Here is a 139,064-nt window from a genome sequence, read left to right as displayed (position 1 = left end):
ATGAGAAAAAGAAGCCATGAGAGGCAGCCGGCATGTTTCCCAGAGTTCAACCCTAAACTGTCTAGCAAAGTCTTATCAGCCTCTGCTGTTTGACTGTGTGTGCGTGTGTGTGTGTGTGAGAGAGAGTGAGTGATGGCTCAGGCATTTGACAGGAATCCACTGTCACGGACAGCTGTAGAGGGTATCAGACGCTGTCATTCCTTGGAATTCAAAAGAAACGCTGGAGCAGAGGGAGTGTGTTTTTTTTTTGTGGAATGACTCAGAGCAGGTATTCTGGTTTAGCCACTCAGCGGTTCCAGGAAGACCAAATTTCAGACATATTTCTCTGGAAAAATCCTCACATCTTATGAATAACACAGTCAGGGTTTTTTCTCCCCCCTTTTCCCCAGAAATGTCTGAAACTCCCTCGTACTTCGTCTGTGTACTTTTGTTTAAAGCCGTAAATATACTAGCCGGGGTGATTATTGCACTGAGTGTAATGGTTTCAAAAGGAAAATGACTTGAGAATTTCCTCAACCTGGGATCACCCAGGGACCTAATCCATGGTAGGTCTTTCTCTACTGTACAGGGACCCCGCCGCTTGTGATGTGGGTGCCTCCCTGCCTGCAATTACAACCCATTAGCTCCCTGATTGATAGCTTCTTTCAGGGCTAATGCATTTCTATAACAGGAAACAAGATAAAAGGAAAATGACAATAAATACATAAATGAATAAACTGCCACTTTTCATTACTCAAATCTTTGGCCTCTGCCCCCCCACCCCTTTTTTTTTTCTTTTTTTAAAAAAAAGCACAATTGCCATTTTTATTCACAGAACATCCAAATGTATCAGTGTACAAATGTATCAAACACCACAACGGAGGCACAAAAGCCACAAAACATTGTTTGTTAAGTCTACCTGAGAACTGCAATTTCCGTTGGAGGCTTTTTGCTTATTTCTACTTAGATAACTTGTAGTGCATCACTTTGATAAAATCTGTGGTTTAACAGTAACATGAAAATGGGTGTGTGTGGAAAGACATGGTCGACCTATTGTAGCACTCCCCCAGCGGTGCTGCAGCTTCACTTTGTTACCTGTGGTATCATAAGCCCCACACATGCTATCACTGACCTACGCAAAGCACTTGAGTTCTGTGGAGGCTCTTTGTGTTCTCTATCAGTCCTTGCATATACTCTATACTAAACCCAGCCTGAGTATACATGTTATTGCTTCCAAGTTTTTTTTCCTCACCTCTAGACAAATGCACCCCTTGTTGAATTATAGCCCTTAACCCCCCCATCCCCCCACCCCACCACCTCCTCTAGTTTCCACTGCCTCTGACTGAGTGACAGTGTGGGGCCTGGCTACTATCCTGTCGTGAGGCCTGCACCGAATGCTGGGTTATTACCCCCTAATTATCAATTACAGGGCTCGGCTTCCACACCTGGAGCAGGCCAGGCTGGGAATGAGCTTAGCCCATTAGGAAGGACCTCCGGCTGGGCTGTTTATAGAGGGGGCTGGGCTCTACCCTCTGGAGGTGTTAATGGGCCTTCCAGGGCTGCAGTCAGCAGGCTGATCCACCGGGGTGTCTGATAACAGCATGAGAGGGCAGATTCATGCTGAACTGCAGTGGGGATTTCGGTGTTACTGCAGCGATAGATCGACTTTATTAGCCGGAGCTGCACATGCACTTTTTCACATGTGTCACTTGCAAGTCCTGACATGATTTTTCTCAGTGAGCATTCAGAGGCAGTTGCAAGGGAAGAATAAAGGTGACGTTTCTTTTAATGTGCAGCTTTGTTTCAGTGGAAAGATTGCCGTTACAAACTGGGCACATTGCTTGAACTGTCACCATGCAGCAATATACTTTGACAGCATAAAGCTACAGTCTATCTGTTACAATCTAGAACAAATGTACTGTTAAATATCTGCAGTGGGGGAAAATAATTATTTGATCCCCTGCTGAACTTGTAAGTTTGCTCACATCGCAAAGGCATAAACAGTGTCTAATTTTTATAGTAGTGTCGTGGTTTTTTTTTTTAACAGAGAGAGAATATCAACAAAGAAATCTAGAGAAAAACTCTTTAAATTAAAGTTATAAATTGATTTGCATGTCGTTATAATCCGGACAGAATCCTGATCTCAAGGTATTATGTGTATGACGCACACTTGTCCATCCTGTCCACCACCATGGGCAAGAGCAATGAGCTATAAAAGGACATCAAGGACACGTCTTAAGTTTGACAGTGAACATCAAATGATTCAGAGAAGGGGCGGGAAAGCGTGCTGTGGTCAGATGAAACAGAAATTGAGGGCATCAGCTCCACCTGCCGTGTTTGGAGGACGAGAGATACTGACTACAAGTCAAAAAGCACCATTGCCACAGTCGGGCAGAGATGTGGAAACATTATAAAACATTATAAAACATTGAAAATGGGTCATGGATGGGTCTACCAGCATGACATTGACTCAAAACATACCACAAAGATAACAAAGGAGTGGCTAAAGAAACACATTAAGGTCGTGGAGTGGCCTAACCAGTCTTCAAGTATCCATACAGCAGCTAATAAACCTAAAGGATTTAGAAAGTTTCTGTAAAGAGGAGCAGATTAAACCCCCGAGATGTGTGAAAACCTGCTGACCAACTACAAGAAACGTCTTACTGCTCTGCTTCTACTAAGTCATGCTTTGCTTGGGGGTCAAATACTTATTTCGCTCAAATTTAATTTATACCTTTTATCTAATGTCATTTTTCTGGATTTTTTTCTCTTACTGTTAAAATGACACTACCATGAAAATTAGCGACTGTTCATTTGTTTGTAAGTCAGCAAGCTTACAAATTCAGCATGGTAGCAGTATGTATGGTGCTGTGAGGAATATAACATTAGGCAGTTCAGTCATGTTTTGATTACCTTAAATTATTTTAAGAACATAACATAATCACTGTGGAATGCACATTACAAGTGGTAAAAAGATAACAGAGTACACTAACTTATCACCATCTCTTACAGTAGTGACAAGTTAAATTAGGGCCGTCTCATTTTTAGCTGTGTTTTTAAAGTATATATGAAACAAACTACACTCACACGAGTGCAACACTACATTTATATATTGATCAATTACACTGAAATTTGAAGAAGGGCAAAGCAGGTTCACCTATTGAATTTCCTCAGCAAGTATGAGAACCATGTCTCTGTACAGTCAAGGTCTGCAGCGGCATTAAAGAAGAATCTGCTTCTTGAATTACCGCCTCATTGCTCTGGTAAAGTGCTCATCCAGCTCGGCTTACGTTTGATCTTCAGACCTCAGCAATACTCACAGTGCGATACATTCAGAAAAAGAGCCACTATCTCCCATACAAATTCCACTCTCCGCGTAGCGTGTCATTTGCTTATTGCTGCCGATATCATTCAGCAAGGAAAACCGATCGAGCGTGACAGAAGACACAAGCTGATCGGTGGCTTCGTACTCCCATATACATCTGTGTCCTTGTCTCTTTTTTTTCTTCTATTCATGCATAAAAAATGCACAAAAAAAAGGGATTTCTTTTCATCCATAAATGCAAATAGATTGACTTGCCCTCTTATCATCACAATAGGAGCTCTTTCAAATGCCTGTCTTTTCTGTGCTCTGTTCAACTGTTGCTGTCATTTAGGTGAAGGAGTCAGCTTATGGCAGCCATGCACTGTATCATACACAAGATTGAAATGAAAATGAGGCGTTTCTCAAAATAGCTACAGGCAGACGGGGACGGCGGAGGGGTGGGGGAGTAGTAAGACGGGGGATTGAGGGTGACAGGGGTGAAGATATATGTTATGACTTTGTGTGTATTTTAGAGCTTGTGGGTTGTTTTAAGTCTCTGAATGCTTTTGAGATATGTCACAGGTGTTGAGATGGATTGCGGAGCGTGCTGTGTGCCGCATTAACTTCGCGATTGGTTTACACTGTGCGAATGTGACATGCAGAGAAAGTGCAGGTGAATGCAAACACATATCTCTATTATTGCGTGCATATCTCAGATCCCCTCCCTCTCCCTGCCGGGTTTCCTGGTGGTGATGGTGTGTGTGTGTTTGCATATTTTGGTTGAGGCAGAACAAGGAAGGAAACACAGCATTTCCTTTACTTTCTTATTATGAAAGTTCAGTAAATTGCACAAGATTGAACATGTGCTTTCCCCCCCTCTATCTGCTGATGGTGCTTCATTATTTTTACAGACATGTATGCAGGTTACAGCTGCCTGAAAGTACACACAAAAACACATCAGTGAGTTGCACTGTGGGACATGCTTCTTTATTATGACAAATGTAGACGAGGTGTCGTACATCATCCCGGCCCTCTAAAAACCAAACCAAACACGCATTAATCCACAACCAGAAATAGTCCCCTCCAACAAATGTACTTCTTTAAACCTTTTTTAAAATATATATCTAAATATTTATGAGGATTTAAAAGCGCAAATGGATGTACTGAGTGGCACATACAGGACTGAAAATGTTAGAACAACCGAGAGATGGACTAAAATTTTGCAGAATGACAAACATCCAGAAGAACATCAGCCTTTAGGTAACTAAACAAACTTATTTGTCCATTATAACAACAAAAAATGGGTAGAAGTAGCCACATTTTATTTACCCAATCATGATGATGAAACTGAAAGTTTGGAGTCATCTTGACAAACATTGGCGGTGTAGCCACGATGTGTCCACACACACGCTCAGTGCATTAAGCCTCCCTGCTGTCCCTGCTGTCCCCCGTTGTGCTTCACTGGGGCCATGGGATGTGTGCACTGACGCAAACTCCCGTCTCTCTTGGGCAGCCATGCAGGTAAATAAACTGGTGATTGTGTGCTGAGGGAGGACGTCACATGCCCAGATGGAAAAGCCTGTTGATTACTGATTAGTTAGCCACGGTAATACTCTGTGCCCTGACTCTCAGCCTCGGGATGAGCTTTGGATCAATCTTTAATAGGGTGACCGAAATACAAATCTTGTATTGACCTGCAGGAAAAACTCTCCCGAGCGCGGTGTCATTAATTTGCATTTAATTGCATCTATATGCAGGCTTGGCAGCGAGTCATCGATTCAGATAGAGAAGATGATGAAAATTGCCTTTCCCTTCAGTTTAAGGAGAAAGCCAATTTGAAGAGATTGAAAGTGTCCTTTCATTTAATGTGCAGCTACATCTTTGCTCAGTGCGGTGAGGGTGGCAGTACAATCTATGTAGATGACTTTCTTCATCCCCGACGTGGTTGTAGCTTTCACCTTTGTCGTCATGAGAAACGTGACACATGTTGAGTAAAATCTTGTGTCAGTATTTGTGATTGTTTTGAGCATCTGTGTGGTTTCCCAGCAGACTCTGAAGCCCTCCGCTGAAATATGTCTGCGTTTGTCAAGATGGGAACACACACACACACATGCACACACACGTTTCAGGGATGTCATTAAGAAAATTGTTGCCATTTCCAACAATGCATCAATTAGTGTGTATCCTGTTGTAATAAAGTGCTGGGGGCTCAGTTCTTTCCAGTCTTGAATCCAAATCTTTGCATTCAAAGCACTTGTAACATCACAAGGCCTATCCACCATTATCCCTCTTTACCATTATTCATCTCCAATAAGCACTGCAGCTCCCCTCAGGGTGACAAGGCGAGGTTTGAACCAATTCACTACTAATCAGACACTGTTTGCCTGTTTTTTTGTGTGTTTTTTTTTCTTCTTTGGATTGGCTGCTATGTTTCTCACGTCGTGAAAGGCACGGTGCCTCAGGCACAGCTGACTGTGACGGGGCCCCCACAAGGGACCCCACGGTCGCCCCATTGGGAGACTTCCTAATCCAGGATTATTCTCCCAGACCCCGTACCCTGCTGGATTAGAGGATAGTGGATGGAAAAGGGCACCGTCAGCACTCTTTCCTGAGCAGCTCAGTGGATTAGAACCGCGCAGACGCCGAGCTGCCAGAGAGGTGCAGAGAACGAGAGGAGCAGCGAGCCTCGCCGGTCCCCTCACAGCTTACTCAGGAGCACCATACATGGAGATGGAAAAAAGGGGATGGTTGAGTGCACACTCATACAACACGAAGAGTTGATTTTTCCAGTCTCAAATATGGTGTCAGGAGATAATAGGTTTAGGTGGACTGTGCTAAACTAAATAGCCGAAAAGGTCATTTAAATAAAAGCTGCATTCATCCTATTGTTGTCGTATCTCACGGACGTGTGTGCGGCATCCAGGCGGACCGATGACAGCTTCCATACAACTGCAACCTCCCATCCTCCTTCAGACAGATTATCTATACTTCAGTGTCTGTCAATTTGCACATTTTACAGCGTGCTTTGTGTGAGAGCAATGCTGAAGAGCAGTTACTGGTTTTTAAGTCTATATCCTGTGCTCACAGTGGTCTGTATGTGTGAAAACCCAGTGCATAACCACAGCAGCAGAACAGATACTCTAGCTAGTTTCTCCAGCCAGTAATCAGCTACTATTGATTGTAAAGTAGTCAATGAGACTAAAGTCTCAATGTGCCCTCAAAGCTGCCGACGGATCGATCACGGCCTGCTGCTGCTGCTGCTGCTGCTGAGCTTTTGTGTGACCGGCATAATGGAATGTGCACGACAGTGTGCAGTGTTTGCTTTTCCTCGTCAGGAAAAGGAAAAGGAAAAAAAGAACATCTTATTCAGATTTTCCAGAAGATATGCAGGTATCTTGTTCTTGCAATACACAATAAATACAAATGCAAGTTGTTTACCTGTGTGCAAACAAGTAGACACGTTCATCCATGAGCCTGAGATGCATGCAACCACATTACCTCCCCATCAAAACCACATCCTATCAACTTAATGCAGATAAAGAGGCCATATTGAAATTGCCAGGTGCCTAATTTGGTCTTTGTCGCACATAATTGAAACCACTCATCCTTCCCCCCACTGAAGAGGAGAAGAGCGAGAGAGAGAGAGAGAGCAAGGGCACGGTGGGGGAGAGAGAGAGATAATTGCCTTATAAGGCAGTAGGCTCTTATGATTGTGACGTCTCATTCCCAGCAGTGCTGGCAGATGATACGGTAAAGCCCACATCTCAAATCCATCTGAAGAAAGCTGGCTCTCTCAGGCTTTGGTCTGATAGCTCCAGCTGTCTCGTTTAGGACTGCATGTGTGTGCAAGTGTGCGAATATACTGTATATGTATGTGTGTGCTTTGGGGTTGGGGGGGGGGGTTTGGGGGTTGGGGTGCGTGTATAAGCGTGCACGTTTGAAGAGGAGCGTTGTGTGTGTGAGTGGGTGCATGTGTGCCGTGATATTGACTCCTGAATGACTTCTCTGGAAGGGGGGACTTTTTGCTGGAATTTTGTGTTTGTGTGCAGTGGCGGACAGAACAGGAATGATGAAAAGAGAGGCGTGTTTGTGAGCGCGTGTGTGTGGACAGAGTGGTATGCTGAGTCAGGTGGGTGATTTATAGTCTGACTGTTGGCGAGCAGATGGAGACGCAAACGCAGACATGCCATATGTAACATGATTTTTCCTCTTCTTTTGTTACCGGCGCACCACCTCCTCGCCTCTTCGCTCGCGGTCCTTTTTTTCTCGACATCCCCTCAATTCCATCTTTCTTTCTTTTTCTCCCAATCTTATCAACCCCTCCCCTTTGTTGCATCCTTCTCCTTCACTGTCTCCTCACCAATCCCCTTTTCCCTTCTCCATCACTATCCCTCTCCATCTCCCTGCATCTCGGCATACCCTTCCCCCAACCAGACAGCCAGGCTTGATTGTGTGTATGTGTGTGTACGCACGTGTGTGTATGTGTCTATGTGTGTGTGCGCTCCCAGCTGGGGGCAGCAGTAGGGAGGGATGTTCTTTGGGGAAATGGAGGACAGCATGCAGTCTGCTCCTCTTGGAAAATCAGTGCATCATGTCTTTCTCTCCCTCTGATTTCTACTTCTCTGTGTATAATAAGCACCTCTAAACTACTCCATCTAAATTGGCACTGTTCTATAAAATAAAGGAAAAATATCTACCTGACACCCTTCCTTGTCTTCTCCTGCTCTCTCTACATCTCTCTTCGCGTTGATGTGCCAGGATTTTTTTTTTCTTTTTTCATGCTGGTGTCCTCTCAGCATGTGCATCTGTCCCCCACAGAGAGGGTTTTCTCCTGTCACTACACACTCCTCACAGGGTATCCTCTTGCTACCACCAGTCTCTTTAAAGCGCAGCCCTCCATTTATCTCAGCTCTTCTTCTTCTTTTTTTTTTTTTAGAAGTGCCGCAAGCTCCTTTCAATTATCTTCCCTTCTACTCTCGCCGGTCGCTGGGAGACTGCTTTTCAGTGCAAATATTTGCGTTTCATGAATATGCCATCATTAAGCACCCTGCATAGGTGCAGGCACGGCAATGACGAAATGTTAATTGCGACTCGGTGAGGCCCTCCTGTGCATTCCTCCCCTTGCAGGAATCTGGCAGGAGCTCAGACAGGGAACAGACGTCTGGGTCAGGGCTCCGACGGAGAGTAAGGGAGCAAGAGAAAAGAGGGAAGAATGTGAAGGGAGAGTGAGGAGAAGGGAAGGAAAATGAGCAGGGTGGATAAGAGGGATGAGAGTTCGATTGACCCAAGTGTAAATGACATTTGAAGCATCATCAGGTTGAGGATCCCTTCTCATCCTGCAGGCCTAAGGTGTAACATAAAGCACAGGGGGTTTAGAATTTTGGAGGAGGTGCCTTCTCCATCTAGAATGCACATCCTGTCAACCTGCAAGCACATTTAGGCAATCCTAAGAACACTGATTCACTAATAATCACAATATTTCAAAGTTATCACTAGCTAATCTCTAATTCTAAACCCATCGCTTGCACATTTTTTCTTTTCCGTGCTGTTTTTACCTGCTTTTAATTATCACGTAGCTTAACCCCCCACCACTCTCCCCATTTCCCCTGCGAGATTTGCATGTAATGAAACATGTGTTATTTATAAAATGCATTATCACTGTTATTACTAAAGCCAGAAAAAATGAGAGTGCACATGCCCGGGGGAGTTCAATTGTCAATACTAGTACAACTGGATGAGGACCAAGAGGCCAGCATGAAAGGGGGGATTAGAGTCCGTTTTAACATGGAGCTGGTATCTGTTGCAAGATCGCCTTAATATGGTGAACAGCAATGGCTTTGTTTTAGGCGAGGAATGTAGCTGGTCCAGCTAAATTAGAGGAGGCTATTTCCGTTGGCATAGGGGGCTTGGCTAGGTTGGCAGAGCTCCTCCATGGAGCGGCCATGTGACATGGAGTAAAAGCAGCTCCGATCTCAATCAGAGGAAACTGAGTGATTCAAGTCAAGTGGGCAGAAATGCTTCAATAAAATCAACAGATTATATTTTATTTATGCATTTTGGAACATGCTTGTTATTGGTTTCACTGCTCCAAAATTAATGAAATTATCTACAGACCAACAGAAGCCTTGTGAGAAAAAGGTCATAGCTTAACAGTAGCTGCAGCGCAGGTGAAATACGCTCAAAGCCTGACAGAATATTTCTAAAGTTCACCTTGTTTTTATCACAGGAAAGCATAAAATTGTTCATGCTGTGAGAGCTTTTCAGAGTACAAACTGCCATGCTGTGTTTGTGTGTGTGTGTGTGTGTGTGTGTGTGTGTGTGTGTGTGTGTGTGTGTGTCTGATAAGCCTTGAAATGAACAGATCTATTACTGAAACCGGGCTTCATGAATGTCAGCGGTGCCTAAAGCAAGCCACCCCAACCAATGCTGCCCTTTGTGTTTAATCAGCTCTGTTTTTGGTCTCAAGGCCTGCTTGAAAGAGTCTGCCTGTGCCTCCGCCAGATGGCTTTGGTGACTAGTCTGTCACTGGAGGAAATCTCAATCCAAACTCTTTTCCTGTGTGGTCTCTCTGTACTGACATGAGTTGCCAAACTTATTTGGGCCAACAAAATCTGTCTTCAATAACAATCTTGACCTCATGAACTAAATACTAGTATTTAGTATAACATCTTATTTTTTTATTCTTCTTTCTGTCTCTCAAAAAAATGCTGTTTATTGTTTACTGATCTACCTGCAGTCCGGAGGAGCTTGTGGTGAAATAGACCGGACCTTACATAGCACCTTTCAACTCAGCTGGGTCTACTACTACATAAATTATATTTATGCCTAAGCGTTTTCTAACATTCACACACACGCACTCTCATGAATGCATCGTGGGCAACTCGGGCATTAGTGTCAAGCCCAAGGTTATTCCAGCATGCATTCAGGGATTAATGCACTGACCTGCAGATTGGTAGATAACCCGCTCTACCACCTGAGCCACAGCCCCTGCTGTCAGATGAAATGTTGGACCTTTTATTTTTGTTGGATCCATTCTGAATCAAATTCAACAATTGATAAAAGTGAATAAGACTTTTTGATGACTATGTAAGACAGTATGCTGTAAAAGCCGATGGCTGCAGGATGTGATTTGCCGGTATTGTATTTAAAACACTGCTCTAATCTCTTCAAGCGCATTAGCTTCCTCTGCTGTCGACAGACAGGACGTGGTCATCTGCGCTAACACATATCTGACCTGAACAGAGCCAAACTTGTGAGATAGTTCTCGTAGTTAACTTAAGCTGCATTGCATCATTCACACATACAATGAGTCATTTACCAAACACACATTCTTAAATTAACTTTATCTGTTTAAGCTGCAAATTTCTCACTCGTTTCTCCAGTGCAGCGCTGAGCCCTCCACCACACCAGCAGGGCTGGATCAGGTGACCATGAACCTTTTCTTAGATGTGCTGAAACAGACCTCGGCTGGCGGAGGCTTGTCATGATGTATTGAATCTTCTTCACTCTCCTTATTACACTCACTATGTGTTCATACATCACTCTCTATTTAATCATTAATTATTATTAGTTCTGCCTGAAGTTTCTCCCTGTTAAAAGGGAGTTTTTCCTTCCCACTGTCATCAAGTGCTTGCTGGTTGTTGAGGTTTTTATTATAAAGTTTTTACCTTATAATATAAACTGCCTCATGACGACTGCTGTTGTGATTTAGCGCTTTATAAATTGAATTGAATGGAACGTATTTGTGGGGTGTGGTGAGCTCCTGGACTCCGTAACCACTGTATTCTGCTGCTGTAATAAGCTATTTTAAAAATGTGAGTAACTGAACTATACTTGGGCACGCTGAAAGTCTGGTTTGATAGGCCCATCCCAGCAGCTGCTTCTTGTGTCTGTCTCTAGTCTGCCTCACTGTCGCCTCACTTCATAAAGTAGGGTTAGGCTTATTTTTATGTAACAGGGGGAGATGGAGTAGGGGGACATGATTCTTCATGTTTGCATCGTTGGAAATCCTCCAGCTTCCCCCTTGCATTGTTTTGCCTCCCACTCTACCTTATTTCAATGGAAATCCCTCTTTTCTTCACAACTGTCATCAGCAGTCTTATTAGAAAGTGTGAGGTTCCTGCAGTGCAGGTGTGTGTGTGGGCGGTGTTTTCTCTGCGCCAGATGCCTCGTTATCCCCTGTTTTATCCTCCCGCTTTAACCCTAAAACATGCTTCCTTCCTCCGGCTCCGTTCTGTTTCCTTTCCACAGGTGAATTTTTGCTGCACCTTTCCCTTTGTCTCCGCTCCATCACCTTCCTCTCCCCCTCCCCCTCTCCCTCTCTCTCCCGGCTGCTCTCCCAGAGTAGTCAACCTGTTATCGGCAGGGTCTATGAATAGAACAGGGTTGGAGTTGCGACCCACTCACCTCCCCACCATTGCTTGTGCCTTATGTATGGCTCCAGCGTGCCGGAATCACTTAAGCTCCATTTCTAGCATTACTGCAGCTCCAGTACTGCTTTTTCCCCCTCCAATTACCTGAAGGTGTGAGTGAATTACACACCTTATAATATATTCAGTAATTCATTGCAGTTTAAGGGAATTATTTTACAGTGTTCAAATATCGGTGAACAGATCTCTCAGTGAATTCATTCTGTCTGAATGCAGGTGTCTCACATGTCTGCATGTAATCTTTAAGAAGCTCTCGAGCTTAAAAACGATGAAAACTACGTGTGAAACTGCTAATAAACAATTACACACCTTTGCATTCTTCTTGATATTCACCCACCTTTTCCTCCTCCAGACACCAGCTTACACCATATAATCATGTAAAGATTGTGGCTCAGCATTTAAGGCTGGCTGTGTATACCCAGATGCAGGACAGAGATAAGCATCCACATCACTCGTCCTCTATGTCGCGCCTGAAAATTTGGGTATGGGAAGTTGCTTATTTTCCTAGAACCTGTTTATGATGAACGAGAGGTGGTATCATCCTCCTAGTGTTTCTCTTCTATCCCACAGCTTCAATAATACACTAGGGACAAGGAGCTTAGCAGTGACAGCCCCCAAATCCCTCTTTCCACAGCACTGATTTCTGGATTAAGGAGGGGAGATTTCCACACCTCTGAATTGTATTGTGTTACAGGGCTCACACATCTTTTCATGCATCTTTTCTTCTGCGGTTTGCATCGAAATGGGAGCGTTTCCTTATTTACACAGATTTAGAGCGATTCTGGATTGGGGCGCTGGAGGCTGGAACATGGATGAGGCTCGAGGCAGGGAGAAGGTGGAGAATGGAGACGGTTGTTGTGGCAAAACCACCTTTATAGATGGATTTCAGAGCCTCATAATAAACCGAGCACCTAAGCAGTGTGTGTATGCTTGTTTTTTTCTTCCTTAAAAGCATGCTCCACACAGTGGATTTTTGGGGGGGTGGCTGAGAGGAGGCTATAAATTCCAACTATACTTCATAGTTTTCCCATGACTTTGACAGATCTGGATGGCACTATTTTCATTCCAGCATGACTTTAAAAAAAACCCCTCGGCATTTCATTTGATCTTTTCTTCCTCCTTCTCTACTTTTTGGCTGGGTCTATTTTGCATCCCTTACCCTGGTCCTGTCATGCGCGGCCCTTCTCGGGTCCTTCGTCACTTTTCCCCCACATTCCTTTGCCGAACATTGTTTTGACTTTCCAGGTTCCGCATTCCTCCGGACAGCATACCAACCTGCCCAGTCACACTGCCAGAAAAATTCCTGGCCTGCGATTATCCACTCGTATTTCATTTACACACACCCACACCCACACAGAGGCAATAAATTAATGGAAGGGGCTTTACTCTTTTATTACCTTTGAAGGAAGGTTTATTGTTTTGTATTGTAACCAGTTAAACTGATTTACTGATACGTTCCTAAACGTCCAAATGCCATTGATTTGCTTTTAAGTGATCAATCTGAGGAGTGTGTGTGTGTGTGTGTGCGTGCGTGCGTGCGTGCGTGCGTGTTCTTTTTAACCCCAAGTTTGTGTGTTGCCCTAATTTGCCTTGCTTGCGAGCCAAATCAAACACAGCTTTACTGCACACTTATATCACATTTACTGAGAAATTAACTTCTGAAGAGCAATTAATTAGGAGTCGGAAATGATGAATACATAAATCAGTCAAACAGAAATTTCCCTCATGATGCGTGTTTAGATATGAAAACGCATTAATAATCGAAACAAGGCGCCCATTCTGTCAGGAAAAACTGTATTTTTCCTAAATTAATAGAAAAAATAAATTAAAGCTGTTTATGTGTGCACTGAGATGTTTGCATGCTTGCGCGCACACACACACACACTCACACACACAGCCTACCAGTTGGCAGTGGGTGTTAATTGTGTTGAGCCTCAGGGCAAAAATAACATTGCACCAAAGATAGAAAGACAAAGTGTGTTTTTTCTCTCTCATCAGCCTACGCCTTTATCCTCAAGACTAAACAACATGTTCATGCTGGAATCATAAAGCAAGCAGTAGCTTATTTATTAATATCCAGAAACAATCACTCATTAGATTCATTACGCGTCATGAAAGGATACAAGTACGCGTCTTGTTTCAAATGCTCTTTCTTTTCTTATTTACAGCCGTTATCCCGCAGTGAATCCCGGTGGATGGTGTTTTCATCACTATAGGACTGTTAATTGCTAATTAGGCTGGGGTAGCAACAGACCCCAGTGTGAGGTGATAGCACTGTGTCGGTGTACACAGAATAATTACAATGAAAGGTGTTGCGGGAACGTGTCAGCTTCTGCTCCCTGCGAGGATGTATGAAACAAAAAAAAAGATTGATGAGAGAAGCTCTCACAGACTGACGGGTTCTTTTCATCTGCGCTGTGTTTTTTGGGGGTCATTTGCTGCAGAACAGCTGACATGGAGAAGTAGAATAGAATAAATGAGCTTTTCTAATAATTATTTGTGCAGCATTACTGTAATTTGCAATTTTCTATTTAGATTTTAACAAGCGGCTGTCATTTTGTTCTTATTTCCATTGTGCTGTTACAGTTGGTGATTGCACAATGGAAACCAATGAAAAGACCAAAGAGCACCAGTATTAGTATGATTATCTCATGATGACATCTCTGGTTAAATCTACCCATGCTGCTGTGGCAGTTTCTTGTTCAAGAGATAAGTTTGATGTGATGTAAGCCTACATGCGTGGGTAATCGGATGGCTATCTTTGTGAGGCCTAGCACCAGTTTGAGACCTTGGAAGCGAAGACTTTATGATGCATCAATGAGCTGTTTGAGGGTTCAGTTTAGAATCGGTTTTAGGACAACCAGACAATGAATTATCATCACAAAGACAGCCATGCAAATTTGTATGTGAGCCAGCTAAATTGTAAAGATTAAGAACCACATGTTCTGTAAGTAACCAGTTAAACAGGACTGAAAGGTTGGTGCTGTCAAAGATTCTCTTAATGCAATAATTACAGTGCGCCGCTCCTATACTGTGGCTCTCATGCAACAAACATGCATCCCCCACGTTGTCCTTTATTCACTGTGTGTATGTGTGTGTGTGTGTGTGTGTGTGTGTGTGTGTGTGTGTGTTTGAGGTTTGGTGCTGCAGCATGCTGAAAAGCTTTTCTGCGGGTAACCCTTTGCTGAAAACACATGTTGGTCTAATGTATTTAATATGGCTGTAAATCACAGTCAACTGAGTGCTGTAGCATCAGTACCACTCACATGGAAATGAGAACTACTTGAGTGCCTTTTAATGGTGTATTCAGAGCTTTATCAGCTGTGTGTGTGTGCATGTGTGTGCAAGTGTGTGTGTGAGCGCTGCATCTTGAGTTCCGTGCATCTTTCAGCTGGTTGAACTGACTGTGTTTGAGGTCAGTTATGTGTTTGGTTATTCTTTTTGTAAAGATCACTTCCACTTACGATCATAAATTTCATGCTGGTTTTCATGCACTGGAGCAGGCTGGATGGATCATTAATTTAATGCTTCGTTTAAACCGATTCCCTAATTAGTCAGGCAACTGATCACACACACACACACACACACACACACACATGCACAATATCTTTTAAAGGCTTTGAATTTGAATTGCAATGCTGTCTCTCAATTAACCGCCTCCAAAATTAGAAACTGAAGAAGCTCTCAGAGATTTCTCTCCAACAGTAGCGACTCCAGCAGCAGCCGAGCAATAGGCGACGACGCTTACACTACATGGATGCAAGCGAATGCGTGGTTGTGTGTGTGTGTAGGTGTTTGTTTAAACTGTTGATTGTGTGAGTGGTGCTTGTATGCAGGCATATTTTAACCTGCCTCATTAGGCCTGCCTTCCGTTGCCATGGTTGTCTATTAGAGCAGCAGAGATTAAAGACTAATTTACATGTGAAAGAGGAGAATGGTGAGAGAGGGAGAGAGAGCAGGAACTAACTGCGCTCTTCTCACATAAGTGTAATCTGGAGAAGAGGTTCAGATGGGACACGAGGCCATGCTTTACCCATGCATGTTCAGTATGCGTTTGGGGGATTTATGCATCTTTCTTTTCTTTTTTTTTACGTATCATGTTAATGTCGGCGCTTGCTGTTTTTTTCGCTATTAGCTTTAATGCAAATAAAGACGTTCAAGCATCTAACCACTTAAAAACGTTGATGACTGAGCGCTCTGTGGCCTGTGGTTTGACACACGCACCATGGGAACTATGCTGCCTTCTCCTCGTGTTTCCTGTTGATCTTTACCATCGAATGAGGGCACAAATGCTTAAAAAATGGTTAGATGTATTTCAAATTATTTGTACACACTGGATTATAATGATGACATAAATCTGTAATGTAATCTCTCTAATGACGTAAATCCCCTGTGTTATGCAGCTTCCTGACCTTAATATCCACCCAGTAGCCACTTTATTAAACACCGTAGCACAGTCTACTGCCAGCATGAAGCTGATTTTACTGTAATATTATGAGATTTAGTTGCATTAGACTCAATATGTAAACTTGGCTACTTGGTATAGGGTGTGTGTGTGTGAGAGAGAGAGAGGGAGAGAGAGAGAGAGAGAGACAGCTGGAAGTTTTGCATATTGCATGTAGGCCAACATCTGGCATCTGCCACACCTGATCCTCTAAGAGAGAAGAAGAAATAGGAAGAGAAATGCAGATTTAACTGAAAGAGACAAGATCTGGAAATTTATTCCAGTTTTAAGGTTTGGAGAAGCAAATGTTATAGTCAGACTGAGGGAAGAAGAGCTGTAATGTTTTTGCCATTGTGAAGCTTGTTGTTCTGAGATCTGCAAGGTGATTTAATGAGTGTAAGCATGTAATTAATGAGGCTGTTCATGGGAGACATGAGTCACCTTCCTCTTTCTCTCTCTCTCTCTGCACATCATGAACCAATGCAGAAAAGGCAAAGTAGAGCGATCTTTTTCACTCTGACTCACTCCACCACAGTGGCTTTGACCAAAACAAGCCGCAAGATCAACCAGTCAGTCAGCCCTGACTGAGCAGCACAGACCTGTGAATCTGTTTCTCAGTACAAGGCAACAAATTCACAAAAGACAAAAGAAAAAAACAACAACAAAATAAAAACAATTCCAAAAATTGTTTTACTGAAAAAAATAAATAAACATATGCACATAATGAGAGTTACTGCATCAATATAAATAGTCTGCAGTATTCATAACATGACTGATGCCAAGTATCACCCTAACACACACACACACACACAAATCACAATAGCCTTTCCCATCAGAGAGTCTGCAAACCATATTTTAGATTCCTAATAAGCCAAGTCTGTGGGCTACAGGCTGCAACAACAGACAGCAAAGAGAAATCTTCTCTATGAATATTAATGTGTGGTATGGAGGAGGTTGCGGGGGGAACAGGGTGGGGGGGGGAACCAAAGCCTCCTCCAAATCCTTCGCAGATAAACTGAGAGAGAAAGAGAGATGATTACACGCATGGTTTTTCACAGGGCTCTCCCAAATCTCATTTTCTGTAGTGCATTTTAATGGGATCCCAGCGCACACCTCAGCTCGGCTAAGTCCCTGGATGCTGCCGTTAAAGACACTGCCGTTAAATTCCCAGCTCGCGTGAATGTTTTATGCGGGGCTGTGAGGTCGAGCCGCGCCGTGGTCTTGTCACGGTTTTTATGCGAGCAAAAACTGGGCCTTGTCCACCTTTTGTCTTTGTAATGCACCATATGTATCACTGTCATTTAAATGCGGCTTCAGACAATGGAGAGAAGCGAGAGATGGATGAGACGAGGCGCCGAAACAGGAATCAAAGTCATTCTCCGCTGCAGATGATGGAAGAGGTCACCGCGCACAAGCCCAGAGGGAGAAGGATTTGGATATACGTGTGACAAGGAAACATGACACAAAATTAGATCGTTTGAGGAAGAATTACGCATATTTGATGAGTATGTTGAGATTCCTGGTTGCACTCGTAAATTTTGTTGTTAAATGCAACAAATGTATTTTTTTTTGGGGGGGGGGGGAATCACATGGTGGGATTTCTGGGTTGAAATCCGATACACTCGCATTGATCTCCAACCCCTCGCTGTCCACGTCCTGTTTATTGCTGATAGCGATCAGGATGACCTGAGCGCACACCGGGGACTATTTAATTACACGCTTTCTCCACGTGCCCATCAATATAGCAACTGATGCAATCATTCATGTGGCCATTTTTATCAATACTTTCATGAGAACTGCAGTCAAATTGTGGGTCATAGGGCAGAGGCAGCACTAGTTAATTCATCTGTCCAGAGTTTGCCTGCCTGTGACTGACAGTGTGTTATTTAAATGGGGCCCTCATTAGTCCCTGTGGAATGACTTCACTTTCTTATGGAGGATTCACAAATATAAGCAGCTTTAGAAACGTTAGTCAAAATTAAATATAGCAGAAAATCTGTGTTTTATTGCAATAGTATGAAGAGGAAGCAGTTTATTTATTTCACAATGAATGTTTGCTGATGGGCGATTAGCAGATATCAGGGGACGGTTTTATAGCTGTAAACATTTTGCACCTCACATTCAGCAACTGGTGAAAAAAAGAGGTTAAAACTTGCATTTTACTTTAAAGTTGAGTCTTGCCTTTCCTTTGAGCCAAGAAAGAGACTGTTTGACAGAGTATTTTGATGTTATACACATGCATCTTTGCAATGTTTACATTCAATTTAATTCAATTCAATTCAGTTTTATTTATATAGCACCATATCACAACAGCAGCTACCTCAAGGCTCTTAATATTGTAAGGTAAAGACTCCACAATAACACAGAGAAACCCCAACAGTCAGATGATCCCCTTTGAGCAAGTGCCTGGTCACAGGGGGGAGGAAAAACTCTCTTTTAACAGGAAACCTCCAGCAGAACCAGGCTGAGGGAGCGGGAGGGAGACAGGACAAAAGACACACTGTAGAGCGAGCCAGGGATTAATAATAATGCACTGAGTTTTATAACAAAGGTTATGGTTGCTTTTTCATTGTGCTGACTCAACAGCTGGTATATTCTCCTTAACAAGCCCCTTCTTGTTCAGCTCCCACCTAACTTACTGACCTGCATCTCTCAGAAAAATACGGGAAGTTATGATCTTTGGTTTCAAGTCTCACTCCTTCTATCTGCCCCTAAAGCTGGTTCTAAGTTTAAATTTGCAGCTCCTTTTGCCTGGATTTAGATGCAAAATGAATTCAATTACATGGACTTTGTTGCACTAAATTAACTGGAGGTGATTTGTAAATGATGTGCAGGCAGTAACTTCAGGCTGCAGATGTTGTGCCTGAACATTTCTGCCCCTGTTCGGGACACTGGCTGGTCCTTTTATCAACTGGAACTTCAGGATGTATTTTATTATAGCTTATTTTGTGTGTTACAGGACACTCTTGCATCCCCCCCCCTCATAGATAATGTTTAATTAAAAATACAAATACTGAAAGAGTCAAATTTGCTCAGTTCGTTTTAGTCTGGTTTTCAAGTCCAGGGAACACATGTTTGCACTCCTCATTTCCAACCACTTCTGAGGGAGGGAAGCCTTCAAGGTAGCTCGAGAAGTCAGCTCTCAGTCATTTTATATTTTAAACATGCCCTCCCAATTCTGCAGTCTATTTAAGCTGCAGAATTTCACATCTATCCAACATGTCATCTGCCTGCTGTTTCAACCCCTCCACCACCCCAGCATCCACCCATAGACTGTGGAGATAATCTTAACTCATCACTCCCCAAATTCTGTTTGTAATATATGTGTTTGGAGTTATGAGCTCACAGCCTGTACGACGAACTCCCAGAGCTGTGGCTCAAATTACGCTATCCAGTCACAATACTAAACTTTAAGGAGGCTTCCGTAGACGACATGTCCTCAAGACGCAATTAAGTGTGGAAGGTCACTCTGGTTTTCCTGATTTTAGAGCCTTTGCAGTAGAGAAAATGAGCGGACTTGTGAATGTGGCACTTGATCTTTTCTTCACCTTGCAACATGTGCTCATTGTTGTATGCACGCTGAGCCGGGTTGCTATAAACAACATGATTTGGCAGTTTTGCAGAAATAGGACAGAGCAGATGATCAAGTGGCTGCTGTGCGTGTTTTCACATGCATGATTGATAACTAGAAAGATTTTGTTAGTGTCTGTGGTGTGTGTGAGAAGGAGTCCAACCAAGCATGAAGCTTTTTTTTTGTTGTTTTTTTGTATAGCTTGTTAGGTTGTGTTTCTGTAGCTGCATCCATCCTCTAGCAGGATGTGTGAACACTGTGGTGTGATTCTGCCTAGACCACAAGGCTTTGTCTTTGAGAGTTGGGTACTTTCACAAGATAGCACTTTATCCAATCAGTAAGTTGCATTCAACAAAGCAATTTGCAGAATTTTGAGGGTGTATATTTTTGTCTAAATGATCTGTTATTGCAGAAATTACAAGATTCAGTTCAGCCTTCTGTAGCTTCAAGTGTTTGAGAACAAAGCCAACAAAGTGAGAAAAAGGTGAGAAACTAGCCCTGTGTGCACATTTCTATACGCGTGCATGACTCTGTGAGCAAGATAATGTGCACGATAAGTCAGATTCAGCAGGAAGTTGGAAAAGTGAGAGTTCAGCATTAGTTTAATGTTGCACATCCCAGCTCTCCTCCTGGCTCTCTGTCTTCTATTACTCTGACTAGACTCAAACCAGGCAATACAGTATGTGCAGAAAATGTGTGTGTGCTTGTGTGCCTGTGTGTGTGAATAAACCTCACCAGCCTTGTGTTTAAGAAAAACCTGTGAAACTGTGATGTTGCCCATAATGTACTTTTAGTAATATCAGTCTAACCTATGTGCGTGCACAGGGCAAACACTGTTTATTTGTGGAGTTTTTGCAAAGGTGTGAGGCACACCCCTAGATCTGCGATATGATAAAGTGACACAATATCATCTATAAAAAATTTTACACCGGAGCTCTTCATCATCTACTGTGTTGTGTGCATTAGGTAGAAAAAATTGTATTTTCATCACACCGCCTGAAATGCTTTGTGTTGGCCACTAAACTTCTAAACTTCTGATTCATGCTTTCATTGACGTTGGGCAATGAAAGCATGAATCAGAAGTTTAGTGTGTTTGATCTGATTGCGCCCACGTGGAGAGAAGTGGGATCAACCTGACAGCCTGTTAGTCATCAGCGCTTCTCAGCTAAAAGAAAAAGACAATAAACGCTCTTTACAACAAATTCCCAACTAAGGGACCAAGAATTTTGGCAAGCTTCACCACAGTGAGGGCGCTCCAACTCGCCACACAATTAAAGAAGACAACCTTCAGTTTGGTCAGTGTGGGAGTGAAGCTGAACAGTCACAAACTGTTGCCTCAGCTGTCATGTTATCTGGATGTGTAGTGCAACTCCCTTATTTCCCACCCCCGCTATCCCCATCCTTAAATCGTACCCAAAGGCTATCAGCAGCAGCGGTGGCGGGAATGATTAAGCAGGATTTGCTGGTGATCCTCAGCCCTTCCCTGCTCCTCCCGCAAAGACAGGTTCGCAGCACTTCAGAGCGCGGTGAGTCATGGAGGGCTTGCGAGCTGTGTCAGAGTTAAAGACTATGGAGGAGGCACTGACTGACAAAATGGAAAGTGTAAACACAAGAAGACCTCCAGGCATTTTGACAGCTGTCTCTTCTCTCCCCTGGTGTTTGTCGTCACTGCTGGCGGTTCACGGAGATTCATTTCCTTGTTTTTCTTTGATTTCAGTCTTCTCCTCATCCTTCCATTCCTGCCCGCTTCCACCCTGACCACGAAAAAAAAAGGAAAGGAAAAAAAACAGCATTCCTCTGTGTAACCACTCCTGTGTTCTCTCTGCTCAGTAGGAACTGCTGTCCAATCCATAAGTCATGATAACAACCATCTTCCACCTCCTACACCCTCCCCACCACACACACACACACACACACACACACACACACACACACATATATATATATATTATAACTCAGGCAGTGGAAAACCTACTCGCTCAGTGGATGATGTCAGACATCTCCTGGCTGACAGGCCTCACCATGGGAAAAACATGCATAAGTAGGTGTGCACACATACACATACACACACACACACAAACACAACAAAAACACACACACCACCGAGACCTTTCAGGCACAATACACTCAACACACTCCTCCACACGCCTGTCACATGTTCAGACACGCTAGCTGACCTGCACATTAACAAAATCCCCAAATTTAAAATTGTTGCACATTTTGACTTTCAGAAACAATCAAGTAGCTTAACAGCGATGATGATGACGAGGAGGAGGAGGAGGAGGAGGAATTTCTCATTCAGACCCACAAATGACAAGAATGATTACACATTTATTTTTAATGCAGTTTTAAAATCCATCTACCCCTCCTCCCCCTTTTTTTTGCCAAAACTCCAGTTCAATTTAGCCTCCCATCCTTTAGGCTGCTCTATGAAAAGCCCACTCTTCCCCGTATGGCTTGTGCTATTGATTTGCCATTATGTTGTGCGGGGGAGAAAATCCATGGGCCTCCCTTTAAATAACCATCACAAGAAGACAAGAGAGATATATCACGGAGAAACCATATCGAATTGGAACACACAGGACGCCCAGTGTAAGCAAGGCAATATTTTCTCGGCATCTTACGGCCAACAAAGAAGAAGCTGGTGTATTATCTTAAGCTTTGCTGAATCAGGCGTTACTAGAGAGCCTGATGGCGCTTATTGTTGCGAGGGATTTCTCTCGACATTGAGTTCCACCAATAAATCTGAATGCATTTAAATCACAGAGGAATCACAGTGTTGGCACGCTCAAAGATTCCTTCCTGACTTCAGCTTTCTGTTTCTGGAGAGCAGAGTGGCTCACATTTGGTTCACGGTGACATACTTTGTCCAATACAAGTATTGTTTCAGCAACATTAGAGTCTGTATAATTATTCAAGTCTATTTTATGCGACATATTCGGTCGCTGATGCACCTTTCTGCACTAAAAACGTGTCCAGTTTGGAGGCATCACCTTAACTCTGGCTGAGCTGTAAAGCATTTTTTACAGGTTTTCTTTTCCTCCATCGCTTGCATTGGAAGTGATGCAGTTTCAGTGCAGTAATCAGAGTTTAAGCCTAGACACGTGTTTTATCAGATCATTAAATTATGCCTTGATTATTCTGTCTTTGATTGAAAGGAGTGGTCTATGCACATGAAAGGTTAGTATTATATCTATGAAATATTGTTTCTGCATACCTAACAACGATCCAACACACTGAAATGAAATGTTAATAATAATAAGAAGAATACATTTTATTTATAGGCACCTTTCAAAACACTCAAGGACACCTTGGAAGCAATTAAGCAACAAAACCACAGCATAGATAAAATAACAGTAAAGAGACACAAAAGAATTAAAAGTCAATACATCATAAACTAAACTCAAACAGCATGAGCAAGCTTAAATAGGCGTGTTTTTCTCATTTTCTTATTAACCAAGTGTATTGACCTCAGCTTTCGTCAGGCAGTCGTGCAGGTCAGTTTTCCGTTGTCTGTAACTGTATTATTATTAGTAAAGTCCTCCAAATAGTGATTATTTTCTTCTCACGGAAGAACCTGAAACAAAACAGAAAATGTTTTTTAAAGGGATTCAGCTGACATGGGTGCTATGTACATATGGGTGTGCTATGTGTGCACACCCATGCTAAACTGAATTGACGTATATGCAACAATCGCAGTGACAACAGGACCTCACGAACAGCAGAGGGGGATAATACAGGACATGCAACAGACAAAAGGCTGTCTGTGCTGTTGTGTTCAGGAAGAGGCCTTTCTGTTCTGATGTGGTAAGCTGCAGTACCTGTGACACACAACGGGTTCCTGTGTTGAGTGTATGATGTCTGGTGCAGCAGTTCGAGCGACAGGGCGATGACTGACAGGCGCACATACTGCCAGCCCTGCTTTTATGAGTCCTGACAGGCTTGCCTTAGGCCATCAGAGTGGGTGTGAGGGGTGATTATACAGCCGTGTGGGTATTCCGGCTTATTGTCGGAAAAGTTTTCTATAATGTAAAACAGATTTATGCTAATGTGAATACAGAGAGGATGCATGTGCAGCTCCAAGTTGGAGACTTTAAATTGAGGTTCTGAAAGTGTAGCTCAAGAATTAAAAAAAGAAAAAACAGAGAGTGAAATACAAAGAATGAAAACAAAAGATAACATTGTGCAGCAAAGTCTTTGTTTATATTGTGACTTTAGAACTGCTGTGGATGGCGGTTTGTGAGTTACCTTATTGTGAGAAATGGCAGACGCTCCGTGGCGGCTTGATTATCTCTCTAAATATTATACAAATCTTAAATCCCTGTCATGCTCTTTGTCAAGTAAAGAAAGCTTGCGTTATCTCGCTGCTCCTCTCCCCCCGAGCAGCCAATAAAAAAAGGAAAAAAAGAAAAAAGGAAAGAAAAAAGCCCAAAGTGAATTATGAAAAATGAAGCAGCAGAGTGAACAGCCTATGTGGCTGAATTTCCATATAGATAGTCGAGCACATTAAACTTGTCTACCTGCGAGCTCTCTGTCCACTCTGCCTCTTATTGCATTTTGATGGAGAGATGCTCGCTTCATCTACATCATCAGCTCGCAACACCCCCCACCCTTCCCCTCCCATTTACCCCTCCCATCTCTCACTCTCTGCCATGTTTCTCTCTGCCCCGGACACTTGATTGTTCCTGAACCGGTGTTGACCCCATAAAGAGGAACCTGCGCCCGTTTTTTTTTTTTTTCTGCCGTGGTTTGTTGTGCCTGTTTGTGTAGTGTAGTCTTATTGCTCCATCGTGCCTGCCCTTCCTCTTCTTTAAAGCTGCGGTTAATGATTCCTCAGTGGTGAGAGAGATGGAAAGAAATGGGGAAGCAGAAGAAGAAGGGGGGAAAAAAAGAAAACGGCTTCTCATCACGGTGCTTGCAGGCTTACATGTAAATTAAAACGCAATTAAAAACAGGCAAATAAGCTGTTCCCGGGAGATGGGTTGGGGGGAGGAAGAAGGGGAGGGGAGGGGAGGAAAAGCGAGGAAAAGGGGCTCTCAGGATAAGGGCCTGTGTCACTCATAATTAGCATGGCATTAGAGTGAAGGGAGCTAAATCTGAACACTGGGTCAAAGGCACATTTGGAGAGAGCTGCTCCTGCCACTGTGAGGTCTTCGCACCGCTGAAAATAACTGCACCACCCCGTCCAGCAAGAATCATTTCTGCCTTAGATTAAACAAAAAAAAAATCCACACAATTACTCAGTGGATTATTCAGCTATTGTTGTCTGAAAGCATGCTATTGTGTGCTTTACTATTGTGCTGCGTGAACAAGCTTACTATTGTGTCTTGCTGCACAGAGCTGCAGAGTATCTGTCGCCGATGGTAGTGAACAAGAGATTCCAGCATGCTGCAGCATTCTGAATGCACATTTGTGGCAATGTGCTAGAACACAAAGGTGCGTCCCGGTTAGCGGCCTGACGTCCTCGCTCCTCTCCTCGCCTATGGAGCTGCAGCTCAATACAGTATCGACAAGTCCTGTATTCAGCTACAGTCTGCTAGAATTCCAATGCACCACCCCCTTCCTCCTCCTCCTCGTTTTCCTACTCCTCCACTGGCCTTGGCCCTCACCCCTACCAACCCCCTGGAAGCCTACTCTCTATGCCCCCCTTCCTATCTCTCCCAGGCTCCCTTTCCCCCACCTATTGCTCAGGCTCCTGGGTAGAGAGGAGGGGGGGATCAATGGGGAAAGTGTATGGTGGTGGAGTTGAGGGGAGGGTGTGAACCCCACACGACGGCAGCCTCGCAGGCAAGGAGGCCAGTGGAGGGGTGGGGGGGGCAGAGAGGAAAAGAAGTGATGGAGATGGAGGGAGGAAAGGAGGGTGGTCGCTGGGTGGTGGTGGTGGTGGGGCCACCCTGGCAGAGGAGCACCCCTCGGTGCAACAATGGCCGTGACAATGACACTGGAGGAGGAATTTCCGTTGCCCCCCCACTCTTCACCAGCTACCACACACACACACACACACACACACACACACACAACTCCCCACCCGTTCCTCATAGCGCATTAAAATCTGCAAGATGAATGACTTCCTAATAGCTTTCATTTGTTACAATTATCATAATTAAACATATGTCAGGGGCAGACAAAGGAAAGGGGAGATTTCTGTGTTAGCACTTGAAGCAGAAGGGGATGCAGGTACTGGAAAGGAGAAAGCTTTTGTAACAGCGTAATTATCCCCGAACAGCCTCGCGTTTGGGAATCCCTGCACATATTTACAGTAGCCAATTACAGAGCCTTTGTTTCAGTCGTTCTGAGGTTTCGTAATCTGTTTTCGGCAACAGCGCGCGACCCTGATTCTTCTATCTTCGCCGTTCTTGTTTCATCTGCACGTCCTTGCCACATCAGCCTGTTTGATAGCGGAGCTTAATGACTGCCTGCTGAGCACTCTGAGAATGGCTGAAGGCCCTCTAAACATTTTTGCAATACCCCCCACCCCTCATCCTCCTTCTCCTCCTCTCCACTCTGTCCTTGTATTCTGTCCCTTAAACCAATCAACCCTTTTCTCTTTTCCTCTGTGGAGGAATGAATCAGATGCTTGGCCACGGTTCTTCGTCCCTCTCTGCCGTCTCCATCCTCCATCTTTTTGCAACGTTTTTTTTTTTCCTTTTTCGTGAACACTGCAACAGTCACACGTTCCCAGCTACCTCCTTCCCTCCTCTCGTTTCTCTTGATTCCCTCAGCTGGCAGCCCTGGTGCAGCGGGTGGCAGGTGCCAAGGAGGGAAGGCCTCCTGGCTTACCCAGAGTCACCATTTTGTGGATTGCTCCTCGAGTGAGCCAGCTGTGTGTGTGCATGTGTGTGTGTGTGTGTGTGTGTGTGAAAGAGGGGGGGAAAGGGAAAATGATGAAAGAATTGGTGTCGCAATAGAAAAAAGGTCAGAAGACTCAGCTTTCTATGCTTCCTGCTGAGGCTGGACTAAAGATCATAGATCACGACTTTACCTGACCCTGGCCCTCCCACACACACACACACACACACACACACACACACACACACGCACACATTCTTACATCTTCACAGCCATGTTGTTCCTGCATCTTGCCTGTTTTCCCCCCTCTGTAGAATTCCCACTCAGGATTATCACAACACCTCTAATTGAAAAAAAAGAGAAGAAAAAAGTTTGTAGTTCTGATATAAAAGTAGCCCCCCATAAACACGTTTCCTAAAATGTTTCTTTTCTCTCACTGCTGAGTAATCATCTGAACCAGTGGCACGAAGAGCCTTGTTGCGGATGACGCCATAGGTTGTTTGAAAAGAGTCCCTTCAAACAGGAGATAAAAAACAGACTGGCTGACCCTGAGTTTATCCTCATGTTTTAGATAACGGCTCGATTGACCTTGACGAGCCACAGGAAGGACAAAATAAACGTGGAGAGGGGTTTCTGCAAACACTCTGGTGCTTAGAAAAAAAAGAAGAAAAGAGAAAAAAGGAAAGAAAAAGAAAAAAACAAGTCCATAAATTTTGGACTATAGACAATGAAATTATTTAATTAATAAAAAATGTATACGAACAGCGCGCTTGGGCGCGTTTGGTGTTTATTATGACGCATTTTCCTGGATAAAATTCAAAGACTCACAACACAAACTTATCCCACCTGTAATTTTTTTTCTTTTTTTCTCTGAAACAAATCCCGATTGGCATCGGTAGATTTTGATTACCCGCCCTTTGTTAAAATACTCGCTCACTTTTTTTGTGTATTTTTTATTTTTTTTTAAAAAAATTGGCAGTCATGCATGTACAGTTCTCCCTCTCTCTGTGTCTCTCTCTTTTTTCTCACTGTCGGCAATCGAATCTGCCCTCGAAACCTGGTCGATTTCCACGGAGCGACGTTTATCTCGTTCTGAAAAGTCACAGGTGAACAAGTGCAACAGGGCATGAGCTCACCTGAGCGCATTCCTGAGAGGGCACGGGGAGCGGGGAGCGAGTGGAACACCAGAAACCTTCTCATTTCCAAACAAGAACACGCAGCTGCGGCGCTGTAAACGATTCGATCTACATGTGATGACTTTCCAAAGTGATCAGAAAAATTATCACAGTGCTTCGGGACAAATGGAAATCACAGCTGTGATAAAACATTCACACCGGTCCACATAAAGTGAGCTCAAGCTCGTGTGGGAGGGGAAAAAATCTAAAAGAAAGAATGACTTCTAATTCCTCACACATCTGTAAAAATAATAAAAGTGTCATTCCTGGTGCTGGCAACAGTGTTTTAATTCAGAATAATGCGCGATTATTAAATCCCACTGAGATGAAGCCCACTGATTGCAGACTCATTGTGAAATATATTCAGGTTACATGATGTTGCGCTGTGATCAGATCTCCCCGACAAGCAGAGTCAGAGGATTTTCTAAATGAATGTCTTTGTCTTGACGCAGACATCAGGCGTCCCTCCCGCCGGTACAAACATAAAATGATAGATAATTTGTATTTTGGGTTTCTGTTGAGTAAACAGAGCTGACTGTGAAGACAGTACAGCTCCCAGATTTGTGTTTCCCCCCCTTTGGTCTGTGCAGTTTGGAGCTCGACGATTTTGAAGGCGCTTTTCGATTCGACAGAAACGATTAACAACGTATTCTTTGGTGTCATTTTGTCACGACCTTTGTTTGTTTGTCACAAACTTAAATTCTCACTCTCTCTCCCCCCTCTGTGTCTCTGCCTCTCTCTCCCCTTTCGTGCTGTTGCTAGGGAAGCAGGGCGTATACGCTCCCTGGCCGCGGATGAAGGGCATGGAGAAAAAACGGGAATAGCGCATAAATAGTCGGCTTTAATCGAGCTTGTTTGTGACGGGTTGGCTCTTAACCCCCTCCAGCACACATTTCAGGGCTCAAACTCGGGAATTAAAGAGCGTAAAATGCGATATTTCGGCGCTTTTGCGCCATTACCTTATATGGCAGGGCAGAGATATATCGTGCCTGTATTTAATAGGCTGTCCGCTGCCGCTCTGCTTAGAGGCTTCATTTTAACCCTTGTGGTGCTGAATTTTTTTTTGAAGCGAGAAAAGCTTCGGCTTTTTCGGCTTGATAGTTTCTTTATGGCAGCATCGGCTCATCGCACACAAACGAAATTTGCCGTTTTTGCTGATTACCATTTGTGGCGATCACAATTTACGCACAAAAACTGTATTTTTGTGCGCTGGGGCTCGTGTTTCTAATAAAGTCCATATAAATCAGCTGACTAAACGTGGATGACATTTACAGCCCAGAAAACATGCTCACTGCTCATGTGGTTTGTGCCGCTTGATTTGAATTGTCATTAAGTAGATACGACCAATATTTCACGATATAAAAGGCTATCGTGGTGTTTTTTGGGGGGAGGGGGTCGAATCAGGGCTGTGGGAGCTGATTCGACTGCTTTAAAGTTGTCACAGGTAGAGTAAAAGCTGCACAGCAACCCCTTTCTCGTTTGTCAGATTAAAAGCACTGAGCCCAGGGAACATGGCACTGGTTTGACTATCTGAGTGTGTGTGACCTATATTTGTACAGCGCCGTTAGAAAGCTCCACTGTGCACATCTACAACTGTGCTGATTCACGGAGAGGGATAGGAAATAAAAAATGAACTTTTACTTTTAAATAACTTAGTCAGCTAGTCTGATGTAAGGTGATGGCCCGAGCTTTGGTGACACTGGGCTCTCGCGTAAAAGGTCAGGGCCCACCTTTGTTCCCGCGCTTATAGATTGGTCTCTTGATAAACCAGTGTTTGCTCCACAGCAGAAAAACAGGTGACTAAACGGAATTTCAGCCCCATCACGCACAGTATTACACAACTGCTCCGATGCTGCTGGAAACAGATCACCTTAATTTCTGCTGGAGTATCGCGCTCATTTTAATAGCAGCATGACTGATGCAAACGAGTCTGCCTTTTACCTACACCTGTGCGTGACGTGTACTTGAATAAAAGTCATTCAAAGTGATTTTAGTGGCTTCTGGAGTGTTCCACGAGCTTCTCCAGTTTTACGTTTGACAGCAAAGCATTGAATTAGCACCATTACAGGGGCGGGTTTCGTGCTCGTGACGATAAAGTTGGGATTGATTTGAATTCCCAAACATTCGTCCCGCCGTCCGGTACGCTCGGGATAAAAAAAAAAAAAAAAACCCCAACCTTTCTGCAAGGTCCCCAATCCACACTGCCCCCTCCCTCCTGACGTCACACGGCGAGCTGAAGCTATTGCACGAACAGAGCTGCTCGCAGCCGCACTACTGTGAATATCTGTACGCTCAGTACCAAGACCGTGGAGTGTGCAAAGGAGAGAGAGGGAGAGCGGTGGGGTGGGGGGGATACAGTTGAATTCGGATACAACTGGAAAACTACCAAGCGCGCACAGCACGCACCGAGCGGACGGCACATCGACGGTGCGTAGCCAGCAGTACATCTACTCCCCGTCCGCTTTCGATCAGATTGAGCCGAGAATGGAGCTCCCTGCCGCTGGAGAGCACGTCTTTGCGGTGGAGGGCATCGAAAAGAAGCGCATACGAAAGGTAAAGAGACACGAAGCGTCTTTGTGGGAAAGAAGTGGGGGTTAAAAAAAAAAGCGCGGACGATGAAAATGTCGGGTTTATAAAAAATGTTCTCCTTCTCCACCATCACAGGGCAAGATAGAGTACCTGGTCAAGTGGCGAGGCTGGTCTCCCAAGTAAGTGTTACTGCACGCTTTCTAATGCATTTCCAGCGATTCTGCATCGAAACGATGCATTTCATTATTATGTCACAAGATCAAGTGTTGTTACTTAAAAAAACGCAAACCATGAAGGGCGAGCGTGCACAGTGACTTGTACGCGCGCGCGTGAGTGTGTGTAGAAGCTGGAAGAGCGCGGTCGGTATGCGTTTCAGTGTATCCGCGGATGCCTTCACTAATTTATGCGAGGGAAGGGGGGGCTAGGCACAGCCATGTAATCCCGTTTTAATTATTTCTGCTCTGCCAGCGAATTTTACGAGACAGGAGTGCTAAAATGGCCGACTGCATGTTGGTGCTGGAGAAGCGTTTGGAGAGCTCACACAGACGCTTTCTGTTTGACATTTTTCCCCCCTCTGCCAGTGGATGTCCTCATGACTGGTAACCTGCAGCGGGCACTGCGACTTAGCGGGGTTCCTTGCAGATTCGATCATCTTGATTTAATAACAATAAAAGAAAAAAACAAAACAGGAATCATTTGTTTTTACATTAAACTGGAGATCTGGATACAGCTTTCCTTTCTAACTGCACATTAGTTGTGAAGATGTGGAAGTGTGTGTGTGTCATAGGCAAAGGCCTGTGCGCCTGTCAGTTGGGGGTGGAAAAGCCAGGCTGCACGTGCCAGCTTTCTGACAGTTGTTTGCTCCTCTCTGCAGATACAACACATGGGAGCCAGAGGAAAACATCCTTGACCCGCGCCTCCTCGTCGCGTTTCAACACAGGTGAGAGAGACGTGGACTTCGGACGAGGCCGCTCAGCCTCCAGTGAGCCATGGCCATATAAGGGCATGGGAGGAGGGGCGCGCTAGTAACTCTAGCGCTAACCCCCACCCCCTTTTCTCTCTGGGGTAAACACTCTAGGGATATGATAGTGAGAATTCCTCAATCGTGGTAATGGACTGAAGGGATCTGCATGAGGACCTCCTTTTCTCTTTATAAAAATCTAACATAATAAATGTGATTTTTTTGTTGTTGTTATTTTTGGCCTGGAGAACTACAAGGATGGCCATTAGCCAATCAAACAGAGAAAAAAAGGAGAAGCTGCATTTGCCACAAGATGCATGAAGGACAGCTAAAAGGCAATGTAACCCGTGTGTGATAATGTTTTACGCGTTAATTCGCTGTGCAGTCAGGAGCCAGAGGATAAGCTGCACTGTGGAGAGTGTGACTAGTGTTCAGGACATGAGCACAGCAGGTTTGTTGTGGGTTTCGATGTGAGGAGGGCCACGCTGCTGCCTGATGGGATTCTCCTCACTATTAGTTTGCCAAAAGGCTAGGCTGGCTTCTGCTCAGCATTCAGTTTTGACACATCCTATAAAATTATCTTCATTTTGGACCTTGGATGCTTGTGTTGACAGCCTGCTATCAATCTGGGTTTACCCAGAGGCCCGTAAAACAATCAAGAACGGGTCAATGTCTACCTAAGAGGTGGAGATGTTAGTTCATTCAAACTCTACAGCACACGAACAACTACATCTTGTCTGGGTTGCTGGACCCATGCAGCCCCTGAGCTCTTTTCTCTCTCTGTAGTCCAGCAGGCAGCTCATGGGACTGGGTAAAGACATGATGGCTGGGGAAAGGAATTTGCTTTTCTGAAAAGGCTAATTGACACGCAGCGCTCTTCAACGTTTCCAGTGTACCGCTCTCATATTCCCCCACAGCCTGCTTGCCCGCCTGCCTGGTTCTGTGTGTGTGTGTGTGTGGCTGTGTGCTGATGGTCATGGAGTGCTGCCTCTGCGCTGTGTGTGTGTGTGTGTGGATTCCTCTCTGCTCCCAGTGGATGGGGGATGGGATTCAACGAGAGACTCTGTAATTGCCAAATCTTCTGTGAATAGGGGTCACCCCGTTAGTCGCCTTTTGGAAATCATACACATTATAACAGCGTCGACTGTTTATTGTGGCAATCTTCTGGCAGCGCCGATAGTTTGAACATCTGTAGCAACAATAGGCTGGCTTTACTCACGTCTGGTGACGCCTGTGTACAGCCGGCCTTCGCCCACTGCTGTTATTTATGAGCCAAGTGATGAGTAGGGGTTTATATCAGGGAGCAATATTTCATAGACCGGGCCTGGTCTAGCCAGTGCAACTACAAAAACACACGTCTGCATCTCCTCCCTCAATAAAAACAGCTCCAGTAGATGTTTGTTATTAATCTGATACTCTTCACCCTGCACTTTCAAAGTGTAGGCGTTGTCTTGCACAAGGCCTGGCATTAGGGTGTATCCCAGATGTACTCCACAATGTAGTATTTATCCCTTTTCATTTGTACCTCATGACCCTAATTAGAGATTGAATGTAAGGAGAGGGAAGGGTGTGCTGTAGGAGGGAGGATGTTTGAGATTCTCCCTGCTGTAGACTTAATTGAATTTCTTCAGTATAATGAGAATAAGGAATGGGCCGATTACCATGGAGAGCTATGCAAATAAGGACCATAATGCTTTGCAGTGGGTCACATGCGGGCATTCATTAGTCCTCTAAATCAAAATTCCACTTTTGACCTTGAATAATTCAAGCGTCAGACCTGTAGGTTTCTAAAGATGTCTGGAAAATGAAGTATTTTCTATGTATATGGGAGGCGGGCATGTTGCATGAGATTTAATGCCATTATTCTTTGTTTTCACAGAGAGAGGCAAGAGCAGTTGATGGGATATCGAAAACGTGGGCCGAAACCAAAACATCTTTTGCTCCAGGTATTGTATGAGTCATCACAACACGGTTTCCGTAGAAACATTTCCACTGAATCTGTCAAAGGCTTAAACAGGAGGGATACTGTCAGGTGTGTTAGAGCTGCTGTCTTGTTTTCAGTGTTGCTTTCTTTCTTTCGTTTTTTTTTTAAGAGGCAGGAGGGGGGGCAGGGTGCAGCTGAATTTCACTCCTCACTCATTCTGAAACTGGGTTTTATGCCTGAGGGGGTTTTTTTCATTGTTTTTTGAACCAAGTGAATCAGCACCAGTGGAAATGTTTTCTTTCATGTTGCCATTTGTTATCCCAAGACGAAAATATACGGTTCAAAGCAGCATTCCGCTTTAATTTCCTCAGCTCAGGCATTTAAAGGCCTGAGCTTCCATGACCTGAGCCAAGTGTGATTATATATTTTGAGCGACTCAGAGCTGACTGTTATGGAGTGTCAGTCCTTAAGAGGCATACCATCCTGCCAGAGTCACACGTGGCCGGCAATCTGAGATGGAGCGTGACACGTCAGGTGGCACTTCACTGACCTGAGGTCATAGTCAAATCATCGGCACCGTTCGGCTACCGCGTCTCTGACGTGGTCGGCCTATACAGGCAAAGCAGGAGGGGGCAACATGGTGGGACGGTGGTGCTGAGCTGAGAGCTCGTTGGATAGTTTATTTTGATCCATGATAGGTTTTTATAATTTTTAATATTAGGTTTTCCAGCAACAAATGTTAGTTTATCATTTTTGATGCCGAACCCATAAAAGAACAATCGGCTTTGTAAATGGACTGGTTCTTATGTAGCGCTTTGCTGCTCTACTTCCACACACACATTCATACTCCAGTGAAACCATTGATGAGTAACTTGGGTTTCAGTATGCTTCAAACCACCAACCTTCCTATTATTAGATGACCTGCTCCACCTCCTGATGTACAGTCACCCCTTTATCAAGCCTGGCCACACAATTCTGTTATGACTAATGTCGTAATGATGCTATCTTAGTGTACTCAGTTCAGTTTTGGACACCATACCAAAAAATATGTGTGACAAATTGGGTGGAGCATTTTAGAGAATCTTTTGACCAGTTAGAAAAACTACTACTTCTGAAAACAAATCTTGCACAAGCATTTTGGCTGTTATAAGCACTTCCCTTTAGTGTTGCCAAATAAGCGGAGATTCCATAATAAGGTCTGTATGTTACTTAACCCTAACCCTTCTCTGGTTAAGAGCTTTAATTTTACTTTAAACAATCCTAGAATTTCAGTCAGCTTTCTCACATTTTCTTTATTTTGTTACCGTATTGTGGAGTACAGTGCAAGCTTTGTCTAAATGTGGGTAAATTGCTGAATTGAGTCTCATCTCTTCTTAAAGGTGCCCTCGTTTGCCCGAAGATCAAGCATTCCTGCTGGTTTTGAAGAAACATCTCAGGATGCAGAAGGCAACCTGAAGTCTGATCCCATTCAGGCACAGCAGCGCTCCCAGCCTCAGCAATACCAGCTGAACAGCAAGAAGCACCATCAGTACCAGCCCAGCAGCCAGGAGGTCCCCGGTGACCAGCTGGCCAGCAACAAGAAGAAATTCATCTATCAGCTAAACAGCAAGAAGCACCACCACTATGAGCCTGATCCAAATATGTACGACACGCAGGCCTCTAGGCTCAAAGAGGTGGTTAAAGTTCAGGAGGCAGCGAGTAAACCTGCAAATCCAGGCTGGAACTTACCTCTGGCCCTGCAGCAGAAGTGGATCCGTGACAAAGACACAGGCTGCCTGAACAAAGTCAAGGAGCTGGCCGTGGAAGTGAGGAAACCGGCTGTTAAAGAGGCGGAGAGCGAGCACGCCCTTAAGCCCAATCCCAAGGATGCAACCCTGCCGAGTGCTATTAGCAGCAAAATGAAGATAATCAAGAATAAAAACAAGAATGGACGTATTGTTATTGTCATGAGCAAATATATGGACAGTAACAAGGTTCACGGTGCAAAGGGTAAACACGGGGAATCATCGAGGGAAGACAAACCCCAAAACATGAAGACGTCAGAAAACAACCCAGCACATGCAACCAAATTGGAGGAGCACCTGGAGAACGGTATCCCCAAAGAGATTTGTAATGGAAGTTCCCTTTCTGTAGCAGAGCATCCTATAAAGTGTTCCCCAAAGGACAGGCATTTCTCCAAACCTTCACCAAGCACAGCAGAGGAATACAACACCGAAGTGGCTCGTGGTCAAGCTGATTTACCGGACGATTTACCCTTACAGCTGACCGCTAGCTCTCCTCTGACTTCTTGGGCTGTTGACACCAACATTCCAACTCCAACAGCTGTCGACCAGATCCGGATCCCTTCTTTTCCCGCTGACCGCAAGAGAAAGCTCTCCGATCCCGTGGAGGATAGGAGCGTATCCAAAATCTACCTGAGTTCGAGGAGCTTCAGCGTGCCCAGCACTGTGGTCACGCCACCTCAGGATAAACCTATGGACCTCCACTGCAACGGCCCACGCCAGAGCAGTGTATGTACGTACGAGGATTTGGGTAGCCAAGAGGAGCCGATGGACCTCAGCTGCCCAAAGACTAACAAGCAAGCTCAAGCAGAAACGCCGCCGGAGCCAGAGCCTGCTGTCAAAGATGCACCTCCTGTGACAGAGGACACGCAGATATCCACGGAGGCATCTAAAGAAGCGCCTGTTAAAAAAATCTCCCCTTTTATGGGAAATATCATCATCACTGACATCACAACAAACAGTCTCACTGTAACCTTCAAGGAATACGTTTCTTTCTAAGAAACTATTGACAAAATGGGACTAGTGTTGACCAATTGGACGATCCTGTTCATATGTGCATATGTTTAAAAAAAAAAGAAGAAAGGAAAAAAAAGAAGAAGAAAAACACCAGAATTTTGTATATATGGAAATTTATAATTTATCATGAAAATTCAATATGTTTCTTATAATGTTTTATACTTTAACTCCTCTCTGTGACGTCATAGCCAAGAAAGTGCCCTCGAGGATTTGAGCGAATACATTCAGGTGGAAATATTCCACCGAGAAAAGAAAATAATTTCTGGTTAAAAATCTGTTAATTTGTCATACGGAGCTTGATGGGAAACTTTTGCTGTTGTTTCATACCTGTACCAAACTTATAACCCGAGATGTATGAAGGTTTATACGTATTTTATATTAACAGTATCTCTTATTTCGGTCCAGATAGAAGCTAGAGAGGACGTTGTTGAGTATATGCTGATCAAAGATCAATTCGAAAGCACTTAATTACATTTTCCACACGTTTACTTGTGTCATTACTACCAGAGGAACGGCTAGTCTCTTTAAGTTTTCTTTGTTTTTCGTGGGGTTTTTTAAAATCCCAGACAAATACCCTGACACTGAAATGGCCTGTTTTGTTTACAGCTTGGTTTAAGGATTATGATTGCCCATGAAATGCAAATTTGGAAAGCAGGTGTGTCTGAAAACTGAGTAAACACAGTGGCAGCAGTGGGACACACTCAGCTGCAACGACGGCTTTTAAGCGATGTTTCCCGCCTTTTCTTTTCACTGGGACGCTGCAAAAGCAGTCGGTGCAACCTGCACAATCTGTTAATATATTGCACATTCTCCCACTTAAGAATCATTTTAGGAAAATAAATAAATAACATGTAGACTTTTAAAGGCCCGTTGCACATGAAGAAAATGGTGTCATTTATCAAACGCGTTTTCCCGTCAAGATGACCCCCCCCCTCCCCTTGATTAGATTGGGGTTTTTTACCATACTGCTGATATATTGCTGGAGTTTAAAACACTGCTAGTCTTGTTAGAAGGCTGATTTACAACATTCATCTCATTTTGCTTTCAAAGCTCATCCTATGATCTGAGGAGTACAAGTGAGCACTATTTGTTGTACAAGGAAAAAAGAAAGCTGCCAGGGTCATAAATGAATATGCTACAGAGATTAAATGTGAGTTACCAGACTGACTTTGTATACTGTTACATGCAATCTGACGAGTGCGAGCTGTTTTGACTATGCTGCTGAGAATTCAAATGTCAAAGCTGTTGGATGTACCCTACATTTGAGTCTAAACGGCTGTCTTATGCACATTTAAAGCCAGTGAGAATGCTAAAAATGCTATAATGTTAAAAATGAAGAGTGCATATTTATTGACACTGAACATGTCGTTCGAGAAGCATTTCCCAGATGTCTGCTGCATCAGAGGCTGCGTGAATCCACTGAAGAGTTTCACCCTCTCGGATGATTTTGAGTCTGTTTGCTACTTCTTCCCGTCCCCTCCTTTCACCTTACTCTGTTCATTCCTTCTTGCACTCATTTCAAAAGTCAAAATGATTGTTATAAAGTATGTTATACCCGGAGTTGGCTGACTTACAGCTGTTGGCGCAGCTTACTGACTGGTATGTTTCACAATAAAGAAAGAGATTTGACCTCTGATGTGTGGCACTGATATCTGCTGGGGGCAAACTGGGAGGGCTGTCAGTTTATACTTTGAACGGGCTTCATTTTATGGACTAACGTTTCACGGCCGCCCTTAAGAGTTCCAGTAAAAACCGCCGTGCGTATCATCGCTCTCACCCTGCAGTTTGTCTGAAGCCTCCTGGCTCACGCTTGGAAAGAATGAAGCATTAAACTTTAGAAACATTAACTTGGTTGTTAACCCCCCCCAAAAAATAGGAAAACAGATCATGTTGCATAATCACTAATGACCCCGCACAAAGAGCCCTCTGTATTGCACAACTGCACCGGTCACTTGTATTATTAAAACCTTACCCAGGAATTATTTTTCTATAGCAGTTTGATCCAGAGCAGGAATGTAAACATACAACACTGCTGAAGGAAGGAGGTTATGTAATTCTTAGATTTTTATCAAGAAGAAAGTCTTCATGGAGAGTATTTGGCCTGATGCTGTTTTGCATTGCGCCGTCCAGCACAATGTAGAAAGGAAAGGACATCAACAATAAGAGGTTTGAAAAAAACCTGTCTGCTAGGAGGCTTTATAGTGTTTCCAGCTTGCTGTAAAACAGGTCTGTGTGGCCTGTGGCACAATGACACAGCAAGTTTTTCTGCACTGTAATCATACAGTAAAGTTTAGACTGACAAGTCTGCGCTCACACAGAAAGGGCTGTGCATGCAAAGCAGGAGTGATACTCGAGTGCACGACTTTTTGTGAATCATCTCTAAACACTGACCTTTCTTGTCACCTTCAAACGCTGTGGGCCTCTTCCAGACTTTATGAAAGTCTACCGAAGGCCTGGGGAGCCTGGAGCCAGGTCTGAAACTGTACTGAGAAACAATGTACTCTGTTATAAGAGGATTAGAGGGATAACATTTGCATGGTGTGACAAACAGAAAGGCCCGGGGAAATGTGTGAGGTGTCTTTTGGTTGTTTTTTTAGTCAAGTCATTGTCTGTCAGTGACAGCTGACTGATCAAAATCAAACAACCATATAAGGAAATGAGACAAGATCTACAAAAGAGGGCCACAATGGTGCTCTATCATTACAGAACGAGTCATGTGAAGTCCTTTAATTACTTGAATAATTAATATATTATTGCCAGGTTTAATTGAAAGTGCACCCGGAGCAAAGTGAACCATTAAACGTCGCTTTCTTCTATTTTTTTTTAAATATTATTTTTTGGGGGGGACGAGCTAGCTGCCCTGTGATCTTGACATTAATGCCAACTTAGAGTCAGTTTTAGGAGACCAACTATATCAGTTTCTTGATTTTCAGAGCGGAAAAAATCAACCTCTTTGGTAAACAAATGCATTTTTTTCCACCTACGTAGGTGGAAGACTACAGGCACAATAGGTGACGCATATAATGAGGAGGTAATCTGCTGGCATTTTTACAAGAATGAGCTCACCTCCGCTCTACATGACACTCTCCCGTAAACCTTTATCGAACATTTCCCCCTCCTTCTCTGAGATTTCGTTTTGGAAATGGCCCCTTAATAATATTGAAATATAGACTTAATTAACCAGACTTTCAGCTAAAGCGGGCAATAGATTATGAGTTACTATTTATTTATTTAGGAATCATTTATTTGTGGATGAACTGGAAATGTATTTGTGGGCATTTTGGGGAGCTGGGGTGACCTGCTGAAGTCTCAAATGCTCGATGAATCCTAACAGGCCCACAGAAAGGTCGACTGAAACTGGCAAATAAACGCATACTCTGTTTTCAGAGTGGTGAAGCTTAGTCGATATTTTCCTATATCTTATATATTTCATGCAGCTTCCCCCCCCCTTGCTTTTGAAATCTCTCTCGCTCTCTATGCGTGAGGCTCTCTCTACAGGCCTTCCGTGGTTTTGAACCTGTGAGCCAGTCATGCATCAGCAGCTATAGGAAACTGAAACATGTTTTAACAGGGGAACATATTTATAGACCAAGTGTGATGTTTCACATACCCCCTTTATCATCGTACCCAGCAGCAGCCTGCACACAGTGTCGGTTTCATCTCAGCAGTGCAGCCTCGCAGGAGTGCGCGAGCAGCAGGGATCACTTCTCTAATTTAAATCCCTGCGCGTGGACCGCTGGAGGCCTGCGACACCCCAGAAACGACAGAAATGTGAAGGGATTCAAAATAGAAGCGAAGGCTCTTCATTTTCTCCCTTTTTAAAAATTTCCTTTTGCATCTTTTTTTGTAATGGGGCTCATTCCTTCCAAAAGAGCAATTAAAACACAAATAGCCCCCCCCACCTTAAAAAAAACCTGAAAGATGTTCTGGTGAGAAATTAGACATGGAGCTGCGGTTGCGTTTGTCGGGCTGTTGTAGATAATGCTTTCTAATTCAAATCATGCGCTCAAGTCTGATTCAGGCTGCAGGTCAAAGCCACACGGCTTCACATCTTCTCGCTTGTGGGTTTTTTTTGTTGTTGTTGTTTTTTTTAAAACATCTGAGCAGCCACCTTGAGCAGAAAATGTCGCCCGGTAAGTAGGACAGCGAGGAGCGAGCTGTGCGCAGCAGTTGCCCAGAAACCAGAGAGCCAATAATGTTCTCACAGAGCCAGCTCTGTTTATTCATGTACGGCTGTCGCCATTGCGGCTCCTGCAGACCCACTTTTCACCGACTCGCAGCCAAATATGGAGAGCCGCAGAAGCAGCAACGTGTCTGTATGTGCGGCTGCCTCCTGTCAGCACGCACCAGTCCGCTCTCTGCCTCTGCAGAAGCCGTGCAGGCTGTACAGCCATTCTAGTACCGACAGGAAATGTCGGTCTACAGGCTATGACTATCAAAATGGTGGTTCATATTTCGACGGCAGCCACAACGCATCTTTTGTCCGCTGCGCTCCCGCCTTTGTCTGCTCCACTGCTGGGAAATTTTAAAAAAGAAGAAGAGAAAAAACAGACAGCAGCACAAGTTTATCAGCCAATCATCCACGATCTCTCAGACGATCGAGAATAAAGACGGACAAATTGGTGCTGCACCTCTCCTCAGAGCAGACTGAGTACCTCCTTCCTGATTTTTTTTTTTTTTTTTTTTGGGGGGGGGTTAATTTCATTCAGTAGGTCCCAAACATGAGATTAAACGTTTAAGTGATTCACATAAATCCAGTTAAATTCAACATCTGTCCGCCTCTGTCCTCCTGTTTCCACGAGTTTCACTTGAGGTGTTGTTTGAGGTGCTTATGTGTCCGAAAATTTAAGATCACAGATCAGGGGCGAAATATATACACACATACACATACATATACATATATATAGAGAGAGATTTTGCCTCTACAGATAGTATTTTTGATAATCTGAAAATTTCATGATCAATCCATCTGTGGAAGAGGCAGAGTCTTTAAGACAAAAAAAATTGCCAAAGGACCAAAAAATATCAATCAAACCAAATCAGCAGCGCGCACACAGCCAAACGCAACATCAGCATGAAGGTTTAATAATCCGTGCAGAGACTTACTTTATTTATTCAACTGATATACTCTTGCAGGCCTGAGCAGGTTGTGCAGGTTTGACTGTTTGTCATGTTAATAGATAAACTTTAGGAGGAAAAAAGTCGCAAAATTTTGGAACGAAAATTGCGCATTTCAAGCACCGTCCTCGTGTTTTTGCTGTTCAGAGCAACGTGAAATAAACTGCACGGAATACATATCAAATCTGGAAACCTTTCTGACTGACAGCAGAAGGACACGCGTGGATGGCCTAACAATTCACTGTGATATGGACTGCTTAAGAATAAAACCCACTCATAAGAGAAGCCCAAATGCATTATTATTAATATTATTATTTTATCTAATTTTGTTTTCATGCATTATTTTAACGAACAGACCTGAGTCCCACAGAAAATAAAACTGGAAGGCACAGTCCTGCCCCAGTAATCAATACTCAGAATAAATGTTACAATCACATTAAAAATATTAAAGATATTCCAGAAAATGTAATAATAATAATAATAATAATAATGAAGCCAACAATTTCTGCATTTTTTTCTGATAATTTATTTAATAACTTAAAATGATTTTATGTTCTCATTAAGTAATGATTTCAAATTAAATAAATGAATAAATAAATGGCTGATCTGTCCAAGAAGAAAGGAAGCCATTTAAAAAATTATTTTATTATTAATATTATTGTTATTATTATTATAGACAGAGTATGTAAGAGTTTGTGTGCATCATTTTAAATAACTGGAAATGTCATTTAGTTTGTTGAGGTGTTCTGTGCATCCCTAAATCAGGTAACAGAGTCTTTGCCATCGTGATCGTCACACTTTGAAACTCGCTTGCTGCTGAAAAAGCAGCTGAAAAGTCATTTTTTTAAACTGGTGCCATTCCTAATACATACAGTTTTTATTGTTTGTTTGTTTGTTTTTTGTTCTGTTTTGTTTTTTGAATGTCTGATGTCTCATGGTGTCAATTTTCCTCTTGATCTGATGTTTTTATTTTTGATGTTTCACTGGTTTTACCTGGTGTGAAGCACATTTTGATTCGCGCTGTATAAACTTTACTAACTGGCATCAAGTCTTGTACCCAGTAAAATTTCACTTGGACAGTTTTTTCCCCGCAAAGTTCCTGACATGTTCTTTTCTCTCATATCTTCCCAGGATAAACTCTGATAGGATGCTTTGCTGCTTGTGCGTACTTTGATTTGCAGAACTTAAAATTAAAGCGTAAATTTGCTCTTCATACTCTTTAGATCTTCTTGTAACAATCGTTTCCATAACTGTTGCCATTAAAATAGCAAATTAAAACAAACCGACTTTGTTTTGCATTTTATGTGCCAGAGATTTCTCTTCTGCCATAAAGATTTACACGGGTAGGTCCCGGAATTGCCTAAAAGCAGACAATTTTAAAATTCGTATTTTGAAATAATATTTCTATTATCCTAATTATGTAACCTGAGCCATGCTGGCTGAATTATGGACACAGACAGTGAAAGTGTTTCAAGGACGGAGCAATGGGAACAAGTGGAAACAACCTTCTTTAGAGACTCCGCGTGTGAACACGACACTGCTTACATTTTACATTAAATTGTGTTTTTATAATAAACAGGTCATTTAAAAAATAATTTAGATCTGTAGGTCAGTTAAAACAGTAACCCGGGGTTACTCAGTTCAAGCTTGAGACGGTTTCATTTAATACATTTGCATCTGCATGTCATTATTATCATAATAATTATTAGCCTGTTATTTTAGCGCTGAATAGTTCATGCTTCTGCTTTTTATAGACTTCTATTTAGTGGATTTTTTACACCTTTATTTGAGCTTTTTAAGTATACAATCTTCCATTAACTAAACGAGTTACTGTCTTCCATCTTTGTTTGCGTTTCTTTTTTATTCTAGTGAAATTCAGCGTTTTTTTCTCGCCGTGTGTGTGGGGGGGCTCTTTGTACCCCCCCTCGGGGACCTCTGGGGGGGTCAGTAGACTTGCTTCGAGAGCCTCTGACTTTGCTTATTCCACTGTGCCAGACATTCCTGTACAGCAGCCAGAGCACAGGACTCCGCCCCTTCACTCAGAAATCCGGAGCACGTAGCAACAACTGAGCCAATGCGCTCCGCTACGATCCGTCCTACCGACCGCGGCGCCTGGCAACAGAAAAAGACGTGATGACGTCCTCCCCAGATTGCGTATTATGGGATGTGCGGAATTAAACAACCCGAAGAGGACGAGGGGAAGCCAAAAATAATAAAAAAAACACAGAAATAAACGAGGTGCATGGTGAACCATGGAGCTCTCGGCTGTCGGTGAGAGCGTCTTCGCAGCCGAGTCCATCATTAAACGGCGAATCAGACGGGTATTCGCTGTTTTTTTTTTCTCCTTCTCCCGCAGGCTGTGTCTCTGCGTCTCTAACGCAAACATGTGCGTTTGCAGTGTCGACATGTAGACATTTGATAACCTGACTCTGTTGTGGGTCTGTTTTTGCAGGGTCGTTGGGAATATCTCGTAAAATGGAAGGGCTGGTCTCAGAAGTGAGTATAATAACCGAAGCTGTGAAGGACAGCGCTCCATCCTGGCCGCTCGCACAACTGCACCATCACACAGTGTGGCGTTACTCAGCTTTGTGGATGTGTGGTTTGTTTTTAAAAAAAATAAAATGCATTTCACGCACTCGGTGTACGGCGGTGCCGTGTGGCGTGCGCCTGCTGGCTTGTGTGCACCTGGCAGGTGTTTGAACACGTCTCGCTTTCAGCCCGCTGGGATGTGTTGAAGTCCACACTAGCTTTAGCAATGGCTGAGTTCACCATGCGTCACTGTCCTGCTACGTAGTCTGTAATTGCAGAGCGAGCAAAGCGAGATTGCTCTGATAAAAGTGTCAGGAGCGCGTGTTTTTGCGCACTGACAAATGATCGTTTCTCAGTGTGTGTCTGTGTGTCGCCAAACACCTCTCCTGTCGGTTGTTGTGACGTAGGTACAGCACTTGGGAGCCGGAGGAAAACATTCTGGATGCACGTCTCTTCTCTGCCTTCGAAGAGAGGTGAGGGTTTGACAGTGAAGCAAGTAGGCCTCTCTCTCTCCCTCTCCCTGCAGAAACGAGTTGGCACCGCGCATTTTGCATCTCAAAAGTGTCACTTTAAATAAAACATTTAGTCTGGGTTTAAATCTATGAGCCCCACATCCCCATTCCTGACAGGAAAGTGTCAGCAAAGCCACTTTAAGTAGCTGCAAGATGTGATGTCGCCGATTTAAAATAAATAAATAAATCCCAAACAGATGCATATATATTTTGCTTTATTCGATTTTTATTTCGCTTACAAGTGAAAGCTAATGGAAGCTGGTTAAATTTCAGCCCATAGTCCAGTAAAATGTGATGTTCCAATTTAATCATTGACTTAATGAGAAATAATTGGTTATTGTGTCGTGCGGACTCTTTTAACGATTTATAAAAATTCTTCAGGGAGCGAGAAAGGGAGATGTTCGGGCCGAAAAAGAGGGGACCCAAGCCTGAGACATTTCTTTTAAAGGTGAGTGTTTTATTTAAAAAAAAATAAAATAAAACTGGGTATTCCGTTTTATTCGCTTGTCTTTCCGAGGCGTGGCTTCATGTGTACACAGGCTGAATCGTTTCAGTGATGTGTGCACTCCTATAAACTTTGATGCCACTGTGCTGTGGTTTTATTTCATTTGAAAACAATTGTAAGTTTAAAAAAGATCTCCAAAGATCTATTTTCTCAAGTGTTTCTGGTCATGCAATGTTGGACAAAGAACTTTACATGACTTTACAGGTGAATATTAACAGTATTTTCATTCTTACAGCCTTGCATTCTCTTTAAATTAGAGAAACTTTAGGACAAGGCCTCTAAAACTTTACATTTGCTCAAGAGACTTAAGATTTTCATTTCTGGGAAACTTTTCGTCATAAATGTAATTGGGCTTTTTTTCTTCTCTTTTTTTGCTTCCTCAGGCCAAAGCCAAAGCCAAAGAAAAGACGTATGAATTTAGAAGAGAGGCTCCCAGAGGGATCCAGGTTTCGTATCCCATCCCCGAGCCTATCATAACACCGAGGGCCAGGGAGGGTTTGCGCACCGTGGTTCCCACAATCTTCCCGCCCAGCGCGGTCAACAGAGGGGAAAGTGTCCACATTCGCCCACCAGAGCCGGAGAGAAGGCCCAGAACAACTCCAGCAGCTGCTCTGACGGTCCAAGAGTCCCAGCAGTTCCCCAAAAAGAGAGGACGCAAACCCAAAATGCACATGCATTATGATAAAGACGACGGCAGCAGCTCGGCAGAGCCGGACGCCAAACGTAGCAAGTTCATAAAGGAGCCCACGTCTCACCACAGCCGACGCCCGCATCATCACGGGGAGACGTCAGATCACTGCCTCATGCAGCTGACCAAGAGGTTTCAGGAGGAGACCACCATAACACCCAAATCCCACAGCGAGCAGAGACATTTGGGGGGCGCGGGCTTCTCTTACCCGTGCGCATTAGCTTCGGATTTGCGCAAAAGCGAGCAGGGGAGGCACAGGACTCACTGTTTGAACATGAAGCGGCCTGCAGCTAACGAGTACTCTCTGCCACGGGAACAAGCTGCTGTCACTCCTTCACACACCGATTCCATCCACGATTCATCCGAGCACCCAGCCTCATCCTGGACCCCCTGTTTCGCTCACCTGGACACTGTGACCGTAACCGATGTCACCTTGAACTTCCTGACAGTCACCGTCAGAGAGAGCAGCACGGACAAAGGCTTCTTCAAAGATAAAAGATGAGTATTTCATGTAGTTCAGAGGAGGATAATATCTGCCAAGGAGGTAATTGTGTAACAAGCTACTAACAAACAGGCCTACTGTAATACTATATTTTTTCTATGTAACTTTCAAACGTGTACATACCGATATTTAATACGCTGCTGATGAAATTAAAATCAAACTGAGGTTTAAGGAGTGTTGTTGTTGCTGTTGTTGCTCTTTGACTGTTTCGGTTATCCACATCCACCCGCTCTCACTATTTCTTTTTGCACTGTTTACAGAAGCTCTGCAAGAATAAACAGAGTTATCTGATCGCGGTCTTTGTGGAATTATTCCACAATCTTTGCTGGCTAAAATTCATTCAGCTGGAACATTCTTTGACAGCGATGCCACATACGATTTCTCGCTGGCTGACAGTTGGTTTTGGTTGAATTGTGATGGTGATTCAGCCCAATTTCTAGCTTTAGCTTTGCACCATCCTGCGTTCAACAAAACACCGCGATTTTAATTAAGATCAGAGGTTAATGTAATTGTTTTTTTTTTTTAATTAATTTGCCCATATTAATTCGTGGAAGTGTATTATTATCCAAAAATAATGTAAATAAAATGTGTAATGTTTTATCATTCCTGACAAAGAGGAAATGCACAGATTCATATTTAGAAGTGTCTCAAGAAAATTGTTTATCGTGACTTTATATTTTGCGTCAAGTCCTGATCTTAAAACGCTTATTTAAACATGTGAAAGCTGACATAAAGTCTTTGTAAGCACTGACCTGTATGGGCATGGAAAATGTTGTTAGCAGATAAAATCTGATTATCGTTTAAAAATAAAAATTTTGATTGGAAATTTTGTCAGGGCAGCCAAACAGTGGAGTTTCACTTCCACTGTAACTTCACTTCACTGCATACTGTGAAGGCCTGAGGTCACGCCGAAGAAATCATGGACTTCATTATTAGTTTTTACATTTAATTCAATAGAAAAAAAAATAGAACAAGGTTTTAACTCGAGAGTAAAAAATGAACTGTGGAGCTTTAAAACCTAAGACCAAAAATAAAATCAAAAAATCAAAAATCAAAAATCAAAGTTATAATCTTTGAATCTTCTTCTTTCTTTTTGTAATTAATTATCTTAGTAAATGAGACCGAGTTTACGTTATGGACACAGAGAGGCCTTAACGCCATTGTCAGTCAGTCAGTGAGTGTTAGCGTTAACAGTTTGAATTTATTTAGTCAAAATAAATAAATAAAACGCAGTAAATGACACACATCTGTAATTAGTTTGAGTGATTTGTGGTTTGGACGTAAAGCCTGCAGACGTGACCACAGACACCGTGACCCCGTGCCCCGAATGAACACGAGCGATGAATACATTTCATTAAAAAATTAAATTAAAAAAAATAATACAAAATGCACGAATTTCAAGCGATGGCTTGATCGTGTGGATATTGTAATTTTTATATTATTATTATTATTGTTAATGCTATGCTGCACCTTGGTTCATTTGGCCTCCGGATCCAGTCTGCACTGTGAGAGGTCACGCTTTCACACACAAAGCCTCCATTCATTTTTTTTAGCTTTGTGTCTCTGTGAGGCGATCGGACCATCCTGGAAACTGAGTCTTGCCTTTTTTTTCTTTTTTTCTTTGTTTGTTTGTTTTAACCTCTTTAACGTTTTCTAATGTTGAACTGAAGCTGCATACGAGGTCATATCTAAATGGGAAACGGAAGTGCGGCGAACACTTCTATAATCGTATTTAAAATAACAGAAAAAGAACTTCACAATTTTAAAAAAGCGTGTAGTAAACATGGACTAAAAACTACCAAGCCTATTTCACACTTGTAATGTCGGGTATGATTTGATTCCTCCATATTTGCGGCTTCTCCAGCAGCTGAGGCGACATCTGACGGGACTGTCCCTGTGACTGCTTTCTACTCATTGTCAAAATCCCCTCCTGTCAGGGCGTTTTCGACAAACACTGACGAAGCGCCAGCTCTCGGATCAGTCCGCACTGTCACGTTCCGCACACGTCCACGAGATGTCGCTACCAGCGGGACCTTAAAGGGATGCCAACCTACTTAAACACAAAGACCCCGCAGGTTAAAAATTCAGAAGAGCTCCTCAGTGGATGAATCTTTGATGACAACTCAGTGACTCACTCCACTCTGTACCCAGCTGCACAATTAGAGGCAGCAGGGGAACAGCCTGCTCCTGCACTCGCTCTCTTTTGCAGAAGAAGCCCGCAGCAGGCTTGACTTTGCCTTCCAGATGTGGGGAGACCTTGCGGTGCATCATCCCGCCACTAGATGAAGCTCAAGTTCGGATACATTGCATTTTTTCCCTCCTCCTTTGTCTGCTCTTTCTGTTTGTAGATGGCCTGCCTCTAAAAGAATTTCAATACAGAGATCAGACTTCTCTTAACGCAGTCAGGGATTTGAAATCAGACGTTTTTCCCCTCCCAGGAACTTTAACTTTTTTTTGAAAATGAAAACAATTTTATAGCAAGCAACATTTTGAATTGAACTACAGGCTGTCAGATACAAAATACAACTTAAGAACTCCAGTAAAAGTTAAATAACACACCCTGAACACTTCAGCAGTGAATGAATTACGGTGCAGAAAAGCGCAAAGATGTTAACAGATGGCTGAGGGCCTTCAAACTGATTGTGTCTTTATAGAGCAAAGACAAAGAGCTGGCCGGCAGTACCCAACAACTGGATCGCTCCTAATTAGAGGTTGACAAAGAGAGGGGAGAGTGTGCTAAGTGCTGTGTAGGGAGAGAGAGAGAGGGAGAGCACATGAGCGATGCCCCCCGCCCCAATCCCCAGAGTGCAGCAGCAGAAAGCCCTCACTCTGTTTATTCACTGACAAACTCTCCAGCCATGCACTGCTACCAGCCTCTTTGGGGTTTTTTATCTTTGTGTGGGTGAGATGTTGCCAAATCTGATTATTTTGACGTGTTTTCTGGCTCTTCGCTGTGCAGCTGATTTGTGCAACTGGACTGGAAGGTAAGAACTCTGATTTCAGATGGGATTTTTTTTTTTCTTTAAACGATTTTTTGAAAACACTGAGTGCACTGTTGCTCCTCGGGTGATGATTTGGGAGAAGCTTTGATACTTGTCTTATGTAACTTATATTTTTTCAAACCGTTCGCTTTGTAGAACATTTACAATCCGTTAAGAGGATTAAAATAGCAGGCTTGGTAGATGAAAGACATTAATGAATAATTCATATTTAAATCTGCGGATCTGATGGTCGGAATTTATGAACAGACTTTTTTAATTTAATGCAGAAGGGATAAACAAATAAGTTGGAATCTGGTTGAGTTTTTTGTTAGATTAATATGGTTGAGTAATTTATTCAGGATTGAACCATTTAGTTTTTATTATTAGCGATGACATCCATGCAATGCCGGGCAGTATTTGATTTGGTATTTCCCTCCTAATCCAGCGGTTTTGCAGCTGGCGTGGATTCCAGGATTGTACTCCAGGTGCGGTTACGCTGTACAAAGGGCTCGGTGAGGTGGGTCTACCCGGGTCAGGCCCTCAGAGTGGTCCTCGAGCCCAATCTGTCCTCCGCCCGGCACACCTCCATCTGCATCAAACCGTCTCCCTCCTTCAGCGGAGCCAGCATGTTCATTGAGCGTGCCGGGCAGCTGGAGCTGCTGGTGACGGACAGCGGGCGGCCGGAGTATCAGGTGTTCTGCTTCCCGGCAGACGGACCTCACAAGCCCGTAATCTACCTCCAGGCCAGCCCTCAGAGTGATGGACCGCGGAACAGACGCACGGTGGGCTTCAAATACGAGCTGCTCACCAACAGGACTGCTGCTGCGCCAAACCTCGGCCCCAGCGGGCTGGAGAGTGAGTAATAATCTTTTGGTTCGAGGAGATTTAACCTAAATCAAAATTTGGCTTCAGGTGCCATTCTGATAAAGCAACATTTACAGAGGAGCACGTTATGAACGTATTAATATTTCTTATTTGCCAGAGCAAAATAATTTCAGTCAGTCCCGCAGTATTTAAAGTCACGTTTGCATTTAATAATATAAGTATTAGCAATAAATGAGTAAATAAATATTTTTTTGACTTTATGCAACATTAAAATGTGCATAAATATATATATATATATATATATACATACATACATACATATATACACACACAACTAAACTGTTTAAAGTGATATACATTTTACTACTGAGCTGAAATTAACATTAATATTTCATCTCTCTATTATCATTTATTTTTGTATTTCTGTTTTCCGCAATTATTTTATGCGAGCCATTAGATAAGTTGAGCTGTGAATCCTGTCAAAGTTTAAAAGGAAGATTCTTCTTTTCGCCGATAGATCAGAAATTAGGCCACACTCATTTCTTGTAGGGGTTTGAATTAAAAATCATAATATTTCTCTCCAAAATGTAACAGTAGCGCAGTAGTATTTAAAGAAGTATAACAAGACTCTGCTTAGGCACAGCAGTTATGTATGGAGTCATTTACTTTTCACCCCTCCTCACGGGTCATTTATAACCATCGACTTTTTAAGTTGTCTTGTTCTGAAAAACTGCGTTGACTAACTGGGTCGTATCACATTTCCTATTTTTTCCTTATGGTTACCAAATAATCTATGAGTTTTAGTCAGTAGCTTAAATATTCAAAAGTTATACTCTTTATAAAAGTTGTCCATTTAAAAGTGGCACTGAAACATTTCTCATGGTTTAAGAGGTATGTACTGCTATAGTGATTTCAAACGGCTGATTTGGATGTTTGAGAGAGACTTGCCTACCAGTCATAATTCCCAATTTGAAAAAAAAAGTGGTTATTGAATTATAGTCTTGCCTTGTGGACTGCAGCATGCAGCTGCTGGTCAGTCTAGTTGTCTGGTTTCCATCAAGGGACAAAGCAGAGGGGACTGAGCAGACTGCATAGTGGCTGGAGGGCACCGGGCCAAGAGGCCTGAATTGAGACTGCAAATACTTTGCAGATTCCACAAATGCCTTATCATTGTGCTTGTCTGTTTATTAGCATTTATCCATGTGTGCGGGCTGGTCTCAGTGTGGTGATGTCATTCTATGCCTATAATAGACAGCTGCAGGTTTATCTTTTCTGTATTGCCAGTCTGGCCGGGTGTTTGACTCCTGCAGGCTCCTGCATTGGCACGGGGTCATTCAATTAGGTAGATACAAAAGGAGTCAAACGTGGGGTCAAGACTAGCGTGGGTGTTTGATCTGAAGGTGGTGCGGTGGGCAGAGGCTAAGAGCAGCATTCCTCCAGCCAAGCCATGGTTTCTTCAGTGTGTGATGTGAGAAGGGGGATGAATGGAGCCGGTATGTGGGTCAGATTTTAGGTCAGTGAAGTGTTGGGGAGGAGAAGTGACACCTTTCTGTCAGTCACTGTCAGCTATAGAGCTTTGAATCATGACGGTTAGGAGAGAAAAGAGAGCTAAGCAGGCCGAGCGAGGACGTGATTGACAGAGAGAAGTGGGTTAGGTGAGAAACAACATAGCAGAACAAGCGGAAGATTACTCGATGCAGGTCTTCGGCTGTGATAGTCACAAAGCTGCCCAGCAAAGAGCAAATTTCTAATTTTGTGAAATGATTTTCTCCACCCACAGCATCCTGTCGACCGTGCAATGACACAGAACTTCTCATGGCTATCTGCAGCAGCGACTTTGGTGGGTATCTTACTCAGCAAGATGACAAGATGACACGCCTCTTGCTATTGTTCATGTTCCCTCTGGCTTTTCCTGCAGCTGCATCATTAAATTTATCTTAATGACTCAGCAACAGTAAGATTTTCCTTGGAATATAATCTTGTACATCATACCACCGTCTAAAGGATCTCTTTTCCCCTGACTCCCTCCCTTCATCTTGAACTGGTCGAGGAAGATGGCTGCACCTCCCTGAACCTGGTTCTGCTGGAGGTTTCTTCCTGTTAAAAGGGAGTTTTCCCTTCCCATTGTCACCAATGCTTTCTAGGGAATTGTTGCTTTTCTCTCTAGTATTATAGGGTCATTATCTTACAATATAAAATGCCTTGAGGTGACTGTTGTTGTTGTGATTTGGCTCTATATAGACAAAATTTAATTGAATTACAGCTGAATGCACTCTCCACCTGGCAACACTTCAAAACCTATCTCATGTTAGGCTGCATAATGCAGACAAACTCAAACAGATGTTGATGATCTGCTGAGCGAGGTTGTGACATTTTTGTCTGTGCTTTTGTTTGTTCATTTTAAAGGGAGACTAAACTCTTCTAGAGTAGTTCTTTATATGTCCCAGTTCAAAATAGTCCTCATTCTTGTTATACGTAACCTTTGTGTAGCCCCCGTCAAGCCAGCTTTTTCACCTAATTAAGTGACCACTTTATCTGAAACATCCACTGGATGCGGTGTAAACACGTGGTTCTGCTTTCCTGTCTTTTTCAGTTGTTCGAGGCTATATCAAAAAGGTCACCCATGACTCTCGACGTCAAATGTCCTCAGTGGAGGTATCAGCGCTGAGGGTGTACTGGCAGCGCAGTGGAGTGTTTGAGCAACAGCTGGATCCACTGGTGTCATGTCAGTCCTGGCGTGGACACATCCACACACTCCTGCAGTGCCACGTCAAGCCCGGAGATGGAGAGTTTCTTTTCACTGGGTCAGAACACTTTGGGGAAGCTTGGTTAGGGTGTGCCCCGCGATACAAAGACTTCCTGTCTGTCTACCACAATGCCCGAACGGCACGCCAGAATTCCTGTGACTTTCCTTTAGACTGAGGAGGTGTGTGTGTGCGTGTCATCTTAGCAATACTGAGCTGAGAAGTCTAACCACCTCTGCACTGGTGCATTTCAGATCCTTGCTGTCACGTTTCACCAAGGTGGCACCAGCAGGGAAAAGCCGCTGAAATGCTGGTGATAAAAACTAATTTGGAGGAGGAGAACAGAGTTAACCAGCAGGGCCTCCTGCACTGCAGCTCAGAGAGGGCCGGCCTTTGTCTCTCTTCCATCACTGCCCTCAGTCCTGGGAGAATAAGGAGGGGTTGGGTTGCTGCTCTCTTTTTGTGCCTCTCCCTGCATTAACTGTTGTTCATTTTGCTGCCTCTCTGTGACAATTGCCCTATGAACTGAGGCAGGAGGGTGGATTGAAGCACAGCCATTTATTATTGCCAGTTTGTTTTACTGAATAGGAGTGTACATATATACGACATTTTATTGTGAAATCATCTGTTTTGTGTTTACTCCTGTCTGTTGGATCCTGCACGATGCATTTTTTTCTTTCTGATTCAGGATTGCAGTGCAGCAATCTTTTTTCTTGCAGCTGGAAATGTTTGCAGTAGATATTTTACTTTATTTCCTTTCTTTTTTTATTCGGTTGGAGAGTGGATGAAATCTAGAAACAACTGAGACTCCGGATTGCTGAGCTTTAAATAAATCAAATATGTCTACACGTCTCCGTCGCTCTGATGTACTCATTTCGCCATTTTAAAATAAATAACATAAATAATGATATTCAGAAGAATGTTTTTTTGTAACAGATAAATCAACAATTTACACAATCCTACTCCACAGATGGGTTTCTTTTACACACTCTTTTAAACAGTTTGCACAGATGTTGTGGTCAGCTCATAACCGTCTGATGAAGTGCAATGAGCTCATGATCAATGAATAAAACAGACATTTCATGAGGCCCTCTGTTTAGACAGAATATGCTTTGGCCTCTTAAAAGGTGCCTTTGTGACGGCTTAAATGACTTCCTACCCACTTTCTCATCACATGCAGCATAATCTGTGTTTTTTTTATATCTGTCTGCACAGAAGAGGATTTAGTGCCAAAGTACCCTTCAAGCTCATTTTTGTTTTCTTTCACTCTTTAATACATCTTTTCGCCCAGGAATCAGATTCTTATGATAATAGGATAACCCTTCCTCGAAGTGAATTACAGAATCTTAGCTGGCCACAACTCCGAGCAGACTGAATCGGGCGTTTCTTTTGAGCCGTGTGGCCTGTGCATCACGGCCCAAGAAGACGAATAGGCAGATGTGAGGCCCCCTGAAGCCCGGGGATCCTCCCCTTCAGCCCCTCCCAGGAGAACAGAACAATTAATTGACTTTTAAAGCAACTGCTTTCTGAGCCTATTCCACACTTCTCCTTGGCTGAGCAGGGCTCACAAATTGGTGTGTTGAACTTTTTATGAGGACTAAATAGCTGCCAATGAAAGTGTAAATGACTGTGCGGTGAATGGGGCACACACAATGGCCCTGCAGTGACTAGGCCTCTGGCAGACATAATGACCATTGTCACGGCTGCTGTCATCTAGAAACCATCAGGGCTCATGAATGCCAGAAGTCAGAGGAGAGGAGAGCCCTCTGTTTTCTTTAACTCCATAAATATTTTCTCTTCTTGCACATTTAGGCTCAGTTTCATATTATAGTTTAGATTTTTCTCCATCATTCCTGTTAGTATTCATATTCGCTTCTGCCAAGGCACAGCAGCATGTACACCCAAAATGTGCTCAATTAGTAAAAGTTTGTAATTACCTGTAGAAAATATAATCTATTATATGCATATTTTATTATAGTTCTAGTAGATGGGTAATATTTCTGGAGGTCGGTGTTTTAGAAAAAAGCCCATTTTCTTTGCGTGTGTCTCTGCAGAGATATCTCTGTGTATAAGAAGTGGATAAAGGTCTAAAAGTGCCTGATGAATGGTCTACAAAAATGAAGGCTTCCACAAATGTTTTTTTTTAATCCTACGGAAGCACAGTTTGAAGTCTCCTCCTTCAGCTTTGTCCCAGGAGGCCACCATGTCAAATTTCCAAGCAAAATATAGTCTCTCTGCAGGCCTTTGAGACCACACTATTCTCATCTCTGGGAATTCCAGCAGGCTCTCATGGGGATCGAGCCTAGGAGGGCTCGGCCCGGAGCTGCTGCATGGTGCGCCGGCAGGAGTCCACCCAGACTGGGGGGTAATTGGTTTATCCCACCGCCTGGTCTGCTTTCCCATGTGGGCCACTGCTGTGGGGAGGCCCAGGGGTACAATATGGAAACAGCGTGATACCCTCCAATGCCGAGCAGGCATTCACCGCTCCCGCTATAGAGACCTGGGACATGGGTAGCAGCAACACAAAGCTGAAGCAGAGATGTTTCTTCGCTCTGAAAAGATCGCCATTTGGTCTCCTTTTGAAAATGGGCAGCATTTGTATTTGAAATAATCAAATTCTGACTAAAGCTTTAATAAAAAAAAAGTCCCGATACAAAAGGGCAGTCAGTCTGAGAGCTTTTATAAAGTTGTGTCTTATTGCCATCATTCCAGCATCTGGTTGAACATTACTTTCTATTGCGCTCTTGGTAATTTGAAGGTGAAATAAAATTGCAGATACAGTCTAACACACAAATCCCTACCTAATCTCCAGATAAACAACATGTCTTTCTGTTTATTTGAAGAAGAGGCTGGTTAACTGAGTTTCATCCTCATCTGTAACTCTGTTTGATTTGAAATTAAACCTACTGCAGCGTGATAAAAAAGCGTTGTCCTGTTTTGTCTCCAACACTTCCAGAGAATGCAAAAACTTTACACAAACATACACACCTTTAATAATGTGAAATACATCTAATTTTAATGTATAGCAAAGAAAGTTAAATCACACATGGAGATCAAGTGAAGGACACAATAATGAGATGAGTTTGTGACTGGGTTTTTGTCTGTTTGTGTTGTGTTTCGATGCCTTTTATATTGGTTTCGTTGTGTTTCCATTGTCTCTTGCCTTTTGTTTTTCACAGTCTCTGTCATCCCATTTAGCATTACTCATTAAAACTGTCAGTGTTACTTGTTTGGCTTTTTTTTACTCATAATGAACTTTCTACTTTTTTTTCTTGTGTCCTCTTTTGTTCTTTTCCTTTTGTCTTTGTCAGATTGTCTGTTTTTCCCCATTTCTGATTTGTGTGTGTGTGTTCAGGTTTAGAGTGTAAGCTCTGTAGTGTTAAAAGTGACCGCACTTACATAAATCTGGCAATGCTGCTTCACTGACTTGTTTTTCTATTAATATGTCAGCAAGAAGGTATATTTACAACATGCCCTGACATTGCAAGAGAGCACTCGCTAAGGTAAATGTGTAATGTATTTGCTGATTAGGTTTCTTCATTACCTTTTTTTCATTACAGGGGAAGATTAGGACAAAGCAGGGTGTAAGGGCACTGAATGCAGAGATGACGTATTACCTGAAAATGAAAAGTTCAGACTTGTCTGTTTTTCTTTCTCCCTGAAAGTCAGATTTCTTACGTGTCTTATCAGAGCACAGTGTTTACCTTGGATCACTTAAGGTCACTTAAATTTCATGACACAGCACAGCTCAGTCATTCACTAAGATGAAAAAGTTCCTGTGTCACAGAGGAGAACTGAGACTACTGTGCACATGGCAACAGGAAAAGCAATTCAAACAGTAATGCTGAGTAGTTTGCAGTTTCTTAAGCTTTCTTATGGTTTATTACAGTTATTATAACTATTTGTATTTATAGGATAGGTGTCAGCCCGCATTTCAGAAAAAGTGAGACAAAATACATGTGTGTGCGTAAAAGGGAGACAGTGAAGGTAAATGAGTTTAAATTTACAAGAGAGGTAAAGAAGAGAGTGCCGGTAGGATGGTGATGATTTGTGGGGATAAATTGTGGTAGGAGGATAGTACCAAAAGTGAAAGAGAAGGCTTACGAAACAGATAATGATAGGGATAACTTTTTGTTAGAAATGTAAAACATAATGTTGGGTCTACTCACTATAAGTAGATGATATCTACCAATAAACTATAAATAGCTTGATTCTGCAACAGACTTAAGTTATTTATTCATTCTGTCCATTAAAGGTTTGCGTTAATGTCTTGAAATGTTGAGATGCTAACTGAACATTTTGAGGTACACAGAAGTTTTGATACAACTAACCTGAACTTTTGAGTTAAGAACTCAGTGGCAGACACAAACTTCCATAAAAACAAACAAACAAATAATAAATAAATAGATGAATAAATACCCCCCCCCCAGAATAATTAATTAAAGATAATTTAGTCCAGTAACTGATTTAAAAAAGGTCATTTCCCCCACAGCAGTACATCACAGTTTATACATAAAAAACTATTTATGGGACTAGTTGTTCTTTAACAGCAGATAACCACATTTAGAGTACCTTTAACAAAGTTTGACAAGTTTTCAGCTCAGGGCACACAGGAATGATTGCGTGCTTGCTGTAATTTATTGGGATCATATAGTCACTATCAGTCATTGCTGTGACAAACAGGGTCTCCTCAAGCAGGAATGACCATCAACAACCCTTCTAATATAATCAAGGTGGGGTGGTGCTAAGAGAGTTATGAGCTCTTTAACAAGGTTTAGCTGGGAGAATTACACCGCCTTGACTACCATTCATTCACGTTAATCCTCCACACCCAGACAGGCAGTCGTGCCAATATTGGTCTAATAATGAAACTGATCGGTGAAGGAGAACTGCTGAACAAAGCCTTTGCATGACAGGCACAAGGTGGCGGCAGATCACTCCGGAAAACTCTGTGCTGGTTGGTGACGAACTGATCTGAAATCAGACAGTTAGTCACAATCCGGCTGAGCAGTGACCCGGACTGATCCAGAAGCAGTGGTTAAAGTTGTATAATTTTCTGCTATTGTTAATTAATTATCAATGGCTTTCACGTGCATCCCAACCACGTTTTTAAAAAAATATTTTGGCACCACACTATCAAACATACTACTACGGTTATGAGTTTTTGTCACGTTTCTCTGATTTGTCATTAATTCACAATCAGCCCCGATTTATAACTCCGATATTTATTCTGAAGAATTCATCCCCACGTTAAAGCATGTGACTTTGCAATGACCAAAGTCTTTTTTTTTCTTGTTAAGGTATCACATGTCACCACGGGGCCCATGCGGCTTACAGTGCGGGAAGTAAAAGCACTTCCTCCTTCCTATCACAGCTGTAGTAAAGAAACCAGCCAGTCTAACAGGAGCGCTGACATTCTTGGCAATGGGGACCGTGAAGGTCGTCCGCCGCTGTTTCTGCTCACTTCCCTGCGCGTCTTAACGGTAACGGCCGATGTCACCGGGTTCAACCAGGAAAACTGTTCAGTTTTTGTGACTAAAAGCGGTCGGAAGTCAGGTCTTTGTAGCACAATGGCTGCGACGTAGCGCAACTTTTTTTCTTTTTTTTTGGTGGATGATCGACAGCGTTCGTTGGTGCCGCAAACTTTTTACGGACTTGTAGGAAGAAGCTCACGAGACTTGCAACATGAAGAAGCAGTTTAATCGTATGAAGCAACTTGCCAACCAGACTGTTGGAAGGTAGGCTACGTAACATTGTTGCAACGTGATGTCATACATTATTGTGTTAGGCCATTGCTTCTAATTTATGTCTCCCAGTTGTCATCTGGCTGGTTTTTATTGTGGGCGGTGTCGGAGGGGCTGACCACGATTTTGTGTGATTAAAAAAATCTGGAGAATTTCTAAAGGTTTAGATTGCAGTGAAATTGTGTCAGAAGCACACAAAGCTTGTCCAGATGCCACAATAATGGTTTTTGTGTTTGTTTTTAAACAATACAAGAAGTTTGAAAAGTAGATTTTCCAGATTTGGTTTAAAAGTATGTGGCTGTAACTGTGGGAAAACATCTCAATTTAGTAGCATTAAGTAAGTGGATTTAATGGATAAATGGCTACAACTGATTTTTTAAAAAAATCCTTATTAATAACCTTATAATCAAATATTCTTTTAGATTGTTTAATCTATTGAACATAAAACCAATTGTAGATAAGAACAAACGACTCTCATCTAATCTGCTGTAACAGTTCATGTACTATCACAGCTATTGCCTTTAATAAATTAATGGCTCAAATGTAGGCTAGTGGAGGCAATGAAAGTATGATGTCTTTCTTTAAATAGAGAAGCCCTGCTTAGGATGCATGTGATACAATCAAAACATACAAACCGCATACAATAAAACAACAGTGGCAAATATTAATAGAGGCATCACTGTAAGGGATGGAGAGACTTAAATATATGATAAATAGATAAATACAAATATTTCTATTTGCTCTCTATATTGCACTCTTTTAGTGTACTTGGAGGATGCCTCAATTCTGAATTCACTTTTGTCATCAACACCTATTTAATTAAGTCTGTCTACAGTCCCCCTTGTCCTTCTGTGGACCCAAGAATGACCCCACCATACTGTACTATGTACTCACGTGTGCAGTGGTATATGTTCAGTTACAGGGTAGCATGTGCTCACACGCATGTTACCTGATGGGTGTTGATAGGGCAAACTACGTATACCATCCTTCTTCCTGCGTCTCTGATTCAGTGTCTTCATTTATTGCTGTATTAATTAACCAGACTGCTGTCTATTAGTTTCCAAGTGATACTCTGCAGGCGCTGGCCTTGAATTCCTTGCATACATGACTCCACATGTTGTTGTGTAAGAGCAGTAAAACTCAACTAAGCAGGCAGAATGACAGCTTGCATACTGAAAGGCAAAATAGTTTGCTTGCACACACCCACTCTGGATTACTGCTGAAGGAGTTTAACATGCAAGAAATCCTCGGGTGCCATTTATACCACAGCTTAAGTAAGAGTGGGTGGGAGCTAGAAAATAAACAAAAAAATAAAAAATCACAGCAAGCACTCAAGTTAAATTAAAGTTAAATGTTTACCCCCCCCAGTCTTTATGCTATGCATGATCACACATCATAATCCATCAAGTGAAGTTATAAAGGTCTAGATTAGATCTCTGTCACGAGCTCGGGGGTAAAACAAAAAAAGGTTTTCCTGCTAATAAATGTGCCAAATACAATTTGACAGAATAGAAATTAAGCTGTGAACATCTAGTTCATAAACCAGTAAATCTGTGTCCACCCCCGTGAGTGTTTGTGATGATTTGTGGTTTTCTGTTTGGCCCAGAAAGGGCTGGACACACACACACACACACACACACACACACACACACACACACACACACACACACACACACACACACACACACACACACACACAGGTTTTTAGTTTTTGTGGAGTAAGCATTTTCATAGCTGTTGACAGCAGAGGCATGGCGGGGTTGGGGCTGCCATGCAGCCACAAAGTCGTTTTTTATAAAAGAGGAAGCCAGATTTCATTTGCATGTGATTAATAAGAGGAAGCGATTCAATTTAGATGTAGTTGCATTGTGGTGGAAGATAGCAGGGTAGCAGCGGTTTTATAGGACACGCTTACACGGTGTCCTTTACCAAAACTGAGTCAGTGAAACATGATATGATCCATCTCTGCGAGCAGCTTTCAAGATTTTGTGTGTCTGTTTTGGTCAGTTTTCCTACAGGTGCATGTTTTATAGTTACAGTTGTCCTTCAGCTTTCTGTGAATTTTTTTTTTTTTTTTTTTTCCAAGGTCCGGCTCTAGCTGTCTGTTTTTTAAGAACAATAGCTTCTGCCTAGAGCCAAGCTGCACTCCACTCCAGTTCAATCAATTCTAATTCGGTGTTGATAGGAATCTAAAGATTGCTCATGCAGCTTTTTCCTTCAGAGACAAGCCTGTAAAGCCTAATATGTAATGGGGTCATATGGATCCATGTGGAAGTATTCTAGCTGCATTACTAACCATGTTAATAAATGGCTCTTCTGTCTCTGTTTACTTAATACATTGCAGTCGCTGACTTATATCAATTTGTCTATATTCTATTTTAAATCAGTTTCTTCTTTGTTTGGGTAAAACCATTTTGTAGTATCTTCCCACACAACCACAGGGAGAACGTGCAAACTTCTTACAAGAAGGGCCTACTTGGGTTTGAACTCAGGACTCTTCTGCTGTGAGCCACTGTAATGCCTCACATTTTAATCTTCCACAGACTCTCGCACTAATATATGCTTGGGGGGGGGGAATTTGAGTCTGTAGCTCGAAAGACTTTTCAGCAAGCTAACTGAACCCGTAATCTTCTAATCAGTGGACAACTCGCTCTACCCCCTGAGACATAGTTGCATCACTATCAAATAATTCCTTGAAACCAGAACATCTTTATATTTTGGAAACTTCAATCAAAACTTTAAAAAAAAAAAAAGTTACTTAAATGATCAAAATACTTCCTGATAATTTTTTAAGATGATCAACTATATATTTAACATTAATTTTAAAGAACCAAAACTAAGTGTGTTCATTACAGAGAAGTTAGACTATATAGACTGGATATGGAGTACTGAGCAGCATAATTAGCAGCTCAGAGTAGAAGTTGTCTTCAGAATCATTCAAAAACTTACTTATTCATTTTAAGCTTTGCAAAGTTTTACCGATCTGTGACCAACGTGAGTTGGTTTTATTCGTGATCTGATCTCGAGACAGCAGACAGCCACCACAAGCAGTTTCACTAAACAGTGAGAGTATTTCAGGCATGAGTGAGGTAAGCCTGTACTGCATTTTGAGAGTGCAATGTTAAGATCTTACTTTTGTGTCCCACGTCAGTATTGGGTAATAATTCTTGCATGTGAGCGGATTATTTTATCCCCTGCAAGGTGTAAATCTACTGTGTGTTTCTTGGCCGGTGCTGTTAGAGGGTAGGGACAGGCCTTCAGAGATTTGTGCATAAATACACAATATCTGTGTATGTGTTGATGGATTTATTGACGGGGAAACCGATCACTCCTTTGACAATCTCACCAGCTGAGCGAGATGTAAATCAAATGGCTAAAGAACAGTTGCTGATGTTTAAAGGGTTTGGCTTTTTGTCAGCATTTCCTAGAAATTTGGGAGAGCTGTTGTGCCATAATATTTTCCACAGACTCTGCTACAGTTCAGCATGTATTTGGTGTATTTCAGACATCAACAGGCCACCTGGCAACTTCCTCCTTACTTCACAGAAAAAGGCACACCTTTACATGTTGCCATAACAAACACGATGACACCTCAGGAAGTGTGTTTTTTTTTTTTTTGGATCGGGAGGGGGATCAGCGTTACATTTATGCATCGATGTTCAACATGGTTGTACAAGTCCAGTTCACTTTTAATTTGTATAGTGCTAATTTACAAAAACAATCCAGTCAAGGTGGTTTTATAGTGCAAAGTAAAGACCCTACAATCACACAATCAATCACTTCTATGAACAAACTCTTGGTGACAGTGGGAAGGAAGAACTCTCTTTTAACAAGAAGAAACCTCCAGCAGAACCAGGCTCGGGGAGGGGCTGCCATCCACTGCCAGGGGTACCAATAGTAGCAAATAAGTATATCATGATAACAACTGATTGTAGATTTCAGCTTATTCTGTTCACTTACTGCAGGCATACAGCACAGAGTGCAAACTGCAGACTGGCTGTGCTGGAGATTGGGACTCTACAGAACACCAAAGTTGAGCACAGAGTTTATTTAGCAATAGAGAGCTGTACACAAAAAGCAATAAATGCACTATACATAAATAAGTGCAAGTGCATATAATGTCAGCATCACTAGTTTCATATTTCACCAAAACCACCAGGAGAAAAAGGAGAGGAAAAAACCCGAGCACAGCTAATAACAGGCCAGTCAGGTTAACATGCCTGCAGTGACACTGCGTGAAGGAGGTACACCTGTTTTTACTACAGTGAAGCCTGAGGAAAAAATGAAGGCAATGCCGGATAGTCGTAAGATGCAATAATAACTCTCTTGTGCAAGCTTTTTGTGTCTCACCTGTATTGCTGTAGGACACAGGTGTGTTCTGTATGTCCTCAGTCTTTGACCACTGGCCTTTGTTTCTCTTCACAGGGCTGAAAAAACTGAGGTCCTGAGCGATGACCTCCTGCAGGTAAATCTTATCTTCTCTTATTTAAAGGGACTTTACGTCCAATAGTTTTTATTATCTTTAAAAAATTCCATTTGGCAGTCTAATGAGGGGTGGGCAGGAGCACAGAAGAAAACAAGCTGATAAGCATTTATCCTCAAATGTGAACAATGCTGTTTTTAATGGTGATAACTGGGTAGAATAATAATAAATACAAGTCTAAATGTCATAGAAAGTTTTCTCACATCTGTGGTTTAAGAGACCTATATACTGGTGCAGCTGCATATTTCAGCAACACTTAAGTTTATGCACATGTACCAAAAACACCCTCAGGATGTGACATGACTGAATGCTTTTTTTAGTCTGTGATCTCTGAGTTAAATGGCTACCAAGCAGAGTTATAATAGTTTTGTATTTTCTTATTAGTTTTTTTCTACTTTTAATTTTCATCAGTTTGAAAATGTTTAGTTTTAGTTTAATTTTTATTAGTTTTAGTGTTTTTAATTGGGCACATGTCAGAAGCAAGGTTTAGTAAAATAACTACAGGTATTACAATAAAAGTGCATAACATTTTGAAAGCAGTTGATCCATAATGTGCTATAGTACTGTAGACATCCAGAGTCTAAATAAACATGTTTTCACACCTAGTTTTAGTTTTTAGTTTAGTTGTATGTAACTATAATAACCTTGCTGCCAAGCCTCATAAAATTTGTCATTAGCATACCTGAAAGTCAATGTAACCTTCTTTATTTAGAAAAAATGTAACAGTGCTTAAATGCAGTGAATTTGTCTGCATGATGTTTCATAGGCAACATTAACTCAACCACTCATTACTCCCAAGCTATGCAGAAAATCATCTCTAAACACACAAAGCATCAAACCTTGAAACAAATGGGCTACAGCAGCAAACCACACTTGTGTGCCGCTCCTCCTATGAGCTAACTGAAACGGAGGCTATATCCATCCTGCCTTCTATTAACAGTTCAGGCTACTGGTGATGGTGTAATGGTGTGGGGGATATTTTCTTGGCACGCTTTGAGTCCCTACCTGAGTAATATCCATATGCGTATCACCATAGTGTATCCATGTCCTGTTGGCTGCTTCCAGCAGGATAATACGCCATGTCACAAAGCTTAAATCATCTAGTTTCTTATACATGACAATGAATTACCTATGCAGTCACCAGATCTCAATTCAATAAAGCACTTTTGGGATGGGGTGAAACAGGAGATTCGCATCATTGATTTACATGTGACAGAACTGTGTGATGCTATCATGTAAATATGGAACAAAATCTCTCAGAAATGTTTCCAGCACCTTGTTAAATGCATGAAGGCAGTTTCTTAATATCACTTCACATTTAATTTTCCTCAAATCTGTTAGTCCAGTAAACTCCAGGGCCTCACTGGACTTTATTGTTGAACCCCTATAACAGTTCAGGGTTTACCCACAGCACATGATTAAAATATGTTTACACTGAGACTGGGTATCTGCCACCTATGAAAGATGTCCTGTTCACTGCCTAACCGTAGCTTATTTTAAACTGTCTGCGTGTAAAACCGGCTTGTTTAGATATAATTTTCTGGTAGAGTAAAATACGGAAGTTATCAAAAGACTTACAAGTTCCTCTCAAAAGTTCTGTTAAAGCAATCATGCCTTTGCGCCTTGTTGATGCCAAATCTCTCTGCAGTCTCGGAGTATAACTGCTGCCATTAAAACTTTACTGGCTAGTCTTTCATTCAACATTGCCTAGCCAGCTCAAGGGTTTGGCACAGCAGAAGCGCCTTATGGTTTTCCACTCAAGGAAAGCTCTGGCGATTCTCTGTTATCTTGAAATTATACTTGATGTGCACTGTAGCGCTGTGTGGCGGAGGGGGATGGGGAAGCTCTGGCTAGTGAAGCTGTGAGATCACTGTTGGGAAAATGGTGTGAATAAATATGACAAACTGAGAGGAATAATTCATGTTCAGGGAAGAAAGCAACTTTTGTGGAAGAAGGTAAAGATGAAGGGGAAAACTCACCAACCCCCATTCTGTCATGGAAGTCATAGCTCTATGATAGTTAGCAGCTGACCGCTGAACCCCATTCACACAAAGTAGTGCATAAGACAGATTTCAAATTTCTGACTGATCATCGACCTGCGGTGTAGGGTGCCCTGTGCACTCAGAACTCACTTATGATGGAACATGGTGTTTTTGTTATGGATAAACCATGATTGGCAAAGACATTAAATAACAGAGCACCCCTCCCATCATGCCCCTCCAGTTGTCACCGTCTTTGCCCATGTGAGCATCAAAATCAGCTCAACTGAGTCCCCTGTGGGGTATCCCCCAGGGCTCCCAGTGGATAAGTGCAAATGAGAGTCATGACACATTCCCCAAAGGAAAGCAACCTTCTCATCTCCTGGGGAAAAAACCAGTTAGTCTAAAAATGCATAAAAACAGTTGTTTTGTTATGTTTAAGACAGTCGAGCCACTTTGTCCTAAAAGCAGAGAGCACAACCCTGACCCAACCCTTCCCACCCCATTCCTTACTTGTCTTTGGTACTGAATGACAGGAGCTTTCTGCTGCGTTAGGCATTCCTTAAGCTCCGGCTCTCAGTAAGGAATGTAATTGGCAAGCGACAAGCATAGTGGAAAACGCATGTCAGAATCTGTTATTTTTTTGCAAATAACGAAGACCTCATATATACGCAGAGAGTCTGTTTTCAGATTTGCTGCCTCATCTCCATACAATGTGTAGCTGCTGCACTACTGATTCACATAGCAGTGAATCAGTATCAGCATTGTAATTTAATCACACTGCCTGGAAAAGTTTTTTTTTTTTTTTTTTTTTTTTTTTTCCCCTCTTTCCAAACACGAACAGAGAGAGAATAATTTTTCCTTTCCCCCTCCCCACACTCTTCCACAATTGCCTTCTCTGAGAAGTTCAAATTGAAATTTGACTCTATATGACTTCTAGTCTTTTCCATTTTTCCATAGTCGTTTGCATCGGCTAAGGCATTCATCTTGTTTGGACACGTCCTGCTTCAGTGGGGGAGTTGAGGAGGCTGTCAGACTGGATTGTATCTCTGCTGCCTGATCTCACAGTGGTGAGCAAGGCCAGAGCTGGGCCCATGCCTAAGTACTCAGATGGATTTGAGGGCATGATGGACGGATAACTGATAGCGTGTGACAAGCAAGTGTCTACCAGTGAAACGGCTGGTGAGGAGTCTCTGTAGAGAGTTCTCACGCCGATTATCTTATCTTGGGATAAAACCTAAATTTTAAACAACTCCTTTACTATTTCATGACAAGCTAAATGTGGAGGAAAGCTGTCTTACCACTTTGTCATATTTCCAGTCTAACGTAAACTAAACCAGTTACTTACAGACACATTTAAAGGACAGACACATTGTTCTCACATAACTTGTGAGACTACTCCTTTCAGTCGAACATGACACTTTGGATTGTTTTTGCATTAAAGTCTCAATTGCGCTCAGTCATCAGCTAGTCGAATAGTAAACCGGCCTGCCAACAAGGTCAGCCACAGCGTCACCTGCCAGCCGGCAGTTAACCAGCCATTCAGTCCAATCCAGAAAAAATGACTGCATCCTGTGTGACTCACTAAACGTTCCATGTTTTTTTGTTATGGAAGGTCAGAGGTTGTCGGCTCTCTGTATTCTGTTTTCATTGCTGTTTAGGGGGGAAAAGTTGGCAAGTAGACTGTAGGACTGTAAACCTTTGGACAGCTCAGTAACTGTAGAGTGGAAGGGCTCATTTCTGTTCTGTTAATTGTCTGTGTGTGGGCTTGTTACTGCCTATGATCAGGGAGTGTTCCTGTATTTTTTTTCCCCCAACTCTTATACTTGGAATCTCTCTGTTTCCTTAATGGTGGCTCTTCCTGATGATCCTGCAAGTTTCAGCTCTGAGACAAACTTATTAGATTGCGTTATCACACCATTTATTATTTTAATACGGTTCCAGCCCGCACATAGCTTGTCTCTACTGTATTACCACTATAAAGAGTAAAAGATATGCACATCTCATTTATTTATAAAAATACTTCAGAGGGTTGTATGAAAACACTTTGTCCCCCTTTGCAATTCCAACAATTCCAACTTTACCACTTCATGACTTAGGTATGCTACTGAAACCTCCATTTAATTCCAATATACTGTGCAAGTCAATTTGCAACCCACCACCATAAATTTCATGCTATGTCTGAATTAATAAATCCCATATCTGCTGTCCTTGATGCCTATTCCGTGCTGTAGGGAATCTTAGCAACTTCCTCTCATATTCTCTCTCAGTTCTGATCAAGCAAAAGAAAAGTTTGTGGGTTTTTTGTGAAAAAACACTTTGCAGTTTATGACAAAGTATCTTATAGACAAGCTTGTAGAATATCTTGAAGTCTGTCCCAAGTTTATTTTGGTGTGCTCTCACAAAAAATAAGTAAATAAATAGAACCAAATGCTCTAAAAACATTAGTACTGTGATTATCCAGTCTATTCAGTCCACAATACCGCCCACTTTGCAGTCACTCAGGTCTTTTTCTTCCTTTCTGGCCAAAAGTGTTGGAAGTCTGGATGCAATTGAACTGGAATCAGCTGAATAGTGAGTGAATCAATTGGATCCATGCAAGGAAGCCAAGTCCAGCTGTGGTTTGGCATGCTGCAACAGCTGCAGGAAAGGAGGAGCAGAGTAAAGGGAGGGTGGAGTAAAGCTGTACGAGTGTATGGGAGAGACTCAAACAGGGCAAGGAGATCAGTGAATTTGGGAGGATGAAAACGAAGGAAGAAGATGGGATCAGACAGCAAATGAGCAGCTCTCAGATCTAGCGGTGCAGCTAAATGTTTATACTGAAACAGGAAGAGGAAGTGGATACTTATGGCAGGCAGCTAGTTGGGTGAAATATCAGAATGTATCAAACTCTGGAGAGGAAAGATTTCAAGCCATCTAAGTTTATGATTTCATAAATCTTTTAACTTTCATTCAAAACTGCTCAGTTTGTTTGTTTTTAAATTATGGCGGACGGATTATCTGCTGAAAGACACTGAAGTTATGTTTTTACAGTTTGACCATGTTGCTGATTATGCAAGCTTCAACAGATTATAATTTTTTGTTTACTTCACATAACTGCTGATCATTTACAGAGTAAATTCTCTCTATAATTGCCATCTTTAGCAGACTTTTCAAACCCACATCTGGAAGAGTCAGGAACTAAAAACTCAGCAGAGCACAGTAATTCTCACAATGCCATTAAAGGTACCTGAAACTCTGCACTGGTGGTGCATTTGAGGCCAGTCTGACAGTAGAGATCAGAGTTATTGGGCCAGTTATCTATACAAAGTCATTTAAAATTCTCCTTTTATATTTGTTAATTTCAATTATCACTAATAATAGTAATTGTAATAGTAACAGTAATAATAAAATTGTATCCACTACAAGTTTCTAAGCAGATTTTCCAGAAAATGTATTGAATGCAAATGTGTATTCGTCTGTGGGAAATTTACGTCCTACGAAGAACATTCTGAAGACACTCAGACCTTTACACGGTGGATACCAAGGCGTTCCCAAGCCAACCGAGAGATGTAATCTCTCCACTGTGTCCTGGTTCTTCCCAGTGGGACATGCCTGGAACACCTCACCCAGATGACCTCATCCTTGTCAGATGCCTGAACCACCTCAGCTGGCTCCTTTTCTACTCTGAGCTTCTCACCTCATCTATAAAACTTTATTTAGACTTCTGTGGGAAATTTACGTCCTAACTTGGGTAGTAACCAAAAACTCCTTTTATCCCCACACATCAACATTCCACGCAACCCAAGTTTTTGTGGTACGTGTCGAGCCGATGCGTAGTTACAGTTCTCGGGATGGGCACATCAGGTTACTTAGAAGGTTGTGGCGTAGGGCTAAAATGGGGTTCTGGCTGTGGTGTAAGTTTCGACATAGATCTGGCGCAGAAATATAATTCACAAGTTGGGGTGAGCCCGGCCACCCTTCAGTGGAAGCTCATTTCCGCCACTTGTATCCACAATCAAGTAAGATTCTTGGTTATTTCCCAGAGTATGTGATAATAGGTGAAGGTGTGAACATTGATTGACCAATAAATCAGCTTGGACTCTCTCTTCACCACAACAGACAGGTATGGCGTCTGTATCACTGCCACTGACGCTCCAGTCCTCTCTACTGAACAAGTCTTAACAAGACCCCAAGATAAATAAACTCCTCCACTTGGAGCGATCACTCTATCCTTTGCCAGCTGAGAACCAACAGACTTGGAGGCGCTAATTTGCATCCCATCTGGTTCACACTCGATCACAGGCCGCCCCATTTTTAGACTTGAGGTCATCGCTCAATGACGCTGACAAGACCAAAACCAAATACTAGAAAAAAGGCACAAGAAAATATACAACATAAGAAAATCTAGCTTATCATATCTGGGTCTTGCCACGGGTTAGGGTGGCAAGACCTAACCCGGTCTAAATACAACTTCAAAAATGTATTTTTGTAAGGTCTTCACCAAGTGACCTGACAGCCTCGATACCCACAAACCACAGTCTAAATCAGTCCATCAGATATAAAGTGTCTGGCTGCAGGAACTCTCAACCTGTTTTCTGCTACATGATAGTTTTTTCTTGGTGACTCAGTTACCGAAGGCCACAATCCCACCCTGGTGCTGGAAAAATGAAGCAATAAAATACAAGATTGCTGTCAACTCAAAGTGTCAAAGTAATCCTGCTGTGTTCTTTGTAGTTGCAGATCACTGTTGTCTTAATTTTCAGCATTTTCATCCAAATGTTGCACATGCTGTCATATTGATTATGTTTTTCTTGGCTCACTTGTGTCCTGTGCACTCAGGGCCACCATAGAGAAAATTAGTCAAATCAGTTGGGAGCAGACAGCAAATGAGGGCAGAATGTAGAATTAAAGTAGAAGCCTCTTAAAATTAAACCGTTTTGTAAAGCTACAAAAAGTATAGCATGCTATAGGGGGTCATGGAAATGTGAGTGAAAGAGAAACAAAGACATTGAAAACCACTGGGAAAGTGTGCTTGATGCCTTCCATTATATATAACCAGTAGCTCAGGCCTGCAGTTAGACTGATGCATCTGCTTTCTTTGATAGCATCTCTCGCTTCCTGTTGTCGGTAAAGACTTGCTCTTGACTCTGATTCTTTCCATCTGGCTGTCGGAGCTGCACGCCGTGTAACAGAATTGGACAAACAACCTACAACTGCCGTCATATTTCAAAAACATTGGCAGGGTGAAAAATATGCAAGATGAATGTGTGCATGTGCAGCATCTGTATTTTGATTTGTAGCCCTCACCTGTGTTGTTTTTGCTGAACAGGAAGGTTAAACGGTCCATTACACTTATTTCCTTCATCCTGGTTTAAATCAGTTAGCTGAACTCTTCCACAGTAGACCTGTTTTGCTTGTTCTAATTTGATAACGCTGCATTTTATCTTTTTTTTTTTTTGTGTGTGTGTGCCCACAGATCGAGAGGCGGCTGGAGCTGGTTCGTTTGGTGTCTCACAACACGCACAAGAGGCTGGTGTTCTGTCTGCAAGGTCAGCTGGGCACAGACACAGAGAAGAGACATGTAAGAGGCACCTTTTCTTTTTTTCTCTGTCAGGTTTATTCCATCACTTAGCTGCCGAACTTTGAACCGACGTGCCATAACTGAATTTTTTCATCTCATCATGTTAGCAACATGCCACACTTAGGATATGGTTTCATTTACAAGAGCATAATAAGGATGAATCACTGTGACAGCCATTCTGAACTAGGGCCCTGCTATCATGTGTTTTTCTTATGTAACACATAGATATGACAGAGACTCTCCTTCCAGCTTCACTATCACCGTTCAGCAGACCCAGCCCAAAAGGCCAATAAAACTGACGCAACTCTGAAGGAATCCCTGTTACGCTGTCGTACTTTGATTACTTTTCTAAATTAAGTCATCTTGATGGTGCATTGTTTTGCACTCCAGCAGGCAAAGTGAAATTAAAAGATAAGCCAATGTGGTTAAGAGAAGCAAAAAAATGATTTTGGCCCTCTATTCCTGGATCAGTTGTCCTTAAACTGTTGGCTAGTTAAGTTAAATTTAAGTTAGATACATTACGTATTTGGTATTTTGGTGTTTGTGCAACTAATTTGAGTCTGATCCAAATCAGAAAAGAAAACATGTCAATGAAGTGAACATTCTTAAATAGACTGAGCTGCTTTTTTTCTTTCTTTTTTCTCTTGTAGAAAAAGCTGCCCTTGACCGGGCTGTCCCAGACCATGCAGGAGGGCGGCAGTCAGCTTGGAGAAGAGAGTTTGATTGGGTGAGTTTCCATCGAAAGACCAGGTTCAGCATCGTTTAAGTTTAAAATATCACCTTTTAAATAGGCAAAATTGGTGAACAGGTAAGTGTTTATCAAGATCAGTGTAAAAGTATTTAAATAAAAATCGGATGTGGGATCTAACTGAAACTCTTTACATATGTTTTACTCGCTGTGAGGAAAAGTAGTGATAACTGGGATATTTGCATATGTTTCTCTGTGCACGTGAACAGCAAGATGATGGATGTGTGTGGCGAAGCCGAGAGCAAGTTGGCTTCTGAACTGCTGCAGCATGAAATGCAGATGGAGAAAGACATTCTGGATCCTCTCAACCAGCTGGCAGAGGTAAAAGCTCATGCATACAACCATTGATTGGCATTTTCTTTTTAATCCCTCTAAAATCATGCGCTATATTTTAAAAACAAAGTCCCAGCAGCTGAGACATCAAGCTGAACTTTGTGTTTGTGCCAAATTCAACAATGCCTTTAGCATTGTTTTGGGTTCATTGCCATTCTGTATCTTTAAAATTGACTCAAGGTTCTCACAGGAAAATTGCTCAAAAGTGCTCATTATGCCTTTTGCAGTGCATGTGTAGTCATGTCGTTCTCATGGTTCCTCTTCTCTCACAGGTAGAGATTCCTAACATACTGAAACAGAGAAAGCAGCTTGCTAAGCTGGTTCTCGATTATGACTCTGCAAAAACACGGTACATTTCCACACAGCCTGATAACATTTTTTTTTTTTTTTTTATAGTCTTTGTATGGCTCCAATCTTTCAAATGTTTCCACTAACATGGCTGTGTTACTTAAATAATCCCTTGTTCTGCAGGTGGTTACAGGCGACCAAGTCCACCAATCAAGCCATGGCAGCTAAAGTTGACTCGCTCAAAGACGAGATGGATGAGGCACTCAATAAAGTAGAAATATGCAAGGTAGATTTCATGTCGACTCTTTCCCATGAGGCTTGCTGCATAAGGTTAGGATCATATTTGATGAACTGGCTGAACAAAGAAGGCTTTATGAGGGGGAATAAATCAGGACACTGATGCTATGTACATTTTTGGACCGAGTAATTAAAGGTCATAGCTTTGTCATATCCATGTCTTCGTGAACAGTTTCTCATTGTTTGCCACACACGTCGTTCTTTTGTCCTTCATTTCATACAGGACCAGCTCTCTGCAGACTTGTACAACTTTGCTTCTAAAGAGGGAGACTATGCACGCTATTATGTCATGGTGAGTGCACCTCAGTTTACCGTTAATGGAAATGCAAATATGGAACGTTCCACTGTAACACAGTTACTAGGCGATGTGTGATAACCAACTATGTTCACATTAGATTTGGTGTATGTGATTTTGTGTGTGTGTGTTTCTGTATAACAGTTATTAGAGACCCAGGCAGAGTACCACAGGAGGTCTCTGGCAGCTCTGGAAGCAGTTATACCCACCATCCAGACACAGCAAGGTGAACAATAAGACACAAAAACGTATTATTAAACATATAAATAACATAAAAACTTTAACTTTACTTCTTCTTTTTGTTGCTGATCTGCTGGTTTAGGGTTAGAGAAATAAAGAGTGGCTTGTCATCCTGCTTAACAGTTCTCACAAAGTACTTCACATTATAATTGTTTATTTTTTGGTCCCCTAGCACAGTGTGCTGTTATAAATTTTGCAGGTTTTCTGTCTTATTGGCTGATATATATCACAGATGATGTGTGTGTACATTGGCCCCAAACTGTTGAATTTGTTTATGACAAGAAGCTTTTATCTCATTTGCGAAATGCACTGCTTATTGCAACATAGTGAAACGACTCACTAAAATTACATCGTCGCATTAGGGTTTGTTTGTTTTTTTTGTACGTGTGTTTATATGAACCTAAGCAATCAGGTTAGAATCACCTTTCTGATGTAATCTGATTATTGATTTATTGTTTGTTTGGCCCAGATTTATCTGGACGAAAGCCAGAATAACCAGATTTCCAGTTGGCTTTTTACATGTTTTTATCTGCATGACAAGAGAGCAATTGTATTACACAAACATACCTGCAAAGACTTCATTTAAAAGTCTAAATAAAGGATGTGGTATTGCTGCTGTAGAACTATATAAAAATTGTTGAAAGCCATGAAATAAACTGTAGACAGTTAGTGAAACGAGTGCCAACGTAGAACATTGACGATGCTCGTCTCACCTAGATTCCTGGATAGAGAAGCCGGCGTTTGGCACGGCGCTGGAGGAGCATCTGAAAAGGACCAACCGTGAGATCGCTCTGCCGATTGAGGCCTGCGTCATGATGCTGCTTGAGACCGGCATGAAGGAGGAGGTACGGATGGAGAGATGGAAGAAGAAAATTGGAGACTTTGCTAAAGTAGGGCAAAGTTGAGGGTTAATTGACCAGAATTTGGGTTAAATTTGTACCCATAAACCTCCTGTGTGTTTGAACTGGAAGGAGATGTGGGTCATGTGGACTGCGTTTTAGAAATGATGGCATGTAAAGTCTGGAAACATCTGTAGCCAACTTGAGGTTAGCCAGTCTTTGTCCTGTGGGAATAAAACCTCTGTGTGTGCACACACAGGCATCTGTTACCCATTAGTATGATCGCTGTTGCACTCTTTAAATGTAACAGTATCACTAGACTCCCCATGAAGTACGATTCAAGACATTTCTAAATGGAAACAAACCTCTTCTTGCTGTGCATCCGTCTGGTGCTCATCCTGAAAGAGTCACATCTCTGTTGGTAGCAGACATTTACTTTTGCAGACATTCAGTACTAGATTGTATTACTTCTTCTTTTGTGTTACCAACCCAGACTCACTTCTTTAATTTTAGGACAGAAACAGCCTCCTGTAACCAGGCACTCCTGTGACCTTGCTCCCCCTTATTTTCTTTCCAGGGTCTATTTAGAATTGCTGCTGGAGCTTCAAAATTGAAAAAGTTGAAAGCAGCGCTGGACTGCTCCACCTCGCAGCTCGAGGGCTTCTACTCTGATCCCCATGCCGTGGCTGGTACTATTTCTACAAATCCACAGAAAATAAAAACATCAGCTCCAAGTCTTTGTCTCATGGCATATATTTTGTTTTTGATACACAGGAGCTCTCAAGTCCTACCTCAGGGAACTTCCTGAACCTCTAATGACATTTAGTCTTTACGATGAGTGGATACAGGCCTCCAAGTAAGACACTGCACATAAAGACATGCCTCTTGTAATCTCCTGTAAAACACTTGTGCAGCACTAATAAACTTTAGATTCATGTGAAGTATGTTTGCAGTAAATGTTGTTAATGTTTCAGCATCTTAGACTCTGACAAAAGACTTCAGGCCTTGTGGGTGACGTGTGACCATTTGCCAAAGGCCCACAAAGCCAACTTCAGGTACTCCTATTTTATTTGATTTTATTACTATAATTTTTTTTTAATAATGCAGTTTTTTTTTTTTTTAATTTAACCTTTTTTGTACATGTTTATTCATGTGAGGAATTGACCAGATTTTGAGCCATCCCTCATTTCTTTATATATTGCCAGAAAAATGGAAAATTGGAGCAGTAATTTATTAAAAGATTAGCAAACATAAATGGAAATACTGTATATAAGGTGATAACAGTTTGCTTGAAAGTCAAAATAAAGATATCCTCTTTATTCTTGAACACAGACTCAACTCTCTGAGATGAGCTTTTTTTGCCTTTAAGTAGTCTTCAGGAATAGTTCTTGAAGGACATTCAAAGCTCTTCTTTTGATGTTGGCTGCCTTTTGTTCTGTTCTCTGTCAAGATGATCTCTGTGTTGAGGTCCAGGCTCTGGAGAGACCAATCCATAGTTATACTGTGTGTTTTCTATCCAGGTGTGGTTTTACTGCATTGGCAGCATGTTTGAGATGATTGTTATGCTGAAAAATGAAGCCGTTGGCAATTGGGCGCTTTTCAGATGGTACTGCATGTTGGATCAAATCTGACAGTGCTTTTTTTTTGTATTCATAATTCAATTTTGGCAAGATCTCAAACACCACAGGCTAAAATTCGGGTCCCCAAACCACAACAGATTTTGCAGTGGATTTTTAAGTGAATTTCTTGTATAATTTGGCATACCTCCGCATATTCCTCCAGTTTGCCTTCTTTAAGAATGGCTTCTTGACACCCACCCCACTTCCACTGAGACCATTTCTGATGAGACTTTAATGGACAGTATGTGAATCAAATGAATGGGCCAGATGCATCGCTCAGATGCTGCATCACGTCTAAAAACTCTGCTGGATTTTTTTTTTTTTCTTTCAAGTAAATAGCTCTTTGAGAATCACCTTTTTGGTTAAACAATGGGAATAAATTGCCTTTGCAAAAGGCTGCTAGTAACAAATTGGCTCTATAGTTACAGCTATAGTTAAAAATGGCTTCTTTGTTAGGTGCAAACACAAAAGTGGTTGTGTCTGTGATTTTAAGTACCTTTTTTTTTTTTTTTTTTTTTTTTTTTTTTTTTCTTTTTTTTTTTTCCTTTTTTCTATGCCAGACTGGTTCAGGAGTCAGAGTTAAGTGGTTTGATACACTTAAAAGAATGAGTGGAAAAAATGGCAACATTAATTTAAAAAATGACAAGAACGTCTGGCTCCTTGAAAGCAAAATACGTAAAAAATGATGGGTTGGCTCAAGACTTTTGCACAGCATTGTAGCTGAAAAATAGGTGCATATTTCACAACTGTACCAGATGTTACTTTGATGCTCTAGTAAACCAGTTTACTGGTTGAACCTCTCAGGCCACATTCACAGCAAGGCAATAATTTTCTCAAGGAGTCAGAAGCCCACCAGGTTGGGGAAAGTGTATGATTAAAGGTGGGAAAAATATTTTGGAGATATTTTTGTTTTTTAAGGCACTTTGTGTCTCCGTTGCAGGTATCTGGTGAAGTTCTTGGCTAAACTGGCTCAGGACAGTGATGTTAATAAAATGACTCCCAGCAACATCGCAATAGTCCTGGGGCCTAACCTGCTGTGGTCGAAGACAGAAGGGTGAGAATGTCGTGGACTGTTCACCTCACTTTTATGTCATTATTCTAAAATGCAAAGCGCGTCGTTCTCTTAGGCTGACTGACCTTCCTCCCATTCTTATCTCCGTCTCTGTGCTCGTACTCAGGACGCTGGCAGAGATGGCAGCAGCTACATCTGTGCATGTACTTGCCATCATTGAGCCTATTATCCAACACGCTGACTGGTTCTTCCCTGAAGGTGAAACACTGTTGTTGTATTTGCAGTAATTCTCCTTCTCTCTGTCTTTAAAAGGTTACGTGGAACAGTTTACTTGTGCATGCTGTTTGGCGTGCTTATTCTTGATGATATAATCTGCCTGAACTTTTGCAGTGTGTGGTAATGTGTCCATTGAATGCTGCTGCAAAAGATAATATTTGCATACATTTCCATTGTTGATCTGTGGAGTTTGCCAGCACTTCCCCACACTTTGTTTTTATGTAACAACGTTAACGCTCAGGCTCATCCTCTGTGGGTTGACAGCGGGTACTTTGAGAAATTTTGAAGCTCATTAAATTGATGAATAGTAGCTAAAACGGTTTCACTCCACGTTAGCCAGAGAGGCTAAGAGTCCGTAGCCATGCTCGTGGCTCTGTAGGATGTGGCTGAAGCTCAGAGCACATTGTTAACCAAATTCTAAAATTAGCATGCTCGCGCTGATTTTGCAAGGATAATTTTACCCAGTTCACTATCAAAGCTCAGCTTTAAGTTGTTATGATGATGAAATCCCCAACTATACAGCAGGAAAAAAGAAATTCAGTTGTGGTTTCTATAATGAATTGACTCCACTGTAACAGCTGAGCAGAGGGTGCATTTTTATAATAACTTTACTGAGCCTTGGATGCAGAGTGTCTGTAGGTATCTGCTAGTCCTCATTTTTGCTAACTTGAGTGACTAATCTGGACCTTTTGACTCTAGTTTGGAGTATTTTTAGTTAAATTATCTGGAGAAAAAAGGCTTGCTATAATAATAATTATATTATTATTATAATATAATTATTGTTTGCCACAGGAATCTGCACTCTAGTTTCAGTGAGTGAAATTGTGGTATTCTGTTTGTGTGTTAGTTGACACTTATTAGCTGGTATCTGTATGTGTTATACACCTGTACAGTCTCCTAGAGTCAGCTGATTATAGCACACTCTACCATCTCTTGAAAATATCATGGCTCCAAGTGGCAAATGGCCAGTGAGTGATGTCACAGAGGCTTTGTGCATCTTTTGTATACAGCCTTCTTGCAAGCTGTAGATCCTATTTAATTTGCTTAATATGCTTCTGTCCTCCAGAGGTGGACTTCAACGTGTCAGGCATGTTCTCCTTGCCCAGCCATCCACCGACCCCGGACCTCGAATCTAGCCTGGACAGGAAACGCCCCGGCAGCATGGGGCAGGACGGGGACAGTCACACCCCTCGTAAAGACAGGTACCTGTCTCGTCCCAACCTCAGCCTCAGCCTGCCCCTCACCCTGCCGTCCCGTCCCAAGACACTGAGCAGGCAGGAGTCGAGGGCCCAGCGGTGTCGGCCCTTTATGTCGTGGCCAACGAGTCCATCACGGTCACTGAAACGCCCACTGAAGATCTGCCCAGTCCAGACTTCAAGGCTGTGCCGCAGTCTAACGTAGCTCCCACCAATCCAGTTACTAATAAGTGAAATAAGGGAAATGATGCTTTGTGTGATTTGTGCACTACATTTGTTGTGTTTTAGGTGATTCTTACCATAAGCTAATCAGTTATACTTTGCTGAGGTTCGTCCGTAACATGACCATAACATTTATGAAACACAAAGCCTTTTTAATAATGTTTGGGAATCCATTTTTGTCTCAAGTTTTATTTCTCTTGTGTTACTGTTGTGTACTCTTGTGTTATCTCCTTAATTTCCAATTAAAGCTTAGGTTGCACTGTAGGTTGCTGGTTTTATGTTTTGCGTGGGCTTGCATTTTTGTCTCTATGGTGTGGCATCTTTTTTTTTTTTTCTATTTCACCTGTCGCCGCATTAATGTTGCAGTTCAAAGTTGTTCTATTTTAAAGGTCACTCATGTGGTTTTATGTCCTCTTTGGGTTCTTCTTTCTGAACCGGTTTCGTTCCACTCAGGAAGTGGCGTCTCTTTCTGTCTCGACATCGCAACATCTCTCACTGCTCTCGCTGGGTTCTTCCGAGGGGTTTTTGTTTGTTTGTTTTTGTTTGTTGTTTTTGTTTTCCTCTGTCTCTGGGTCTCTTGCTCCTTCACTCTTGTCTGATGGCCTGTGGTTTGCCCTCCTGAACACTCTCCCCTCTCCCCCCCTCCCTAGCCCTGTTAACAAACAGCCGGAGCCCGCTCCTCGCAGAACCAGCGTCTTAAATAGAAAGCAGTCACCACTAACCTCACCCACCTTCCAACCCCCATTGCCCCCTCTGGAAGCCGGGACTCCTACACAGCTCGAACCCCATCCTCCTCCTCCTCCTTCAGAGGCTGAGCAGCCTGGCTTGAGTGTTGCTGGCAGTGGTGGTGGTGGTGGTGGTGGTCTGGTTGGTGGGGTCCAGGTAGCCACAGTGCAACATCAGGTTGTAACCCAGCTCAGCACAGAGGAGAGCAGGTAAGGAGTGAGCTGAGGTAGCGCCGGTACTCCACTGCAGCCAATCATCCGATCTGGAGCTCGCCACCCTTTGTTTGCCATGTATTTGATTAATTTGATTTACTGGACGTCACAAAAAAAATCATGAGAATAAAAATGTCTATAATGTCTGCAAGTATTAAATCTGCTTCATTAATTAATAATGTAAATAAATGAAAAACACTGTTATGCTTTGCACAACTTTCCCCCCTGCCCTCTGTTTGTGATGAGCAACAGAACTCTCGGTTTCTGTTTATAAAGAGAAGCTCTCCTTCCTTCCTGTCTGCTCGTCTGTCTGGTGGTTTAACAACTTTGAAGCTTTGAAGACTTTCTTTTTTATGCATGCGTCTCATTACTGAACACTTGTTCCATCCATTGAATGGACTTCTTTCATGATTTTTGCATCCCGTGCTTTCTTCGTGTGTTTATTGATCCTTTTGAGTCATTCTTTCTGTAATAACCTAATCAAGTATAATTATTCTTTGAATGGAAAGGTGTGCAGTTGGTTTTATGCATGAGCACTGGTGCTGCACTTGATCCTTGAATGTTAAGGCCGTATGACACGGAAATGGATTAATAATTGGAACTGTGGTGTTTTCACAGCCCGGCCCGTGAGCACATGTCCACCCCGCCTCCGCAGAGGAATGGTTCAGCGGTCCATCTCGCTGTAGGAACCCCACATCCTCAGGGAAGCTCCAAAGGGCCTAGTCCACACATGGTCCGCAGAGGTGAGGAAATCTAAATCTGCTATTTTAGTGGTTTATTATAGCAAATGAGATCTAATAAGTATTTTTTCCTCCTGAAGGCACCAAGAAGCAAGCCCCAGCCCCACCCAAACAGGCCAGCCCGTTTGCCTCTCAGCTCAGTAACACCCAAGCACCTGGTTCCCCACAGCACCCACCCATCACGCCCCGTCGTGTCCACAGCAAAGATGCCCTAATCCAAGCTCCGAGCCATCCACCCCCACAGCCGCCTACACCCCACCAAGCCCAGGGAGAGTCAGAGCACTCTCCCCCTAGCAGTCCCACCCCTCCTGACACTCCGCCTCACGATGGCCTGCACTCCAACCCGCTCTTCCACTCTGGCTCTCTCCCTCGACCCTCGAGGCCACCTCCAAAACCCAAACCCCGTCCCAGCATGCCACCGCCTCCGCAACCACAACCGACAGCAAATGACAGCGGCAATGGCATGTGCAACTCGGCCTCCAAAATCATAACAGGTAAACCAGTCTGTGTCTGTTTCTTTCTTTGTATAAAAAAAAAAAAAATACTATACTAAAAATATTTTATACTAAAATACAAATACAGAAGGTTTGCATCATCGATTTAAATGGTGCCAGCAATACAGTGTGGCAGAAATCACCTACTGCAACAAAAACATTGCTAAAATAAGTTGTATGTGTACGTACAAAGCTTTAACCTTTAAACAGAGTAATCGTTGATTTGGCCACTTTTGCAGTGCAGTGGTTGCAAAGATGTGTGATTTTTTTTTTTTTTAATTTTTTTTTTAAAAGCTTTAAAAACTCCACATAAGGGTCATGCATTCGAAGAGCTACCACAAAAAAATAAAAGAGTACAGAAGAATATGCAAATTAAATATCAACAGCAATCTTGTGCAGTGCGATGATAAACTCAGTGCATCCCCCCAGATAATAAACCACATCATAAATCATTAATCTGAAATGATCATGTAAATAACAACTGTAATACAGTTGTAAAATGGAGTTCAATGGGATCATGAATTATAATGGTGTGAAAGTGGGAAGTAAAACTACAGTGCAGTACAAATATTTAAATGTATATCTGCTAAACTGACCTCCGAGTAATGGTGAAGTATCATTTTTAACTTAACATCTGACCACTTCCACCATGGTTACACTCCACCTTTGAAAACAATATAGATAAAAGGTAATTGTTGTTTATTCAGACAAGTTTTTGAAGGAAGTTACCAGATCTACTGAAGAATAGATTTTTTTCTTTGGTGTTTTTTTTGTTGTTGTTGTTTTGTTTAAATGATTTTCTTTGTGCAGACATTCCCATTATTGAACTCACTCACTTGCTGGCCGTCTGCTGATACTGTATTCACTTCTGTTATTGAGTGATTTCAGCTTCTTCTCAGAGCAGTGCTATTTTTAGCTCAGTGGCTTTTGGTTTCACTGTCTCATTTTTGGCTCACACACTTACAAAAGAGCTGTGGTGATCTGATGCATGACGGCATATGTGTAAATATTGCAGATGTCTGAGCTGCGGGCCTGCCTGTAAGATGAGCTTTGTAAGGCAGGTAATGGTAAGGATCTGATTGGCTGATGCATTAACCTCGGTCTGTGTCTACTGCATGTGCATCTGTCTGGGGGAGAGAAAAGTGGCGTGTGTGTGTACGCGCATATATACATGTATATGTAGGCTTGGTGCTTTTGTCCTAGGCTTTAGCTATGCTTTGCAACAACACTAACATGCTTGCAGTTGTTTTTGTGGTTACTAACAGACAGTGTGTGTGTGTGTGTGTGCGTGCGTGCGTGCGTGCGTGCGTGCATTCTCTTGAACAGATTTTTTTTTTTTTTCTTAAATAATTTGCATTGCATTTAAAGATTAACACACCAAGGAAACTCTCATGACTGCCACCCCAACTAAAAAGAGTTACTGGTAGTGCTGGTTATTTATCTGACAGGATTTATTTCTGAGAGCAATCCTTGGTGTCTTGCTGTGTGTGCGTGTGTGTATGTGTGAATGTGAGTGTGAGTGAGCTCCCCGGTCTAAAACTGTGTGTCTATATATGGTTTGGTTTATTGATTTGTTTGCTGATTGGTTCCCTTCAACGTCCTCTCCAGAAGGAGGCCTGGTTCTAAAGGGGATTGGAAGAGCCATCATTCCTGAGGTGATTGAGGACGAAGAAGGGGAAAGCTCTGCTGGTCAAGAGCCTGCCGCCACCACCACCACTACTACCACTAACACCCTCCCAGCCCTGAACCCAGACCCCAGCATCCAGACAGAGAGCACCGCTTTTTAAAGTCTGGGCTTGACTCTTTATGATCAAACATAAGACGGGGTAACTCAAAATGAAATCACTCCGGCTCTTCAAGCACCGCTCACATGATATCAGAGTGTCGCTGGAAACGAATGGCTGCCTTTTCCTCTGCTATACTGACTCACACCAGAAACCTCATCTTAAGCAAGTCGTTCAGACCACAAAGGCCCTGTCCAGCTATCACTTTCCACATTAGACTGCACATTAAATGGTTTGCTCCACATACTGCTGGGTATTCTCTGATTGGACTGCAGGGCCTTGTGAGGAACAAGGCTAGCAGGGCTTTAACATAAAACCTCAGCAATATCGCAGCTGGCTTCAGAATGCTGGTAAAGTTAATCTTTTTTTTTTATATTTTAAATCTATTACTATTAAATCTTCAATTATGCAAATACTTCTTTAAAAAATGTGAATCTGGTTTTACCACATAAACCCTTCAATGGGCATTCCAAAAGCACAGCTGTAAGTTTTAAACAGCTGCTACTGATGAATATATGATGAAGCAAAAGAAAAAAAATGTTCAGTGAGTAAATAAATTCCCTCATGTCCACAGCAATACTATGAAGGACCAAAGGAAATGACTGTTAGCCAAAGCAAACTGAGTTCAAATGTTGAGCCATTGTTATGGTTGCTAATGACCAAATATTTTAGTGTGAGTGCAATATAACAGTTTCTCTTCCACTGCTGTCCCATCCCAGCGTGCACACACTGCCATTTATTAGTTATTCAGGGCAGTTGTCAGTTTGAGTTTTCTTTGATTTCCATGGACCTGATTCACAAAGCTGACAAAAATATAACTGATTTTTTTTCTCCCGCTAAATGTAACTGATCATTTTTCTATCAAACTCAAAAGCTATGACCAAACTCAAGCATGTGATTAAAATTTGTAGAATATTTTTTGGTTTTTTTTACTATGGCTCATTAGCTTTGCCTTATTTTCAGCTTTTTTTTTCTTTTTTGGTTGTTAAAGCATTTTTATGGTGGTTCTTCTGCACAAAATGCACTGCGCAATGCGTTTTTGATCTAAATAAAGATTGTTCAACAGTTTTTCATCTTGAATGTTTTTTTTTAATGTCAAAATATTATTGCTCATAAATGGTCTTTTCTTTGGAAAAGAAAAAACAAGTTGCCTGCACTCTGTCCATTACTTGAGGGTTTTTTTTGTTTTTTTTGTTTTTTAGCAACAATTGACGTGACATTTTCATATGATTCATATTACAAAAAGTCAACCACATTTGTCATTTTTAAGGTAAAACTTTACAAAGAGTGAAAAAATAAAACATTCAAATCTCTGCAGTCTTTCATGCAGCCCATTCTGTGTCCACTTAGTGCCCATCAAGCCCAGTAACCAATGATAAAGGCGGTTACAGAGAGGCAAATGATGAGGTTTGCATTAACAATGAGTCGTAGACGAGGCTTTTCCTCCAGAGAACAGATCGTTTGTTCAGGTGCAGGAAGCGGTGCGGGATCATCTTCCTTCTTCCGTCTCTCCATCCCACACAGCCAGTAGAGGGCAGACATCAGCTTGGACTGACTGTGTACACTGCTGGCAGACGATGCTGAATCTAAAGGGTTAAAGGGAGAGAGGGAGGGGAAAAATAACTTGGACTAGTCTCATAGATGTGTTGAGCTGCAAGGCTGAAGAGTTGCCAAATGGAAAAGAGAGCAGGACAGAGACCCACCTTTCCTGTGATGACACGCTTTTCCATTGCTGCTTCCCACCTCTCTCCCAGTGGCTCCCACATCATCCGTCTGAATAGCAATTACATCTAATGTTGTGCTGCTTTGCTCTGATGCAAACACCTGCTCTCGAGGCTTCACTGGGTCGAGTCTTGTGAACCAGGTGAGTCGACTAATCTGTTTTAAAGAAATAAAGGTGACAGTCAAACAGAGTTAAAGAAATCTATATATTGTAGAGAGGTGTGAATTACACTAGATATGTTGAAATGTTTTCTTCAGACTTTAAAAGGTAATTAACAAGACAGTCTCATTATGAATGTACCCTGAGCTGTTATTGACACCTAGTGGTGGTACAGAGTGATGTTATGAGCTGATCCCTGTAACGTTTCCATCTTAGTATCAGTCGCCCATTGCTCATGTCTTAGCAAAGGTGTGTTTATGACAGTAGGCATTTTCTTGAAAGTTAACAGTGGCTTCACCTGCTCTGGTTTTGGCTCCTCTGTAACCAAGCTCACTACAACCACCACAACGAGGGTAATGAAGGACAGCAACATGGAGAAGTAGAGGTAATGAACATATTTTAACACTGCAGGTCTGTCGTCCTCTTCATAGCACAGCGGAGCAGGGTAGATGAAATCCAGTAACATGCGAATACACCCGACCACAAGGCCAATAGCCAGGCCCCAGAAAGCACCCTGCACCAGGGAGGGAGTCAAACATCAGCATTATACACAGTATAATAGAACATGAATATACACTCAACGGCCACTTCATTAGCTACACCTCACTAATGCTGGGTTGGACCTGCTTTTTGCCTTCAGAACTGCCTTAACTTCTTTAGGGCATAGATTCAACAAGTTGCTGGAAGCGTGCCACACCAAACAGCAACTGTGCCAAGTCACTTAAATCCCCTTATTGTCACATTCAAGTTCAGCAAGTCGTCTTGAACACGTCTGTCAATCAGATGGCAGCATTTAGTTGTTGCCATGTGAATGGCTGTTTAGATATTTGCAGTAGCGAGAAGTTGAACAGGTGTACCTAATAAAGTGACCAGTTAGTGTATTTTCCATGAATTACTTGATCAATCGCAAGAACATTCTGAAGAAAAAAACCCAGCTTGCCTTCTCATTGGTCCTCTTCCAAAAGCAGCCCATGAGGAAGATGATGGAGACGGGGGGCTGGAGGTAAGTGCTGATGGACTGGATGTAGATGAAGAGCTGGCCACCCTGACTGGCCTGCACGACTGGAATCCACAAAACAGACACCACAACCAACACAAGCACAAACACTCTGCAGCACACACATCAAACCATAAAACAGGCGTTATGCAATAATAATGAGGTTCTGTAATGCACAGATTTGACAAAGAGCAGAAAACTAAAGGCGCTGAAATCTAAACGACACAATGCATTTAGCCATTATTGAGTAATATCTGGAAACAATGGTTTGGGTGAACACAACAGAAAAGTTTGGTGGATGAGTTCATCTAAAGCGCCTTATACAAAGCTTTTCCAGGCAGGACCACTTTAATTAAAGTAGGTTGTTATTTCCATCTGCAGTAATTCATATATGAGCTCTCTTATGGGATCACCCCACTCTTTCATTTTGCATGCATGCAAAGCTGGAGGCGGGGAGAGCAGCATCAAAACGCCTTTTACAGAACAGAGCAGGCATCAAAGACCACAAACATTACATTCATTAAGTCAGACAACATAAAAAGAAGGAGCTGAGGTGGGGGTGGGCTTCAAAATAGCTTGCAGAGGCAGCAGCAGCAACTTAAACAGTGTCCCCTGTGTGAGATTTGTTGATTGAATCATAAAAGGCTACGCAGGTTGGCATTAACACCAGCTGATCTGCCAGACTTCTGGCCAAGATCGACTTACTGAGCTAATACTATGCTCAGTTTTCCAAATGTAGATGCTCTAAGTGAGAATAAAGTGCTTTTCTGCTCAAACTTCAGTGTCAGCATACGATATACATGCTGCAGGTTTTATATCAGAACGCCCTGACGTGGTCACATACCTGCCCACAATCATGAGCTCCCATTCAGAAGCACGGGATCTGAAACTCTTCCACAGGTCCATGGTGAAAATGGTGCTGGCACTGTTAAAGATGGAGGTCAGCGAGGACATGAGAGCAGCAATCATCACAGCCATCATCAAGCCCCGCAGTCCTGGGAGGAAAGACGCACAGTCACCATAAAAGACTCGTCACGTAAAGCACGAGGCAGGAAACGAGGTGCAGCAGAAAGAGTCTCTCACCTGCAGGAAGAAGCTTCATGACCAGTTTGGCATAAGCGATGTCTGAACACCCCACTGGGTTGCCACAAATCTCTCTGCACACCTCAGGTTCTGCACAAGCCACTTCGTCTATGCACAGTAGAAACACACACGCATCAGTCAAACTCAAGTATCCACAATATTTTTGTTTAGTGTTACCTAAATACCTCACACACTTTCAGCACCATTATGGAGGCTAATGTTATAATATGCAGTAATAACTAATGTCAAACACAATATTCCAGCTGCAGCATACAGTTCTCACTGTACCTGTGTAAAGTATCCTGCTGATCATGCCGGGGATCATGATGGCAAAGAAAGGCAGAACTTTGAGGTACGCAGCCAGCAGGGAGCCTCCTTTTGCATGAGTCAGGGTCTTGGCAGCCAGAGAGCGCTGCACAATGACCTGCAGAGAGTCCCGAATTAAAAGCTGACCAATAAATATATATATAAATATCTATATGTAAAGCAGGTAACTAGATATCTGTGTAATGTAAGGCAGAATGGAAAACCACAAAGCTTACTGCTATCACTCAGGAATTTATAAGATATCAGAGGCTAAACAGATGCTGTTGTGTAACTGGAAAGACTGTAAATGCTAATTAAAACCAATCGTGCTTTTTCTTATCTCACTTCAGTTGGATCTTTGAAACATGCCAGCTTCTTTACGGAGTAATTCTCAAGATGAGGATTTTCAGATTAAAACTCTCTGAGTACTTCAGAGAAAATTTTAAATCGGCATCAATAAGATGTAAAAGCTGTAAGTTGTACTTTTATATTTTATAGATGAAAGATCTCTTGGCATCTTACATCTTAAATTCATTTTTTTATGCTCATGTTGGTAAATCAGGGCTCGAGCTCTGAACTGCCTTCACTGTAGAAACGAGGTTTGCCTATGAAGTCTTTGGTTTGAACTCTACCGATTAAACACTCTCAGAGGGGAAAGCTTCCTTTCATAACTTTAACTTTCATAACTTTAGCTTTGAAAATCACTGACCTGATCAGAGCACCAGTACCACATGGAGGGGATGGACATGCCGACAATAACACCAGGCCAGGGGAGGTCAGAGGTCACTGGATCTCTGAATATGTGGAAAGCATCTTCTCGGGGGATGCCACAGCTCGAGTTGGGTACACGAATTGATGGGATGGCGTTGCTGTAACCCTCCATGAAAGCATTCCAGCCTCCAACCTCCACAAAACCTACACGTAGAGACAAAATACTCAGATTAGCTGGATCATAAAGGGTTGGAAACTGGAAGCTGCGATTTTCACTCATATCCAACTTACTGAAGCCCATGAGGGTCAAAGCTCCTGCCAGCATGATAGCAGTCTGAGCTGCATCTGTATAGATAACAGCAGCCAGACCACCTACGAACAGCAAACAGCACATTATGCACTTCTAGAAGCTGGTAAAATACAGAACAGGCAACATGAGTGGGACTGTAGCTCACCTGCTACAGTATAGATAGCAGTGACTAACAGCAGCAGCACCACAGCCAGGTAGATGTTCCATTGTAAGGCAAGCTGAATGAACAGGGCACCTGCATACATATCCACCTGGCCGAAAACACACATAGGTTTATGCTAATAAACCAGAGAGAAATTAAGCCAGACAAAGCTTCACAAAATAAATCACTATTGTGAATTATAGCCTACCGATATTTTTGTAAAGATGTAAATAAATAAGGAAAGGACGGCTATAAACAACTGAGTTCTTCTACCACCAAACCGCCTCTGCAGATACTCTGGCATCGTTGTCACCTGTAGAAGAAAAAAGGTCAAGCTCTATGAGATCACAGGGGAATAAATGACCAAAATCATGCATGCAACAACTTATTGTTTCTTTTTTTCAGAGTGTGTGTAGAAAACTCACGCCAGAGGCAATATAAATGGGCAGGAAGAGCCATCCCAGCAGCAGTACCATCATCATACCCTGTCAGTTAACAAATATCAGCACCGGCAAGGATTTAAACCTATTAATATTTCACATCAAAGTTATTTTTGACAGATTATTTTCTCTTTCTTACATTCCACTCGTATGCAATGGCACCAATTCCCGCTGCGGCTCCTGACCCTGCCAGACCGATGAAATGTCCACTGCCAATGTTACTGGCGAACAGCGAAGCACCCACCTAAATATAGATGAGAGTCCGAATCAGAACATTTTGCCTCCATCTGACTTTTAAAGTGTGCTCTAGATAGAGTTTCTGCACAACTCACCGGCCACCAGGTCATGTTCTTCCCGGCTAAGAAGTATCCATCCACCGTGCTGCGCTTCGTCCTCCACATGGACTGGGAAAAACATGGGAAATGTTATAGAACCTCTTAAAGGTAACAGTAACAGAAGACCTATTTATTCATAATGCTAAGATGGAATCTATTTGTAAGATAAAGATTAAGTTAGAAGGCTTCTAAGACTTCTAAGACGACATATGTCAGTGACCACAAAACCCAAATTTCGCTGCCCAATCCCAAATCTAAACATCCCTCGTATCTTCTGTGTATAAATTATCACAACACGTCTGCTTCTAAAGATCCCGGCTGGCTTTCAGACCCACCGGCTCACTTCTTTTAGCTTGTAGAGCTACAAAGTCCACCCATGTAGGTGAACTTTGTAGCTTCATGTGCCTTCATGTGTCAACACAGGTACCTCAAATCCACCTTTTTACATTTAGAGGTGTTTTCTTTGTGTTATCAAAGTATCACTGCATTCTCACTGTCGCTGGACAGTAATATGATCTTTAATCTCCATTTGTGAGCATCCAGGTTATCAAAGGAAGATAATTATGGGAGAAGGGCAAGAAAATGGGCAATATGAAAAAGTGGAATGTAACTTCTGATAAAGCTTAATACAGATCACTCAGCTCTCATTGAAGGACATTTGCTGATAGCAAAGATTAAGTAAGAAAAAAGCACTGATATGTACTATACAGAGGTCTTCACAATGTGTTTTATATTTAAAGGCATTAGATCTGAATTTGTTTTAGTTTATATGACAAAGAAAACAAATGTTGGTATCATTCTCTGTGCTTACCCATAGGCCGACTCCCAGCACCAGTAGAAAATAGATTACCAGCACCACTATATCCACGGTGTCAAGCGTACTACCATGCCCCGGAGATGGCGATGCGGATGGGGATGGGGGCACGCTGGTCCCCTGGCGGTCTACTGGAAGGTCAAAGGTCATCTGGAATCCAAGAATTTAAAGTCAGCCTCAGGCACCGACAGTGAATGAAGTAGAAAATTCTTTTCAGCTTAAACACAAGACTGGCTTTTTTCTTCATGGCATAAATTCATTTAGTTTAGGAAACATTTCTCAGAGATTTTGATCCAGATCAACACGAAAGCATCACACAGTTGCTCCAGATTTCTCAGCTGACCGTATGTGACGGGAATCTCCTGTGCCACCACAGTCTGAACTGTTGACAGAGTGGATCCATGCTTTCATGTTGTTTACACCAAATCTGACCCTACCATCCAAATGTGCAGCAGAAATCAAGACTCATCAGACCAGGCAACATTTTTCCAATCTCCTTTTGTCCAGTGTTGGTGAATCCATGTATCCTGTTCTTAGCTGACAGCAGTGGTATTCGGTGTGGTCTTCTGCTACTGTAGCATGTCTACTTGACATGTTGTGTGTTCAGAGATGCTCTTCTGCATACCTTAGTTGCAACAAGTGGGTATTTGCCTTCTTGTCAGCTTGAAGCAGTTTGGCAATTCTCATCTGAGGCATTTTCTCCCAGAGAACTGCTGCTCATTAGATATTCTCTCTTTTCTTGGACTATTCACTAAAACCCTGGTTGTGTGGGAAAATCCCAGTAGATAAAAAAAATTCTGAAATATTTAGACCAGCTCATCTGACCCAAACAACCAGTCACTTAAAAAAAAAAAACTCCATTCTGATGCTTGGTTTGAACTTCAGCATGTCCTCTTGATCACTGAGTTGGCACCGAGTTGCTGCCATGTGATTAGATGAATAAAGATTTGCCTTCGTGAGCAGTTGTGCAACCCAATGTGTACCTAATAAAGTGGCCAGTGAGTATTTGTATGTGTATGCAGTTGAGTTGACCAACATGTCAGACAGACTGCCTTATACAGTACCAAACATACTTCACTCTTGAACACATGTGCTGGCTTGTTTAACACTTAGTCAAAGTTCCTCCAATATAGTATAATAAAAAATGACAAAACATCTATATCTGAGATAACGGCAACAACTGCAGCTCGCCATTTTACCCTGTTAGGCTTTCTGCTGGATATTAATTGAATAAAACAAGCTTACCTTTTAGTACGCCGTCACACTTTGTATCATTCCAGCTGGGCTCTCTGCAAGTCGACTTGTGCAAGCCAACCGATTCACGAATGTGTCACGAATGACTTGGGAATCAAAGCTTCTTCCACTTCCATTCCAAAAGATCAAACTCCACTTTTACCTCATCCACGACACAGTGTAGTTAAAATGTAAGAGATTTATTACTCCACACTGTGAGGTCTTTTCACAACACAGTCCTGTTGCCAGTAAAATAACTGTGATTGCTGAATGTGTTAAATGCATGTAAAATACACTAAAGATGTGGGCAGTGATAATATGCTATCAAAGTAACATTGACATTGCATGCGTGTGTGTGTGTGTGTGTTCATGTCCAGGAGAGAAAAATGCAGATACAGGCTTATCTCACAAAGACAAATGCTCATCAAACACTGCACCTCAGTAGCAGAGATTAACTGGTTGCAGCAATGCCATGTGGAGCAGTAATCAGGTTGTAAAGACACGGGTATATGAGGTGTTTGATTTTGCCCTGGCATAGATACAGTCCATTCAGCATTTCTGCATAAAGATAGCTTAAGTTCTGAAGAAGACATTCACCCAAATGTGGATCTCACACAGCTCTTTATATTTGTCAGATTTAGATTACAATACAAAACACAGACTTAACACTTAGTAGGCCTTAAATGGACACCAATGCCTTAGAGGTTTACATTCTGTACTTTAGCCAGAACATTACAACTTATACCATTAGAAAACAAAGGTTTTACTGACTGCACACGTGACTGTTACTGTAATAATTTGTCTTATGATTTCAAAAAATATTAGCTATAAGCTTCAGTTTTTACAAAGCACGGGAATATCTGAACAGCTGGTATACTGCATTATTAGTTGTGTGTGAAAATGATATCAAATGCTGCTACACTTACTGATATTTCGCCCTCTCAGTGGTATAACTCTATGGTCCCATCATATCACACATTCAGTAAAAGAAATACTTGGGTAACAAAGTGCTTTATAAATTGTAGCATATGTTTTTCTTCATATTCTGGCTTATTCTGTACAGTCCACACGCACAATATAATCCCTATTTACACTTTAATAGATATAACACCAAACAGTGGACTACAGTTAAACATTCATTTATTGCACAGTGCCCGCTGTAAGATCCACATAATCCCACTTCGGCAATCTGTTATCAGTGTCTTCGAGACTGGAGCCAGTGTCACCTTTATATACATACATGTTGGTAGGATAAGAAGTAAAGCATTATATAGGAGCAATGCAGAAACAAAATGAACAATCCAAAAAATAAATAAATAAATCCTACTGGTATATTGGCACCGTTTGAGATGGAAAATTCCACCAACAGTGACTTTGAGCCAATGATTCATATACACAAGTTGGTGGGGTCAGGAGTTAAGCATTATACAAGAGCAATACAAAAAAAAATCTTACCACTACAGCTGGCATGGTAGAAAATGGAAAATTCCACTGAAATTAAAGGAGTGCTGCAAATAATGCATCCTAAGCTGAGGACTTACTTAAGAAAACAAGCATCACTTAGTAAAGTATTTACGTTACATTCAGTGCGGTGGGCACCTTAAAAAGGTCAAACTAATCCAAAAACTGCTTTTGTACTTTCATCTGAACCAACGAGTGTGAATATATTTAAATTAAATATCTATTTTTGGATCTATGTCTTAATCGGGGTTATGCCACAAAGATTTTATTAAATCACTGTCGTACCGCACTATCCAGGTGCTCAATGACCTAAACTTAGAGGGCTTAGAGAAATATAACTTAAACTATGCGATGTTACTGAGCGACTATCAAACAGCAGACGGTTCAACAAGGTTGCAGTCTACTGACTGGTCTTCGTCATTGAAGATACATATAATATAGTACAACACTGGTCTAAAGCTACATTATCTGTCTTTGATGCCAATATTTCTGCTTTTCCCTTCATCTAGCTTGTGTTTTTTTGCTTGGTATTGTGATGTGTGGTTTATGTGCTTGTATGTTAGTGTATTTATATACTAGTATATGTATATAGGATGTTTGTGTACTTGGGTATACTGTGTTCTGTATGAACAACTGCATGTTGTAATCTCCACACATGCATGTGTGTTACCAGGCCAGCGGGGAGGCCATTCGTGGACTCCTGGGGCTTTTCGGGATTTCAGCAACTCGCTGATCACTCAGAGCTCTCTGTGGCAAAGAAATGCAGAAAAAAGATTGCAGGATTTTCTTTTAATTTACTTTTATATACATCCTTTGTTTTTCCAGGTAGCATTATTTTTAGTTTTTCTAACCTACTGCTTTGTTGCATGCACCCTGCTTATTGAAATATGTAATATTTCTAGATATATATTTTTATTTTTTGTGACAGTTGTTGTGAGTGCCCTATATGGACAAAAGTACTGGGCAACGTATACAGTACACCTGCAGGAGGTGCTCAGCCATGGAAACCTATGCCATGAAGCTCCAGTTGCACAGTTTTTGCGCTGATGTTAATGATGGAGGTTGCACTGGTTGACTCTGCTCTTAACTTTATGTGGTCTGCCCCTTTGTAGCTGAGCTGCTGTGGTTCTTAAACACCTTCGCTTTTCAATAACACCTCTTAGAGTTGATTGTGGAATATCTGGGAGGGGAGAAATTTCATGAACTGATTTATCCCAGTGATGTTTATAAAAAGCAGACGGTATGGGTAGGTACTTGATTTTATACACCTGAAATCATAGACAAAGAGGTGTAGCCCTGTACTTTTATTCATGTGGTCTACTCACTACATAGAAATGTTAATAAACAGATGTAAAAAAACAAACAAATTAAAAGTTAGATAAGTTTGAAAACCACAAGCACAGCAAAGCTCAAAAAGAAAAAGCAACACAGAAAAAAGAAAAAGCAAAGAGCTGCTGCAAAATAGCGTTAAATTTTTCAAAACTCTGCATTTTTTAAAAATTTGAAGTATAGCATCTAAAACCTCCAACATCAAACGTCTGGCGGGCTGGAACACGTTAATGAATGCTGAGTGTTTACAAAGTGGCCCTGCTAGTTTACATCATGAAGCTCATTATCAGTGCTGTAACCTAGCAGAGTGCTTTTTTGATTTAATGCAGACAGTGCTCATTACTAAACACAATGCACGGCCCTCTCTGAAAATAAAAACACTGGCAAAGCAGAAAATATAGCAAGTAATGAGGCAGTTATCAGATGATAACACAGTGCAACTGTTTATCTGCAACCTTTTAGGTTATGCATCACAAGCAGTTGAGCAAAAGCACCTGAGACGGCTGGGAGGGAACTACAAAGGCAAATATGCTGCAGACACAACAAAGATAATCATTTGAATGAAGAATGGCTTAATATTTCCTGCTCACCTCAAACTTGTTTATGAATTCGGCAAAGATACCAAAGAAGGCCTCGGTATTTGTGGCTTTGCTGTCTTCTCCAAAGTAGGAGGCAGTCTTGCTGAATTCTTCCATGGCTCTCTGTTGGAGAGACTCCAGAGACTGGATTGCTGGATGACTGTTTTCCAGGAAATTCTTAACACCATAAAGTTAAGGCACAAAAATGTTTAATCTTATTTACTACATAGTGTTTTCCTTGTCCCCTGTGCCTCATCCCCAGTGGGGTTTTTTTAAGGATACACTCATGACAACAGCAAAGCGGTCGTCAGAAGTCGCAGGCATCTTCTGACAAGCTGTGCGAATGTCCTGGATTGTCGTATGAAGGTCATTCAGATCGGAGGTGATGTTCCTCTGGTTTACTAAAAGCAGGTGTGTGTGCGTACAACATAGGAAACCAGAGGCAAGAGGAAAAAGATGCCCAGAGACAAAAAAACAGATGTAGCCAAAATGAAAACAACCACTTAAATTTGACAATCGTGCCAGTACATTTATAAAAGACTCTCAATAAATATTAAAATGTATGCATCTACCTTTTGCTGCAAGTGGAACCATCGTAAGATCTTTGGAAAAGTCCAACACATCCGGGAAATGTTGACATAACGATTTAACCAGGATATGCAGAAATGTTGACTTCCCGTCCACTGTTTTAGTTGTGCTCAGCTGCACGCGATATTGTGGAGTCATAAAATACACATGCAAGCCCATACATAAATACTCCATAATATGTTAAATATCATTTGGTGTACCTCTGTAAGGAAGTTGATCTTAAAGCCTGTAGTTTTGTTGGTTTTAGGCTGGCTATTATTCAAGTAGTTCCCCATCGCCAACACAAACTAAACAGGGCACAAATGAGTAAACAGATCTGTTATTTTATCACTATTAATTTATCTGATCATTAATTTTCACCCCTCGTTTATGAGTATAATTTTCTTTGCTCCCGTAATTTAATTTTTCTTCTTCTTTTCTTCTTCTTTCACATAAAAAAGACATAATTTAGCAAAAGTCCTTCTTTGCTTCTACAGTGACTCTGTGTCTTATCAGTATCTCACAGACTTGTCAAAGAAGTATTTTGTATTTTCATGTGTTTCTAATCTACAGTGACATAACGTTTTTGAACATGAGGACTACCTCTAGTATCTTAGCTAGCTTCTTGCTGGTCTTCAGCTCCATGGAGGCGTTGTAAATACAGTCATATGCTCCTTTCAGCTCCTCCGTCTTCTCCTGAAGAGAACACTTGAAGAGGAGGCACTGGAGGCGGGTCTGGTACTCCGGTACTGATAACATCTGATATATGCACAACAGGCAAATCAAGATAAATGCAAGATCAATGAAACTCAAAAGTAGCCCAGTAACAGTAAACCAGAACTGTACCTGCAGCACAAACTGATCTGGCTCGCTCAGTTTGCTGGGGTCCTGTCTATACTCCTCATATTTTTTGACCTCCTCTGCATCGGGGGCATATAGTAGCAGCTGTTTGATGTGGGCTGGCTCCAGCCTGTCTGTGGCCATGTTCATCAAAATCTGACGCAGTTCCCCTGGAGACAGCTTCAGGTGGGCTATCAGGATGGCTAGAGGCAGAAGATAATCATCATCAGAGTACTTAACTCTGATTCATAGAGCTATAACTATGGTTTATAACTTTCATCTTGACATCTTAATTACAAATGACATTTGAAAAATTTAAAAAAAGGCAGTCATACTCACAGGCATTGTAAGCTTTCTTATGGGACAGAATTTCTATAACATCTTTCTTCTTGAAGGTTTCTAGCTGAGGGGATGGTTCTGGGACAGGCACTGAAAATTAGACGGGGGAAGTTAAATGCCAAAATTTAGAAAGGTAGGTGAGAGAAACTGGACAAACAGATTTAGTCTGAATTTTCCTTTTACATTGCTTACATTGATTTCTTAAAGGCAAATTATATAGAGTACAATGACAGATTAAGTCAATGTTGTCTTCCGATCAAATGAATCACTAATCAAAGTATTTTTCACTCTTTATACTGGGCTTCCCTAACTCTTATGAATATTTAGCTGTGTGCACAGATAAAAGCACTCCAGTTAGGCACACAGCCCCTTATACTCACTGGAGCTCTTCTGTGTTCCAAAGTGCAGCTCCAGATCCAGATACTTCACCATGTCATGCAGTTTTTCATAGTCAGAATTTGCTCCCAACTGTCAGACACACACATTTTCTTTTAAAAAAAGAGGTCTAAATGTTATAGTTTTGCAAAATATTTTACATTTAGAATTCTAAATCTAAACTCGGTGGCACTTTGAGAAGCTTTAGCTTCCAATCAGAACTCACCTGTCCCCATATTGTCCCCTCTGAGTTTTCCACCTGCTCCCAGCGCAGCCTCTTTACACTCATATGGTTGGAGTCCATTCTGGACAGACTAGGTCTTGGTAGAGGTGGAGGGGAGCAGGGTGGGGGAGAGGAGGAGGTGGTGGGGGCTCTAGGTGCTCCGTGGGGTCAGAAAGAGAGTGGGGGAGGGACTGGGGCTGGCTCTGGCTGTGGGATTGTTTATGGTGAGGCTGGGATTGGGACTGGTGTTGAGATTGCAGCAAATGATGCGAGGGCTGTGACTGTGGGCGGGCAGTTTGGGTGGAGGACTGGACTTGGTGCTGTGACTGGGGGTGTTGAGGCAGTGGCTGAAAAGTGGAGAGGGTGGGTTGGTGTGGCTGCAGGGGTTGAAAGGTGGAGAGAAGGGGCTGGGGCCTGTGAGGCTGCTGGGGAGGGTGGATGACGTGAATCTGGTGCTGGTAGTCCTGAGGAGGTGGCTGTGGGGTCATGTGATGGATGTGGTGGATCTGAGGAGTGCTGGAATGGTGGTGCGTCTGCTGGATAGAGTGGGGTCTCTGGGGAGAGGGTTTTGTGGGCTGGGGGTGGTGGGTTTGGTGGATCTGCTGCTCTTGGTGCCTCCCCTGCACCGACACTTCAGTTTGATGATGGCCCTTTAGACTTCTCCTGCTCTGATGGGAGTGGCCATCCCGGTTTAGCTGAACTGGGAGGGATGCAGGCTCTTGCTGGGTTTGATGCAGAAGCTCTGTGGAGGAGTGATGGGGCTTGGGTTGGTGCATTTGATGGGCCTGATGAAGAAGCTCTGTAGAGGAGTGGTGCGCCTGGGGTTTATGAATTTGATGGAGCAGCTCAGTTGAGGAATGGTGGGGCTGTCCTCGATGCATCTGGTGGGCTTGGTGGAGAAGTTCGGTGGAGGAGTGGAGAGGCTGTATTTGCTGCATCTGTTGAGCCTGGTGCAGGAGCTCTGTTGACGAATGATGGGCCTTAGATTTGTGCATTTGGTGGAGCACTTCTGATGATGAGTAGTGGGCATGGACTTGCTGCATCTGTTGAAGCATCTCAGCAGATGAGTGGTGGGCCTGGGATTGCTGCAACTGATGCAGCACCTCAGCTGAGGAATGATGAGCCGGGGCTTGGTGCATCTGGTGGAGCATCTCAGTTGAGGAATGGTGGGGCTGGGGTCTTACACTCTGATGACTTTGGTAGATGCCCTCTACGTACTGACCTTGTTGGCTGGGATGGCCTGTTGGTTGGGGTGACGGCTGGTGTGGGGGAGGCGCAGAACGGGACAGACGTCGGTGATGATGAGTCTGGTGGGCCTGCTGCTGCTGTGCTTGGCGCATCATGTAAAGAGGGTGGTTTGCATGGTGATGGACGGAATCTGGAGAGGGAAGAGGAGGTAAGGACTGAAGAGGAAGAGGTGAATGGGCTTTCTGCTGTGTTGGCTGGGCAGGCATCGAGTGGTGGCTCTGGTAGATCTGCTGCAGCTGTTGCTCTTGATACGCTTGCTGCTCCTTATAGGCTTGTCGCTCCTCATAAGCTTTTTGCTCCTCATAAGCTTTACGCTCCTCATAAGCTTTTTGTTCCTGGTAGGCTTGAAGTTCCTCGAATGCTTTTTGCTCCTTGTAGGCTTGAAGCTCCTCAAATGCTTTTTGTTCCTTGTAGGCTTGACGCTGTTCATATGCTTTTTGCTCCTGGTAGGCTTGACGCTGCTCGTACGCTTGTCTTTCTTGGTAGGCTTGTTGCTCTTGGTACAACTGTTGCTCTTCAAAAGCTTTTTGCTCCTCGAATGCCTTCTGCTCTTCATAAGCCTGTCTCTCTTTGAAAATTTTCTCCTGATAAGCTTGTTGTTCCTGCAAGGCCTGCTGCTCTTGCAGGAGTTGTTGTTCTTCAAAGGCTTTTTGCTCTTCATATGCCTGCCTCTCCTTATACGCCTGTTGCTCCTCATAGGCTTGCCTTTCCTGGTAGACTTGTTGCTCTTGGTAGGCTTTTAGCTCTTGTATGGTAGCATGCACCTGTAGGTCTTCCCTTGTAGGGAGGACTTTATGCAAGGAATGGCGTTTAGGTGGTGGATTACTGCGGGGAGGAGGTGGGGGAGGAGGGCCGGATTTCCGGCGGATGGGCACGTATGTTCTTGGGGAGTGTTCAGGAGTGTAGCTTAGTTGCTGCTGTTGTTGCTGCTGTTGGTGCTGCGGTTGACTCTGTGCAGATGCTGGAGGCGGAGGAGGCGGAGGCGGATCATTGAACTGGACTGGTGGGGGTGGAGGAGGGGTCATGGGGGGTGGGGGAATGTGATCAGAGGAAGATGAGTAGGTCAGAGATGAGGCATTTTCTTCTCCACTGCTGCTCTGGACATCACTCGGGCTGCTGAGCTCTGGAGCAACAAATCCTCCATTTTCCTCTTCATCCACCACCAAATCGTCTTCATTATCCTCATCCTCTTCATCTGGGAAACCCATCTGCACAACATCCTGGCATTAACACCAATTACACTTCATTAGACCTAATGCCAAAGTGGATTTTTTTGGTGCATTTGTCAAACTACAAGAGTTAACCAAAAATAAAATACATAAATGTGTAAGCAGGTTCTCTACAACCTCAATGTATTTCAATGCAAATGCTGCAGTGAAGTTTTTAAATCCTTTACATGCTCTTTCATTTGCAGATTTATTTGTCAGGTCAACAACAGCTTGTGAACCTCTCTCTATGACACATATTATTCTATAAATTTTCTTTGATTTTAAAAACACCACGGTCAAGGCAGTCAACCTATGAGAAAACCTTAAGACTGGCAGTAAATTTTAATGATACTTTATGCTTTATGATGTTGTTTGAAGTCACAGAAACAACAGAAATTCACTGAGGGTAACAGACTATTCTGGTCAAAGATAATCTCATAATAGTGTAAAATAAAGCAAATATAACCCTTTAAAACACAGAACAATGTCTAAACTCCCTGTGCTTTGTGATCACAAAGGATTTAACAGGCATTTTGTTTTACTGCATAAAGCACCTTGTAGCCATTAAGGGAATTTTGATTACTGTGAAAAATTAAACATTAGTTTTCCCAGTAGCTAAACAGTTACTTGATGATAACTTCATTTCAGTGCTTTGGAAAACTGGTGCAGTGTTGATGTGATTCTACCTCTTCATAGTCGTTTTCAGGAGTCAAGAAGTCATCGACAATGGCCACCCTCTGTCCCAGCTGCTCGCTCAGTGCATCCAGAAAGCGGTCTGTGTCTTCAGAGCGAGGCGGTTTGGAGAAGGTGTAACGGCGCTTGCTGCTGCGGTGAGCAGGGGGGCTAGACGGGTAGTCAGGGGGTTCTGGAGGTGAGGGAGGGGGACTGTCGAGGCTGATGTAAGGGTTGGACTCCCCACTGGTCTGGCTTGTTAACCCTGATGGGTAGAATTGGGATTGTGGGGGGCTGGGGAGAGGCTCCGGCCAGGATGTATGGGATGAAGGGCCTTTGCGGCTACCTAAGACAAGGAAATGATATGTTGTAATGATGACAGCTGAATCTTGGCTTTCTTAATTATGTTTAAATGTAGCAGTTAAAAGAAATGTCTCTTTAATGATACCTTGCAGTCAATGAATTATGAGAACAAATACATATGTTCATATTACATCCAGTAATTACATCACTAACTATCAGAGAAATCTCATTTTTGACTGACAGGTGTACTTAATGGTGTGTTTTCTAGTTCCACTTCCACCATCACCAAATATGTATGCAGCTCAGTGTTCGATGACAGCACTTTGTTACTGATGGAAAATTTTTAAATCATCAGAGCCTAACCCAGCATGATCCAGATTTAATTTGTGATGACTGCTCTGATCCTTCCCACGTGGGTCATAAAAAAAACGATAAATTAGCCCTCGGGAAAAGAATTTTTTGAGGAGATTAAATTTGGTATTTGACTTAAACCTCTGCTCTGCTGTGTATTTATGTACAGCAGGGGAAAAAAATCTGTTCGTTAAACGCAGGATTTTTGTATATCTTTCTTTTTCTGCAGCCCTTTTTTGTCATTCCCCTTCACTTCTATGGTTTCCCTAAAATCTCTCTCCCTCACACACACGCAAACGTTACCTAGGTGGTTGCTAGGTAACGTGACAACGCCCCAATAATATGTGACACAGATAAGAAATTTCAGGGCTCTAAGATGCACCTGTATGTCAAGTTTGGGTGCTCAGCTCCTGATCATATAGGAGGTTTTCATGATGTACAGACAGACGGAGATTTTGTGTATTAGAGTAAGATTCCACCCCAGCTCCAAATGCAAACGTATACAATCAGCTACCTGTGTTAACGTGTATCGTAGGGGATGCGGTGCGTGACGGAGGGTCCAGATCCAGCAAACTCTCAGGGGCAGGAGGCGGGCGACTCTTCAGAGACTTGGACCTCTTGGCTGAATACATGTTCTCCAGTTCAGCGTACACTGCTGACAGCTTACATGGTGAAAATGTGCAAACGAATATATAAATATATATATACTGGTTTGAGAATTCTTATCCTAACTCTTTAACTGCCATTATTATATGCATCTTGTCTCATTAAAATGGGCGTGGCTACATACATTAGTGAGGTTGTTGGGAGTTTCAGGGAGAGAGGTACCATCTCCTGACTGTCTCTCTCCTGGAGCTAGCCTCATCCCCGTCTCCAGTAATGGCTCTGCACGGTGGCCTATGATAACACAACCATTGGAAGAACTTAGACTCTTATGAGTGACATAGACCCAAATATAGATTCCAGCTTTGCATGTGTTGTTAGTATTTGGGCTTTGGGTGGTTTGTGAGTTAGTGAGCAGAGTGAGTGAGTGAGATCAGCAAAGAGATATACTGGATTTAGTCCGATGTTACTACATGACTGCATGGGATCATGTTAAAATACATTAAATAATACATTAAATATGCAAATGTAAAAGCATGTAGTGATTTCAACAAAACTGTTCATATAAAAGAAGCTTGAAGAAAATTTAATTAAATTCTGATAGAAATAAATAAGTGAATTTAAACAGGACCGTGTGGACAGGCACAATGATAACAATATCAGTGCTAATGGCGTCATGATCGTGATAGGAGTCAAGCGTGCCGAGGTGGTCGGGGTGTTAATGTTGCTGCTGATGATGACAGAGACAGTAAAGTTCAGTACCCATGCCCAAGTGTGTACCAATGACCAGGTCATCAGAGCTACGTCCCCTCACACTGCTCCTGTACGTGGTCCCTGTCACCCTCATGGAACTGCTACGGCGGTGGGGCTCAGGGACAACTTCGGGCTCCGGAGGAGGGGGAGGTGGTGGTGGTGGAGGTGGAACTGGAACACACACACATGTATTGGCAATGCAGGAGTGTAAGGGGCTGCAGCACCTGGGTTGATTGCATTTCACCGAACTAGCAATTCTATTTAAGATCCCCCAAAAATGACCCGTGATTATCGTCAGGACATATGTCTCTGGAGATTCTCAGTCATCCTGGTCATAGTAGTCCTAAGAGCTTGAAACGAAGGCGACTGACTTCTTTAAGTTGTTTGGTGATGTTCAAGAAGCTTCTTCAGTTCTAAAACCAAAAGATGGAGAGTCCCACAAATTGGAAAAAATTGGGAAACTGTCTCTTAGGAGGTGCATCGTAACATGAGCCAAGCAAAGCCATGAGTCAATACTACCAGAGGCTTCGATTGTGAGTGGCGCATCGATTCTCAGCCTTCCTATCATATGACCTGTTGAGATCACCTGACACAAGATGTGAGTGGGGGTTAAGCGGCCTTAGATGGAATCTCAAAAATGCATTGTAGGTGGCTGACAGCTGGTGTCATAAGCATCACCTCTGTTCATAGATGGTCATTCACAGCAAACATAGATGACCTCTTTTACTCCTCTTCTCGGTCCAAAATGTGAACACTGGCATCCTCCAAAGAGTGACGTTTGTCCTTTAGGTGCAGATGTACAGATGAATCTTGTCCTGTCGAGGTGGCTCTTCTATGCTGTGCGATGTGTTTATGGAGCGGCTGCTTGGGTCCTCCAATGTAGAGGTCTGAGCACTCCTCGCTGCACTGCACAGCATACACTACATCGTTTAGCTTGTGTTTGGGAGTTTTGTCCTTGGGATGAACCAGTTTTTGTCTGAGTGTGTGGCTAAAGTGGTCTAAAGTGCACTGGGATGTTGTGATTCAAGATAACATAAGTGAAGACAGTGTTGTTCTGTTTCTCCCTAGTTGGTGTCTGACCTTCTTTCCTGTGCATCTTCGCTGACATGTTTTAAGAGCTTTATTTACACGTGTGTGTTCCTTTTTCCCCTTCTGCCCGATTCGTCCCGATCACCCCAAGTTTGTGTTCCAGAGGGTGGTGGGAGTCAAAGAGTAGGTACTGGTCTGTGTGTGTGTGGGCTTCCAGTAAACGTCAATGTTGAGGCTTCCATCCTCCGTAATGCAACAGCACAGTCCAGAAACATTAAATTATTATCTTTGTATTAACTTTGCATCTTCCCTGGTGAACTTTATGTTTCGTGAGTTTTGATTTTGACCCAGGTGTCACTGATGTATCTGTACCAGTGTCTAGGTGCTGTCTCTGTGAAAGATCCAAGAGCTTTACTTTCCACTTCCTCCATGCAAAGGTCGGCTACAATGGGTGACACCGGGGAGGCCGTGGCACACCCAAGCTTTTGTCTGTAGAAACGCTTTTGTATTTCAAATATGTGGTGTTAAGACAAAGGCCTAACAGTGCGCAAATTTAATTGGGGTAAACCTGGTTCTGTTGTGTAAGGAGCTGTCTTGCTGGCAGTCTCGACTGCTTCGGTTGAAGGTATGTGAAAAGGACACTACCGTTTCATTAGAACAGTCTCCATCTCACACACAAACACATTTTCATAATCCATATGTAATACCAAGTGTCATAAAAATGTAAACTACAACAAATTTGTGCACTTACCTGGGGATTTGTATCCAAGAAAACGTGAAATCTTGCTCTGGCAGTGCTCTTGCTCTTCATACGTAAGCAGCTGGTAAACAAACTGCCAGATCACCTGTTTTGCTGGAGTGTCCAGCACCGGGAACACATCCACGATCAGAGTGTCAACATTCCTGTCATTGAAGCACAGGCAACGGGACAGAGATCACCTGGCTGTCCAGTTAGAGGTCAAAGGAATTAGCGGGTAACAGGAAAATTTGAACTCAGGTGTATGGCCATCACCTACGTAGGTGGCCTAATTTATTGAACGGAACTGAAATCCAAACCCACAACTTAATTTGCCTCTAGCTCAACAAAATATAACCATATTAATATATTAAGTCACTAGCTTTTTCTCTCTCCACTTTAAACTGTACACAATCTATGGTCTCTATCCATACTCTCCTTCTCTCCTTGTCTCCCTGTGCTTTGCTTACCTATGCTGGAAGAAGTTCTCCAATGCTTTGCAGATGGTGTATCTCTCCTGAATGGTCAGCAGGTGCTCCAACTGCTGCCCAAAGGTGCGACCCTGAACCCTGATACTGGGGGGCAGAATTTCCGCCACCCACTGGAGGGAGCTGAGCACAGGAGAGCGGGCCCGTTCTGTGGGAACGCCACCTCCTGCGAGGTCCTGCTCTGCAAGGGTAAATGTAGGCGGCCCATCCTCCACTACCAGTGTGGGCATGGCACCGCTTCCCTGCAGCATGGACACTACCTTTTCATGAGAGGAGGTCCTGCAGGCGGACAGATGGTATCCAGGATGTCAAAGGCATTTCTACCAGTTATTCAGTAGAAAAGCTAAAACTTACAATTTAGTGATGTCACTACTACTTATGTCATGTTAGTGGTGCACAAATAACCAGTAACCAATGAATGAAAAGTTGATTTGGGGGGTACTTTCTTGTCATATTTTGTCTTACTTTAGTCTTGTAATATATTCAAAGGCTCCAAGTTTTACAAATGAAAAAATATCTTTAACAGTGGGACCATAATAACATGTTTATGCTAACTTCCTGTCACTTTTCTTCTTTTGCTTTAGGATTTGCACTGTTTTATGCAAAAACATGCAAAGAATATGTGCAGTTTATGCAGTTCAACCTCATGTCCAGTCCATTGAGAAACAGGATGCGGTCTCCTGGTTTTAGACCGGCTTTGTCTGCAGGGCTTCCTGAAGAACAGAGAAAGAATGACAGACAGTTTACCTATATGGAGTTCATATTGAAGTCTATTATCTGCTTTGCAGTGTAATTTCTAAACATGTAGGGGGCACACGCATTCTTACCAGGGATCACTGAGTCAATCCACACTGGAGCATGGCCTCTGAGAGTGAAGCCAAAACTCATGTTGCCCTTGCAAACTCTCACTGTCCTAAAGAAGCAAATTTAAGCTTCAGTTAACAACTATACTCAGAGCTCCTTTGTTGCAAAAGAAAAGCAGGTCACCTGAAATAATCGCACAGTAATCACATTCAGGGGCTAAATCAGCACGATTGTAGTAATGATTAGAAAACAGGTTACAAGAAAGCCCTCTTAAACTTTTAAACTTAATTAAAATAACATCCAGGGGACAGAAACTGTTACAATAAATGGGGTGAAGTCCATTAATTGTCAAGCTCAGTGAATGTAGACTTGAGTCACATAACACAGTGAAATTGACTGGTTCTTATGGCTTTTCTGAAAGAAGCTGAGCAGACTTCCATATTCAGCACACTATTTTAAATTCACATCCTGCATGAACAAGCCTACTTAAATATGGACAATGTGTCCCCAGGGAGCTGTATAACGAGGAGATCGGGAGTGTCTTGTGGCGGTTTACTCCCATAACTTTAGCAGATGGTGAAAGGATGCTTAAATCATGTTTAAAGGTGTTTTTCAAACACCTCTCAGCATTAAATCTTTAAACGAGTTTATATGAGTGGAAAAGCGAGTGACGTCAATTCATGATGAAAAACGACATCACTGCAGGAAAAGAGAGCAGGCGTGACTGTCCTAATAGGTTTATGTCGCCACTGGTTTTACCACTTAAGGATCTATTTTTCACTGAAATCCTACATGTTCCAGTTTAAATAAATTCCATGCTTACACAGAGACGGCTGTTCAGGCAGTTTTGGGGGATTTTTGGAAAGGTGCAGTGATCAAACATAGGAGGATAGATAGTTATTTAAAGGAACTGGCATCTTGAAGACTAAAAATGACATACACTGTGTAACTGAAGCCAGCACACTCTGGAACTGATTAAATGTTAGCAGAGAAAATCCAAATCTCTTATACTGCTCATCATTTTTGCAGAGGTGGGACCTGTGTGCCTCTTTCTTTTTGCTCTAAATAAACTTTAAAGAAAACCCAAATCATTGTTGCTTAACACAGACCTGCAGTTTGTGGTGGTGCCACTGGAGTGGCCAGCTATGAGTGACGTGGTCTTGCGCATGCCTCGGGCAGGGGGTACCACACCTTCCTCTGCGTGGGTGCGTGGCACCGAGCTGGCGCGGGTGGAGACAAGAAGGCGTTCGGGGTGATCCTCGCTTCGGCTACGGCGAAGGTGGCTGCGGCTGGGGTCACTAAAGCTGCGCCCCTTCAGCCGGCTCATCAGGCTTTGGGAAACCACTTCGTCAAAACGCTCCCGGTGCTTCTTGGGAATGAAGATCCTGACAAACATTGTGGGATCAGAACAAACCCCAGAGAGACTGGATAAGCTTTTACAGCAAAGGAGGAGCAGTTTCCAGTTCAGCTTCTCTTGTGTTCAGTCAGTAACCAGCAATTTTTTTTACATTTCTACAAGAGATCAGAATCATATACAATAAAAACAAGCAGTATTTCACCCTGAATCTCCCAAACAAAAATCAAGATTCTTTATACTAATCTCTCAAAACATCTGTTGTCCGAGGTATCAAAACTGCAGAGGGATTCTTGTTCTGATTACGTATTGCTCCAACAGCAGGATCCACTTAATTGGCTTAAAAATAGTTCAATCCGTATCATCTCATGGGAGTGTCGAGGCAAGCAGAAAGAACTGGTCCAACATCTGAGTGTGTGTGTGATTTTTGTGAGAGTTTGCATGTGAGTGAGAGAATGAAAGAGACGAGAGACGAGCTTTGTTGTGTGATCCTGTCACATTAGCGGCTGCAGGTAAAAGTGTTCAGTATCAGTGACAGCTCACTGCTAATATACGAAATGTGAGGAAGCTCAGTGCCAGAGCCACCTCTGGGAGAAAGCACTTCATTCCCCCCCTACTACTGTTATTTTGCCCTCCCATCATCTACTCCAAATGTGTTTCTTTTCCTTCTTAAAGGAAAAGCAAACCCTCACATCAAGTTACCCTTAAATTTAGTGTGTTAAAGGATGTGTTGTGAGGGTAGTGCACCCAGTTTCCCCCAATCTGTTTTGTATGTTTCATGCACATAGATTAAAAATAACAAAACAGAGTTGTAACTTATTTTTTAAATAAAGAATTAAGCCTAGTAAGGAGAGCTTGTATTTCAGATGCACAACCTCTCTGAAGCTTTGCGTGCATCAAAAAACTTGCTGCTATTTATTTGATACAAATTTCTCCCTTTAATGCCCTTTAATGCGTTCCACATCATGAACCCAATTCTTTCCAAATTGCAAAATACATTTTTAAGCAATAAATTGCAAAAAATTAGCCAAATATAGCAAATATATTTATGATATTAATTGATATATGAAAATTATTTTCTTAATTTGTCAGAAGAACACCCCATTTTCCAAAGATTTGAATTTTCTCACAATTATTTCATGGTTAAGGCTTTGAAGGGTTAAGATTCTTTAGCATCAGCTTTAAACCACAGATAAAGAACCATTTTCTTACGGTTTCTACTAACACCCAAACCTGACATTTGCCACTGATCTTTTTAGATTGTTTGAAATGTCTGGTCCCATTAAACTCTCTTGGAGTCTTAGTGCTGTCTGCTGGTTTATATTTGGCCAATTATCTGCAAGAACAAGAAAAATGCATAACAAAGCAACAGAAGTGACCTAGAAATGGAAGAAATATTGCCAATAACTGTTTTGGAAAGTGTTTTATCGTGTGCTCCTTATTTAAATATAGGGCGCTTCGCTGTTACACATACACGCGCACCTCCCCGCCACCTTTTCTCTTTTGCATATCTTCCTCCCCATCCTGCCTACAAAATGATGCTCCCTCGATTCTCAGCACAACTCTCTCTATCTCTCTAACTTCATCGTGAATCTCCTGGGTGCTTCCACTGTTGCAGAGCAGGAAAGAGTGCTTTGTTTTTTTCAGAGTGCACCAGTTCCAGTGTGGCTCCATGTACACAGCATAAATTCTGATTTAAATCCCAATAAGGCTCCGTGGCGCACTTTGGATTTCAAAGCTGTCACAGTGATTTTACAGGTACATTTGGGAATATCGTTAGGAGGCAAAGATTAGATTATTATCAGTTTTGTAGTTTCTTAAAAATCCTTGCTTATGTAGTGGGTTGCCTTCATACCAATATCTTAAGATGCAAAGCTGAGGGAATATAGATATTAACTCTCTAGAGAATTATTAACACACAGTTATGACTCACTAAAACTTAAAGGTTTATGCAAGTGCACGCTGATATACACCAGACCACAGCTTTAATTAAAACCAACCTGGAACACTGCACATTGATCGGTATCCAAAACCCAGCTATGCACAGGTGTTCCAAAAGTACAGACTGAGACTTTTAAAACTTCTATAAATGAGGTCATGCACTGCCAAGCTGTATGTTAAACCACTACCAACATCCAGTGCTCATCATCCACAAGAATAAAACACTCAATTTAATACAGTCTCTAGTTTTGTACTGTTGGTCAGACTTGTGACATTTATTTTGCTTACTGGTTGCACCTGCAGCTTTCATATGGTTTATTACATTTGTACAAGAACAAACCTGCAATACACTTGTTCGTATATTAGAAGCATAACTCAAAGAGCACAAAGCCAAAAGCACTGCAAAATTACAGTTTGCTTTTCCACAGTGTCTCCTGGTACAGAAATTATTCCACCTTGACTCAAACAGACTCACACACACGCACACACACAAATACATATGGGAACTAACTGCTGATTCGCTGTATGTTTTTCAACCTCATTAACACTTAATGACTCTTGTGGTCTAACCCAGCCATGGACAGACTCACAGCATCATCAGGTATTTTCACTAAACTTGAATAATGGAAAAGCAGTCTGGATGCTTGCAGTCTCACTGACATAAGACCAAACCCATGATTACACAATGCACTTAATTATAGTCACTCTTATGCAAACCTTCTTTGTTTCATAAGGATACATTTTTGTGGAGGAATTTCTGTTATTGAGAATACTGAGGAGCACCCAGGGTTGTACCCAGCTTTAAAAAATGCAATGATCAACTCTTCAGACTGAAGAAAGACACTAGATAAAGCAATGCTGTACATTTTTTTTTTCTATTCACTGGTGTCAAAAACGGATTTATAACTGTCAGTTACACCCATCGTTAGGGAAAAATGGAAACATGAGTGACAGTGAGTTGAGGTGGTAAAGTTGCTTCAGTGACTATCAGATAATTGGTTTTTCATGTGACCAAACAGTGTAGTATGCCAAGTGGCGTTCCCCATGGTGCAATCACGGGCCCACATTAACTTTATCAAAAGAAGCTCTCTTCACATACTTAACAGATACATTCAGAATTTACTGTTTTCATTCTTCAGAAATGGAAAAATAGCTACAATGTTTATTAATGCACAGAACATTGAGGCTCATCTAGAAAATGTAGCTGAAATACAGAGTCTTCACAAAAGATTCAGAGACTAGAAAACATATTGTGCCAGTCCAGAAAATAACAAGTAAATGTCCACTTTCACCACAACCATGAGGTGTTCCTCTTTTCCTCCTGCCTGGCAGGTCTATATTCAACATCATTTGTCCAATATATTCACTATCCCTCCTCTGTATTTCTCCAAACCATCTCACCCTTGCCTCTTTAATTTTGTCTCCAAGTCATACTACCTGAGCTGTCCCTCTGATGTACTCATTTCTATTCCTGTTCTCTCCTGGACAGCCCCAATGAAAATCTTAGCATCTTCAACTCTCCCTACCTACTGTCATTTAGTCCCACCATCTCCAAACCATACATCATAGCAGGTCTCACTACCATCTTCTAAACCTTCCCTTTTACTTTTACTGCTTTCTGTAGCATGTTGGGACAACCTTCTCAGTATTATCAGTGACACAAATTCTTCCATAGGTAGTGCTTCATCCACCTACATTCATGTTAATTGTGAACCCAAAAAGGTGTGTATGAGGGTGACAATGATTAAGTGCACTGTGTATTCATGCAGCAAAAAGTCAACTCTTCCCTGGAGGGCAGCAATGTGTTCTTCTGTAACACCAGATTGCTTGATACTGCTATTCCAAGGACCATGCTCCAGTTATAGACAGCTATACATAAGAGAAAACAATATCCATCCAAGCCAGCAGAAAGCTGGAGTGAGTGACAAAGAAAGAAAAAGTAGGAAGAAAAGGCAAGACAGACAAGCAAGAGTTGATGAAGTAACGGCAAAAAACGTAGAAGAGACAGATATGAAGACATGATCTGTAAAACCTGACAGTGTCATGAGACTAGGAAAGAACGAAGGCAGAAAACTAGAGCTCTTTCTAGGCCAGGGTCATATAACTATTGGGAATGAAGTTGTATTTTCTGTGCTTACACCCTATGTAGGCCATTCAACTTTCCTGAAAAACAGTCATACATCACCGTGGTTCCCCGGACAAACGGAGTTGGGGGAAAAACAAAACAGAATGGGGCCAGTTTTTACACGTTTATCACATTTCATTCTGTCAGTTATCGGTTTCTATTGCTGTCATCGCCTCTACTCCCTCTCTACATCCCTGTACTGTAACTCCGTTGAAACGATCTGACCTCCGTCAAAGAAACTTTCACTTGTAAAAAAAAAAAAAGTTTGGCCTAGCCAAAACAAGTGAGCAGAAACTTCAAAGCTTCCCTCCAGTGAAGCTGGATGTAGGCCTTGGGATGCCCTCAATTATAAGGAGGGCGAGATAAGTCTATAATTAGGTCTGAGGGAGGGGTGGATCAAGGACATGATGCACAGAGGGATGAATGACAATTGCAATCAGCTGGGAAACTCAGTGCAAGAGAACCATTATCATCATCATCATCATCATCAGACCCACTTCCGATCAGCTAATTTAACAGCTGGGCCAAGTATGAATCTGCAAACAGGAATCACACTATGTGACACGGTGAAGTTAAAATAAAGAGTGAAATTAAAAAGCCTCCAAAAGAAAATGTGAAAGTGGTTGTTGGGAAATGTCAAACTGAGTTTTGCTAAAATCTAGAGGTTTTCTCATGCTGTTTTGCCGGCTGGAATCGGATGTTTCCAGTTTTGACATTTTCACATGCTAACACAAAGTGTAAAATTATCATCATTACACACCTTGATAACAAGCCCACCAGATATAGTTGCACAGCAGCGCTCCAGCAACTTCAAATACAGCTCAGCACAAACAACACAAAGCACAGTGAACGCTGTTCTGAGATCAAACAAAAAGTGCCATACCGAAAGTGTCTGGAAAGGCTCCTATCCCTTCCCATGGCTCTTCGGGGCTTTGAGGAAGTGTCTGAGCTCAGTTAAGCAATGCAAATGCCTCCCCTCTGTCTCAGTTAGTCCCCATCTAGTTTTGAACAAACAACTCTCCCGGACAAAGGAGAAAGGAGAGAAAGATGAGAAACGCAAAGGTGTCCTGGATCTCAAAGGTGCTTGCTGCAGGCTCGGAAAGCAGCCAGATGAAGAACGAGAGCAAATGAGAGAGAGGGAGGGAGCAAACTATAAGAGTGGCTGTGGTTTACATCCTTCCACACCTCCAAAACATCCTCAGGCAGCATCATTAGCTCTTCTCCAACTTCATGTTTGGGGGAGCACTCTTTATCCCTTCCCATCCTTTATCCCTGTCTTCCACAGGCACCAAAAGACAGAAGCAAAGGCTCGAGGTCAACACAGGGTTGTCTTCTTGGTCTCGGTTAAAGGATAATCCTCAGCATTGACTTGTCCATCATTCAGCAGTGAGAGGTAGTGAGTGACAAATCTTCTCTTCCCTCAGTGGAGGAAAGAAAGAATGACAAGAACAGAGGAGTAAGTGAGGAGGGAGAGAGGAGAGAAGTGGAGAAGAGTGTGGAGCCCCAGTGGAATTTCATAGGCAGGTCAGCACAATGAAACTGTAATGTGCATAAGTGAACATGCAGGAAGTTTGGCAGTTGTGACTGTGTGATTCATCCCTATTCATTACATGTATGCTAGGCAGAAAATGTATCCAAACTGGTGCAAAAACTACCAGAAAAGACTGATTCATAAAGCAGAAGCTGAAAACATTTTGGCACTCAAACACAAAAGGATGTGAAAGTCTAATTAATTCACACCTTTGAAGTCTATATATGGATGCAGTGTCAGACAAAGGCTGACACTTCACTATACTCACAAGTTATCAAAACACTGCAGAACCACATGAACAAAAGAGCTAATAGGTACTCCCAGCTTGTCTCTAATTTCAATTGTCAAGCACTTGCTGACCCCTGGGCTTTACAGCATTTAAGAATTGACACCAGCAAGTGCGCCAGAAACCTAAGAGAGAATTTATTAAAAGAAGTAGGCTGCTTAAAAATAGAACACATCCTTTGGGAGGAGGCGAGGCGAATCAGCGATGGGGACAGAGGCAGACTGAGCAGCGTGTGGCCCAGCTGGTCAAGTTTTCGCAAGGCGGACAAAAGAAATAGTTTCATGAGCTGTTAAGCACACCTCAGATCCTCTGACACAGACCTCTCATTATCAGAGGAAGGGTGGGTGGAGTGTTCTCACATTCGTGTGTAAATGCATGTGCATGAGTGTGTGAGGGCTGTCGTAGTAAGTGACAGTGATTGAGGGACACACACCGGCAGATTGGGTGGCAGAAGGAGAGCAAACACTTGATTCTCCACGCTCAGAACGACGACACTGGCACCAGGCTCATGACGGAGCACGCTAATAATCGTATATCTCGCTGTCGGACATCTTAATTCCTTAGTCAGTGGCTTGGATTCTCAGCACAGCTTTTCAGATCACTGCGATTAGGAGTTATAGCACAATCAGTATACTTAATGAGACAAAAAAGGCATTCAGTATCAGCAAATTCAGGCTAGGGTAACAGCTCTGAATAGCTACATCATGCTGACAAGTTAAATGCAATAAATGGGGAACACAGTTTACTCATTAGCACCAAAATACATCTGAAGTTATAAGAAAGGTCACAAGCAAATAGCTGAAATTATGACAATTCATTGTGAGGGAACCATGCACTAAATTTTGTGGACCTTGTCTAATCTGGAGATTTTTCACTCAAAACGAGCAATGTAAACCTCATGGTTTTAATAAAAGATGCTCACTGGAAAGTCAAGAAATAACTGCAGTCAGAGGGCTTTTTCATGGGGAACCATGAAAGTCTGAGCAAAATTAGCTAAGAAGAGATTGCATTCATATTATAAATTTCATTGTCCACAGAAACTGTTTACATCAACCAACACAACGCCTGAGGCACAGCTCCTGGAAACACTCCATACGGCTCCCACCACAGACAAACTCAAGATTCAGCATAAAGACCTTTCTTCTAAAAGTTTATTTTTAGCCGTTCTTGAAACTACAAACTCAAAAACACCCTTTCAAATCTGCACAGCCTTTTTTTTTTTTAGCATGTAGGCAACATAACAGGCAGACACAAAGACATAAACATGGAACGCAGCACATATACATCAAATCCTTTAAAGGTTATAGCATTCCTGATTCAGCACCACAGTATGGAATTATGGGTAAAAGAAGGTAGAGTTGATTTTTTTAAAGACAGACTCAGGCAATTATTGTTAGAGTTATTACTGAAAGTGAGAAGAACAGCTCAACAGTCCTCAGTCCTCTATGGGTACAGCTAATGCATAATTGATGGCTCTCCTGTGGACAACAAACATTGCAAACCATTTGTTTTTCCCAGGCAGCTTTCTAAGGATGGAAATGAGCCATCAGTGCTGTGAGACAGACATCTGTGTTCAAATGAAACTGAGACGACTGGACAGCAGCTTTGTTTTTTAGCTGCAGGTAGAACAGATTAGTCACCAAAAAAAATGAGGCACAGGGAAAACTCATCACTAATTGATTGTAACAAGTCGGCTGTCATAGAGAGCTTTAACAGCAGTCCAGTTTACTTGATGACCAATCAGAAATGACCACACACGACAGACGCCAAGGAAGGCAAACTTGATGACCAGTTACATGCTGCAAACGCTCTGAAAATTAATCGTGACAAATTGTTCGGTACTCACCTGAGACAGCAACTCATAATGTCTCCCAGTATGGAACTTCAAAGCCACGACTGTGTGGATGGAGACTGAGCATCTGCATGTTTCACTGTGTGTTACACTATGTGTGCAAAATCTCATCCACCGGCAGCAAACTGGCTGTAGCAGCTAAGAGCTGTATGCAGAGGAGGGAATAAAGAGCATCCAGTAATGTGATCCACACAAAAAACTGGTGCGTGTATCAAAGAGTGCATCACAGCTGACAGGGAGATGTGGGAAAGAAGGAGACCAAGCGAGAAAAAAAGAGAGTGAAGTGAGCAGAAAAGACAGAGAGAGTGGAAATGCAAGCGTGTGCAGCGGTGTTGTGTTTTGGGTTTTGATTTTCCAATGATTGCTGAGGAGGAAGAAATGCAATATTCGGCGGTCAACTTCTAATCATACGCTTTTTGCATACTGTACTTGAGGTGGGGGTAAACAGAAGAGTGACATTCAAGCACCCAAGAGCAGTGTTAGACATAAAAGAAACTTATTTATGTGTGGTTTTGATGTGTCCCTGACACATTTCACAGTAAAATGCTGAAAGAGCAGGGGTTCCTATGGCAAATCACTAGGTTTTTTTTGGTTGTTGCTGTGTAAGCTTATACTGTATAACTTTACCCAATATGTCTATAACTCCATCTACAAGCAGAAACAGTAATTTCAGCTATTTTTGTTTTGGACCCAAAAAAAGGTTCATGATAACTTGAAGATGCAGTGTTGATTACTTAGAACGTGTCACCATGCTGTTAATAAACCTGGGTCCCTATGATTTGTTAATCTTTTACACTTAAGTATGGCACCAAGCCAGTCACATACAAAGCTTCAGATCCATTGAAATATCTTCTTAACAATGTGACAAATTCAGAATTCCAACAAGGCTGAAGCCTATCCCAGCAGTCACAAGCAAGAGGCAGGGTACAGCAGTCACACAGCACTGTTCACAAAAACAATAAAATAAATAAGAAAATGAAGTGCCATAATAGCCAATAAAAAAGCACCGTAAGACACGATGAAATAAACAGGTCTTTTAAAAATAACTGAATAATAATGATTCAATAAAATTCCCCATAAACTGGGGAACAACTAACAAATTCTGAGCCTGTGAAGACAGCGAGAAGCAGTGTATTTTGTAAGAAGCTGAGATTAAAAATAAATCTGTAGCCTGGCTGTTTAGTGCTCTGTATGTAAATACAAGAATTTCCTGAAACATATTGGAACCAATGTAAAGAGTATAAAATGTGAGTATATGAGTTTGCATTTTATACAGCTTGGATTAGTGAAAGAGATGATTATAATCAGAGTCTAAATACTAAATATCATATCAGGTTTGGCTTCGGTCTGCAACCAGATGTAAAAATGACCAGAACTGTGTTGCACTGTGAGTCTCCCCCTCATTAGTATTCCAGGGACATCTAAGTACGAGAGGAACAGTTTTAAGAAACTCCTGTGTTTCTGAGAAAGTGTTGTTAATCACTGCATGAAAAGAAGTAAATCATTGAAGCCAATCTTCTTAAAAGATGCACATGGCATTTAGTCAGACTTGTTTTACCTCTAAGTCTCTCTCTGATTGCATATCTGGGTGAATGAATAGCTACCTGACACTGTCAATCAGTTGCTGATGCTCCTCAGTGATCAGAATATCGGGCAGGGCCTCAGCCAGGCTCTCCACATCCCTCTCAGCAGCGTACTGCTTTAGCACCTCAAACAGCTGTTCCTTCACATCTGGCTCCTCTCCTAACACTTCCTCCACCTGACAGACAAAGAAAAAAAAGGCATCATTAAATATGTTAAGTTTCAGTTCAAAACATGCAGAAAAATGATAGAAAATTACTTTTTTATTGAACTCCATGGCCTTGTGGGCCCGGCTCTCCCTGACGCTGTCCCCGCTCTGTGACAGCACCCTCATGCTGCTGCTCAGCCGCTTTGGTCGACGAGCCATGCTGAGCACACCCAGACGCAGAGGTCGTCCCTGAGCTGCTTTTATCATGGCGGCTGCTGTTTCGTGGTGCTTCACTGGAATGCCGTTGACCTCCATGACATAGTCCCCTGCCTTGAGGCCGCTGCGGCCAGCTGGACCATTAGGCATGCAGTCCTCAACCATTAGCGGGCTGTCTCCCACAATGGTGAAGCCAAAACGGCCATCTGGGCCAGGGTTGATGTCAATCTGACAGGGCAAAAAATAAATAAAGTTTGCCACCTTTGCACCGTCTTCACCATTGTAGAGCTAAATGTGGGTTGTTGACTTTCAGCTGACCTGTTCAATGCGTGACACCACCCCGATGCTCGGTGGGACCGTCTTGAGGGTCTGAGCCAGAGCGATCAGCGCCGGTGTGCTGAGGTTGGTCACATCCTGGCCCTCTATGTCCACCACCTGGTCACCGGGCTGTAGGCCAGCCAGGTAGGCACTACTGCCTTCTACAACAGACAGGATATAGCTGGGCCCAGTGCCTCCAAGTCGGAAGCCAAAAGCCTCTGGCCAGTTCTGATTGGTGGCTGGGAGGCCGAGGTCTGGATAACAGAAAGAGAAATAAGACTTGAAGAGACGCAAAGAAATGGCTCATTTGTACATTTCTTGGGAGGAATTAGGTATTAACAAAGCAAAACCTCAGACTCAAAGATGATTATATCAATAGGCACTTTATGAAGGGGTGAAACCATCTCTGCTTTACCGCTTGTCGCATGTCCTGAAAGCAAAAAAAAGAGCATTGCTAATCTGGTCCAAGCTCCTAATACAGTGGAGGTGGTTGCGAGCTGTAGAATAGAGGTCGAACAGACTGTTTAAATGGGCCAACTGAGATATGGAGCTGCTTGTAGCTGTAGCAGCAGGTGCACTGGTCTATTTAATGAAACCGCAAAATTTCAAGGCACTCTCTCTGTTTTAGAAAGATTGACTTTTAATAAACCGAAGGAGGTTATTTATGCCTGCTGCTATCTAGCCCACATGTCGAACCACCGGCCTTCCCCTGGTCACTGGCCTCATTAAGCTGCTGTCGAAAGTCTCCCAGTAGAATCACTCGTCTTCCACAGCCATCCGAATGCATCGAAGATATATGTAGGACATTATTGGGACTGTTAAGTGCACTTTGACTTTACGTGAAGGTGCTTTTATTTTGTTCCAAAGTCTTTGTCTATGCTCTTGTCTTTTGCAGCATCCATATTTGTATTACAGTGTTACTTATTAGAACCAGCTAATTTGTACATAGTTGTCATGTATGTGGCCAAGATTGAAAACTTATTTGATCAAATAGTGATCAAATTTGCCAAGTCAAGCCAGTGCCGCTACTCCATGAAAAAGATCAATTGTGACATCATGGTCCCAAGGCAGAAAACCAGAAAGGAAAGCACGTTAAAAAAATATTCACCAATCGCAGCACCAGCACCAAAGAATTGTTTTTCTTCCTTGCAAATGATTCGTCTTGTAAAGACACAGAAAAGAAAAAGAAAGAAAAAAAAAGACTAATTAAAAAGCGCAAATTCTGTGCAAGCCTTTGTAAAGAAATCTGAAAATGTCAGACTCTACTTCAAAACAAGACATAAAAAAGACAGATCTTACCAGAGCACAGGGAAGAATATTCAGGGCGGTGAATACAATACATATATACAGACTCAAAAACCCACAGAGCCTGATCTCAGAAACAAACAGTAGCTGATTAAGGCTCTAAAACAGACTGGAAAATCGCTACTACTGAGATGTGGATCATAATCTTCTCTCCCTGCAAGAACATAAGCGGCAGTATCGAGACTTTCTTGTCCTCTTCTCTCCGGCTTGTGACACAGATACACATCTGAGCTCCAGGTCCTTTTAAAGCTTCCCTCTTTATCTGACTTCCACTAGATGAAACGCCTCGGGAATAGCATAAAAATAATTATCATTCTGAGAAACAGACTTACAGAAATCTTTGGAGGCACTCCGAGTTCCCGACTTGCTCTGGCGCAGGGAGAAGCGGCCCTTTCTGCTCAGGAAACGCCTCATCCTTGCCCGGCTTGCGGCAGGGCACGTTCCAGCCAGCCTACCTTCACCCCCAGCTTGGGGGTCGATGCAGCCAAAGAGTGTCCTAGGACACCCTCACGCTGCTCCTCACCTGAGCTCACTACCTCCAAAGGCTTCTACCCACGTATGTAAATCAAGTGTACCTGAGAGGTCACATTTGGAGATTACGTAGGCCAGTGCCTCCCCCTGTTCTCAGAGAAGTAGCAGTCTGAAGCAGTGGAGGTGGAGGCTGGAGGAGAAGGGAGAGTGTCTGAAAGTCAGGTTCTCCATCCTGGGTGAGGCAGCCTCAGTCCAAACCCTGTGGCTGACGATCAGAAAACTGGGACATGCTCACTTGGTCCTGAAATGGTTCTTTGCGAGAAAAGGTACAGCGAAGCCCCATTTTTCTATAAATACCTTTCTCTCTCTCTCACTCCCAGCCTCTCTGTCTCCCTCCGTAGCTCATGTGCATGAGGCCCTCTCAGAGGGCTGAGGAATGACCCAGAAACTGTAGAGTACGAGCCAGGGACACGTCTCTGATTATAGCATCTGTGCTAACCTTGCTACTGGAGCACTGGTTATAGACATGGAGCCTAGAGATGGGCTCAAGGTTACACACACATCAAATACAGCAGTGGGTTTTTTGGCTAAGCCAATCATCCACAGTGAATTTGCCACAAGACCACAGGGCTAATGGATTAATAGATCCAGTTTGTCTCTGTAGGAATTGTGACAGAACAGTGGTGCTTTCATGTTCCTACAAAGGAGCTACAGCAGTGGTTGCTGTGCTTTACCTGCCAGGTGTGTGTGCTTTCAAAACAGGTGGGATTCCCAAGACGGCAGGTGGTGTTCACTCTACAGCCACACACACACACTTCTACAACAAAGAAATAAGAACTAATTTAAGACCATAAAGTAAAATTACCAACAACACATTATTGTAGTCAAGCAGCAAAGGCACAAAGTAGAAACATCAGGAGTTTTTCCACTCAGAGAAAGTGTGAACATGACTGGAAAAAAAACTGAAGTCAACTGTGTAAGAAAATAGCATTTATTTGATGCAAACTCTAGCTAATCAGATATTTTTACATCTATGCACCGCTGTTTCGATCAAACAGATTCATTTTCCACACCTGACCGAGACATGAAGGAAGAAGGAAAGAGAAACTAAAATTAAATGATGTCATTTTAGGTAGAAAACAGTGATTTTTATTTGCAGTACAAAAACTGCCAAAAACTAGGCAACAACAAATGGCATGTTTCACTTATTTCATCAAAAACAAACGTGCATTTGTGCATGCCTATCATTTTAAGATCCAAAAGTTCCCAAATTAGACAAAACATTTAATGAAGACAATAATGTTAGTAGACCGACCAACAAAAATGAGCTGTGTGATGAAGCAGTAGTCCTGGGGCACACTTGTGTGTACCGCATGAACCAAAAACACTTTGGCCTTAGTTTGGGTTTTTTTGAAATTCACTTGAAGTGCAAATAACGTGTACAGTTACTGGCTACAAAGTCACAATCAAAGCCACAACAGTCTGTAGTTAGCATCCGCTTTGATCATACAATGACTGTTTGAAACTCCACCTCATCTGGGGAGGTGATGACATATTCCTCTTGCTGCTGCACCACTTGTACTCCTTCCTCCAATGTTTCCTCCGTGGTAACCATAGTAACAGTTCCCTCCGCTGTACCTGCCCTGGCCAGCAGTCTGCCGTCACTGATGGCGGAGGCCAGCGTCATGGCCACCTGCTCGGTGAGGCTCTCGGGCGTGGCGATGGTGATGGTATCACCGCAGTCAGAGATGGACAGGCCTTCCTCGTTCTCGGCCACATTTCGCACAATGATCTGGTGGCTGCTCGCGCCGCCCGCACTCTGCGATTGGCTGACGAGTCTCTGCACCACCTTCACGATGTGGTTTCCCATCTGGGAGGGACAGAGTTTGATGGGTTTTTTGTTTTATTTGTTTTTTTAAAAACACTATATGGGTTCAATTCGAATTTTAGCAAACAATGAGATTCACATATTCTGGAAATACTCCAACACACGTTCATATAATCCTTGTGTACCAACCTCATTTTGGCTGTCTTCAATGACTGTCACTTCTTGCTGCACTTCCTCCTCCGTTTGCGTCTGAATGATAGAAAAAACAAAAAATCTCAAAATTTCCTTTTGAAATTCAGACCTTTACAAACTGCCTCAGCATCAGTTCTGACTTTCCACTGAATACAAAATTGCTCTGTAAGTATTTCAACCCCATTCCAGTCATTCTGCAGTAACACATCTCTTTAAAACTAATGAAATGTCACATACAACATTTTGCTGTGGTTCTGAAATCTCGTAATCTAGGCCCTAAACATGGCAAAGGAAATTGTTTGGTTGCAATCAGCGACCCAATCAGTTTCCTGCAGATATAATCATTTAGTACAACTTGAAGAGTGAAATTACACACTTCAGCTTGCATCTAAAAGAGAATAAGAGAGAATACCACCTGCTGTGACTGAACTCTGGACAGATTTGGAAACATGCTGCAAACTTTGAACCCCCCCTCACAACAACTGTTCAACAGCTTTGTTTTTTTTCCGCCCATCTAATAACTGTTATGCAAAGACCATGTTTTCTGTTAACCCTCCTTCCCTGTAGTGCTAACCTTGATTATATACTCTTGTGTGTCTGCCACCACTGAGGAGAACTCCACCAACACAGCGTTAGGATCGTCTGAGATGATGGCTGTTGCATCGGGACTGTCCAGTGTTGTCTGTCCTTCTGTTAAAACAACCTGCTGCTCACTGGCGTCATCCTTATGGCAGCCGCCTGGGATAAATACAGGTTGTGTTAATTGGTCTGTTTGCATCTGTGCTGCCAGTACATAAGTTTGGCTTTGTGTGTCGTCCTGACCTTTAGCGCGCATGTGCCGATTGAGAGTCCCGTGCTCCGCAAAGCCCCGTCCACACTTTGGGCACTTGAAAGGCTTCTCGCCGGTGTGATGGCGGATGTGTCGTACCAGAGAGCCTTTCTCTCTGAAGCCCCTCGAGCAAAACTGACACACATACGGTCTTACATCACCATGAGTCCGCTGGTGCACTTGCAAGGCATTCTGAGAAAGAGAAGAAAATCTGTTAGACTGGAGTGAAATCCCCCCATCATTAGTGCAAGAATTTTTTTAATGAATTACCTTGGTTTTGTATGCCTTGTTGCATCTGGTACAGTGGTAAGGTCTCTCATCCGAGTGTGCCCTCATGTGTTCCCGTACATGGCCGATGGTTTTGTAGAGCTTGCCACACTCGCCGCACTTGTATCTCCTCTCATTGACATGGACTTCCATGTGTTTCTTCAGCAGGTAACCAGTTAGAAACTCTTTATGGCACAGTGTACACTTGAAGGGCTTATAACCTGCATAAAGAGGAAGAGAAACACAAGAACAAAACATCTTTTACCACAAGTGGCGCATATAAAGCAAGAAGGTCAGAACTGAGACAGCAAAAGACTGAATCCAGCACACTTGGCATGACTTTGTAGAGTGTAAATAACGATAGAGAAATCGGCAGCGACTTTCTGCATTTCTCTATATTTGGCAACAGGACCAACTATGTTGGAAGTTGGTAAGACCGAGTCACACGATGAGAGTTAATTTCAAGCCAGAGGTCTGTATAATAGTCAATTTTATAGCATTCTTACTGTGAAAGAGATTATCCATAAACCAAAGAGATGGAAGACGGTTAAACCAAGAAGAAGTGTCAACATGTTTTTATGGTTTTTGCACTTAATTCTTCAGGCGCTTTCAGGCTGTTCCTTTTTTTTAACAGATGCTTTACTTAAAATAAAAAAAATTACTTCTTTAAATTTAAAGAAAGGGAAAGGTTAATGCATTGTAAATGATCCATAAACTAAAATATTTTTGAAACCTAAGGTTTTCTTTTAATGAATCAAAAAGTCTGATGTTTTTGATTGAGTGTTGTGCCAAAAAAAAACAAATAAAACAACACATGACAAGGACGAGGGAGCAGAAAAAATAACAGCAGGAAAAAAAAATCTCATTAACCCTAATAAAAAAATTACAGGTTTCATAAAATTACAAAAGTATAGCTAACCAAACTGAGCAAGCAACCAAAAGATGTGTGAATGACAGAGTGGACAGGTCATTCGCTACATTTTGCTCTCCCCACTTTCCCCATCTACTCTACTGTCCTGTGAAAATAAAGGCGTAATAATTAAAAAAATACATGAATAATTTTTTAATTTTTTTTAAACAAAAATCTGGCAGCAGTATAATGGGTGTGGTTAAATGTTGCAAGAATATTAAGCATATATTTAAGAGCCACTGGAAAGTGACAAACATTCTTCAATAATGAAGTCATATTTTTAGCTAACGTTAGCAGTGCTAGAGTCAGCAACCTTCAGTCCTTGAGTCCGTGAAGAATGTGATTCCTGTAGTCAAGTGGTTTCATACCAGTTTACTCTGACACAACCTCCACACAACCATTAATTGATTAAGTCACAGTGCTGGGTAGAGACTTACCTAAATGGCCCTTAACATGAAAGCGGAAATAATTCAAGCCCTTGAAGGAGCGGTTACAGTGTGGACAAGTGTGCAGTTTTGATGATGTCCGATCACCACCGTCACCCGTTTCCTTCAAAACAAAAAACACAGAAAACTTAAAATGCACCAGAAAGAAAATACAACAGTGTCTCGTGATGACAAACCTTGACTTTGCCTGGTCTGCTGAATGTATACGCTGTGTAAATTCAAGCTCCCAGTACTTACCTCCTCCATCTCCACAAACTCCTCTTTAACTTGGATCTCAATGACACCTCCGTCGGCTTCAGGGTGGTCCGAAACAACTTTATTTATCTCCTCAGTTGCATGTGGGGTCTCTGTCTCTTCAACCACAGTCTCCTCTGTCCCCAGTGCAATGCCAGAGTTGATGATGGCCTGACAGATGAGATTGTCACCTGCTGCTGCAGCAGCCGCCAGAGCTTCTGCCTGAGACTGCTCCACCACCACCTGACATGAGACAGAGCGACAGCACAGACAAGGAAAGAATGACAGGCTTTAAACTAGAGAGCATGAGCCATAACACAATCTGTGCTAATTTCATTAGACTATCCTGCAGCTGACTGGTGCCTCTCACCAGTCACTTCCACTTAAAAATAATAGTTTCACTGCAGCCCGGAGAGTAGCTGGTGAGCATTTGTAGACAAGTCTGTCTCTTACATGCAAACTACAGGCGATGGCAATATGCTAGCAACCAAATAATCACAAAGAGGTTTCTGCCAACCAATCGAGGAATACACATTGTTTTCCCCAGGGAGAGATGAGTCGCTATGAGAAAACCAGTGTCACTGACTGGTCTCTGGGCCTGTGTGACCGGGGCTTTAGCAATGATTTTCCCAGCAATTGTCATCAAACTCCAGCCACCACATGCAACCGGTCAGTGAACTTATTTTTCCCCTCATGACCAGCAGTTGCCAGATGGTCACTGACCTGTGTGACTCAGGCCTTATTCACTTAATCCAACATTTTCACCTTGCTTGTTACATCCCAGTTAATGTCACATGGTTACCAGTCACATGTCTGCAAAACCTCAATAGTACCACCACTGCCAACTAGTGTATCTGAGGTGTAATTACAGAGGGGTGCAGATATTGTAAAGCATGTTAGATATAAGTGGGATAAACTGATTTCATCTTTACAGGAAAGCTCTCTATAGTAAGCTGGAGCACCGTGAGAAATGTTCAATTTGAACAAATAGAAAACTAAAGAAGAAAGAAAAGTTCCAGAAATTATGAGTGCTGGCAATCATCTCTCTGCAGATTTGAAAAAAAAGAATCTGTATCTCTACTTTAAACTGCCTCAAAAGAATTTCGTGCAAAAATGCACCAAATAACTATAAAAGAGAGGATTCAGTATGTTTTATGTCTGCATCTTTATGCTAACCTGTTGCTCCTGTGTAGTTCCATCAACCTCCATTGTAAAGTGGACCTGATGGAGAACCTCTTGGGAACCAGACTCTACCACACTGACCACAGCGGTCTCAGCCTCCACCATTTCCTGCTCCACCGGCTGCTGCTCCTCCACAACTACAACCTCTTGCTGGGCAGCCACTGCAGCTTGATCAGCGTCAATTCCTGAACAAATTGCAAAGAATCAGTGGATCTTCAAACTGAGGCATAATGCACTATAAATTAAACTGACTATAAATCCATAAAGAAGACTTGTTAGTTTTTAGCTAGCTTCTTAAGAACAAATACACAAATCCAACCTTTCTGCACTCCATCCTTGCTGACCAGGATTTCCTTGTACTGAACAAAGCGGATCTTTTCTGTACATGGTGTGAGAGCTTTGAGATGTCTGGTGAGAGCACCGGATTCTCTGAAGGCCTGGCCACACAGGGTACATCGATACGGCCGCTCATCTGCAAGAGAAAAGACGTCATTTAAAATATAGTTAGGTCATTTTCACGAGATGACGTCAGAGTGAAATGAATGTCTCGTGTGACGTTGGTTTTCTCGTCGTACCCGTGTGGCGACGGTTGTGACGAATCAGGGAACCTTTTGTTCGAAACGACGTCCCACAGAGGTCACATGAGAAGTTTTTCTGGTCACTGTGAGTTTTCATGTGCGTTCTCAAGATATTGGTCTGTGAAGAAGAAGAAAAAATGATTAAATCAGACAGGCCAAATTAGCAACATAAACTCCTAATAACCATTGTGTTTACATTTTCCAATTAAAATAAATGCAAACTCACAGTTTTAAATGTTTTTTTACAAAGATGGCAAATGTAACGTCCTTCTGTGTTGACTTTATACATGAGCTTGTCACTGTCGCCACTGTCAGATACGACTCCCTCGGTTTCATCTGACTGGTCAGAGACTTTAAGGGAAGCAGTTTTCTTCCTGCGCCCTCGACCTAACTGAGCATCGCTTACATCTGTGAGGAAGAAAAAGAAAAAAGGCCAAAGTAATAATTCAATCTGAAATCTAATAAAAAGCTTAAAACAATGTTAACTTGAGCTGAAGCGACTTGTCACTTATATACAAAATGACAAAAATAACATACTGAACATTGTCTCATCTCAGCCTCTTGGGATTTAGATTAATGCTGGGATTAAACACACATTGAGAAAAAGCCTCTTGCAGGAAAATACAAGCCAAATTCAAACAGATGGGTCATTGTGTAAACTGTAAATATAAACAGAACCCATTTCTAAATCTCATAAACTCTTAATTTATTCACAATAGAACATAAAAAAAACATTTAATGTTTAAACTGATACCAGGCCCTCTGGAATTAAAAACAGACATGATTATCTCATCAAAACTGCTGCATCATGGCTTCTCGGGGGCCAAAGCTCATTTAAAATGGATTTGAGGCAAAGTGGAAAACAGATCTGCAGTGTCCCCTGGATTAAAGACAAGAGAGACCATGGGATTGTCGTCTGCGCTAAGGTCAAAAGCCTGCATCTCTGATGTTATGAGCCTGCACTAATATTTTTGTAATTACAAGCTTGGGCATCTGGAAAGGCATCATTAATGCTTTTTCATAAAATATGGGTTTAAGAGGTTTGAAAATCATTGAATAGTGTTTATTTATATTTACACAGCATCCATTTTTTAAATTTGTATTATGAGGTTTATCTTTGCATTAGCTAAACAGCTAGCTGGGGAATCGGGAATAGATTTTGCTGCGTGACTCACCGTTGGTAGTCTTCCCTGCCTCTGCTGAAGATGCAACTTCAGCCGTTTTCACCTCTGAAGAAGAATTTCCATTGACTGCAGCAACCTGGGAAATTTTTACAGCATTCAACGTGATGTGACTCAGTAAAAACCCTCTGATTTTAGAGTGCTCCCCGAAAACACACATCACACTTTATACCTCTGGACTGCCATCGAGGCTGCTGGCGTCCCGTGCCTCCACACGTTTGCAGTGGTGTAACTTGTGCTGGATGAAAGCCTCCAATGTGGAAAACTCGGACTGACAGCGTCCGCACTTGTGCACATCTTCATCTAAAAAGCACAGAAACAAGCCCTTACAGTGTGCGGCAACTTCACCTGTTTTTGCTGTAAGCCATCACCTGTCTGCTGTAAAGTTTGCCCAAATACTGGCTGGACTTCTAACGTGGACAACGCTGAGGCGAGGTCGCAAACAAGCTAATCTTGCTAACGGCAGCTAGCAACATTTGAAGATGAAGGAAGTTAGGCCCAAACGCAATAATCAATAAACAGTTCAGATCTGCTTTAGCTGCTATGAGGACTCACCTTCGTCTCCCAGCGTGGTTTGAATGGTGATCGTCTCGTTGCCGTTCTTCGTTTGCTCCCGCTCACTTTCTGCCGTATGATTATTTTCCACACTCATGTCGTTTGAATCCTCCGTCTCTGTCGCAACGCTGCAAAAGGGAGGAAAACATGGCGGATTTACGACCCCGTAGTCATAACAACAAAGGGCGCGTGCGTATGTCTTCTCGTGGACAGAAAGGCGAAAATTCATTATGTTGAAAATGCATGTTTACATACACATTATACAGGCAGCTCCCATTCAGCTCAATACATTTCATATAAGATTTATTAGGAAAGAATTCACTATATTTTTATTTCTATTTTTCCTTCATATATGCGCAGTTGAAATGACGTGTGACGGGTAAATAATATATAAGAGACATTGCTAGAAGAAAACAAACTATAAATGGCACTCGCTGTATACATGTATGTCTTTACAAACCACTGGGAAATCTCACAAACTGGTGGCCATAATACATGTGAAGAGTGCTCCTTTACACCCACACTCCTAAACGAGTTAATCGCAAATGAGTTAAACTTAAAGGAGTGAGGAAAACAATTGTTTCTGTTATGCTCCAGTTGGTATTTTTCCTGGTATGGTTAGAGCTAAACCGAATTTCCCGGAGGAACCCACCCGAGGGATTAATAAAGTTTCATCTGATTTCTAATCTAACTGCTGAGTGAAAGGTAACTTTAAATCACTTCTAAGTTGTAATACTTATCTTTTTAAAAAAAAAAATGCCAGCGCTAAATCGACATTTCAAATCATCCTCTCAAAATTTCAGATTATTATGTCAGAATGTCAGTTTACTGAGTATCTTCAAAATTTATGATACATAACACATGGACAGGAAACAAAAATCTTCAGCAGAAACATGTTCCAAATGCTGAAGAAAACCGTTTTTTGCTATTTGATATATTGAAATTTTGAAATTTCATAAATAACTCGAAATCTTAAGATACTTAGTAAGTGGAAATCTTGACATATGTAACTTGAAAGTTTGAGATAATAACTCAAAATTTCGACCCAGCTCTGCCTGACTTTTTTTCTCTTTTTTTTAACAGTGGCAGAAATAAACTTCCATATCCATGTAACAAGTGTGGGAGAAGTTCAGTGATATTGGCCTAGGAGCATTTAGACACCCAACACGTTACAGAGAAACTTCTATAAAGTGACCCCTCCCCCACCCCCCAATTTAGTGTTATTGTTTCTTCTAAGTCCCACAAAAAATTAGTCTAGGCTCATGCTGGCTGTAGTTGCTCACATCGGTCCTTGATAATGGCCCATGGCATTGCATTTTATACAAGGGAGACTTCTAATTTTATGAACTTATATTTGTACTGATTTAAATGGAGAATGAACAAACTCTTGTCCCTGCTTCACATCTCCTGTTTCAATGCTTCATTGCCTTATGTTACAGTCATTTCATATTTACACACAGACCTTTATGAGTCATGAGTGGCAACACTAAGCAGTACAAAAAATAAGACTCTAGCAAATGTACTGGTGATCTTTTACCCTTAAATGACCTTTCAGTGTGGGGTCATTTAAGGGTCAAGTGGTTTTACACTTTAAAGAAAACATTCGTAAAAAAAGATAATTGGTGGGTATCAGTGTTTTGGCTTCATAAAACAATATAATTTATGTATTTATTGACAAAGGTATACAGTTGACATTTCTGAGGTTTGTGTCCGTGTTTCTCCCTGCTATTCGCGACATACGAGTAAACAACAAACACTTTACGGCAGTAAATATGGCTTCTCACTTCAGCGGTGTGCTGCAGCTGACAGACCTCGATGATTTTATAACTCCTTCTCAGGCAGGTTTTTTAACACTCGTGTAACATCTTATAATATCATATGTACTTTTGTGGGACATCGCTAGCGAGTGATTAGCTTCACGTGTATGTATAAAAAATAATACTAATTGAAGAAAACGTACTCAAGTGGCTAGCATATCTAACCGTAACTGTTCTTATCTGTTGTGAGTGGACATGGAGCCGTTTTCGAACAAAGTTCGTCATATTACGATATTTATTAATTGGACTAAGTTTGTCTCAGTTTGTAATATCCGTGAACTTTAAAGTGATGAGACGGATGTTGCGCAGTTAGCTTGCTGCTAGTTATAGCGATCATGATGTAAGTATGAGGAACTGCTGGAGACAAGGTTTTGCTTGTTTAAGTCTTTTAAAAAGAGCTAATGGCGCTCGCTAGCAATGCTTTGGTATTTTATGGCCTATCATATTCTTTTTCCTGTGTTGTTTTAGTTTTCTTTGGTGCCTTTGGGCGTTGTCATAAATTGTTTTGTATTGTACATGAATGGAAAGGCGGTTGATCGAGTTGACATACCTGTGGAGGAATGAAATGCCTAGTGAACCTTTTAACGAGATTAAGCTGATGAGCCACACCACGGAGATATGAGAAAAAAAGGTGTGGAAGTTGGTTAAGAAGACCTAAGGTGAAGGTGACCAATCAGTGAGGAGCAGTATGTGTTTCAGTATGTTGCTCCGAGAAGGAGCAATGTTTGCTTTGAGAGTGTTGATAGAGAAGGTCTGAAGGTGTTGCACTGTGTTTTTGTGGATCCAGAGAAAGCATATGTTTGGGTATCAAGAGAAGAATTGTGGAAGACAGCATGAGGAAGTGAGCATGGCAGCAAAGTATGTGGGTGTGGAGTAGGGCGTGTGAGAGATGGGTTCAAGATTGGGGTGGGATTACATCAGGGACCAGCTCGGAGACTCTTCTTGATTGCAGTGGTGTTTTACAGACTGACAGATGAACTCAGGCAAGCGTCTCCATGGTCTATGGTGTTTACAGACAACATTGTGATCTGTAGTGAGAGTATGGAGCAGGTGAAAGAGAGTCTGGAGAGAAGGTGGCAGAGTTGAAGATGCTCACATTTCTATTAGTAGTAACCCAGATGGACAAGATTAGACATGAGTACATCAGAGGGACAGCTCAGGTTGAGGTTTTGGAGAGAATATTAGAGAGGAAAGGCTGAGATGGTTTGGACATGTGCAGAGCAGGGATAGTTGATATGTTGGATAAAGAATGCTGAATATGGAGCTGCCAGGTAGGATTGAAAGAGGTAGACCTTAGTGAGATTCATGGATGTAGTGAAAAAGGACATGCAGAGGGCTGGTGTGACAGGAGGGGATACTAGGGGCAGGGCTAGGTGGTGGAAGATGATCCACCGTGGCAAACCCAAAATGGAGAACAATAAAAGAATTAAAAGAACATTATATATGGATTTAACGTTTAAAAAATCACTAATTTCTTTTAAAAATTTGCTTATGTTGACTTTGTTCTGCAGGAATGTGTTAAACCTGTCAAAGTAGAGAAGAAACAAGGTAAATCTGTGGCCAAAATACAGATAGAAGATGATGGCAGTTATGTACAAGTCAACAAGGTGGGTTTAAAGGCTTGAGTTTGAGTTGTTGAATTTCAGGTATTGCACCGCCCCATATTTTGATTCCATCAAATGTGTTTGTAGGATGGTGGGAAGCAGAAGTTGGAGAAAGCAAAGATCACACTGAACGACTGTTTGGCCTGCAGTGGCTGTATCACCTCAGCTGAGAGTGTCCTCATCACACAGCAGAGCCATGAAGAGCTCTTCAAAGTGCTCCGTAGGAACAAGGTAGCGTTACGTCGTCTGAATGCTACTTACATGAAACTAATAATTTAGCCTGACATCATTTTCACCTGTGACTCATTTCAACTTCAGGCCAATGAGACAGAGCAAAAGACTGTGGTGGTGTCAGTGTCACCACAGGCCAGAGCCTCCCTGGCAGCCCATTATAACCTGAGCAGTAGTGAGGCAGGCAGGAGGCTTACCTCGTTCTTTAAAGGCCTTGGTGAGTGTAAATATGCATTCAAACAATCGGGTTATTTAGGTTGACATAGTCACCTCTGAAAATTTTTGTTGTCACTGTTGTTTCAGGAGTTCATCATGTGTTTGATACCAGCTTCAGTCGGACCTTTAGTCTGCTGGAAAGTCAGAGAGAGTTTGTGGAGCGTTTCCAAAGGAAGCAACAGGACAGTAAGGCCCTGCCCATGCTAACGTCAGCCTGTCCAGGTATTCCACCAGAAACACTCAGGAGCACAAAGTGAAATCAGTGATGTTGGATGGAGTGATTTATTGAAATGTGCAAAATTAAACTGAAATAGATTAGATAATGGGTAAACAGAGTTTGTACAATTCTAACAAGCTTGAAAGTCAATAATTAGTCTGACCAACTTTATTCTTCAACCCAGCCTGGACTCTCTTAGGAAAGTGTGTGTCTTTTCTTCAGGTTGGATCTGTTATGCAGAAAAGACTCACGGGGAGTATATTCTTCCATATATTAGTACCACTCGCTCCCCCCAGCAGATGATGGGATCTTTGGTCAAAAGCTATTTTGCCGGACAACAGGTGAGCTTGTATTTGTTGAGGAGTGGTATTTGCTGAGTGCATAGCTCAAAAGTCTCAAAAAGAGAGGCTACTGAAATGTGTGTTCCATGTATTTTTAGGGGCTGAGTCCACAACAGATCTACCATGTGGCAGTAATGCCTTGCTTTGACAAGAAACTTGAGGCTTCACGGTCAGACTTCTACCTGACCAACGCTGAGACCCGTGAAGTGGATTGTGTCATCACATCTGGTACAGTGATTACTCCTATAGTGGCCTTTGTGCGCATGGACTCGCAGTATCCTCTGTCTTATTTTTCCTATCTATTAAAGGGGAGGTTCTGAAAATGCTGGAGGAGGAAAATGTGTCTCTTAATGATCTGGAGTCTGCTGCCCCAGATACAATGTATGTTCTTTTTCATTTTGCATTTTTTTAAATTTGATAATTCACTCACATAAAGTAATTATACAATTGCACCTGCATAGCTTGGATCATTCCCTATTCATTTACTTTTTTTCTTTTATCGCAGGTTCAGCAGTTTCTGTGGAGATGAGTTCCTGAGCCATGCTGGGAGTGGATCAGGAGGTTACCTGCATCACGTTTTTACATATGCTGCCAAGCACCTTTTCGGAGAGGAGGTGAAGAATCTTACCTACAAGACCCTCAGGTGAGCATGTCGCCTCTTCTTAAAGCAGCAGAAGCGCTTCACGGTGGTGTTCTGTGTCCTGGAACAGCTGAGCTCAAAACCAAATATAAATGAGGACACATTCTGTGCTTGTGATGCACAGTCACAGTAGCTAGATCATCTCAAAGTAACACTACTCATGAGACTGATTATGCCACTCCACCATGTCAGAGTAACGTTCAGTTTTTGTTGATTTATATGATGAAAGAACCCGACACGATCACTCTTTGTCACAGGAATAAAGACTTCCAGGAGGTGAGTCTAGAGAAAGATGGCGTTGTCCTGCTGTGCTTTGCCTCAGCCTACGGCTTCCGCAACATTCAGAACCTGGTGCAAAAACTCAAGAGGGGAAAGTCGCCTTACCACTTTGTTGAAGTTATGGCCTGCCCATCAGGTGAGGTGAAAAACGCAGATGTCCAACTTTCCAGATACCTTTTTTCTTCATGTGAGCCATTAAACTTTTGACCTATTAGAATAGCAGGTTACTCACATAAGAGACTGAGTTGTTACCTCAGCACTACCATTTTTACATGCAAATTAGCCACGCTAAGCGATGTTTTAAAAATGGCATTGCTGCATACAAATGTACATGAAATGATAAGATGCAGCGTTTAGTCACATCTGTGAAGTGAATAGTACAACATGCATGCATTACATTTGTCAGGCTGATAACCAACAAACAAAGTCCACAGTAGTCACATCAGCTCGCCGTTTGTTATTTAATGTTAGCAGATATAATGTTTGTCTTTACCTCTTGTTCAGGATGCCTGAATGGCGGCGGGCAGGTGAAGCCCTCAACTGGCCAAAACCAAAAGGAGCTGCTCCAGAAAGTTGAGGATCTCTACAAAGCAGAGCGCCCCCTGTTGCCAGAAGATGACGCTCGCGTAGCTGAATTGTACCAGTCATGGCTCAACAGTGTAGGGGATGAAAGAGCCAAAGAGCTGTTACACACACAATACCACACTGTGGAAAAAATGACCAATGGTCTCACTATGAAGTGGTGATACATGTTTTTTGTTGTCTGACAGGGTGTTTCTGCAGAGTTTTATTTTGCACAAATTTTAGACAGGCTGTGTCTACAGATCGTCCAAATATATAATATTTGTTTGCTAATACCTCTTTGTAAAACACTTTTCTCACCTAAAAGCTTAATGCCAGAGGGGTATACAACGAAGGAAGTCCAACACAGTCAGGCTGTCTCTGCCTTACCTGCCTTGACAAAACCTAAAACCCCAGTCAATGATAATGAGAGATGGTTATAAAGCCTTTCTGCTTCAGGTTCTATGCACACTCACATTAAAAAATGGGCATTTCACATGTCACATGACTCTTCTTGCATGCAAAATGACCCCTATGAGTGTCATCCAATTCTAATCAGAGATGATGCTTTACAGCTGGGCTTCATTCGTGATGTTAGTAAGATACGGCTTAACAACGTGCACATATAAAATGTATTCCACCAGCAGAGAATCTGTATTGCATTTAAAGATGAAAATGTGCCATTTAACCTGCTTTTAAACCGAAACACTGAAGGTAACCCGCTCCTGAACTGGTTCAGCAAAAGTCATCCCAGTGATTTAGCCACTGGTCCACCTTTGTGCTGCTGAAAACTTTGTTATAAGGTTGACACAGCCAACAAGCTCATATATTCTTAAATATGTGAAAACCTGTTAAAATGTAAGCTGAGGTAATATAAAGCAAAATGTATTCATTGATTTGATTGTTACATGTGTATACACATTTTGAAAATAAACGTTAATTATAGCTGTGTTTTATAAGTTACTGAAAAAAGAAAACTGTTCTGAATATGGATTGAGACTGATGTTTTATTAAACAATCTTTTGACTCTCATATACAGCTTTTAGCCTCTTGTACAATGTGCATGTAATCTTTGGGATGAAAATCAGCAATTTACATTCATAGTGATGTACACTGCATGTATTTTTCTACCCTTGTAATACACTTTAACATATTCGATACCTGTCCCAAAATCGTGAGCACAAGGTAGAGTCTAAATGACAAACAAATTCACTTAAATTAAGGTAAATTAGATCTGAAGCTTTCACTTGCTAAATTAAGAGGACAAAGACGCTGGAAAAAAAAAATATATACACATATATATCATCTCTAAACTGACCGAAAAAGTTAAATGAGAGAACTGTGGCAATGTTACCAGACGGAAAAACGCCAAAAAGGTGTAAAAAAGTAAATATCAAAGCAATTAAAGTTTCAAATGCAAACAAATAATAATCAACTGAAGGTTACATTTCTTCCAAAACCAGTTATTGGAATCAATAAATACACAACACAATGTAATCACGACAGTTTTAGTGAAAATTGGTATTAACAGACGTTAACTGGTGCAATTAGTGTGTAAAAGACTGGGAGACTGGTCTCTAAATAATAATTTGTTTCTGAGGAATATTTAATGACAGCAGCTTTATACTGCATTTTAAATGCAAAGATGGGGTTGCCACTTGATGGTTAACCAGCACTCAGGGATGTATTGGTCAGACTTTGTTTTAAAGCAACAAAACAATGCACTCTACAGGTCTTGTGTCTCGCTGCATTCAGTTTTTCACCCTCATCCTCATTCTGTTAGCTCTGGTTAACTGATTTACATACTACTGCTGAGGCCTGTGAAAGTGGATTTCAAGGTCTGAGGAGCCCCCATTCCAGAGCCAGCATGGCGTGAGGAGGAAGTCTCTCCTTGGGCTTCTTGAATTTGTCCTTCTCTTTTCGCAGGACCCTCAGCACCTCTATGGGGTCCGTCTTCCCCGTGAACTTCTGCACTGCTTCCTCCCTGCAGTAAAAAAAGATTTGAAAAGGAAGAAACACAACTGAGGCACTACTGCACTACACTATAGTACAAAATAAAAATATTTGAAAAAACTAAGAGTTTCCCACAAACTGATTCAAGCATAGTGAATAACACACGGTTACTGAGCCTTTCCTGTTTTTCAGTCGTAAGAGAAGTATTGTGCAAGTCCTGAGTCACCCTTTTGCTTCCACGGAATCAAACTATTTTGTAACGTTTTAAAGTGGTCTTGAGCAAAATAGTGTGAATCATTTTCAAAGGAATGTTTTTTTATTTTTATTATTTATTCAGCCACTTAACACTGACATATGAATCATTCAAGCATAAACAACAAATCCAACTCAAGTGATGAACCGGTGTTGTGACAAATTAGCAAAGAACCCATTTTAAACAGTATCTTTAGGCACTTTGTTACTAGCAGCCTGTAACAAAAACACATAATTTGTTACAGTTTCTTTAGTTGGATCTATTAAAAATACCAAAGATAATACAGTTTGACTGACACAAAATAGTAGCTCAAAAAACTATTCGCTGAAAGCTTGGTGTCCAGTGTCCTTAAAAAAAAAGAAGGGAAAAAAAGAGGAAACTGGACAAGTGGAGGAAAAAAGAAGAAGTGGCACACTTAAAAAAAAAAAAAAATATATATATATATATATATATATATATATATATATATATATATATATATATATATATATATATATATATATATATATATATATATATATATATATATATATATATATATATATATATATATATATATATATATATATGTTGATAGCAGATGAACACCATCTGAAAGTCATGCCATTAACAAATAGGAAAATCTGTTCAGCCTCAGAAAGTGGAAGGGTGGCTGTCAAGAAGCAATTTTTAAGCTGGGATATGCCAAAGTACACAAGAACTGCACTGAAGATCAGTGCAATGTGGAAACAGGTCATTTTTCAGCACAACACTGTCAATGCAGTAAAAGCACACTTGGATAGAAAAACAAACAGTGAAACACTATTAGTCATGGACTGCCGTCCCCAGAGCCCGGACCGCAACATATTTGAAGCAGTGTGGGATCATCTGGACAGAAAACAGAACAAAAAGCAGCCATGACCCAAAAAAGAGCTTTGAAGCTAATTCAAGAAGTCTGGAGAACTTTTCCTGAAGACTACTTAAAGAAATGATGAGAAAGCTTCTCTAAGAGAGTTCATGCTGTGTTAAAGAATAACGGTGCTCATGCTAAATATTAACTTTAAAGCTTGTTAGAATTGTACAGAATATGTTTTTGTCTTATATACTTTTATTTCCATGTATATGTTTGTAGCTGTTTCAATGAATCCCTCCACCCATTTCCCATTTTCTGAGCAAAATATAAACAAATAAGAGATGAATCGAGACTTTTGCACAGCAAATTTATCTAATCTGTTTGTGAGGGGTAGCCAATCAGAAGAAAGTTAGTTACAGTAGTAGGAGGCAGTTCCAAGAGCCATTATAACATAAATAAGAGTTATTTTAAACTGTGAATGATGCAAAGCTGATAAAGCACAGAGCTGGAAATGACCCCAAGGGTTTCCCTCAAAGGGAGTTTTTGTTTCTGGAACAGGAAATAAAGCTTGCTTATAGTGACTAACTTGATTTTAAAGTAATTGTGTTTCGCCTGACCCATCACTTTCATACATGCTATACATAAACATCCAGACTCACGAGACACGAAGAAAAGGGTTGTATTCGAATTCTTCCATCAGTGTAGATGGCACTGTGGGTTTGTCATCATCATCTCTTGCCTGCAGAGACAGCAAACACTTTAAGAAACCTGGTATAAACATATTTAAATGTATTGAAAGATTAAGGCTTGGACTATTCTCTGTGCAGCAAGCCTGTAATAGCTTACTTATCTGTGAAACAGACCACCATTGTTGTCCAAGATATTTAAAACAACAACAACAATGATCTAACTGAAATGCCTTTAACATACTGGAAATAGTCATGGACCACCTACTGTGTAATCTGTATATATTTGAGCTCTTTTTAACAAACTGGAAAGTATCAGGAGACAGGCTAACACCAGAGAAAACTGCAAGCCATATTCTTGTAGCAGCTTCCTGTATCATGCTCACCCTGGCCCAGCTCAGCATCTCCTTAACCTTTTCATTTTCTGGCTCCACCAGCATGGCAAACTTCAAGTTCTTTATGGTGTACTCGTGCCCACAGAACACCTTCTAAAAGACGAACAAAGCCTCGTTTAAAGTAGGGTTTAGCTCACATCACAGCTTCAGTATCTTTACTCATTCTGAGCTTCGTGCCATTTAAGACAGTTTGTACTATGAAGGGTGAAAAGACAGCCAGTCCTGTTCTCAATTCACTCATTGTTGTGGAGTGATGATTCACTATGGTGACGCAGACTTATCTGAGGTCATGCTAGCTGTTGTTAACCCTGTACAGGTCGTACACACACATGCATACGCATACAGTTAGTATTTCTTATTTCCACTAACCGTGTCTTGAGGTAGGGAACCAAGCACCTGGGTGAGGTTGTGGTACATCTGCTCTGCTGTACCCTCAAGGAACCGTCCACATCCACCAATAAACAACGTATCCCCTAGCAACCCAAAGAAAGGACAAGGGGATGTCACAGGAGGCAGTGGTCAGTTTTTGTCACCGCACACAACATGGATAACTTATAGTATTCATATCTCTAGCCACTCAGAATTCAGTTATTAAGATTATTTGCCTGAAGACAAAACTGTTGCAACATGAAGTGAGTCATTTTTTTGGGTTAACTGTACAGTCAGAGGCGGTATGGCGAAATCAACTAGTGTCTTGGATTTTAACTGTTGCACTGATTCTTTATGTGTACAGAAAAAGACCTGTGAACACAGCAGGGGCGTCAGTGCACTCATCCTCCCAAACAAAGTAGCACATGTGACCAGAGGTATGGCAGGGAGTAAACAGGCACCTCACATTGATGGAGCTAAACTGCAGATGAAGAAAAGTACAACAAGGCAAAAAAAATCAGAACTCGAAAAGACAACGGGTTTGTAAAATTGCAAAACGCAGCTAAACGGCGTCTTCATCGAGCTTCTGTAGGCGCTTTGTGGACACCTTCAGTTCCTGCGCATTTGTCACTTTATCCGTCAGGCCCCCGATTCGATCGTCTCCCCCGTACACCCTCAGGCCAGGGACCTCCTTCACCAGAGCCTCATTCCCACGAGCGTGGTCCCTAGTAAGCAGAGGCACCAAGTTACTCCATTAGCCGCAATTTGACTGAGATGCTTTGCAGCGTTGTTACCTGACACCAAACGCTCCTCTTACCAGTGATGGTGTGTGGTGAGAACAGCTATCAAGGAGACGCCTTCTCGTTTCACTATTTCTAGCAGCTGTAGGGAAAAAAAATCATCCAGTCACTTTTAAAGCAAAACAGCCAAACAGTCCTCAGGTGCAGCTTCTTTGTCCTATGATTGTTTTAGCTTCAGAAAAGTGTAATGTGTAATGGAGAATGTAAAAGGTGCATTAAATGATGAGGAAAGCAAACACTTATTGCAGCCCTAAAATTCATCTTCTTTTGTTGGCTCATATTTAAACTGATCCACCTTCCCTTCCTCTGGCCCTTGCAGATTCACACCTGTCGCCCTCTCATTCACACACATGTATTCTGTCTTGCTTCACTCTCACTACAAATTACAGTGTCTTCTGCAAACATGATAGTCCCCACAGAGACTCCTGCCTGACCATCATCATGGCAAACACACCTCACCACTATCTCGCTGTCCTCACACAGGTCCTGCATCTCCCTACTTCTGTCACTCCTCACTTCCTCATACTGACTTCCAGAGTATGTCTTTGCACCCTATCATGCTTTCTCTGGAGAGAGTGCAACTCCTTCTGACCTCTGTGTAGCTCTGACCTCTCCATAAACACTCTCAAAGCAAGTATGGTATCTGTAGTGCACTTTCTCTACAGTATCTATGAATATTGCTTATGGCTTTTTAAAAATGTCCTTATTTTTAACAAACCAGTCTTCGATTTTTCACTGAATCAATTTTAAACTGTTTTCTTGTTTTGTTACTTGTTTAAACATAGATGATCACAAAAATAAGTTTAAGTCTGTTCTGAAGTATGACGCCATTTTTAAATCACAGACACAGCGATGCCTCTCACCCGGTGCGGCACAGCCGGGTCCACAGCTATCGCCTGTTTGCTCTGCTCCTCTATCACCAGGTACATGTAGTTGTCTTCCAGGATGGAGATCACCTTTACCTTCATGGTACCCGCACACGCATGCGCACCACAGTGAGCGACGCTTCAAGAAGAGGTTTGATTAGTCAACATATGAATCTTTTACTTGAACGGACCTGTCTTCTGCACCAGATGTTAAATACTTAGTCAAGCATAAACAGGTAGTCGATATAAGCATGCTGGCCGGTGTAAGCTGCATCAGCCCGCAAACTGATGCATGTAGCCGAGTACTTCCTGATGATGTCACATGACTCTAAAATCTAAAAATAGTTTTTAAAAAATCAGAGAAGAGCTACCTTTCTTTGAGTGTATCCGATCAGGTCGTTTATCGCAGCTGGACTGTGCCCATCCTCTTCAAATTATTAACTCACATTTCTGTCAGACGAGGAAGTTATCGCGACATCGTGGAATCAAAGGGTCAAAACCAAGACCTTTTAATCGAGCTGGAAACAGTCAACCGCCTTTAAATTTGTTACAAATATATACGTATATGTGTAACAATACGTGTCATAGGGCCTTATTTATCAATGTTTTTTTCTTGATTCATGCTTCTCTGCCCCTGGCAATGTACAAGCCTTGGTTAAAAATAAAAACCAGTTAAATTATTAACATATAAAAATTCAAATAATTATTCACATTTTTACATTGTTAAAGACTATAATTATTTTATAATAGTAATTAACTATTAGTAATAATAATAATAATAATAATAATAATGATAATAATAACATATTTTATTTATAGGCACCTTTCAGACCCTCAAGGTCACCTTACAGTAGCACGTAAACAATACCATAAAAAACATTTAAAAAAAAATGTATATATAGCAAACATGGTAGATAAAATTTAGACATAAACAGTCATAAAAGTATAAAAGCAAATATAAAAACTGAGCAAGGTAAAAATGGCCTAAGACAGATCAGGTGTATGCAATTCTAAACAGATGGGTTTTGAGTAGTGATTTAAAAGTGGTGAGACAGTGTGTGGTCCGTAGAGCAAGTGGAAGTGCATTCCAAAGTCTCGGGGCAGAACAACTAAAGACTCTGAGTCCCACGGTAGTCAGGCGAGCAGGTGGAACTGACAGAAGGGAAGCTGAAGAAGAGCGGAGTGTACGAAGGGGTGAGTATGTATGGAGAAGATCGGATAGATATGGAGGAGCGAGGTTATGAAGCGCTTTGAAAGTGAGAAGCAGGATCTTGAAATTGACACGGAGGTGAATTGGAAGCCAATGGAGCTGTTTAAGAACAGGTGTTATATGTTCAGTAGATCTAGTTCTGGAAATAATACGAGCAGCTGTATTTTGAACCAACTGCAGTTTATGGAGGGATTTATGAGGTAGACCATAGAGAAGAGAGTTACAGTAATCCAGACGAGATGTGACAAGAGCATTGACAAGTATGGCGGTACTGTGTGGTGTGAGTGAGGGACGAAGACGGTTAATATTACGGAGATGAAAGTAGGAAGACCGAGTGATATTATTTATATGTGCTGTGAAGGACAGAGTGCTATCCAGGATGACACCAAGACTCTTAACCTGAGGGGAGGGTGTGACAACAGAGTTATCAATGGATAACGAAAGACTGGTTGGAACTGTAGTCAGTTTTGATCTGGTGCCTATTAAAATGAATTCTGTTTTATTGCCATTAAGTTTAAGAAAGTTGTGAGTAAACCAGACCTTGATTTCACTTAAACAGTCAGAAATGGATGTGGGTGGGAGAGTAGCTGTGGGTTTGGAGGATAGGTAGAGCTGGGTGTCATCTGCGTAGCAGTGAAACTGGATGTTATGCTTCCTAAAAATATTACCTAGGGGTAGGAGATAGATGATAAAAAGTAAAGGACCCAGGACAGAGCCTTGGGGTACACCGGAATTAACTGGAGTAGATACTGATCTGTGAGGGAGCAATTGAACAAACTGTGAGCAGCCAGAGAGATAAGAAGTAAACCAGGCGAGTACTGTACCATTGATGCCAATAGATGCTAATCTGTGAAGGAGGATGCGGTGGGAGATAGTATCGAAAGCTGCTGTAAGGTCAAGGAGAATG

General features: G+C 42.2%; 8 protein-coding genes and 1 long non-coding RNA gene across 16 annotated transcripts; 4 read left to right on the top strand and 5 right to left on the bottom strand.

Annotated features, from left to right (window-relative positions):
- Nucleotides 1–4,247: 4,247 nt before the first annotated feature.
- On the bottom strand, nt 4,248–6,843 carry LOC106096622 (uncharacterized). The gene is made up of 3 exons (XR_001223010.2): nt 6,722–6,843; nt 4,613–4,862; nt 4,248–4,316 (listed from the first exon to the last, which is right to left on the bottom strand). It is a non-coding gene; the product is annotated as an uncharacterized LOC106096622 (long non-coding RNA).
- Nucleotides 6,844–29,927: 23,084 nt separating this feature from the next.
- LOC100692384 (E3 SUMO-protein ligase CBX4) lies at nt 29,928–45,928 on the top strand. Its single transcript, XM_025906649.1, has 10 exons — nt 29,928–30,244; nt 30,356–30,399; nt 31,095–31,160; nt 33,061–33,127; nt 34,485–35,879; nt 43,271–43,342; nt 43,474–43,517; nt 43,958–44,023; nt 44,444–44,510; nt 44,951–45,928. Exons 1-10 carry the CDS (start codon nt 30,176–30,178, stop codon nt 45,755–45,757), a joined length of 2,697 nt encoding a protein of 898 aa, XP_025762434.1. The 5' UTR covers nt 29,928–30,175; the 3' UTR covers nt 45,758–45,928.
- Nucleotides 45,929–46,944: 1,016 nt separating this feature from the next.
- LOC100692929 (meteorin-like protein) lies at nt 46,945–53,159 on the top strand. 2 transcript variants are annotated; one of them, XM_003456344.5, is made up of 4 exons: nt 46,945–48,741; nt 49,184–49,593; nt 51,344–51,403; nt 52,157–53,159. In XM_003456344.5, exons 1-4 carry the CDS (start codon nt 48,665–48,667, stop codon nt 52,483–52,485), a joined length of 876 nt encoding a protein of 291 aa, XP_003456392.1. In that variant the 5' UTR covers nt 46,945–48,664; the 3' UTR covers nt 52,486–53,159. The 2 variants fall into 2 exon arrangements, with proteins under 2 accessions (XP_003456392.1, XP_019213589.1); XM_019358044.2 differs by lacking the exon at nt 51,344–51,403.
- Nucleotides 53,160–57,637: 4,478 nt separating this feature from the next.
- arhgap17b (Rho GTPase activating protein 17b) lies at nt 57,638–82,465 on the top strand. 5 transcript variants are annotated; one of them, XM_005461090.4, is made up of 21 exons: nt 57,638–58,045; nt 62,477–62,516; nt 69,972–70,076; nt 70,727–70,803; nt 71,034–71,145; nt 71,430–71,506; nt 71,629–71,731; nt 71,966–72,034; nt 72,182–72,263; nt 72,995–73,122; nt 73,694–73,805; nt 73,891–73,972; nt 74,091–74,171; nt 75,676–75,789; nt 75,914–76,005; nt 77,090–77,225; nt 78,092–78,376; nt 78,998–79,122; nt 79,200–79,613; nt 80,629–80,674; nt 81,222–81,358. In XM_005461090.4, exons 1-20 carry the CDS (start codon nt 57,993–57,995, stop codon nt 80,634–80,636), a joined length of 2,295 nt encoding a protein of 764 aa, XP_005461147.1. In that variant the 5' UTR covers nt 57,638–57,992; the 3' UTR covers nt 80,637–80,674; nt 81,222–81,358. The 5 variants fall into 5 exon arrangements, with proteins under 5 accessions (XP_005461147.1, XP_019213587.1, XP_005461146.1 ...); XM_005461089.4 differs by having other exon boundaries at nt 57,639–58,045; nt 80,629–80,680; nt 81,222–81,342; XM_019358042.2 differs by lacking the exon at nt 80,629–80,674 and having other exon boundaries at nt 81,225–82,465.
- On the bottom strand, nt 82,322–89,799 carry slc5a11 (solute carrier family 5 member 11). The gene is made up of 16 exons (XM_005461087.4): nt 89,663–89,799; nt 88,415–88,567; nt 87,601–87,672; nt 87,408–87,512; nt 87,254–87,313; nt 87,037–87,141; nt 86,832–86,937; nt 86,668–86,748; nt 86,375–86,580; nt 85,648–85,783; nt 85,360–85,467; nt 85,121–85,271; nt 84,220–84,388; nt 83,578–83,793; nt 83,101–83,275; nt 82,322–82,983 (listed from the first exon to the last, which is right to left on the bottom strand). The coding sequence occupies exons 2-16, from the start codon at nt 88,565–88,567 to the stop codon at nt 82,754–82,756; spliced, it is 2,073 nt and encodes a 690-aa protein (XP_005461144.1). The 5' UTR covers nt 89,663–89,799; the 3' UTR covers nt 82,322–82,753.
- A 453-nt stretch (nt 89,800–90,252) lies between these two features.
- Nucleotides 90,253–117,033, bottom strand: grid2ipa (glutamate receptor, ionotropic, delta 2 (Grid2) interacting protein, a). The gene is given in 24 exon segments (XM_025906616.1): nt 90,253–91,858; nt 93,031–93,195; nt 93,301–93,419; nt 93,591–93,720; nt 93,807–93,893; nt 94,189–94,344; nt 94,432–94,628; nt 94,765–94,854; nt 95,145–95,232; nt 95,366–95,438; nt 95,441–97,830; nt 98,505–98,836; nt 99,659–99,806; nt 99,935–100,041; nt 100,510–100,671; nt 102,281–102,432; nt 102,736–103,032; nt 103,397–103,466; nt 103,581–103,666; nt 104,667–104,942; nt 114,251–114,405; nt 114,487–114,819; nt 114,910–115,163; nt 116,547–117,033. Coding segments are annotated over 24 exon segments (6,030 nt in total). The 5' UTR covers nt 116,629–117,033; the 3' UTR covers nt 90,253–91,777.
- Nucleotides 117,034–117,662: 629 nt separating this feature from the next.
- On the bottom strand, nt 117,663–127,288 carry e4f1 (E4F transcription factor 1). Its single transcript, XM_003456347.5, has 15 exons — nt 127,255–127,288; nt 124,888–125,015; nt 124,505–124,635; nt 124,327–124,411; nt 123,378–123,559; nt 123,149–123,269; nt 122,893–123,045; nt 122,568–122,758; nt 121,395–121,634; nt 121,149–121,260; nt 119,805–120,022; nt 119,528–119,726; nt 119,280–119,443; nt 118,703–118,762; nt 117,663–118,555 (listed from the first exon to the last, which is right to left on the bottom strand). Exons 2-15 carry the CDS (start codon nt 124,982–124,984, stop codon nt 118,190–118,192), a joined length of 2,319 nt encoding a protein of 772 aa, XP_003456395.1. The 5' UTR covers nt 124,985–125,015; nt 127,255–127,288; the 3' UTR covers nt 117,663–118,189.
- Nucleotides 126,581–131,738, top strand: narfl (nuclear prelamin A recognition factor-like). Of its 2 annotated transcripts, none has more exons than XM_005461093.3 (11): nt 126,581–126,725; nt 128,216–128,311; nt 128,396–128,539; nt 128,627–128,756; nt 128,843–128,977; nt 129,195–129,313; nt 129,412–129,541; nt 129,622–129,694; nt 129,819–129,956; nt 130,211–130,368; nt 130,737–131,738. In XM_005461093.3, the coding sequence occupies exons 1-11, from the start codon at nt 126,660–126,662 to the stop codon at nt 130,976–130,978; spliced, it is 1,431 nt and encodes a 476-aa protein (XP_005461150.1). In that variant the 5' UTR covers nt 126,581–126,659; the 3' UTR covers nt 130,979–131,738. The 2 variants fall into 2 exon arrangements, with proteins under 2 accessions (XP_005461150.1, XP_019213585.1); XM_019358040.2 differs by lacking the exon at nt 126,581–126,725 and adding an exon at nt 127,436–127,545.
- Nucleotides 131,739–131,890: 152 nt separating this feature from the next.
- Nucleotides 131,891–137,471, bottom strand: LOC100699516 (hydroxyacylglutathione hydrolase-like protein). Of its 2 annotated transcripts, XM_003456369.5 has the most exons (9): nt 137,319–137,471; nt 136,945–137,086; nt 136,099–136,163; nt 135,889–136,006; nt 135,654–135,762; nt 135,282–135,385; nt 134,904–135,005; nt 134,491–134,570; nt 131,891–132,777 (listed from the first exon to the last, which is right to left on the bottom strand). In XM_003456369.5, exons 2-9 carry the CDS (start codon nt 137,047–137,049, stop codon nt 132,627–132,629), a joined length of 834 nt encoding a protein of 277 aa, XP_003456417.1. In that variant the 5' UTR covers nt 137,050–137,086; nt 137,319–137,471; the 3' UTR covers nt 131,891–132,626. The 2 variants fall into 2 exon arrangements, with proteins under 2 accessions (XP_003456417.1, XP_013120258.1); XM_013264804.3 differs by lacking the exon at nt 134,904–135,005.
- Nucleotides 137,472–139,064: the final 1,593 nt, after the last annotated feature.

The sequence above is a fragment of the Oreochromis niloticus genome, linkage group LG4 (genome assembly GCF_001858045.2).
Source record: "Oreochromis niloticus isolate F11D_XX linkage group LG4, O_niloticus_UMD_NMBU, whole genome shotgun sequence".
NCBI classification, from domain to species: Eukaryota; Metazoa; Chordata; class Actinopteri; order Cichliformes; family Cichlidae; genus Oreochromis; species Oreochromis niloticus.
Note: the sequence above shows the minus strand (reverse complement) of the source record. Positions and strands in the feature narration are given on the sequence as shown.

What these genes read in the sequence shown, in the direction of transcription:
- e4f1 (XM_003456347.5), bottom strand. Translation starts at nt 124,984, where the DNA reads ATGAGTGTGGAAAATAATCATACGGCAGAAAGTGAGCGGGAGCAAACG. An exon ending in GAACTACACAGGAGCAACAG is followed by an intron (nt 121,635 to 122,567) that starts GTTAGCATAAAG and finishes GTCTCATGTCAG; the next exon opens with GTGGTGGTGGAGCAGTCTCA. An exon ending in AGTTTGTGGAGATGGAGGAG is followed by an intron (nt 121,261 to 121,394) that starts GTAAGTACTGGG and finishes TTTGTTTTGAAG; the next exon opens with GAAACGGGTGACGGTGGTGA.
- arhgap17b (XM_005461088.4), top strand. Translation starts at nt 57,993, where the DNA reads ATGAAGAAGCAGTTTAATCGTATGAAGCAACTTGCCAACCAGACTGTT. An exon ending in CTGTGGTCGAAGACAGAAGG is followed by an intron (nt 75,790 to 75,913) that starts GTGAGAATGTCG and finishes GCTCGTACTCAG; the next exon opens with GACGCTGGCAGAGATGGCAG. An exon ending in TGACTGGTTCTTCCCTGAAG is followed by an intron (nt 76,006 to 77,089) that starts GTGAAACACTGT and finishes TCTGTCCTCCAG; the next exon opens with AGGTGGACTTCAACGTGTCA.
- LOC100692384 (XM_025906649.1), top strand. Translation starts at nt 30,176, where the DNA reads ATGGAGCTCCCTGCCGCTGGAGAGCACGTCTTTGCGGTGGAGGGCATC. An exon ending in CAAAACATCTTTTGCTCCAG is followed by an intron (nt 33,128 to 34,484) that starts GTATTGTATGAG and finishes CTCTTCTTAAAG; the next exon opens with GTGCCCTCGTTTGCCCGAAG. An exon ending in TGGAAGGGCTGGTCTCAGAA is followed by an intron (nt 43,518 to 43,957) that starts GTGAGTATAATA and finishes GTTGTGACGTAG; the next exon opens with GTACAGCACTTGGGAGCCGG.
- slc5a11 (XM_005461087.4), bottom strand. Translation starts at nt 88,567, where the DNA reads ATGACCTTTGACCTTCCAGTAGACCGCCAGGGGACCAGCGTGCCCCCA. An exon ending in AGAACATGACCTGGTGGCCG is followed by an intron (nt 87,513 to 87,600) that starts GTGAGTTGTGCA and finishes ATCTATATTTAG; the next exon opens with GTGGGTGCTTCGCTGTTCGC. An exon ending in TTTGACCCTCATGGGCTTCA is followed by an intron (nt 86,581 to 86,667) that starts GTAAGTTGGATA and finishes CTCTACGTGTAG; the next exon opens with GTTTTGTGGAGGTTGGAGGC.
- LOC100699516 (XM_003456369.5), bottom strand. Translation starts at nt 137,049, where the DNA reads ATGAAGGTAAAGGTGATCTCCATCCTGGAAGACAACTACATGTACCTG. An exon ending in GTTCCCTACCTCAAGACACG is followed by an intron (nt 135,006 to 135,281) that starts GTTAGTGGAAAT and finishes TTCGTCTTTTAG; the next exon opens with AAGGTGTTCTGTGGGCACGA. An exon ending in AGATGCTGAGCTGGGCCAGG is followed by an intron (nt 134,571 to 134,903) that starts GTGAGCATGATA and finishes CTGTCTCTGCAG; the next exon opens with GCAAGAGATGATGATGACAA.
- LOC100692929 (XM_003456344.5), top strand. Translation starts at nt 48,665, where the DNA reads ATGTTGCCAAATCTGATTATTTTGACGTGTTTTCTGGCTCTTCGCTGT. An exon ending in CGGCCCCAGCGGGCTGGAGA is followed by an intron (nt 49,594 to 51,343) that starts GTGAGTAATAAT and finishes CTCCACCCACAG; the next exon opens with CATCCTGTCGACCGTGCAAT. An exon ending in TATCTGCAGCAGCGACTTTG is followed by an intron (nt 51,404 to 52,156) that starts GTGGGTATCTTA and finishes TGTCTTTTTCAG; the next exon opens with TTGTTCGAGGCTATATCAAA.
- narfl (XM_005461093.3), top strand. Translation starts at nt 126,660, where the DNA reads ATGGCTTCTCACTTCAGCGGTGTGCTGCAGCTGACAGACCTCGATGAT. An exon ending in CTCGTTCTTTAAAGGCCTTG is followed by an intron (nt 128,757 to 128,842) that starts GTGAGTGTAAAT and finishes CTGTTGTTTCAG; the next exon opens with GAGTTCATCATGTGTTTGAT. An exon ending in CTTACCTACAAGACCCTCAG is followed by an intron (nt 129,957 to 130,210) that starts GTGAGCATGTCG and finishes TCTTTGTCACAG; the next exon opens with GAATAAAGACTTCCAGGAGG.